This window comes from Haemaphysalis longicornis, unplaced genomic scaffold, assembly GCF_048455015.1.
Source record: "Haemaphysalis longicornis isolate Haplotype H1 unplaced genomic scaffold, Haemaphysalis longicornis Haplotype H1 scaffold_5, whole genome shotgun sequence".
NCBI lineage: Eukaryota > Metazoa > Arthropoda > Arachnida > Ixodida > Ixodidae > Haemaphysalis > Haemaphysalis longicornis.
This window is the reverse complement of record NW_027526385.1, coordinates 110,187,744-110,309,639: the sequence shown is the minus strand read 5'-3', so window position 1 is coordinate 110,309,639 and position 121,896 is coordinate 110,187,744. Positions and strand designations below refer to the sequence as shown.

Sequence of the window (121,896 nt, the reverse complement as noted above, 5' to 3'; positions counted from 1 at the left end):
AGGTCGCCCTCCCGTATCCGTAGTAGGGTTACTCGGGAATCGCACAACAGGCCACACTCTTGTAATTTATCCATTTTTCCGCCAGTTAAAAATTCAACTTTCCCTAGAATTCGAATGTCTTCCACTGTGTCATCCTTTGTCTTCCACTGTGTCATCCTTGCTCCACTTTACAGCAGCTCTTCTCTTCTTGGTTCCCTTGGTTCCCTTCACCGCCCAGGTCGACGAAAGGAGCACAAGGCAGCAGAGCCAAAGTGAAGCGTGTCCCCTCGAACGTCGGGGGTGACATGAACAGCACCAACGCAGCCCGGGGTCACGGCAGCAAGGAGGTCACTGTCCCCTCTAAAATGGACAGCGCTCCCACCAAGCAGGCGGAACCAGAGCCAGGGTCTCCTCCGAACGATACAGAAAAGGAAACATCACTTGGTGCAAGCGAACCACTACCAAGTGGAAAAGACCAAGGTGAGACTGCTGAAAAGGAAGCATCACCTGGTGCAAGCGAGCCACCGCCAACCGGAAAAGATCAAGGTGAGACTAATCTTTAGCAGCAAAATACATACACGCACATCTCTTTTTGAACCGATGTGCTTAAAGCAATGGTGCGAGCACACTCTGAGGTTTTGGGTTGGTAATAAAAATATGGTTTATCCGTCTTTCGTATGAATCGGTAAAGCGCGAAAGTGAAATGTGCCCTCACAGGGACATTTGAATGTTTATTGCGCATCGATATGAACTTGCACATCGCTATTTATATTTCGTCGGTATAATACTGTAGGACGCGTCAATATTACACACTGGATTACAGGCGCCGGAGCATTGCGATTGAAATCCCAGGCGCTCGCAAACCGTGCGAACGAAACCGAACGGGTTGTCGGCGCATCGTTTGGTGAAGTCACGGTCCGCTACAGCGAAAGGGCCATGATTTACGGGTCGGCAGCAGTCTTGTGGGTGTGCTTGGCGAGCTACGTCGTGCTGGCGGGTCGCTTCGGCGAAAGTGCACCCACAGTGGTCCTGCTCCGTGGCGTGTACGCCAGACGTTTGCGTTGCGACGAGCTCAGCCGCGCGTTCCACAAGCTGAGCGGCGTTCCGCATAGGCGGCGGATCGATAAACACAGCAGCTTGCGCTGCTATACGCTGCCCTATCGGGGCGCCAACTATTGGCGCTCATTACCGTCATGACGCACTATTTCGCTTCACCTCTCCCACACCGCAGCACCATCTGAATGGACAAGTTAAAGGGAAGGACATTAGGCGCGTTCGTACAGCTATCCGGGCATGACTTCATGGCTCAGTTAACAGAGTGTTTCACACCTCCAGTTCCGACCAGACTGATTGTGGGCTGCCACTTCTATGGAACTCTTTCTGGTGATGTAATTTCTGTGACGGATATGACGTCAGTGATGTTTGTGTACCCAGGCATAAAACACTTTCGTGTTAAAAAATAGCGCAGCTTGAACTAGCGGTGCAATGCTGGAGAAACAGCGGAGCTGGCGACTTCTCTCCCTCCTTCGAAGGCCAGGCTGTTCCATCTCTTTTCTATTTCGGACCTTGCCGCTGAAAGTCCACCACGACTAGCCGGCCCGGATCGTTTCTTCCACAGGCTTTCACGTCTCTCCCAAAGTGGAGCGCGTTTGCACGCGCTATAATCCGCCGCCAAGTCCCGAGCCAACGCCCGCGCTACGAACCCATAATATATACGCGCCAGAATACGATGATAGCTCACTCGGATGGATGCCGGTTATATAACGCGAGAGACCCAGGTTTGATTCCGACCACGGGTCGCGTTTTTTAACGATGATAGTCTTTCTTGGGCTACCTCGACGCGGAAATTTTGGTCTGTCTGTCTGTCTGTCTGTCTGTCTGTCCTTCAGTCCAGCCGCCCAGCCAAAGTACGCAGAGGTTGAACGGCGCATTTTTATAGCCACATCCATTTCTAAACATCAAAGTCCAGAGGCAATGCTCATACTCGTCAACATTGCTGAGTGAAAACAAAGCATTACGCATAGCTGAGGCAAAACACCAATACGTAAGTGACATTTGCAGTTTTCCTTTATGAAAAAAAAACAGGATGCTTGATTTTGGCGATAGCAAATGAAACACTATAGCCACCGTATAAAAAATTTCCCCTGGAATTGCCCGTGAAAAAAATTGTTGCGGCTTAGCTCAGCTAACCTTGGATATGCAAAGCAAAAATCTCCCACCTCCCCTCGCGGGAACCCCTGTGTAGGTGCGACGCATAGGGGGTTCACGTTGCAGCGGTCGACAGCCGAGGAACGGCGCTGGAACGAGGGAGCGGAGCGGCGCAGGCACCGCGTTTTATAGCGCTCATAACGGTGAGGGGACGCGCCAGCGCCAGTGCGTCTGCCGCGGCTGTGACGCAACACAATCCAACACAATCCACTTTAATCCAATCGAAATCCAATCCAAGCCAATCCAAGCCAAGCCAATCCAATCCAATCCAATCCAATCCAAGCCAAGCCAAGCCAATCCATTCGAATTGTCCAATGCCCCTCGCGAGAGAGTGTTCGCTATCGGAGAGGAGAGGGGGTGAGCGGCGGAGAGCGCAGCTCACGCGGCGAGGAGAATGGGGGAGGGGTGGACGCCGACAACAACGCCGACGCCGGATGCAGGGACAAGGCGAGTGAATGAGATGCAGTCGCATCTAAAAGCTTGGCTTAGTGTGGTTGAGTCTTAGTTTCACTTGGTTAACCTTTGATGTAGCGGTATTTCCGACCACGGCTCAAAGCCGTGCGGTCCCTGGAGGAGGCGCAGCCTAGCCTTCATTGTCGGCGAACGTGGCGTTCCTCTTTCACGGCGAACGCGGCGCAAGATGAGTCACATAGCCCGAGACGACCCAGCGGCGCATGCGCGGGAGGCTGCGGGTTTCGTCGGCTGCCGATCAGCTGAGCGGCCGCTACCGTCGAGGCCTTTGCCGCTACGTGAGCAGAACGACTAAAAACGGGGCCTTGTGCGCAGCTCCGACAGCAGGCCCGACGAATCACGCGATAAGCTGCGAGGGCTGTGTCGCCGGGGGGTGTGTCTCCGGTCAAAAGGTTAACTTTCGCATCCTCCGCGAAACCGCTAGAAGAAAGTAGTAAAGCTTTGCTTAAAAAAAAAAATACGAAACACCGACCGCACCGCTTAAGGAACTGCTGGTGCCACCTGGAAGTGGCCCTAGCTTCGCACGATCGTGTGTTTCTGACGGCCATTTCCAGGTGGCGCCAACAGTTGTATCGTGCCAGTGTTGTATCGCGGTTCCTCTTGTACTACTATTGTGCTCAAATCGTGCTCAGTCGCGCATTACTGCGTACATTGTGCACTAGTGGCGCGTGCAGTGGCGGCAGACGAACGGTCGTCTTTATACGACATTTGCAACAAAGTGAGCAGATGGGCGGCAATTTTTTTTCTTTCCAGTTGGCCGCACATGTTATTGTTCCCCGCCTCCGCTAACGGCGCACCCTTTGGGCCTTTGGTGTGGGCCAGTGGGTAGGTTGCCAGTTGCACGGCGTAAAGGTCCCGGGTTCGATTTACGGGACCCCCACAACAGTTTTTACTGCGAAGCAGTATGTCTAACCCCCTCCCTCCTCACCCCCCAGTTTTCATTCCGGTGAAGCCGACTTACTCGGTGCCACTGCGGCGCTCCTCCTTGCCCCGCCGGCACCACTTTGACAACTATTACTCCCCTCGCCACCACCGATGCCTGTTTCACAAGCTGTGCAATCGTCTGATAATGGCCTTAGCTCCCTTATCAGACGTTACCGGAGTAAATTGCCAGCTTTGAACGCCCACGCGAGCCCATAATTCTTTTTCAGCATGAAAGGCTTTCCACGCGACCTTATCGCTCGTGTATTTCACGCCTAAGCACGCGCCCATCACCGGTTGCCGGTTGATGCATGCACTAGTTGGGGGTGTAGGCAGGGGTACATTCATGCACAGCCAGTCTTCGTGCACGGCAACTCATTGGAAATAAGGATTTTGGTTCCATCAAGCGGGCGTGCTTCATGCTGCTACCAATGATATAGGCGTTATGCTGGCGGGAAACTTAAACATGGTAGTCTCGCTGCTCAATGCGACCTGTCAGCTGACCTCAATGGTCGGGCGACTTGGGTTTTGGTTGGTGCGTTGCACAGACAGTGAGATGCCTGCGACGCGGGACGGAAACGGACAGCCACATGATTGCCCACTAGAATAAAGCTCGAGTCCTTCCAGGTTTTAGCTACCTATGAACAGATGCGTGTCGTTTGCTCGGAGGAATAACAACGGGAATCGAAGGAGGGTCCACCGGAACAGAAACGCGAATGGGTGCAATTTTCCACCGCAAGTTCCAGCTCGCCGAGTAGCTGGAAATCTTTCCCGGATGAACAGCAACGTCGACGTGAGCCAATATTTCTTGTTCAGCTTGAAGGGCTTTCAGAGCGACAATTCTTGCGGTGCCTCTTTTCACTCCGAAGCACGCAAACATAACTGGTTGCCGTTTAATCAGGCACGTGTTGGGAGTGGAGGGAGAGGGGGGGTGCGTGCACGCTCAGATATACTAGGTTTCATGCCCTCACTGATGACATGTGCGTTGTGCTGGCGGGAGATTTAAATGTGTATGTCCACCGCCCCAATGCGAACTATCCGGTGTCATCAGTGTTTGAGCGGATTGGGGTGGTGTGATACGCAGACAGTAAGCTGCCTACGACGCGGGAGGGAAACGGGCAGCTGCATGTTTGTCCACTAGAATAAATCTCGAGTCCTTCAAAGTTTCATTAAACCGTAGGCTAATTACTCGATCGCAAATAACAAACAAACGAATTTCGTTTCGTGCATTCCGGGTTCCGCTTCCAGATTCGCAAGTCATCCTTCTTCACTGAGTGGAAGGGCACTATTTTCTTCTTCAGGCGCACCCTCCCAACACGTCATCGTAGGTTCCTTGCCTCCTCGCCACTTTCCCTCACACTTCGAGATTTTTTGGTGCGGTTGACGGATATTGCTCGGCCTAAACAGCTCCGCTGTAAAACTTTACGTCCCGTTCCTTTAACGTGCAAGTCAATCTGCGAGTACTAAGGCCTAACCAGCGACTACGGAATGTGGCACTTAGTTACCGGACCGACAGACAACACTTCCCTCCTCCTCACCCTGCACTATCCAAGGAAGAAGAATCGCTGCTCCGCAGACTACAAACCAATACCTTTCCTCACCCAGTTCGCCTGCATCGTATATTTCCAACTCAATACTCTGCTGTATGCCAGTTTTGTTCACAACCCGGAACTCTAGCTCATGTTATAATACAGTGTGTGTGCAATCCCGAACTTCCACCTCTCCGATCCCCTCTTCCCACCCCTAAGCTGTGGGAGAACCTGGTGACCAGCGACCGTCTGGACGTCCAGCAGCTCCTGGCATCCAGAGCGAAGGATCTCTGCTCACTTGATGGATTCCCGGACTAGGGAACCACTCCCACCTTAGAAAGCTCAAATAAACGTTCTCTCTCTCTCTCTCTCTCCGGAATATAAACTGCCAGGCCTACTGGCCACTTGAGGATCCTGAATGTGGTCTCTCCTGCGACTCCGTGCCATTCGTCATTTCAACAGTGAAGCATATACCTTTGATGTTTGTGTTGTAGAGCGATCTATCTCGCGACTTTTCAGTAGCACCATTCATAATTTAAAAACGCGACAAGCTACCAATCTTTTACAAATATTAAAAGCAAAAATTTTCCTGAAAGCATGAGCCCACCGTGCTGCGGATGCACATGGGCATGTGAACGGGTCAGACTGCCAATCATTAGAACGAAGCAGATTTCGCTGAAAGGGAGACCTAGGGAGCACTGTAGCACGCTAGTTGTTGTGGAGCAGTTCACGTTGGCGCAAGTTATTTTAAATCTCAAGGTGTTTTTCGGCAACTTCGGTTGAAACATGCTGCAGTTCATGTAGGCATGCCTTTGAGGGACCTCCCACGGAGATGATTCCACATGCAAACATTTTGCACAGTGTCGCTGTAATGCCCAGTGTACCTTGGCCAAGCCCACTGACTAAATTTTCCATCCGTCTGCCTTTATCTCGGTCATATCCAAGGAATATTACCAGTTCTGACTTGGCGTCCGACAAAGCAAGGGCGGTGGGTAGGATCAGAACCTACAACGGTGGGATAACGTATTCAATGCTCCAGCAATTCATTACCAGAAAGAACTGCATTCCACTTTATTTTTTGTGTTTTCTTGTTGTACATGTGCTTGCTGCGTTCAGTGGCGCGAAGTAGCGATGCTCCATGCACTTCACGGTAAAGTGGACGTTCTTTGCTCCCCCCTTCCTACTGTGACTCCAGCGCCTGCACTGTGTCAGACGTAGCTCCCTATCCAGTACTGGAGGCTTTATTCACTGATGCGCGCCAGCATCCGTAAATCGGCAACAGCTCTACATGTAAACTCATGATACTTCTTTTTCAGTGCTGATACAACCGTAAAACACGTCTGACGGGTAAGGAATGTTGGTTCATTGAGTTTTCGGTGCATTTTGTGGCCAGTGAAATGAACGAATTCCTTAAATATACACTCGCACAACTTTTTTCTATGCATTGCTAAAATTTTTCAAGTGTGCTTTCTTATGTTCGTTCACACTGGCAATAACGTATCAACATCAAATTACGGCGGTTGTACATACTTTGCACAATAACCCCACCTTGGTTAACCCACTTAACGTTTTTCGGGTTTGGTTTGCTTTGACCGTGCATAAGGGTGCAGTGTCTCCTTCACAAACTCGAACCCACTCGTGCGGTTACCGTTCTTAAAGCCATTCGAACGCATGCCCACTACAACGTGTAGTCTCTGTGTGTGTGGGTTGTGCAGAAGCCGCTGGTTGGTTCGCCACGCTTTGGGACACCATAGTCGAGTGGCTCTGCTGCATCGTCGTCGTCGGCGCCGCTGGCTTTCTCACCGTGATATCCATTGCCATCTACCTCAGCAGCCAGCGCAATGCGACAGAGCAAGCCCTGTACGCGGCCCCCGAGCTGTGGACTCCCTGTGGTGGCCGTGACGCAGAAGCTCAATGCCGCAATCTCAGCTTGTGAGTAGACCTGTAATATTTGCACAGAGTTAAGGAATCGCCGCTGAAGCAACATGCCTCGTGCAGTATTGAAACCAATCAAAACAGATTACCTATCCTGCTACGCATTTACTTGCTCTGTCCGGAATTCTTGAGAAGTTAATTTAGAAAATTTATCAGTTGTTATTCCCACCGGACGCAAAAAAAAAATGACTTACTCTGCCTGCATGCATGCAGAAGTTACTGCCATATAAACCAGTGGTAGCAGCGACAGATCGGGAAGTTGGTAAGCCGTCATATTGCAGCAAAAGCAAGGATACGTCGTAGACAGAACTAAAAGAAAAGCTTCTGCGATCTTCTGAAGACCAGCTTCTTCTGAACCAACTTCAGAAAGTTAAGCGCTCGTCCTGTGGAGTTCTCTTTGTCATGTCTGTTTTTGTGCATTTTTGCTTCAATAATACTTAGGACCGTAACATAGCATCGCTCAGAAGGCTTCCCCATGCTTTTAACATCCAGGTACATGCTGGATGCAGTGAATCCGGACGCCGCACCCTGCATGAATTTTTACGAGAGCGTGTGCGGCCGCTGGCGCGTGTGGGACCGAGAGCGGCGACCCTACAGCGCGGAGCACGGGACCCTTTTCCGTCGCCGCGTCAGCGACCAGCTCGTGAACATGGCCACGCGCTTCTCGGCGAACTCGAGCGAGTCTCCTGGTAACCTCGAAAACCAGATGGCGCTGTTTCACGTCAGCTGCATCAAGACCACCGGTGACCGCAGCCGGGCAGGAAGCGTCATGGCCGTCCTCAAAGCGATAGGCACGCACACGCGGCAGTGGACAAATGCTCCCTCGTTCGGTGCGCTAGTCCAGCTCGCGGTGAGCACGTCTCTGGGCAGCGGCTTGGCTTCTTTCGTGAGAGTAATCTACTCCAGAGAGCGGAAGATCGGCGTAACCTTGGGAGAGACGCTGGCGTCAACCTTCCAACGTGACTCAGACGCGGCCATGGAGTTCGTCATCGACGCGTTCGAAGGCCTCGACGTTGACTCTGCTGTTGCGAAAAGCAATTTTACCACGCTCTTTGCTCTTGATCATTTCATCGAGAACATTCGGATTGTTGCAGAAAGCCGGAACTGGTCGACGTTGAAGAGCTACGGCGAACTGACATCTGCGGCCCCTGACGTCAACTGGAAAGATGCGCTGGAGCAAGGTCTTCCGCCTACGCTGAAGAATACGGAACCTAGCCCTGGGCTGGAGATCAAAGGAGTGGAGGTGATTACCCGCATCATCGATCACTTGAGGCAGAAATCGATCCAGCTGGCTGGAGTTTACTCCCTGTTTCTGCTTCTTTCCCAGGTAAACAACAAAAACATCCTCCCAGCCTAACAGAATTCCTAGAAACATAGCCATTAAAAGTAAAGACTTAAAGTGGCCGAAAAAAAAAAAAAACTACTTACAGTATCGTTGCACACGTATCCTCAAGAAATTGTCTGTGCCCTGCAAGTCACTATTTATAAATTAGAGATTTCGTGCTGCGTAAACCTATGCTGTATTTTGTGCCAATATGGCTATACTCAGTGTGCGAAGTGATTGTTCACCGAGCTTCCCTAGATTGTCAGCAGATTTTTATGTTAGGCCATTGATAACGACAAGAAAGAATAAAAAAATGAGTCCAGTAAATAAGTAACAGTGACCAGTAGTTTTGATACACCGGGAAATTCTCATTAAGGCCAGTTCACACTTGCGACAGGAGCGACAAAAGCGAGCTCTGCGATTTGGGAGACCGCCACACCCCGTGTTCACATTTGCCCGCGACACGAGCGATGGCGACGACCTATTTTTGATTTTCTTGTTTTGTTTTTGCTCGGAATGTGACTCAGTTTCGACATCGCACCGTATCCGGGTGCTATGGCATTATATGACGGCAGGAGCTCTCCCCTCCTTTTTCCTCGTCGAGAGCGACGGCGAGACGGCGACGGCAAACTGGTCAAGACCGATCGCTCTTGTCGCGCGACGAAAGCGATGCCGAGCGATAAGATCGACAGGAATGGCATCGCTCCTGCCGCGTGTGGTCGCTGCAGTCGCAAGTGTGAACAGGTCTTTAAGCTCCCCTCTACGTCTCGAGTGACAAATCGAGTGACAGATGGACACGCAGACATGCAGACAGAGACCAAAAATTTCCCGTTCAAGTAGCCCAAAAAAGACTATCGTCGTTATTATATCAGCCTTAGGCATCACAAAAACGTAACGTCCTAACCTGGATAAAAAGGCAAAATCCCAAGTGTCCGCGCACTTCAGACTAAAGCAACTTAGTGAGAACTCGGACACACACTATATAAAACTGACATAGACAATTCAAGCAACAGTTTTTGTAGTGGTCTTATTGGAAGACATGACATCCTGCCTGTCACTGAGTGACAATTTCTTTGTTCGTCTTGTTTTGTTGTTGCAGGTGATGAAGCATGCACCGCGTCGTGGCCAAGGCACTGATGCTCCGCCGTCAGCTACCCTCGAACTGCGCTGCCTCAACATGACGGCCCTGCATTTCTACCGCCTCTACCCTCTGTGGGTGGCGAGAACCTTCCAGAGCCAGGAACAAATGGCGTTGGCAAGGGCTGTCTTCAACGACATTGTCTCCACGCTCAAGAAGGACCCAAAGGTCAACAATGGCCTCTCCATCGACACCCGGAGGATTGAAAAGGCCCGACTCGTTTTTTACGGTGGGAATAGGAACTTTTTATGACACCAACATACGTTCTACCAGATATAATTACCTTTCCTAATAAATTACCAAATTATAATTCAGAAATTAGAAATAATCTAAGAAATTGGAACGGTCTCTCATTTGTAATTATGGTCAACAATGGCCTCTCCATCGACTCCCGGAGGATTGAAAAGGCCCGACTCGTTTTTTACGGTGAGAATAGGAACGTTTTATGGCACCAAATTACGTTCTTACAATATACTATTACCTTTCCTAATAAATTACCTAAGTAGAATTCAGAAACTAGAAATAATCTAAGAAATTATAACGGTCTCATTGGTAATTATTACTATTAAATATTAGAATTACCTTTGATGGCAAATTATTTTAGAATTGATAAATTAAGAATTCTTTTGCGAAATTAGAAATACATTACATGGGAAATAGTTGAATATTATTAGAAACTGTAATATCCCTACAAATTAAAAAAAATATTTTCAAATAAGAATTATTACTCATCTCAGACTAGATAATTAGATTTACCTTTAATGGCACCAACGCTTAATTGCCGAGTGGTGCTTCCGAAATTCCGCGGCAGAAGTTCCTGATTGGCAGTGCACGCTCCCGATCTTGAATTCTCTGAAATGGATTGTTTTGATATTGATACCAACTTCCCTGCTCTTTAACGAGCACCAAGTCATCTCTCGCACCAAGTCATCTCTCGAATAGCAAAATGTTGAATGTCGAGTAGTGTTTCAGACATATTGGGGCCTAATTTACTGAAACTGTCTTTCGAATACCTAGTATTGACCACAATTGTTCCACTGTTCATCTGGCGGCAAAAAATTCACTTCGTGCGATACATTTCTGGGGATACAGAAGCTAGAACTTTCTTGGTTATAAACACGAGTGACAACACTTCACCTAGGTGGGGCTGCACATGCATATAGAGTTTATGGATGCAGGCTTACCGCACTGGGCAAACAGAGTAGAACCGGGGGCCTGAAAATTGTATGCAGAAAACTAATGTAATGATCAATAACCTAGGGACAGCACAGCGGTTTGAGATAGGTGGCGCGGCCGTGGCAGTAGTAAGCGATAATATCTACTTAAAGGAGCCATGAAGAGAAAATACAACTTCGTTTAATTTGAAAGAACTAGGATTCAGTATCTCAGTCAGCTCCATTAGAGCCACAAAAGATGCTTTTTAACGAAAAAAAAGCAAGAAGTATTTAAAAACTTTCAAATTTTCCGCCACAATGACGTGTTATGAGCAAGAATGACGTCACACGGGCCAACAATAAATCATAATTTTCAGTGCGTTAACTGCACGTTAGCATTCAAGTGATGCGGTGAAATGGAACTAGAGGCCCCTTTACAGACGTCCAGTGTTGTGTCGTCGCGACAGGTCAGTTAGGCGGCCGCCAATTGCACAAACAAGGTTCCGTGACGTCATAGAAAAGTTGCGGGAAATTGCCTAGGGGGTCGCGACTGCTTCACACGTTTTCTTTCATATCTCCGTTATTTGTTCGAAGATGGCGATGATATTGGTATCATTGTTATCGGGACTAAGCGGTCTTTCTAATAAACCCAACTTGTATTTTGTCTTCATGGCTCCTTTAAGGCCAAGTTGTGACCCCGGATACCAACCATGAGGCAGATATAATTAGAAGGATAAGAATGGGGTGGGGTGCATTCGGCAGGCATTCTCAGATAATGAATCGCAGCCTACCACTGTCCCTGAAGAAGAAAGTGTATGACAGCTGCATCTTACCGGTACTAACCTACGGGACAGAAATTCCAGGCTCACTAATAGGGTTCAACTTAAATTGAGAACGACCCAGCGTGCAATGAAACGGAAGATGATAGGTGTAACATTAAGGGACAAGAAGAGAGCGGAGTGGTTCAAGGAACAAATGCGTGTTAAGGACATATTAGTAGAAATTAAGAGGAAGAAATGGACTTGGACAGAGCATGTAATGCGAAGGCAAGATAACCGTTGGTCATTAAGGGTAACAGTGGATCTCTAGAGAAGGCAAGCGTTGCAGGGGGTGGCAGAAAGTTAGATGGGCAGATGAGATCAAGAAGTTTGCGGAGATAAATTGGTCGTAGTTAGCACAGGACCGGGGTAATTGGAGAATAATGGGAGATTCGTTTGCGCTGCAGTGGGCGTAGATAGGCCGGTGATGATGATGATGATGATGATTTAAGAATCCGGCGCACTTCCCTATAGGGGCTAAATCGTAAATTCCCATCTGGTTATTTCGTGGCCACTTACACTGGTATCTCGTTTTCTTTTTTTCTGAAATTCATAAGAGAACGAGAAACGCACCAAGAGTACTTGAACGTGTCATTTCCGAGCGATTTCAGCCAAACTCATGTGGTACTGCGCTGACGGCAGATGTCTGTATGTGCACCCGCAGGTGAAACCCGGAACGAGAGCCTCCCCACGACGCCGCTTGATGTCGCTTTAGGTCCGGCCTTCTTGCCGAATCTCGCGGCCGTCACTGCAGCGAACGTGGGCGACGGGCCCGTATCCTCCGACGAATGGCTGCCGCAGGTCACCGGTCTCCTGGGCTACCGGAATGACGAACACTTCGTGATCAGCACAGCATACGTTTCCGGAACCGGCATCTTCGCCGACTTTTCTCGAGACGGGACGTTGCGCACGTGTAAGCGACCGCTAAAGTGCACTTTTCCAACGTTGTCATTTGCATGGCAGAACGTGGAGATCTTAAATAGACTTGACATTAAGTGACATAACTGATATTGTGCAGGACGTGCAGGTGAAAGGCACGATTCTGAGCTGCGGACGCTTGGCGCCTTACTAAACAATGTTAAAAAAAATTGGTCGGCTCAACAAGTCATGAACGAAGGAGGATTAGTGTAATTTTCGGGGACAGAAAACGAGCCTCCCGGATCAGGGAAAAAAAACGCCAGCAGAAGATATTGTAGCTCAAATTAGGACAAGGAAATATAGTTGGGATGTAGTGACACGAAATGACGACCGGTGGACCACAAGGATAACAGAATGGGTACCGAGAGAAGAGTCCAGGGGCGGTATTCTCGTAACTGTCCCTTTTGAAAACGTCCCTTTTGCGCCCCTTCCTTCCTCGTGACGTACTTCCGGTTAAGCAACAAGCATTGGCAGTAGGTTTGCCGCGCTTGCGTTACGTCACTTCCGGTTGTTTGCTTTTAGCCAATCAGGGCTTGCCAAAAGGGACACTTTTGAAAGAGACGCAAAAGGGACAAAACTCGACAATACCGCCCCAGAAGAAAGGGAAGGCCATTAGCTAGATGGAGGGACGAAAACAAAAAATTCGGAGGCAATTGAAATGGACTCGAGCAGCGCAGGACGGGACTGGGTGGAGGCCAATGGGCGATGCCTCCGTCCTGCAGTGGACCCAAGTAGTTTGATGATGATAATGTTGAACTATTGGTGGTTGGAAGTGAAGAAGCTTCTGCAAATTACAAGCAGGGGAAGACGTTCTTGCAACGCCTGCATCGTCCCGCTCGTTTGAATGAATAGCTGTTAACATTTTCCTGGGGCACATTTAAAGATTTGATAATGCAGCCTGAATCCAAAAGAGGGGTAAGCTTCAGTTTAAGAAAACGGAGACGCGAGCAATGAAACTATAGAGAGGTAGTTGTGGAAATGATTGATTGAAGGGTTTAATGCGCCGACGCAACGCAGGTGATGACGCGCGCCGTAGTGGAGGGCTCCGAAATCGCGCACACACGGGCGTTTTTGCTTTTCCCCTCACCAGAAAAGCGGCCGCCGCGGCCGGGAATCGAACCCGCGTCCTCCTGCTCAGCAGCACAACGCCTTAGCCACTAAGCCACCGCGACGGGTAGCAGCGGCAATGGGTTGCAGGCGTATTTTAAACTCTGTTTATGTGTGAAATCATCAAGAAAGTTTGCTTCAGGTGTTGGTCCTTTAAAGCAAGAGAATATTTTCAGAAATATTCGCTTACCTAGGAAGCGTATGGCGTTGTTTTATCGGATGCGTTTAGCGGTCCTTTCAGAATCCGCTTTAAAGCGGAGCCTTCGGAAAATGGAGCTTTAGGAGTCAACAAATGATAATGACATATTGAATAACAGATTCAGGGTAAAAGCTCAAGGTATCCGAATTACTCATTATTGCGTTGCAATGATACCGCACAAAGGGCAGTATACATGCCCGAAGTAAAGTTATTTTTTTTAACAACACCCGTCATGGAATGAAACATTTGCAGCATTCATTCTCTGCCGTATTCCAGACATTGCGTACGCTACCCTGGGGAGCGCCATCCTGCGCGCCATCTTCGACAGGGACGTCGCTTTCTTCGTGCCCTGGCAGCAAGAGTATATCAAAAAGTGCTTCGTGAACTCCTCATCCGCTGTTCTCGGCCGACCTGTGGACGACCGCCTCGCGATGGCAGTAATGCGCTTCCGCTGGTCCTGGCAGCTTTCCTGGTTGCTCAAGACCCTCAGGGTTGCTGGCACACGCGCTGAACGGCTTCGTGGAGGAACAGAGGCGACCGCCGACAAGTCCTGGCATGCCGAAGGGGACCTCAAGGCCGACGTACCGACAGTCAAAGATGAGAGCTCGTATATGGGACAGATGACTTTCCTGAACTACGAGAAGTTGTTCTTCCGTGTCCTGTGCTTTACGCAGTGCGGCGAAGCGAATTCGGCTGAGCTGTGCGACGACGCGGCCGGTTTCGATCGTCGCTTCGCCGAAGCCTTCCAATGCCCAGCCAGGACGCTCAATAGGTTAGGTCGTTGTGAGTGCATCAGGATGAATCATTGCCAGACGCATCTGCCTCCGCCGGAACATTCTGCTTTCGATGCGGACTCGCAGGTTTAAAATGCCAATGTAGTGCGAGTAAAGGATGGAAAATATTACAACATTCTTAGGAAGTAAACAGCTGTAATGTCTAGTCGCTCATATACCAATGGAATTTGCAATTCACCACGCAGCAGTTCGCTCCTTCTGGGAAAGTTTGTAATTTTAGCACAGAGAAGCTGTAAAGAACTTCGAGACGTGTAAATGAAAACATATCCCGTATTTTACTCAAAGTTCGTGTTGTATCATTTGTGTTGGAAAATTACAACGAGGTGTTTTCAGAAGCGTTTGCTGATCGGTGAGTTGGTACATGTTACTTCTAGCACGAGTTCTTTTAGAACTCAGCTTCAAAACTTCTCATTGGCTACATTTGAAAAGGAGGGCACCTCGGATTGGTCAGCAAGTTGGGGAATGATTGAGAAATAGAGCGCGACTTGGACAACGACGCAAAGGAAGAACGACAGGACAAGCGCTCTTGTCCCGTCGTCCTTGCTCTGTGTTGTTGTCCAAGTCGCGCTCTATTTCTCAATCATAATGCACCAGTTTGCCCGACAGCTGTGTAATGAAGTTGAGGAAGCTTACGATGAGCGCAACAGGTAGTTAAGGTAGTGAGGGAGGCATGAATGCATATGAACTCTGGAAGTGGGTGGCGCCTAATTTGTAATTACTTCTGCCACATTAAAGCGAAAATTGTAAGTGCTTCATTCAGTGAAAAATCGCCGTCGTGTGACTCACCAAAATGGCCGGGGTTTAAAGAGCACATAAATCAACACGTGCGTGGTCCCTTTGTATTTAAACCCGGGTATTCGAAGCAGCAACGTGACGCTCTGCCCACTGTGCTATTGCAGCAGGTTGCGAGTGACAGAATATTCTCATTGTTATGAAGGGGTTAGTCACCCGATTCATAAAATTGACTACGGTGATTTGTTAAACTGCGAATCGGAAACGTAAAAGTGGTAAAATAGTGTGCCGCGTGACAACTGAGCGTGATGGCAAGTGAGTAGACCAGGTGCACACCAGCCGCGCAGAACCGTGATTTTATGGAAACCTGCGTGTGCAAGTCAACTTGCTGAGGCAATTCACGTGGTAAAACGAGAAATAAAAAAAAAATTTAAGGCGTTCCACCCAACCTGAAAGCTACCGGAAGTGCAGAGCAGTGCGCCGTTATCCGCTCACTGCTACCACCCAATACAACTCAAATTTCCCGCTTCCGTAGCGCTCGTGCGCCACCTGCCTGAAACTGCGTCAGCGGGAGTTCTTTTTTTGTGCTTGCTTTTGCTCCCGCACATGCCGGCGTTGCACCGCAACTTTGTTTCGCTTACTATCGTAAAAAACCAACCCAACGACCGTTCCTAACTAAATGAACGCAGTGACTGCCGGTTAATTACGTATATTTTGCCTCAAATGTACTTGCAGTCTTTTTAATGCTGAACAACGGGGAACGCTTTATAAACCGTTTGGTTTGGCTTGGCCTATATATATATATATATATATATATATATATATATATATATATATATATATATATATATATAGACAGCAATACCTTACAGCCAAGCCCACCGATTTAGGAGAATTTGCTCAAACCAAGCCGACTTTGACTCAAACTGTCGAGAACTCAAGACCTCCCTCCTGAATAAAAAATACCCGGAAAAAGTTATCGACGACGCTATTGTCCGAGCCAACCAATTAGACCGTAACGAAATCTGTAAGAAAAAAGCCCCGAACGGGAACCCGCAAACTAACTTAGTTTTAACCCACTCATCCTCCGCTCCAAGAGTGTCAACCGTGCTAAAAAAACATCACAATATCCTAATGCAAAGTGACCGCTTAAAAAGCATATTCCCCGAACCACCACGCGTTGTCTACCGGCGTAATAAGAATTTAGGGGACTTTCTTACTAACTCTCGTATCAACCGACCGGCAACTACGGGCTGCATGCCCTGCAATAAACCCCGATGTAAAGTATGCCCACACATGACCACTACACAGCGCGCCACCAGCACGGCTTCAGACTACTACGTAAATATAAAAGGTAACTTTAACTGTGACTCCGCTAATATCGTATATCTTCTAGAGTGCACTGTTTGTAGGCAACAATATATCGGCCAAACTGAAACGCCCTTCCGAATACGGTTCAATAATCACCGCTCTCATGCAAAAAGCTGCCCTTATTTGCCCCTGTTAAGACATGTGAACAGTCCCGGGCATGCATTTGAACATCTTAAAGCAACGATTTTAGAATCCGCCTTCAAAACGCACCACGACCGCGAGGTTCGGGAATCTTATCTCATTTATAAGTTTGGGTCAGCCACACTTGGAATTAATGAAAGTTACGGAAAATTAACGTGCTTATCCCTCGAATAAACTTAGCGGCTTCATAATTTTTATAACTATGTTCATTATTCCTACCCTCGAGTTTGCCATCAGAATTCGCAGAAACTCTCCTAATACAGCAGCTTTGTTAGCTTAATGCGGCTCAACAATGCCATTTGTCCGGGAGAAGGAGGCCTCGTTCCCACCACCACTTAAGAATGTTTAACTCTTTGTGATCTATTCATGTATAACCTTTTGTGACCCTACCTATTTCCTGTTCGATTGCTAGCTTCTGTGAAATGCTCTTTTGTGTCCCCTATCTATTCTCTTCATCCGCGGGGGGCACACCCATCTTCGCTTTCCCTAGAACCAGTCTCCCCAGCCACTGAATACCTTGCTGTATACTTTTCCCTTTCTTTACAAACCGCGGTTAACCATTTTCCCCCATTGTCTGAACTTGCAACCCGCGCGGCATACGTTGACCCGGCATGGTGCAACCTTGAACGCTGCATTGTTAACACGACCCCTTTTTCTCTCTCTTGCTCCCCCCCCCCCTTTTTTTTTTTTGTTTGTTGGTTGATGTTGTAACGTAGGCGTAGCCTGACTGTATGCACACTCTCCATTTGCGAAACATTTTCCATTCCTTCTTACAGTTTTATGCAAACCTATATAAGAAATCTGTTCAATGTTTGCGACACCACAATCATGTAACTTTACTCTGATGAAGGCAAGTCCCATTGCCGCTACGTAAGTAAACATTGTTTGTTATTGTTCTTGCTGTGTATCCGACTCTTTACTTATACTATTTCTGCGCGCTTTGTGAGTTTATCTTTCTCTAGATTTATATATATATATATATATATATATATATATATATATATATATATATATATATATATATATATATATATATATATATATATATATTTGGCTTTCTAATCTAAGCCTCTGGGTTACGCCGGGACGACAGCCGCTACGACGGAACACCTTGTGGCTCTACTTGGGTCCAGCGAGCGAGCTACGACGAGAAGGCGACCCCTAAAGTGCTCTGCACTTAAAACGAAGAAACAAACGCAAACATGGTGAAAAAGAAACGGTAGGAGTAATTCGTGCCAAAAGACAAAAAAAAAAACGAAAGCGAGAAAGCAGACGAAAATACGATGTAGCAATGAAGTTAAGTAGCGTTAGGCTTTCGCCGAAGAAGCCCGGTAGCAGACTTAAGTTCCTCGAAGGAGGAGGAGGAAAAGCTAGTTAACTAGTTAATTGAGTATAACAATAAGTGTCCTTCTCAGCCCATAAAGCCGCGAGCCAGCGCAGCAGCCTGGACGCGAGCGATGAGGCGTTCCTGGTCCTCGAAACCGTAAGCTGGCCAGCTCGGGCTCCCTGTGCTCAGGTGGTTTGGCGCGTAGGAGAATTACCATACTAGGTAGTAGGTAGTGTTCGGGACAAAGCAAGAGGGGAAATTGTAGGAGTAAATTGAGGGGGAGGTGTAGTGGTGAGAGCGGGAGAGAAAGAAAAAACATTTATTAACGAGCGCAAGTGCTGACGTCAGGGCATTCACCAGAAAGAGGGCATCGCTAGTGCCCGGTGGGGTCCACGGACACTACTCTAGATTAGTGCTTCTTCCCACTCTTCTTCTGTTACAAAATTACCGCGCGGTAACAGGTTGGTTGGTTGGTTGCCTCAGACCATGACACATACCCACGTGGGGGATTGGCCAAGAAGCTTTGTACCTAATCAGGATGTGACCTATATTAACTTCGGTCCCAAAATTTAGGAAAGGAAATACAGAACAGAAAATGTTTTTTTCGATTTCGGCCACGGAAAGCGTTTTTTACTTTCACTTCAACCAATCATTCGTCATCATCATCAGAGAAAGTTGGCTTTGCTGCATGGCGTCTTGACGTACAACGGTATTAGTGAGGACACTAAAGCTTCGCTTTAATAAGTTGCGAGTGCAGATGTGACGTCACTTCAGAAAGACGGCGGGAAGCTTATAACTCAAAATAACCCATCAAGTGAACAAATTCGTGTGAATTTGCTTAGCATTGCGGGAGAACGCGCCGCGTAAACAATTTGTCCGGATGCTGACATTTTTTAGCCCGTTCTATGTTTAGACAATAGCGTCGCACACTTCTGGCATATGTTAACATTGAATGAAGCTAATGATACCAACAGAGAAATGAGGTCATCTCTGTGGCTTTTATAACCAATCATGGTCTAAGCATTCAATTTACCCAGCATCCAGAATTGGAATGAGGGGATTGGGGTGGGTTAGTAATGTTTATAGACACGTTTTCCGTCTCTGTACTTGTTGCTGTTAGTGTTTAGCAGTTAATAGGGGATGAAAAATTTCGCTGTTAAAGGGACCCCGAAAAGCTTTGTGAAGGTGGCAATCAAATGCATTCAGGTGGTAGAACACATAACGGGTAATTTTTGAGTCAAGTGTGAGCCACATACGTTGTACGGATAATTTGTAAACAATTTTTGAAGATCGCCTTTTTCAGCCAATGAGCGCGACGCCGCGGCGAGCCGACCGCGGCTGACGCAACGGCGAAGGCGCTTCCTGATTCGCCCAATCGCCGGCGAGGTCGGCCGCCGGCGGCGTCACTGCCATTGGCTTCCGGCTGCTCTTCCTCCTTCCTGCGCGATCCCGAGGCAAAGGCGGCAAAGGCGGGTCCGCAGCTATTGACGCGTGCCTAGGCGCAGGAATGTAGCTAGCGCAGAACGGAAGTCGGTCGTCGCGATGTCACATGGCTCTTTCCAGTGTTTCCAGCTGCTTTGAAGGAAGCAGAGAGGGAGGAGGAGTCGATCGGCAAGTGGGGAGAGGTGCATTTGATTGCTTCTGGCACAACTAATACTGAATGTAGATCAATAATTCCAACGGCATTGCATCGCTATATTGGTGCTACGCCACAATACAGGCCTTTTGTGACTTTTACAGCAGGCTTTTCTGGGTCCCTTTAGTAACTTACAATACGTACAATGAAAAACAAAAACGAGAACGTGCTTAAAACTCTTCAAACCGGCACCAAAATGTCTGTATGAAATATGTTTCTTTAAAGGAATGTGCAAAAGAATAGAATTATGGGCTTACATGGGACGAATAATGTTAGCAATAACACTCAGGGAGAAGAAACGAGGTACTTGGATTAGAGAATAAACTAGAGCTGACGATATCATAGATCAAATAAAGAAAAATAAATGGACTTGGGCTGGCCATGTAGTGGGACGAACCGAAAACCGGTGGACAATTAGGGTAACAGGGTGGATGCCAAGAGATACGTCTAGTAGAAAGGGAAGGCCGACAACACGATGGAGGCATGAAAGACGGAATTTCAGGGGTAAACAGTGGACTCGATTAGCACAGGACAAGAGTGGTTGGAGGTCAATGGGAGAGGCCTTCGTCCTGCAGTGGACCTGAGCAGACTTCTGATGATGATGATGTCTAATTTCCAGCCAAACACAAAAGAGACATAGGCCATGGTGGAAAGCAACAGAATAAGACATGGGGGCTCTGAGAAGGTATTGGACAAGCGTCAACCTTACAGCCTTCAAACGTGCCAAAGTTAAGCGTAGGTGGGTACCGGACGCAGAAAAGCTGGATGGTCGGAAACAATATCTTTTTTCCATAAATTCGTACACCGACACCCACAGGCAGGGCACAGCCAGCGGGGGGGGAGGGGGGGGGGGGGTTCGGAGTCAGAACACCGTCCGAAATTGTCTAGCACCGCATCCCTCCATCCCCCCTGTTTTTGCCCGTTAGTGCTGTTTTATTGCTTTCTCCGTCTGTACATACCGAATCGATATACTATAATGTAAAAAAAGCAAGACGGATGTCGGTTTGTTAAATCAATAAAATTACTAAAATTGTGTTGGGGTGCAGGATCTGTTTTTTTAACGGTGGCGTAAAGAAAATATTTCTGGCTACACCACTGCCAAGAGCGAGTGGCAAAGAGTTCATAGAAGAACTGCGAGTTGGGCGTGTTTGTATAAATTCATGATGGGTACAGCGCAAAAAAAATCTCGGGCAAGAAAGGACACAATGCGGTGCGCTACTAGCAACTGAAAAGTTTAATCGTGATCACACATACATATATACATACACTCAAAGCCACCGTCATCACATCGTGCACGTTACAATACACCACCCCCAAGATCGCGGGGAAACAACAAACAAAACGCTGCATATAATCACACGACACGTGTACAAACCCAGAATAACGACACTGCACACTCCATCAACGTTTCTACAAAACAGCAAACTCAGCGTCTGATTACATTACAGAAGGCTGGTTAGAACATGTATTTCCTCCTTTCTTGATGCGAAACGCTTCAATTATCTCTCTTGTGGCCCGCTGTCTGTGTTTGTGAAGAATGATTGTGTGTGGCAACTCAGGACGGCACGTGCGCACCCCGGGGTTGTGGTTGTCACCAATGAGAGTGTGGTGAATCCGGACGGCCCGTGCACTCCATGCAATGCATGTTGTTGAGACGGGGCATCCCACCGCAGTCACCAATGTTGTGACTCGCATCCCAGCTTGTCACCGATGTTGGGAATCAGCCATCCCGACGCCGTCACCACTGTTGCGACTGTCTATCCGAGTGCAGTCACCGGTGTAGCGGCGTTGCCTTTATCCGCCCGCTATCGACGCGGCGCAGTGCAGAGCGATGAAGTTCTCGAGCCTACGAAAAGTTGAAGCAACATTTATATACCGCATGTACAAGGGTAAGCAAACGTTACATGGCTCGCACAAAGGCGACAGCACCTCTCCACTCGGTGCCTCCGAAAAGTGCCGCCGGAGAATGCCGGCAATAAGTGCCTCCGAGCGGGTTTTTATACCCCTGAAATTCCCTTGTCGCCCCGAGAAGTTTGAATCGCTCCAATCAGGACTCTCGCTCACCGAAGTTTGAAATCCGATGAATGGTAGAGAAGAGGTGATTCAGCCAAGCCGCCACGATGGGGAAAGCGAGAGCGACGCCCACGCCGTCTACACGAGCTCGCCTCCATGCGAGCAGCGACATCTCGGTTGCCGGTCGTTCACCCAATTCACGATTCGGCCGAACCGCCGCGACGCAACAGGAGAGGCGACTCTGTGGTGGTGCAAGTTTGGGCCTGTCGGCCGCGGGCGGTTCGGTTTGGTTTGGACGAGGCATGAATCGGCCCCACTGTCGACGCGTCGCCCCATGCAGCAAATTTGGGCTGGGGGCTCGGGCACATAACAATGTATAAATGGAATAGAAGGTGGAGGTTATTGGGGCATGGCCTGGGGTCTTCTGGCACTCCCAAATGTGGTGGTACAGTGTACCGGGCGTTGGACAGAACTTGCAGGTAGACGGGTATTGGGTGGGGTAAATCGCAAGGAGTAGGGTTCTGTGGGGGTACGTATTTGTTTGCAGTCTTCGAAGGGTGGTGGCTTCTGCTCTTGTTAACTGGGTATGCGGATTCGGGAAGTTTCGAAGTGGACAGAACCATTGATAATGAGCCGGTTGACGTGAATCTCAAGTTGTTTAGATATGTAGACGATCACCTGTTTTAGCAAAAGATACCCAAGATTGTAGTACGCTTGTAAATATCATGAAGACCTTCGAGAGAAAACGCTTGGGCCTTGGGTGCACGTTTGAAGTCCCTAAGCAACGTGAAAGTAAGTTTTTGGATATAATAAGTTTCTGCGCCCCCCCCCCCTTGTTCGATGTATCATTCTAGATTGACGAAGGAGTTACGTAGCTGTGAATCGGCCCTTTCAAAACATACCGCTGAATAAATCCTGCCACATTATGTAGAAAAAAGTGTCGCCGCCCAGGAAGACCGGTTGAGAGCAGCGGGGCACCCAGATGAATCTGTTCGTTCGGATTGTGAAAAGAATCGTCGCGAGATTCAGCAGGTTCGAAGCACGGCTCGATGCAGGGAAAAAGGAGCAGGATTTCAGACGGATAACTTAGCGGTCATTCTATACCGACATGGTATTTCCCGTTGCCTGAAGAAAGTGGCTTCAAGGTATGGCGTGCGCGAGCGTTCTCAGCCCAAAACAAATTGGCTAAGATTTGCCCAGTGGTGCAAAGGTTGGCGAACAAGACAGCAAAAAAAAAAAAAAGAAAAGAAAAAGAAAACGGAAGGCTGAAGAGTCAAACATGGTGTAAAATTTCTAGAGTGCCGTAAAGACGTTGTTTACAATATTCCTTTCAATTGTAGTAAGAAATACATTGGCCAGACTGGCCGCTGCCTTCACGTGCGCCTACGCGAACATCGCAGCTCTCGTTGACCGTGTTCGCATTTAGACATGTTTTGCAAAGAATGCACGGGCAGTCCGGGTTCGCCACACACTCTCATTGATGACAACCACAACCCCGGGGGGCGCTGTGCCGCCCTGAGCCACCACAAACAATCGTTCTTCACAGACACAGAAAGCGGGCCACAAGAGAGATTATTGAAGCTTTTCGCACCAAGAAAGAAGGAAATACATGTGTCAGCCAACCGTCTGTCATGTTATCAGACGCTGAGTTTGGTTCTTTGGAAAAAGGGTGATGGAGTGTGCAGTGTCGTTATTCTGGGTTTGTACACGGGCCGTGTGATTACATGCGGCGTTTTGTTTGTTGTTTCCCCGTGATCTGGCCGGGGGTATATTGTAATGTACACGATGTGATGACGGTGGCTTTGTATATATGTATGTGTGTTCACGATTAAAGTTTACCGTTGCTAGTAGCGCACCGTCCCGTGTCCTTTCTTGTCCGAGGTTTTGTTTAAGCTGTACCCATTATGAAAAAGGGTACGCACTCCACACAAGCAGCCACTCTGTCATTCGTTTGTAGAACAGACATCACGCTCGAAGATCTGGTGAACACGCTTGGCAAGCATTTTGAATATGTGCGCAGCTCTTGCTACGACACATCGCAGTTAATACAACAGAAAATGCAGCTGAATGCCAACCTCTTCGACATAAGAAAGCGAAAGGGAAGGGCTACAACTCTTTACTTCCGAAACATGAAGTAGATGCTGCTCTTTCGACCAGAGTTAAAGCATCTTCAGGGGCTAATGAATGGATGTATGATTAAATGAATTTACTTCGAAGGAAGACGTAGAATGTCTTGTGCGGTGTAAGGGGAGGAAAATGAGGGAGAATAAAGCAGTGGGTGGATGGGGTTAAATACCTACACGTATCAGCCTAGCACACAGACCCCTTGGTTTAGTCCATCTATACTAGACCGGTGCGCACGGCAAATTACCACACTGCCATTAAGGTTTATTTCACATTACTAGTATGCGTTATCCATTCTTAAGGGATGTGAGTAGGTAGACACCTATGGTCAGGAACCATCCCAGAGACGGTGGCATATAGTGTGCCGCTCGGCACTGCACTGGGGCAGGGAAGGGTAAGAGGGGGAACAAGTGTGGTGCCGCCAGTCTTTTTTGTGTCTAAACGGACACGAACATACAAAATGATGAAAGAATTGCGTTCAGGAAAGCACACAGAAAGTAATATTTTATTTAGAAAACAAGATACAAAGATGGACGTTTCACAACATTGTGGAAAGAGCGCAATATTCATTCCTATTTTGAAAGAGGGAAATGGGACATTTCTTAGCTAGAAGCTATAGTCAAGTCGTGCTTGCCAGCTGCTTGTGCAAGCTCTTGGAGAAACTGAAACAGGCGGCTCCTGTACTATTTGGTGTATAATGAAATCTTAGACAATGGCCAGGCAGGCTTTCTAATGGGCTGGTCCGTGAATGACAGCCTTGGTGCCTTCGAGGGCTATGCGAGAAATACGTCCGTCATAAGCAACATGGCATGCATGTATTTTTCGGCTTGGACAAAGCTTATGACAAAGCATGAAGCCATGGTATTAAGTTTGATTTCATTTTATTCTGTGTCAGCGCAGCATTCCCAGTGTAACTCAGAATGATTTCACCCACAACACATTCGAATCGCGCCTGGGAAATGTTTAATCGAGGACATACGAACATAAAACCGGCGTCCCTCGAGGAGGGGTTTGAAGTGGTACACTCTTTATCGAAAATAACACCTTAAAAATCAATTTCACCTCTCTTTTAAGCAATCTACGTAGACTACTTTCACATACGTTTGCAATCGCGTTACATGTCTCTTCGCGAGGGGCAAGTGCTCCTTGGGTTGCACAGGCTTTCAAAATGAACAGACAAAATTGTTTCAAATTTAATGGCGAAAATGTACCTGTGTCGTGCTTACTAGGCAACGTGGTATCCGGCGAGATTGTCTGCGTCACTCGATGGAACAGTTATCCCGGTAAAAAGAATTCTTGAGCGTATTACTCGATGAGAAGTTAACCTTTACACCCAACATTCGAAGACCAATTAGAAGGTATTAAAACAATACACAGTATGAAAATTCTGCCCCGGTAGTCCCATGGAAGGGACTACTTGCCTACTGATCTTTAACAGCGTTATTACGTCGATAGTGTATCGCAGCATAGTCTGTCAGTAAGTACCAAAATCGGCTGCTAAAATGTTAGTATCCGCACACAATTTGGGTCCCAGATTGGCAAAGGGTGCGTTTCGAACGAGCCCAATACCGGGTATATATTTTCAGTACAATATGTGGTTTGAAAACCAACGTGAACACACAGCCTCGTTTTATACAGTTATGTCAGTATCACAATCAGAGCATCATTTAAACAGACTAAAAAAATACACCTCGACAGACATGTTATTGAAGCAGCCCTCACTTGCTCAGCCATACTTATTATCTGTAAATATTCTCACATCTGCAAGACATATCCCTTAGTAACGTTTGCAAAATGGCCTTCAGTGATTAAATTGGCCATTGGAAAGTCTCTCCTGCACTGAGCGGCACGTCTGTCGTATAAACTGATAAAAACAGTGCTCCCACTAACCCTTATGCAGCAACAATTCTTTATCCTTCAAAAGCACCTTCTGCGGTAACATGTGCTGTATGCTCATGGAACCAATTCCGCAACTTCGAAGGCGCGAAACAGATGTTTCATCATTTAACAGAGGAAGCCTATGATATCGTGTTGGCTGTTGAATATATAATACGAAACAAGGCACGTTAATCAGTAATATACATTATACACACATTCGCTGAGTGTTGTGAGAATATTGTCTTTATGAACGCGTAAGAAGCATTACGTTTTTAATTTCGTTATCACATCTATCAACTTAGCACATGCATCGGGCCTCAAAATGATCGTCTTATGGCAGCGTGGCATTGCCGCATTATTGGCAATGAGGTTGCAGACCCGACTGCAGCTACCATTGCCCTTCGGAACAACGTAGAAAATATTTTGGTACCGTATCAAGCTCTCAAATTGGTTATTCGAAAATGAACTCAGTGAAAAATGGCAGCACGACTAGGATGCACCAGTCGGCAACAAACTGCACACAGGGAAACGAAGAATAGGCAAATACGAAACACAAAAGCAGCACACGACACAGGCTATAAAAGTTGCATTTTGCTGTTTAAGGGTAGACACACACATGGAACACATTTTTGCCTTTTAACTACACACAAATACCAAGGTGCACGAGATGTGAAGCGGGCGACTGCCCTCCACGCCCTGGTTGACGGCGCAGAACATGACGCAGACGGACGCCGACATATTTTGAACTGTATACTCCCTGCACGCCACTGCAAGCAGCAAAGTTTCTTTCGGTCGAGTAAAGGCGTTTTTACCTATTTATATCGTATTGGCTTTACAATATAGTTCCCCGTGTGTGTGTATGTGATAATGGTTGCATGAAGATGCCATTATACATATTCGTAGTGTTTTAGTACGGGGTTCCAAAGGTCTTCGGGGTCGTGGGTTCGATTCCCGGCCGCGGCGGCCGCTGTTCTGATGGAGGCGAAAAGCAAAAACGCCCGTGTGTACGAGATTTCGGCGCACGTTAAAGATCCCCAGGTGGTCAAAATTAATCCGGAGCCCTCCACTACGGCGCGCCTCATCGCCTGCGTTGCGTCGGCGCGTTAAACCCCCACAATCAATCAATCAAAGGTCTTCGGATTGATCACATACACACACGCAACGTGTTTTGCCAATGACCATGGCCACTGACGCCGTTAGCTCATGGGTTATTCCCAAGTTAGCATTGCCGTCACGGTTTCACATTTAAGGAACGCAAACAAACCTATAGGCACCCCTGGTATTTTATTGTTTATCGCTTATGTAGGAAGCAGGGATTACAGTGCCAAGGTCGACAAGATTACGATACATTTTTAGCAGCGAACGCTCAATTGATCTTCGGCTTAAGAGTTCTTTAAGCTTTAAAGAGGCAGGGATGATGAAGCGCTTTGAGTGGACAACCATGCAGCCACGCTGATCGAATCTGGCAGAATCTTCAGAGGATGATCCCACTTCACACACCACAGTTACAAATTTCACTTACACGCGCCCTCCCTTCGCGTGTAAGTGAAATTGATTGCTCAATTATTGAATTGCAAGAATCGATTTCGTAAGTTACTGCGTCAACCGTGAAAGGGTAATAAGCATGGTTCCAGCTGCACAGTGGTGCGCAGTTTTAGGTTTAACACTTCGCAGCGATTTAGATTTGGCAAGAACTTTGCCGTCATCTAGAACGCAGATGTAACTTAACTGGTGACGCGTCGACGCTCCGATGGCACAGTGAGCGCGAAAAGCTGCCACTCTCGACGCGTGCGAAGTACGCATGCGTGACGGTTACCCGCTCGGCCGCTACACAGCTCTTATAGTAGCGAATGCAGTGCAGGTTCGTTCTCCTTCTGAGTGTGGATATACACCTGTAAGCATTCGAAAAACTTGGTCAACACATTGTGTTTCGGAAGCCTTGTCCGAACAGGACCGTCTCATCGGATATCGCAACATTATCACGTATTATCTTCTTTCCCGTCGGAACATACTCAGTGAGATAAATCCTTACTTTAGAGTAATCTTACGTGTTGCGCAAACTCCACACGGGTGTCTTCCCCAATCCGGCACCCATTACCCATAGCTACCCCAACCTTTAATCAATTGACGTTCTTCACGCGCATACTTTACTTTTTGAAGTCATGACCTGCTGTTTCTTGAAAATAAGAATATTGAGTGATTGGCTAGGTTTTGAACAAACTTTGTTTTTACCTTGTGCGCGAACGTCGGCTTCTCAGCTTCGTACAGCCTAGTAGGGACGCCACATCCAAGTAGAGCATTAGAGTTTAACAACACCACCTAGCGATATTTTGTTCCGTAGCGATTGCTTTTACATTTATGAGCGGGATTTATACAGCTTGGGATACATGCGTTTTTCATGTCTCCAAACAAAAACTCCTGTGGCTGTGCGTGTCCTTAAAGCGCGAGGCGTTGGGAAACGAACACCCTGGTGTGCGTGCTATTACAACGTGGTCAGCGCCAAAGTAGCACACCGTTTAAACCATGATTGGTGGCTCGAGCTTATACCTCTCATCACTTGGATATGCATTTGGAGTTGACTAGTTATCCATATATGCACCACTTTCAAGGCTAATACAGCCAAAATAAAAGTGTGTGTGCTTATTCGTTTGTCTTCCTTAAAACTAACCACCGTCAACGCTCAACGAAAGCACAATAATTTTCTCATACCTTTCACCTGAATTCTGTCATCCCTATCTCGTAGGCGAGAAGGCTTCGTTGGCCATCCACATCTACGGAGTGAAAACGCTCACATTTTTTTCTCAGTCGGCCATCACAGACTTTTGCCTGAAAACCAGGCACAATGCAACAAATTTGAGGACTTTTGTGTAGCAAAAGTGGAGAGGCCCTATCCCCGTAGTTCACTTACTCATTCAATGCAAGGCACTTGACACAACACGACGCAAACACTTGCCACTACTACACAGACTACACATCCCCCAACACCTAGCGTTTTTCCTCTCTGATGATCCTACTTTTTCTGTCAAGCGCAGTTTTACGTATTTAGTAACAGAAGTTAAATTTTTGGACATTATTACACACCTCGCATAATCACTCCCTCTCCTTATACACCAGCCATCCTCATGATCTTTTTCTAATTTTACTTTTGTTCTTGCTGACTTATTTTAGTGTTTACGTTTCCACCTCTCATACATAACTACTGTTTTGGCGCTCTTTGCCACAGTTGGCCTTGCGCCATTAACATCCAACCATGATCAAATTTAAGAATGCACACTCTTAGAATTTCATGTAGGGTAGCCAAAATGGTGCCTCTTCGCGTCATGTTCTTTTAAGTGCAGGAGTCGATCCCTGGGCATAATGGCCGATGCTGCTTTCTTTTTCTGGGCCCTTGCACAAGCCATCGCTTCAGTAGACCTCATCTACAAGTACACGAAACACTTGGTTTGGAGGCGCTCTCTTTTCTGGGAATGCAGGATAAACTGCAGAAAAAAGAATGCTCTCCCCGTCGTCAAGCCCAAGGCGTATGCAAGTTCAAAATGGCGAGAACATGCACCATAAAACGCCAAAATTGGCTTGCATCAGACTGCCTGTCTGCAACGTCAACCGTCATGCGCTACGGAGAATAAGGTACACATATATTTCTCATACATTGTTTTTTGTTAAATAAAGGTGATAGCTTTAACCACTCCATTGGATATGGCAAGTTAGCGCTTACTGCATTATGATATTTCTATGAAATATGCAGTGGATGTAACGTTCATCTAGTATCGTATGCATTGGTTACTTCTTTTTGCATTTTCCGAGCCTTTATTAACGTCCATTTCCCTGTCTATTGGAGTGTTTTGAACTGATGTATAGCTCTTAATCAACAACATTCTCAAAAACGAGCAAATGTACGCCATTGTCAAGCTGACACGGACACTTACACTGACTCAGTTACTGTAAAACTAATGGCAGTGATTGCAGTGATAATCACAGAAATGTGTGGCCGAAGACTGAAGAGAATACTTCCTTGTCGTTGCGGTTTCGAACAGGCGGTATAAGAAAATGCTCGTCTTTTCGTTTAGCACTACGGAAAGTGTCTGTTCCAATAAAACAAATATTCAGCCTCTCCATTTGTGTCAGCTGGCACTCCACAATGCGGGTGTTTGGGCAGAGAAGAAAAAAATGTGCAGCTGTGAGTGCAAAGGGTTACCGCTAGCGTTTGTTCTGGAAACACTTTGACCTTTCATGAGCATTTACATGTTGATGCTTTGTTTATGTGTGCGTTTTTATCGCCTGCGTGCACACGCGTAGAGATTTAACCATTCGTATGAATTGAACAAGAGACCAGAAAACACGTCATGCCTATGGCTGCACGATGAGCGAAGTGTTAGTTCAACGGGAGGGAAACGCCGATCCGGCAAAGTCGACCGCAGCAATGTCGACCGGGAGCCCGGAAGCCGAAGAATCAACTAAAAATGTGTCTCCTAAGCCGGAAACATACACACAAAGGTAAGAAAGAAGTTATTTTTAGCAGGAATCCGCTTGAAGAAAAAGTGCATGACGTTTAAAGCGAGGCCTCCTGAGTGGTCTGTATCGACATATTTATAAGAAGGGTTGGTGAAATACGAATCTTCACTGAAAGAGTGTGCTACAGCAGACACGGTTAAGAAAACAGGAGGTAATAGAAGTTTTATGATGCCAATAGAACTTTTAGAACGCCTGTAAAATCAGGAAAAGGGAAGTGATCTGCAGCTTTAATTATCGCACAGTGTAGTTGCGATGTACCTCTTAGGCACATTAGAAGCGCGGACTCGTTTGATGAATTCCATGGCGAGGTTTTTGCGGTTTTTAGTGGAGTGAGAGAAGTGGGTACAGGGGAACGCCTTGTGGCACACCTTGTATTTACTCTCCATACTGGATGTCCACTGACAAGCTAAAAGGTGGAACAAAAAACTAACTTTAAGGATTGAGTAGAATTCACGTGGAGTACCTAGTACCGCCCTCTGTGCTTCCACTTCCGCACACTTGTAAGTCTATAGGAAATTTGCCGTGAGAACAAATACGGATGTGGTACGAAGCTAAGAGAAGGTCGCCACAAAACTAAACTTTTAAATGCTAGTCCCCGTGAAGTGAGGTCAAATTAGCTCATACATTGCATCGAACCGACCATAGAAGAATGCAGCAAGCTTGTTGCAAAATGCAGCAGTTCCTTGCGTCGCTGCTGTATGCCGCGGGTTGCGTGTTTTCTGGCAACGTGGCAGCTCGGATGCTCGATACGAGCTAAGTGGTGGGGAAAGAGAAGACACGCTGCGAGCTTGTCTGCTCACTACTTTCTTCCTAATTATTATTTCTTCACTATTCCTGCTTTTCTGTTAAGTTGCCGCGATATCTTCTATCGGCTCCCTGTTAAAGAAGCAATGAGCTAGCTCTGCACACTATTCGGAGGAATATAATGGCTGTTACACACAACGGTTTTACGTTATAAAATTACTGGCTATTTGTATTTGAGTATTTGAGTTCTATGCGGCTTCGAGTGTTTACGCTAATATTGACACTTACGGCACCACGAAAATATTGTTACAGCTGTGACGCGTGCTTAAAACGAAGCAAAGATGTGGGCTCCATTTGCAATGTTTTCCACACACGTACAGGTGCCCCAAAAAGTAAACGGAGCACGGCTTCGTGAAAATAAAATCATTTCCCTTCTATGCGGCTGCCAATCGAGTTAGAATATCCGTGGCCCAATCTTATTTAAGAATGACTTCCTTTAAAATTCACTTAGAAGTTGCTGGTAGGCACATGGCAAAGAAATCACCTCAAAATCTCGAACACGTGCTCCGTTTACTTTTTTGGCGCACCTGTACGTGTTATTCAGGTTAAAGCAGAGCGAAACAGTGCTGCAGACAAATCTAGGTCGTCGTATTGCTAAACGGCAGGGTCAAAAGTGAGAAATGCAGCGAGAAATGGATCTCGTCAATTGAGAAGTTTAAGGAGCAAACTAAGGCAACAAAAGTTTGATGTGGGCGAGTTGGTATTTACTGCTAAAAATTAATCACCGTGTTGTGAGTTACGTGTTCCTCTCGTCCCTGTTTTAGCACCGATTAATTTTTAGCAGTTGTCTAAGGCGGACGTAAGATATATTTGCAGTGCATCACAAACGAATCGTCGATGTTTTTGTGTTAGGCACATACTGCCACAAAATTAAAACTTTCTATGAAGTTTCTCGTGAGTACAGCCTTCTGTTACATGCTAGCGCAAGTGTTCTTTCGGTATAGTAACGTGAAATATTTTGCCTTCACGTGGCTTTAACTTAATTGATTGTATGCTATTTGCTACATGGCACCTAACTAAATGATACCTCTTCCAGGTCAATATGGCAGATCGCCAAAATATTCCTCTGGATTACTGCTGTTCCTATCGCTATATACCCCTTATGGAAATTCGCTATTCATGAAGAACGTAAGTTTCCTAGCAACTACCCGAATGTTGGACTGTGGGAGGCAGCTTCGATGACTATCTGAACCATTAATCGAAGATGGTTCAGCGTCCCAAGCCTTCCCTCGCTTCTTTCACAGCTTGTATTTCTTTGAGAAAAAATATTCACGCTAAAACACGGCCATGCTCAGATACCTCTGAGTCAATCTCTAGGAAGCATTCGAAGCCCTTTTGTATAGGATTGTTCTTCATTATATACAAGGGAGTGTGACTGGGTAGTTGGACAAGTTGATATGGTGCGAGTGCTTTAGTATAAGGCACCTTATTTACAGGAAGTGAATGAGGGCCGCAAACTTATGTGCTTATTGTTTCATGAGCCATTGATATTGGAGGCGGAGTCTAAACTAAACAGTAATGTTTAAAACCGAGCTGGCCAATATAGATTGATTAGGCTGTCGTGAATGCAAGGGTGCCATTCGTAGCATAAGAAAATGCCCAAAGCGGGAAAAGAAGCAGCGACGCCGCATGAACGTTTCCCACTACATTTCGTGGCATCACTAATAATGCATGGTGAAGCCCTGGATTGGTGTAGCTCGCCTAAGCGTTTTTCTGAGAAACACTGGGGCAGCGGGGCCATTTAAAGTCACAATAAATGCATGCAGAAATTTCAGCTGTTTATACTGTCTTTAAATAACACAAACCTCATCTAGCAAACAGTACTATAAAATTCAGAGCCTTCCCATCATGTGAAGAGAGAAGCCTCGCGAAGCTTGCGCTGTGGTGAGATTTGCTGTGTTGGGGGTCAGCTACATTGCACACTTGTTATGTTGAGGACATGTGTTATGCTGGGGACATTTGTTATGTTGGAGGCAATTTTCGGACTCACCCTGATTCCCTTTAATTCGGATTTGCCTCTAAACAGAGTGCGTTGCTGGAAAGGCAATTTAAAGGTGATAGACTTTCTCGGGCTACTTAAACGCAGAAATTTTGGTCTGTCTGTCTGTCTGTCTGTCTGTCTGTCTGTCTGTCTGTCTATCTGTCTGTCTGTCTGTCGGTGACTCGATTCATCCACTTAGCTAAAGTGAAAGGAGAATTGCGCAACAGTCTTATATACCCGCAGCCAAGTCTAAATGTCCAAGTCCTGTGTTAATGTTTATACTTACGCAAATATGACAGATAATCAATACATGAGCGATATTTGCAGTGTTCCTTTATTAAAAAATTCACGGATGCTTGGATTTTGCGATAGCAAACAAAATCAACTGCAGAAAACCGTTGCCTGCGGTTTCCCGCGCTGCCTGGTGGCATTTAAAAATATCAAGCGGCAACAGCAACGAAAAGTTCCACTGGATAGGTTCCACGTTCCACTTGGAACGCTCGTAGAGTAGGGCAACGTGGTTCTATAAACGTTGTAGTAGGGTGCCTCAATAAATGCGCGCCTCCCCCGTACGGCAGCGCTGGCATCCAGGCACCCTACTTGGAACAGTGGAACGAGGTAAATTTAAGTTGACTTGAGTGAAGATTTAGCTCGTTATCTTGGGAGGAACGAAACGGCAGAGGAACAGCATGAGAGGTGATCGGGAAAGAGAAGGGAAGCATTTACTTGCCAGGGGAGCGAGTTGACTATCGTCTTTCGGTGACATTTGCAGCGAATGGAGCAGATACGCGGCCAATATTTTTATACGGGCAATATCAGCCATCATATATCTTGTGCGAAAATATGGAGGCTCGAGGACCTTTTAAACTTTTCGTGATTTTTTCCCCAAACTCTGAAATTTTTTCTGCGGTCTGCGTCCGGAGGCGACCTGATGGATCCTAGTCACAGACAGCCTTGCTGTAAAAGTTACATAGCATTCAATGTTCCTGTACTTTTAAGTAACTAGGTAAGTAAGTATTGTTGATTAAGGCGGACTTAGCCTTGCATAGCTGCCGGCAATTGCTCCGCCTAATCGTCCCCAATACCATATCAAATCTCTCAAAGTCATCACACCTCACTTAGTCCTAAAATAAGACACACAATGCGACACAAGCTTGGTGGTGTCCCTGAAGAGAAAAAAAGACGCTTTGAAGCTGTATAAGGTGAACGATGTGTGATGATTGGTGTAGGCAAAGGGCAGTGTGACAGACCTGTAGCTCAATCAGAGCGGTAAATGCAGAGGATGGGGTGCCGCGCGGTAAAATAATGGGAATCCAGGAATTACTGGTAATGAAATAAATTGTCTCTGGTTGCTGGTGGCTTCAAAGCAACCCTAGTACGTTTTCTTTTTTCCAGAAGCATGACTTCTCGAGTTTAAGCCAATGGTGTGAGCAGCAATTCTTTTTTCTTTCTTACAAACTTTGTGAAAGTGTCCTGTGGCTGCAGAAAATATAGGATTCGCGAACTTCTGTAGAAAATAACAGCAGCGTATCTTCTTTCATGCAGCTCTACGCTAGTAATACCAGGGTTAAAAAAACGGGCGCCTGATATCGCAGAAGAGCCCTCAAGGCTTTTTGAATTTTGTGCCAACGCCACCGTAGCGGGGGCCCCTAGGAGCGTAACAGAAGAGGGGTGCGGGACGGATTTTGGGAAGCGTACCGGCATAAGGAGAACGTTTTGTTACAGCGCAGGAGGTGTTCCAGACTTGGATAAAAGAAATCAAAGTTTTTTTTTTTCAGAGAAAGATGGTTAAAACGCGCAGCCTTCTGCCATGCAACCAAGGTCAAAGTCAAAGATCGTAATTCAAGCGACTAGGACCGCATCGAAATGGCGCAGTCGGATAGACGTCAGCTTCATAACGCGAGGAACGACGGTTCGATTCCGACCGCGGGAAGCGTTTTTCTTCTTTTGAGGCGATTGATGTTCCTTTGTGGAAGCCCATCACCATGTGCCCTCCCGTTGTTGAAAGTTGGCTTCCCCTGCAGTGCGTTTTTGCGTTCAACGCCACCAGTGAGGCATTGAAAGCTTCGCTTTTATAAAAAGCATTGTCCGTGGCCCGCCCATTTTCTCGCGATGCCAATTGTTCTGTCGCAATTCGGAAAGATGCGCTCATGGAGCCGAGTCGTATGAAGCGCTAATTGGTCGAGCGTTCCCCGTGCTATCCGTGACGTATGAAACAAAGGAAGCTTGTCCCTTGGGCAGTTTACCGAGAAATATGCGACCTATTTTAAGGGCGGAGCACTTAACGGGCTCGCCTTGTCGGCGTAGCTCGCTGTGACGCTCGATGTCAAGCGACTGCCGGAATCAGGTGGCGCAGCGCAATAACGGACCCAAGCAGAGACCGGCGTACTGTCGTAGGGCGTCCCGTAGAGGCTTCGAAAACGAAGTGGTTTAAAGAGTCATAACCGTTAAAAACTCGTGAACAGCTGGCCCCATCGTTTAGCGCAAAGAAAACTGGATGCACATTTGAGGCAAAATATACGTAATTAACCTCCAGCGCCAGAGTTCATTTAGTTCGGAACGTTTGTTGGGTTGGTTTTTACGATAGTAAGCGAAAAAAGTGGCAGTGTAACGCCGGCACGTGCTGGAGGAAAAGCAAGCACAAAAAGAACAGAACTCCCACTGGCGCAGTTTCAGGCGGGGGGCGCTAGCATTGCGAAGGCAGGAAATTTGAATTGCATTGGGTGGTAGCAGCAAGCGGATAACGGCGCTACAGCCCATTATGGCGAATCACGGCTCTGCACTTCCGACAGCTTTCACAGTGAGTGAAACGGCTTCGATTTTTTTGTTGCAACGAAGCAGCTCGCCTAGTATTTCACGTCGTTTGGTGCAGTTCACAGAGTTTGTTGCAAAGCACAAATATTTGCAGAAAATTCTCCCAGATCCGGCTTTCAATATTGTGAAGATTACAATAGACGCCTCAAAATGAACAGCCTCTTAGTTATGGTCTACTAGTATTTATTAAGGTTTAACGCTCCGCCGGTACACAGGTGATGATGCGTGCCGTAGTGGAGGGCTCCGGATGAATTCTGATTGACAAGTAAAGCTGTAGAATTCATCTGCAGATGAAGTTGGGCTTAAACCACAAGACCGTTCTATCAATTCCACCCTCCTTGTTGAGGGCTGGTAGGCGTTTAACAGAAAACTGTTGTAAGTAAAACAAATTGTCGCGTTGTAAGTTTTTTTTTTACCGTGGTTTGGTTGAACGCCGTAGCTGCATCAACAGCACTTTATGAAGTCAGTTAAGGTTTTTAAAATTGTAGCACTGTGTACGAAAGACAAAGGGTTTTAGAATTGCACTCCATGAATTGTATAATCGCGTTTATGAGTTACAATAGCATCAGGTCAACTTCAACCCAATCACGCGTTAAATGCCACCGGTGACCGAGTTCTCGGAGAAGCGGCACCGTCTGAAGTTCATAATCTTCAACCCTAGGCTGTCTAGCGAGTCATCATGGCTCTGGGCAGCCAGGGGGACCCCGGCGACCCTTTGACGGGGAGCGGAGGGCCCCTAGCCGGGTTGGCTACATCTGCGGTGACGACTCCGGCCAAGCCATAAAGATCTAGCAATATGATTTTATTCGCAGGCCCCAATGAAGTGTTACCAATCTAATCCAATCTACCGATGTCTCATATTTAACCCAGGCGCACGAGACCGTGAGAAGCTGAAAAAAACAAAATTCAGAGCAGTCGCGCTGGGTTACCTCCCAGCCAACGCCGCCTGTATAAACATTGCCTAACGCGTGAGCGAAAAATGGCCAAACAGCCACTCTCCTGTTGCTCTCTCCTACCCTTCCCCGCTCCGTAGCCTTCCAGCGTGCTTTCGTGTCCGCCAGCCAGCGCCGCTTCTCGGAAACTATGAAAAATAGTAGAAAGTTTGTTTAGCGTTCCCAAAGCGGCGCTCCTACGCCTTCTTGTTTTTCACCATGCCTGTCTGTCTTGGTCTGTCACTGATAAAACTTCCTTTGTCGCGAAGCAAAATCCCTTGCGCTGCCGCAGGCTGATGCCGGCTTTGCGCGCTTTTCTACTCGGATCGCAGGCCCTGAAATTTTCTGAGTGGGGCATCCCACCTATATCCCCTCCGCATTTAGGTATTGTTTTGACCCCGCTGTTCACACTCCGCATCGGTATACGCACTTCTAAAATTGAGGACTGTACTGTAGAAGCGCCCGGACAGCGTGGCGGGATCCCAGCTGCTTATCCTTTTGTTTCCTACAATTTTTTTTAAGTTTACAAGCACGTGATATTATTGGTAAGTAATCGTAGAAGTGAGCGCCTGAACAACAAACGTGCACGCAATTTTTTCTTCTCTAAATACTCCAGAAAGAAAATTATCAGTAAAATAATGTCTGCCCCATCTGAAAATATCGTTTTTCTGTTAGCTATATGTCTACCCGACAATCAATATGTTCTTACACTATTTCAGCCCGCCTCCGTCTTTATCTTTGGAAAAATGCAGCAAGTATGAAGAGAGCGACACGTTGAACGAGATCCCCAGTGCGCCACAGAACTAGCGCCCTGTCGCGGCTAAGATGTAAGCGAAACGGCCCTTGAAGCCCAACAGGCAAGCTGACAGACAGACGTCGTAGAAGTGGGTGCAGCGTTTGCGAGTCGCGAGCAGTGACGTAAGGCGAGATGTCCGTCGGCACGCGCCACATAGCGGATCAGTGCGTGAACTAAGCGTCCCTACATTTCCCATTGAAAAGCGCGCGACGCGTCAGGCAATGTTAATACAGGCGGCGTTGTCCCAGCCAACGGATAGAGTGGAACGATTTACGATAGCGAGAACCTTTAATTGGTGAAAAATCAGTCGCGAAGTTGTTTGTTGCTTAATTAAATACAGATTTCGCCACTCGTTTTCAAACGTGAACTACTTTGAAACTCAAAATATCAACTTTACTTCTATGTTCTGCGTACGATTCTTATTCCCCGTTGACCTCGAAGATGTAGCTTCGCATCACAAAGATGTTACTGCCCATTTAACGCAAAAATGTAGCTTTTCATAATCAAGTAACCACCTTTGTTGCAGATATAAACCTTCCCGGAGAAATGAAACGTGCATTCGCCAAAAGTCCTTATGGGCTGACGAGAAAGCAGGTAAGATACGAAGTTGCTACAATACAACAAATGACCTAGTTTTTAACGACTAGTGATGACTCTAGTAGGTTTGACCCTTGAAGTGGTAACGACAATCTTGTCGCAATATAATTTATTTCGCACATGGCGGCACCAGTACGTAAGGGTGCAAGAGCGCGTTGACGGAATATTCAATGCGGAGGGCGAGAGAGAAAAATAGATTGGCAGAGAAAAAGAGATAAAGGGAGAGAGAGATAGGCAAGTCAGATATATGTTTTTATTTATACACAAAAGAGATCACCCTTACTAGGTTGTGTTTGTGGTGTCTGGTCCTGCAAGGTACGAACGTTGGAATTAGGGCAACATTGACATGGTTAGCGGGAAACTAAGCAGATTTCTTAGTGATGATTGAAGGAGCAAATGATATGAGCAGAAGCTTGTCGCTAGCAAAAAATCAGTTCACTATTGAGTTTTTGCGAATGTAGTATTTAAAACTTCAGTTGCGAAGTTCAGAAGTTGGCTTTAAATTAATGCAAACAACGGCTTCAACCGATGATGAGGAAGGATAATTTTACAATAAACTGACTGACGGAAGAAGAGAAGAAGCGGTAAAATCTACTTTCAAGTGTGTGAAAAAGGGGTACACTTTTGAGGGTGTCAAGTGAGCATCAAGAGTGTCCGTGCTATGAGTGCGAAGAGCGTCAAAATATTTTAAACCCTTTGTCCAAATCTTCTAGGCCAACCCTAAGCCTACTCGACCACAAATAATTGAAGGAATAAGCTTTAGTTTTAAATGTGTCCGATATATTTTAGGACCGTGAGAAACAAAGGTGGTTGCTCTAGCTTTCTGGCATAAAACATTTCAAATTACTTCGGGACGTAATCTTGTACATTGAAATTTTTTTGGTGCCGGTGCATTCCCGGCTTGGCACAAAACATTTTCACAATTTTGAAAATTTTGATAATTTTGACAGTTTTGACAATTTGGACAATTTTGAAGATTTTGACAATTTTGAAAATTTTGGCAGTGTCAATACATGAATAAGGACCGTCAAGAAGGAGTGAATAAATGCATTGCTTTTTTCTAATTTAATTTTTCTCGCAGGACATCTCGAATACGGGATGGCAGATCACACGGGACTTCTTCGTGGCAACTTGGAAATGGCTCGTCCTGCACCCCTTGCTGGCTAGGCTTACGGTCCACTTTGCACCTTCGGTGAGCACGCAATCGATGGACGTACGCGGGAACGAAGCAAAAAAAAAAAAACGTATTCTGCAAGTGGGGACTAACCCCCATTGCAGTTGGCGTTGAGCGCCATTCGGTTCCGTGAAAGCAGAAGCTTGCGGACCTGCCTGTTCCGTTATTTTGCAGGGATATGCGTCTGTAGAACATGAGAGAAAAATGGCTCAAAGTTTTGCAGTGGTGTGTAACAAGTGTATATCCTAACGCCATTATTTATAGAACGTTCGTCGGCAACCGTATACGTAATACCTTCATAAACGTTTTCATCAGAACGTAAATTTGAAGCTGGAAAATATTTGGTGCAAAAGCACCGCATTTAATGGCTATGCTGTAGCGTACGTCCACTCTACAATACTAATGGCAGTGTCAGAGTCACGCAATTAAAAATTAAGAACAAACCCGGTTTTTTGTAATTTGCGATTGAGCATACTTCCTAGCCAATTAGCTGAATGAAACGTGGAAGGACTGAAACTTTGCTTAAGCGGTCAAACATGGGGCTGTCCGTTTCACTATCGCATCATAGGCATCCTACCATGTGTGTAACGCACCAACTCGAACCGCTTGACCCCAGAGGGCAGCAGTCAGGTCACAGTTAGCTAGTTGGTTGTGACTGCGGTAAAAAAAAGAATAAGGCGCTAAGCAGACGAGAATAAATATGTTTCTATGTTCGTCCTCGTCTGCGTAGCGCCCTATTCTTTTTTGCCGCTGTCTTGAGATATCAGTTGTGTCGCTTTAGATAAGCCTGAGTGGCTTGTAGATTATGAACTGTATGACTGTACATTACTTCCATGAGTCTGCCGAGCCCCTGTGCTGTGAATGAGCACGTACAGACCCCACAAAAATGCACTACTGTGGGGACTGTTTTAAGGGGAAATTTAAGTGTCCTGAGATTAATGTACGAAATCCCCGGAGTCTTATAATATTACCATTTACGTATGTGGCGAAATGGTGCCACATCCTCAGCTACAGACGGACAGGCGCGTTTCCTCATCAATTACAAATAGTTATGCTTAAACATCTAAAAATATAACTGCCCTGTATCAAAGGGAGATACCCGCCGAGTTTGTCCAATACTGCTACACAATTTGATCTCTTTTGCAGATGGTGCCTGTCTTTTACGTCGCCTATTCAACGCTCTTCGTGGCGTCACATATATCCTGGCCATCTGCGTTAGGCTTCGTCACTCAGCACGCCGTGTTTTTCGCCGTAGCCAGCCTGCGATTGCCCGTGGCCTGCTACGCCACCGCCGTGGCCATGATACTCCAAAAATACTTGCTGCCTATGAACATGTTGAGCGTGAGTTCCCTTTGCGATATTCACGCAAAAGTATTTTAGGGGGGCCACAGAAGTCACAGAAGCTGACGCCATAGGGAACGGATAAATACCAGATAAAGCTTAGCAATTCACTGTAATGAACCCTTATGGGAAGGATGTTTTATTTATTTATTTCTAATATACTACCATCCACCTGTTGGCAGCCAAGGCAGGAGTGGTTACATATTGACACATTCAGCACTGTGGTGCAGCGGAGAACTCGCGTGGTACAGCGAAACACGTAACCGAACAAGGGAGACAAAGTTTTCTGAGCAGAAACCAACAATCCGAAAAAGAATAGCGCGTAACATAGCCGACAAAAGCACTCTTGGTTAAGTACATCCATCACAAAGGTTCCGGAGCAGGAACAGGCAAAAAAAAAGCGCATAATACGCCAGAAAACAGACTGTTGGGTCGGTGCACCCCGGCTTCCAAGAAAATACACACAAGTTGAAATGTACACAATGTTTGCCCAACGTGAGGCGATAACGCTCGTTGGCGTCTTGCGGGCCCTGTTTGTTAAAAGTTTAAACTGATAGATGATACGAATGATTCCGGGGTCACAATTTCAGTGACAGCTTGTCGCAGCGCATTCCAATCCGATATTGTTCGTGGAAAAAAAAAAACGGTGAGCATTAATTGGTGGAGGGCATTTCGATTGTCGGCATGTTTGTTACGTGTTTGACGCGATGTATTAAACTGCATGTAGGTGTTAAAGGCTATTCCTAAGTTATTGTTAACAATGTTGAAAAGAAATTTTAGGCGGTGTAGTTTCCGGCGTGCCTGTAGTGTTGGAAGTCCTGATCGGGTACGTAGCTCTGTAACTGAAACACGCCTGCCGTACGTGTTGTAAATGAAACCGTAGGCATTTGTTTTGAATGCGTTCGAGATAGTGTATGTCTGCTTTCGTATGGGGATCGCACACAACATCTGCATATTCCAATGTAGGTCGTACTAAAGATGTGTATGCCAATTGTTTTGTTTTGCTTGTGCAATGTTTTAATCGGTGCCTTAGCAACCACAAACGTTGAGTAGCAATTGATGATATGATTGGAATATGTGTGTTCCAGCTTAGATTTGAAGTTATTGTTACATCTAGGTATTTAAACTGGTTTACAGTTTGGAGTGCAGTATTGTTCAGTTTGTAAGGAAATTCGAGGGGGTCTCTTTTACGCGTTATGGTCGTTTGGGCACACTTTTTTACATTGAGGCTCATTTTCCAGGAATTGCCCCAGTCAGTGATAGCACTTAGATACGTGCTGAGGGCAGTCTGGTCCTCTCTCGTGCGAACAGGAAGGTACGCAACGCAGTCGTCGGCAAAAAGCCGACAGCGCACTGAAGATGAAGAAGACAGATCGTTCAAATAAATCAAAAATAAAAGTGGACCCAGGACCTAACCTTGAGGAACACCAGAGTATACGGGGGCTAAGTTTGACGTATTATTAGCAATGTGGACGTACTGACATCTGCCTGACAAATACGGATCAAGCCACCGGAGAATTTTGGGGTTAGCTAATAATTTTCTTATTTTAAACAGCAAGTGAGAATGGGAGACACGGTCGAAGGCTTTTTCAAAATCTATAAAAACTGCGTCAATTTGTCCGCCTTCATCAAGCGATTAAAAAAAATCGTTTGTAGTATGAATTTACTGCGTTACGGTTGAAAACCCACGCCGAAATCCGTGTTGATTAGGAGAAAAGAAGTAATTTTGTTCCAAGAATGAGCTGATATGTTTGAAAAGAAAGTGTTCCATCACTTTACTTGCTGTGCATAAGAGAGAAATCGGCCGGTAATTTTTAATATCAAATTTTTAATATCAAAATTAATATCAAACGGGGACGGCTTTAGCCTTTTTCCAGTCTTCTGGAACTTCACCTCGTAGGATGCTTTCTCGAAGGAAGGAAGGCCCATGCCTCTGTAACGGGCAACAACTTCGCCCACCAACACGCTCGCGAACTGGCCCACCGAGCCCCAGAGGTCACCGCAGCTCCGACGTCACTTCTCACCTATCAGGAAATTACTCAATTTTACCGGACCACCAGACAAAATTCCCGTGCCCTCACCCATCCCTCAGCAAAACTCAGGAAATAACACTCCGACAATTACAAGCAGGCACGTACGTTCACCCGGTTCGAATGAATTTATTGTTTCCCACAGAGTACACCGCGCTATGCAAGTTTTGTCCACAGCTAGGTACCCTCCAGCATATAATTGTGGAATACGCTCACAACCCAGCCCTACCACCCCTCTCCACCTGTTCCTTTCCCGAGCTGTGGGAGACACTGTTGACCAGCTGTCAACCGGAGGACCAGACTCTCCTGGTGACACGGGCCAAGACGGCGAGGGCAACGCATGGATTCCCGGACTAGGGTTCCACTCTCACATTTGAGCTCAATAAAATGTTTTCTCTCTCTCTTTCTCGAAAAATTACAAACAAAAATCTTGAGCAACACTCAGCATACCTAACAAGGAAAGCATTTGGTATATCGTCCGGTCCAGCTGATTTTTTTTTTTGCGTCGAGGTGGAGCAGAACGGAGAAAATGCCCTTCTCGGTAGCAACCAAATGAGGTATATTTATGCAAGGCACCAAACATTCTGATGGTGAGTCGACTGTCCGTACAAATACAGAGGAAAAGTAATCATTGAAGGCTATTGCCAAGGAGCGCGGGACAATGACATCAACATTATTCACTTTCAATTTCTTTATTCCCTCTTTTTCGTTAGGTGCATCCAGAATTTTCTCGGATTAACACTCATGAAGTTATGCATCCTTACATTAAAAAAGTGAAATTTCGAACTTTTGATTTGATGTTGGAGTGTACCTGAAGGCATGTATATACTAAATAAATAAATAAATAAATAAATAAATAAATAAATAAATAAATAAATAAATAAATAAATAAATAAATAAATAAAGTAGACACAACAGCTTTACTGTTGAGTCAAATACAATATGTCGTTAGACACGGTAACAGATAAATATTTATGTATTTGTACGGCGGAGGCTTTCCCTGTGCCTTGAAAGCATCAGCTGCGCCCCAAGAGGTTGCAGCTACCTCATTGTCTTCGGTGACAAAATACACTGCAGCCTTTTAAGCTACCATCTGTTTCTCACTAAGAAGACCATGGTGTCGATGGAAAGTAAAGTAATCGTTAGTCCTCTATTAGGCCACTTGTGTATGTATGTGTGCAATGTCCGCATATGAAATCCGCGATGCCAGTGTGTTTACCTGACCCGCATCTTTGCCCGCCCAGCCTCTGTACGCCTTGTACGGAAAACAGTGCTACATGGTGACGTACACCACCTACGCCTGGAACGTGCTGCGCTGCCTGAGCTTCAGCCTGGACTTTATCCGAGCTGAGCGTCTGCGCAAGGACGAGAACCGCCGTCGGTTTCCCCCCTACTGGAGGACGCTGGCCTACGTACTTTACCTGCCACCGCTCTACTTCGGTCCGCTGCAGAACTTCGATGACTTCGACGCCCAGGTACTAAAACGAAGTTTTATTGACCTCCCCCGGGGCTTTTGAGGGCATGCTGTTGCTGTTGTTCCCTTGCCGACTACTCCACTCGTGCCTGGCGGCTACTCTTCCCTTGACGCTCCGGTGGCCAGGAGGAGCATCCTTAGTTTCTCACAAAATAACCAGATGGCACGGTCGTCTCCGCGAGTATTCCACCCCCGCCGATGCGTCTGAAGGGTACTTGAACACGCACCAGCAAAATTGCGCGAAACCATTTCCGAAGCGTTCAGGACATCCAGGATCGGAAGAAGTGTCACGTAGAATAGGATCGTCTTCGCAAACTACAAAACGTGGCCCAGACTGAGATGGTATATATGTCTGCTCGAAGATGTGAACCAGGGCAACAACGCCTGGCGGCAATGAAAGACCAGGAGCGTCGTCATAACGACGTCAGGAAGTGACAAGCAGATCAAAAAATGGCTGCGGCTTAGCTCAGCAAACCTTGGATATGCAAAGCAAAAGCTTGGCTTAGTCTGGTTGAGTCTTGGTATCGCTTGGTTAAACCTTTGGTTTAGCTGAATTGCTGACCACGTCTCAAACCCGTACGGTTCCCTGCAACGCTCACAGAAAGGGACCGGACGAAGGCGGCGTTCATTCATGGCGAACGCACCGCTCCTCTTCGCCGGGCGCGACACGAGTCACGTTGCCCGAAACGACCCAGCGCATGATGCATGGGCGGCTGCGGGGGTGGTTGACTGCCTCGGCCACAGCGGCGGTGGCGACCGCTGTCGGCGCCCGCAGGCTCCAACAGCGGGCCCGGCGAATCACGCGATGCGCTTTGAGGGGTGTGTCCCCGGTCAAAAGGTCATTCGCACATCCTCCACGAAATCGCTGGACGGAAGTATTAAAGCTTTGCTTTAAAATGCTATACGCACTTTCGCCGCAGCCCAGCTTTGCTACGACGCCAGTGCCACGACCGCTCGATGGAAAGTAGGTCAAAAGGCCGTGCCCGTGCAATCATTTCAAAAGGTGCTATCTGAACTACACTGTGCAGTTGAGAACACTGCCATAATGACGATGCAAACATATTCAAAGTTTTGTCGTTTCCCACATATGCACGGGATACGCCGTTTTTCGTTTAAGATTCATTATCTTGCTCTCTGTGAATGAAAGCGAACTTTTTAGCCCGAAGCTTAAGTTTCGTGCTCAGCGGCGGTTGCAGGCGTTTTCACTTGGGTTGAAAGTGTCACCAAACGTGGTGCAGGTGGCGCTGGTTGTCACAAGGGTACCATAGAGGTCACAAGGGTACCATTGAGCCATAGAGGTGACGAAGAGGGGGCAGAAATGGATGTGAAAGAAAACTAAGGAATATATGCGTACGCAGGGGGAGTAATAAAAAGGATGATAACTTAGAACAGCGGATGGAGGAAAAGAGGGAGACGGAGCGACGGGAGTCTAAAACAGGGGTGAGGGGAGATGGCGGGAGGCAAACCTATTAGGTTGGCTAGCAGTAGGGCAAGTAAGTGGAGTAAAATTGGCAAGTCGGTTGCTGAAAACCGACACCCCGATTCAAAGGATCACTACCACCACCACCATCATCATCAGTACGTTTCCGATCTCCGGCAGGTTTTGTTAGGTTGACATATTTTGCAGTACAACAAAGAAAAACTGTGTCCATATTTCAACTATTTGAGCCCTTTTGTGAGGCGCTGCTTTATGTAACAAGGGTAACTAAAATGTCATGCTTGACGCTCCAGAATCTATGGTCAACTAGACACGCCCCTGAGAAGGCGACCAACTAAACATGCGCCAAACAGCCCACTTACTCTCTATTCTAAGATCACGCCGAGCTTAAAGTACCGGACACAAAACGCTTCAAACTAACTCCAACGACTACTTTAAATTTACTGAATACACTCGTGGAAACAATTTCGTAGCAATGACGCTGAACCAGAATTTTTGCATGGCTTCGAAAGCTACAAACGGCTGCCAGTGTACCATGTGGTAACCATAAAGTAGAAAAATCGGCTGTTTCCCCTGCCGTAGGTTAGCCCGACGGTAGAACGAGGGTCGAACCGCACTGCACAATTATTCGAAATATTTGCCATTCCGCTAAATTCATTGCTATCACAATAAAAGGGGAGGAGTGCCGCTGCTTCATTCCATGCGTAATATCGATGTTCGATAATATAATTATTCCGGGAAAACTTCGTACTATAGCTAAAGGTGTGGAGGTGTGCGCGGTAATGGGAACTAAGCCTACATTAGGTTGGAGCATGAATGAAATACAAAAATAACGTGGCCCTCAGCGTAAGGTCTTCACAACTTAGAAATCCAAGCGCGTGTGATAAACCGCAGGCACATCGTCACGGCACAATACCGAGCCATACGGTAACGCTTCCATGGCGCTCCGTGGTGTACACTGCGTGCTAAACAGAATGCCCATCAGATAAAAGGGCGAATTGTTCGTTCATTTAATGAGTTAGATTAATGTGTGAGCTCCACGAATAGATACAATGTGGTTAAACACATTTTATCGTCCGTTTTAAAGTGTGCATGACGGGGCGTCAAGCGCATGCTGTGAAAAATACGACAGGGGCGAAAATGTTCGATATCCTAATTTGATATAAGCGAGCATCATTTGACCAACACTTCAGTTGATTCGACTTTTCCGAGGCCAACTCTCTTAAGTGCTACTGTGCGCACTCCAACAAATAGCTACAGGCGGGCTTTGCGACAGCGCTTCATAAGGTCAAATCAGCGGCACCAAGTGAGCGAATTCGGCCAATGAGGAATCACGGTATGCGGTTAGAGTAAAAATATAATCCGCGCAGGAACAACAGCGCAAATGCACGCCTTGCACTGCTGTACTTGTTTGAGTCCTACTCAATTTTATCCTGAAATCAAAAGCTGCGCACCGTTATTCGCCAAATTTGCACATTTGGTGGCGCTGATTTGTCCTTCGGGAGTGGTGTCGTAAAGCCCACCTGCGTCCAGTTCTTAGAGTTCAGCATCTCTGCGAAATGATGTCTCACTCGAACGATCTTTCCTTAGGCCCCAGTTTTATATCCTCGATCTCTACTTCACTCGCAGTTGAACGAGGAGAGACCAAAGTGTACGCTCCGGGAGCTGTGTCTCGGCGTTGGGGGTATCTTGCGGAACGGAGTGCGCTTCTTTATGGTAGAAGGCGCCACCCATTATTTCTACATGTGAGTCCAAGCATTGTACACTGTCCCCAAAGTGGCGGCTCTCTTCCTGCACTCGGAAGAGCTTTCTTTTGTGAATTGCATTCTTTGACATGTGAAGTTGTGTCCGCGCTCGTTTGTGGAACGCATTATTTTTAGAAGCATTTGCGTGCAAAACGAATTTAGAAAAGATGGTTTATCGCCCGTATTTACCGACGTGAAAAGCCCAATAGGTGTAAAACTTTAGTAACTAGCATTCTGATGCACTCACCGTAAAACACATTAGCGGATTTATTGACGAGAATGCATGTATAAGGTGGCGAGGTTTTATATATGTCTAACGGTGGCCTTTTTGGGACGTTAGCAATGTTTTCGCACGCACCCCATTGAAATGGGCTTTAATTGGAAAGGGCACAGTCCCATAAGGCAAATAAGATCGAAAGTTATTATAATGCACGTGCTTTAAAGGGTCAATGAAGATAAAATACGGTTGGCTAATTATAAACATTATTAAGACTGCTGTGTCCTGATAACAATGATACCAATTTCATGGCAAACGTCTAGAAAATAATGAAGCTATTCAATGCACCCTGCAACACTTTCTATAAGAGCTTTCACACTTTTCTTCTGGTCTAGAACCTCTGCAAAATCCATAGTAATCGCCAGCACTGCGTGCTTTGCTCGTCGCACCAGATACACCTTCCATTTATACTTTGTTCTTGTGGCTTTTTTTAAATTGCTCTGGAAAATCGTTCGTTGCTGAAACTGAAGGAAAACCGGCCAACAGCCGCTACATGGCCTTAGTGACGTAATTTGAGCGGTCGAAGAACATCAAGACCGGGGAAGACAGAAGAATCTTCGAGCGAGTTTACAAGTTATCTAATGGGCATAGAGCAGCAATTTTTGGCTGATGCACTTTGTGACCCCCTATTTTAAGTGCGTTCTGCAAGCATTTAGATTTAAAAGAAAGCTGAAAAAAGTGTTGCAGGGTCCCTTTAAAGAAAAGATGTGAAGCAGGGTGGACTTCCGATCCACTTTTTGGGAACTCTTCTATGACATCACACAATCCTGTTTGTTCGATTTGAGTCCGCCGACCTAAATCATTGCAAAGACAAATCACTGTACAATTGTAAGGGGACCCCCCGTTCCTCTTTATCGCATCACTTGACTGATAACGTGCAGTTAACACACTGAAAATGTTTTTTATTGCTGGCTCATATGACGTCACCCACGTCCATAACACGTCACTGTAACGCGACATTTGAAAGTTTTTCACTACTTTGTGCGTTTTTTGGAATGCAGGTAATTGAGGTACTGAAGCCTTGTTCTTTCAAATTGCACAAGGTTGTATTTTGTCTTCATAGCACTTTCATGACTAGCTATATAACATCTGTTCTATAAGAAAGCCTCCATGACGGACAAGTTCTGTCTTAGGTATCATTCACACCGCCGTTTTTCACCCCGTCACGTCACCGTCTTCTGTCATGGGCGATGGTTTTTCGGGCGATTTCTCACCGAAAACAGTGCGACGGGGACGGGAAGCCGAGCTCTAGGTTTCAGTTCCGTCAACGTGACGGCACCACGTCCCGTGCTAAACCAGCAAATCAGAAAACAAATTTTTACGGCTAAATTTAGCGGAAAGTTAGCACACGTGAAAATCTAAGCCATTTTCTTTACTTTTCTGGTTAAGCACGCTCAATTCTAGGCTAAACTGATCACCAGGCAGACGACCCTGTACTCTGACGGAGAGCTCCTGTACGAACGCTACTCTGTTACGTCTCCGTCGCGTTTCTTTGACGAGACGGGGCCGCGACCGAGTATGTGACGGCGGTGTGAATGAGGGCTTAGGTATTCGTTACCGCGTATGTTGCTACTGCGTGTGTGGGCCCAGAGTTCAGAAAATTGTTAGAAGATTTCAATGACCAAACCGAGGCCGGCGTGGTTGACGGCTGGGGCAAAATGATAACCCTACCGAGCTTTATTCCCGAACTAAACTTACAGGTGCTGTGAATTGAGCTTAACAACAATGGTAATCTGCGATCTCGCACCGGTTTGTCACTATATCAGGAATATGCGGCACCCAGGTCATTTCGGCAGTACCTCCCAAACGTGATGTAGCTGGCGCCTTAACTTATTTGCACATCGAGGACGAAAAGTAACAAATTCTTACATAAGAAAGTATACCTGCAATACCCCTGTCGCACGGCAAATCTAATGCCATTCAAAGTGAAATGACATTAGCTGTTAATTACATTCTGTTTGGACGTGCGGGTCTACACGGCAAAAGAAATGTGATTTGATAGCGATAGCGGTGACAATTAGCAAGCTCGCAAAATTGTGATTCAATTGCGTGTAGAATGCTTTCATCCATAATAGTTTTTAAAACAAAACAAATAATTCTTTTTTAATTCAAATAAAGAACATAACCGTTTTATCTAACATACGTAGACATGAAAAGCCGAGACAAGTCCGCAAATAATCCGTATTAGGGTAGCGCGCGCATTGGGGACGAGACTTTTCCTTTGTATTTGTTTATCTTTTTTGAAGAACAATATCAAGGGAAAAATATAATTTTCTGACAGTTTTTTAGAAACAGTACGCTTTGATTTATTACTGAACTTCCTTGTCCAGTGACGCGTCACTGCTGTCAAGGCTACTCATTTGGCCGCTGAATGCGCTCCCGTACCTAAGTTGGCCGATAAATGCCATTCGTCTCAAATGCCATTCAATATACTTGTGTAGCGCCGAACTGATGACATTTAAAGCAAATGACATTTAGAGGAAATGTGACAGGGGTATTCACTGTATGTGACAGGGGTATTCACGGCAAGATTTCACTGACGTCATATCCGTCATTCCCATGACGAATATGACGTCAGTAAAATCTTGGTTTATCCCGGCATAAAACACTTTCGTGTTAAAATATAAAACCCGGAAACCAACAACCCCAAGTAAAACGTACTCTTTAGTTTATAAGGTTGCTTCCTCGCAAGAAGACCCTGTATGCGGGTGTGCACCCGTTACAGTCCACTTGTTTCGTTGTACTGGCGTCACTTCCATGACGGATATGACGTAAGTTAAATCTTCGTGAATCCCGGAATAAAACACTTTCGTGGTTAAAAGGTGAGATAAAGACAAGCGCAGCAATGCTCTGGTCTCCGTGCCACCTTGTACGGAGAACCTTAAGGGCCAGGCTTGCCATCGTAGCTAACGCGTAACGAGTAACGAGGCGTTACGCACCCAAACACAGGCTTCGAAAAAATCCTCGTTTCCCGTGGTCGAGATCGAACCTGGGTTCCTTCCTATTACGAAGCCGATGTCAATCCCATTACGTCACAGAGGCACAGGCTTCTCAGATGCAAAATGGGGGGAGGAGGGGGGTGATCTTTGCGCTGCACCGTTGCCTTGGTGGCTCTCGTTGGTAGGCCGGAAGTAAGTACAAAATAAATTAAAATAAGAAAAAAAATCATGAACGAACTTTTTAATTACCCGAAATTCATGCGGCGCCCTCTCGTGACCATTTCCGGTATCAACGCCAAGCTGGTGCTGAAACTACTCAAGGGAGGGTGCTTCAGCCCGTCTAGCGAAAAACTGGTGCGCACTTGGCAGCTTTCACGTTTAGTGGAACTGCTTTATTTTTTAAAGACGATTGTCTTTCTTTGGCTACTTGAACGGGAAAGTTTTGGTCTGTCTGTCTGTATGTCTGTCTGTCCGTCGCTCGATTCAGCCAGCCGGCCAAAGTGATGCATTGTCTGCGCAATAGTCTGATAAACTCAGAGGCAAATCTAAACGTCTGAGTTCGGTGTCAGTGTTCATACTTGTCAACATTGTTGAACAAGAACAGGACATCACGCAATTATAAGGCAGCAAATCAATACATAAATAATATTTGCAGTGTTCCTTTATTAAAACAATTATGGATGCTTGGTTTTAGCGATAGCAAATGAAATACTACATCAACGGAAGAAAATCGTCGCCAGCTGTTGCACACGCTACCTGGCGGAATCCTAAAAAATCAAGCGGCAACAGCAACGAAAGGTTCCACTAGATAGGCTCCGCTTTCCGTTTGGTACGCTCTAGGAGTGGGGCAACGTGGTTCTATAAATGTTTAGTAGAGTGCTTCGATGCACGCGCGTCTCCGTCGTACGGCAGCGCTGGCATCCAGACACCCGACTTGGAGCGGTGGAACGTGGTAAATTTAAATTGAGTAAACCCTTAGCGTGTTATCTTGGGAGGAACGAGAAGGGAGAGGAACAGCATGAGAGGTGAGCGGGACAGCAAAAGGAGGCATTCACAAAGACTATCGTCTCTAGTCGACATTTGCAACGAAGGGAGCAGATACGCGGCCAATTTTTTGCCTCTGCTCCGTGTATAGCGTGCGAAAAAGTTACCGCTATTAATCCAAAGCAACTAGATCGCCTTTCAATTTTATCAGGAATGAGTTAGGGCATCTCTGTTTCCTTACGCGGAATTGTGTATGTGAGCATTCGACTTCAATGTGATTATTTCAGTTCCGCCATGTCCAAGTGGCCCTGGATGGCGTATAAACTCGACCTGCCCAGCCTCGTGGGCTTCGGAATGCTGCTGAACTTCTTCTTCTACATGCGCTACTTATTCGCCTACGGATTCGCCGGCGCACTGGCGCGGGCCGAGGGCATCCAGCTACCTCCTCCGTCCATGTGCATCGCCAGGCTGTTCCGGTGCTCGCACCTCTGGAGGTAGGTGGAGCCCCTCATTTTTAGAGACGGCTGTCTCTTTTGTGTTCTTAAATGCAAAAATTTTGGTCTGTCTCTCTGTCCCTCAATTCAGCCACCCGGCAAAAATTTAGAATTATTTATGTATGAAATGCTCGCATAGCAAAAGCTTAAAAACTACTAAACCTGCTAGCGTGCTCCATACTTGTCCAATTGGTTCAACAAAAAGAAAACATCAGGAATACTCCGAGCAAAACATAAACATACAACTGATAGAAGCACTGTTCCTCTAATTAAAAGTAGACATTGACGCAATTTTTGAGGTAACAATCCCAAAAAATGCATCAAAACAATATTTTTACCAGAAAATAGAAAAAAAAAAACTTGCGCGAAAGCTGGGCGCTCCTGGCCCTAGCGACATGCAAATTAGTAATAAGAGGCTCAAACAGACAGCCCGCCAGCCGTGCGAACTCGGTAAAATTGATCTGAATTCAGATATCCTCCATTGAGTTCATCATGGGAGGAGCCTGACAGAAGGGGAATGGGGGGAAACGTGGACGGGGGAGAGGAAAGGCGGTGACCCGATAGGGGCTGCGGAACACGTATAGTCCGTCGACGTCATTCGTAGCAAGATAGGTGATAAGCGGCCAATTTTTACAGCGAAGCTGTTTACCGCTCGCCTACGTATGCATCCCCACTAGCGTCTAAGGGAGGGACACATTGCGTGGACGAGAGAGAGAGAGAGAGAGAGAGAGAGAGAGAGAGAGAGAGAGATTTCCGAGTCACCGACCGAGGTCCTGGTCAGCTACACCTTGAAGGCTGCGGCGTCAGTCATGGTCTGCATTGCATGCCAGAATCCAGAATGTCCCTGGAAATCCTCTGGATACACAGGCAGAAAGCCTCCTGGGCGGCCCGAACGTATGTTCTGGCTACGGGAGGTGATGCGATGAGGTGATGATGCAAGTCTTCGGTGATGATAAAAGTCCGGGCGAATGTGGTGATGCCAGACTTCGATGAGGTGACGCGCGAGAGGGCGGGTGTAACGTTCGGGGGGCGGCAATCCCAGCAGGAGTGAGAAATAGAGGGGTATGCGTGGCGGCTATGCACGGGGGAAAGGGGAGAGAGTGTGACACCAGTGCTGCACTGGTGGCCGGAGATGAGAGGGCGAAAGGTGGTGGACCCGGAGCTGCAGGGATCGGGTAAGTTCAAGGCCACGCCACGACCACGTGCACAGCCAGCCGCCGACCACTTAGACACAGCAGGAGTAGCACGATGGATATTGAACAAGCACCTGGGAACCTCAGGAATTTCGCTAAATTCTACATTGATACTGCGGATTGATCCCACTTGCTGCTATTCTCTCTCTGTTAGCACACGCACACACACCCAAAAGGAGACAGTGTTATGCTAAGAACTGCACAGCCGTATTGCACGTGATGGCGTCACAGGTAACATGGCATGCCTGTAATATGGCATAGGGGTGACATTGCTGATTTATCCCAAAACAGAGTACGCGCAGTCGCAGGTCTATCCGTGGGGTTGTCGTCGGAAAAGAAACACCGTAGAAGCAGTTCAGGCAACTAAAGCTGTGGGCCTCACCTGTGCAATGCAGTGCAGCCGGCCAAGGTGCCCACCATGGGTTCGAGCGAGCCAAGCCGTAAACGGCCACGGCGGCCCTCGCCACGCGTGCGCAGTCACTCCGCGAAGACGAAGTAGCTCCTCAGAACTCGGTTTAATTCCGGGTAATCCACGGTACAGCAACCAGCCCTGGTATTACACTCCTAGCCCTGGGGCAGAGAGGGGGGTACCCGCCGACCGTACGATTCGAGCCACAGAGCCCGACGCGCAGGGAGGGTAATCGGCAGCTGTTGGCCCAGTGGCGTAAGCCACCGAAGCGCTGCGGGTGATGGGCCCGGCTAGGACCGGAACCGACCACCAGACTGACTGAGCAAATCCAACTCCCGGTACGTTCGCCGACCTCACGGAAGTGAGAAAATGGCGGTCGCTCAGGCCGAAGCGAGCGAGCAGCGTGCGAGCACGAAGTACCTGTCGGAGTCGGCACCCAGCCTGTCTCTCCTGGGTCCGACCGAATCGCGCGCCCACCGCCGCGATCCCTTGGGCGGGGCCACTACGCCACGCCCCACGTGGCCCACGGACCGGCGCACATTGGTCAACCCGTGTCCCTTACAGGGAGAGGGTGCGAATGGCCATCCTCGCCCCTCGGGGAGAGGGGATCGCGGACTACGTGCTCGCGTAATTGGGAGTAGCCCCAATTAAGATCCCCACAAAGCTGAAAACTATTATCTAATGCAAAAGACAGAATAAAATGCTCATGAAGGGCCACAGAATGGCTGAAGCTTTTCCTCCTGGTAGTAAGTCAGAAATAGATCGTCCTCATGAGGCCCCGCAGAGTTCTTTAGTGTCCTTGATTGACCTAATGACGCACACTGCCTTCGACTTTTACGCCGAAAGGAGTTATAACGAAATGTAGGTATTTTAACGCCAAGATAACCGCGTGCCCAATTAACGTACCCTTGGCTTGACTGAAGCTCTGTGTATTCTTTCCTTTTCAGGTATTTCGACCGTGGCATGCACCTGTGGAGCAGACGGTAAGCATGCTGGACGCTGCGCACCCAGCTGAGCATACGCCATAAAGAACCGCATAAACTGTTTCACAGTTCGCGAATGATTAGACGACTGCATGCTTCGGGGATAATTTGTCCTCCACTCAATGTGGTGTGCCACGTTGTTGCACACGATACTCGCAAAAAAATGAGGCCATACGCACGACGTTGTTTAGACCTTCCTGAATGGCTGTACCCACTACTTCGTCACCTTTCAAAAAACACACTGCGCTTAAAAGGCAGGAATAAGAGGAAGTATACAGGACATCTTAGTCTTTGTCCTGTCTTTTGAGCCCAGGTTTTCTTCTTATGAACGACTTCGTTAGTTTCCGATATGTAAACAGTGTTATAATGCCCGCTGTGTCGACAGCGACCTAAACGGTACCACCCTATCCGAGGCCATCGAAATACTCTATATAGGTATAATAAATTAAGCTATTGCATTGAAAAAGGGAGTTCCTGGAGTCTAGAGCAGGGCTTCAGGTGTCCAAGTCTGGAAGGAACCTAAGACGTAGCACTCAGCAAAATTATTTTTAGATATACAGTAATACCTCGTTAACGCGAAGAAGTAAAAACCGGGAAATATTTCGAGATATGCACAGTTGCGCGAATTGCCATGAAGTATCGAGTTCTTAGCAAAAAAGGTGCTACTACTAACCAGCACTTCACCAGCCGCTTCCAATCTTGCTTTTCATAAATGTTTGAAAGAGAAAAAAAACATACAAGAGATGTTAACCGGCTGGGTTTTGTGGCGCTGCAATTTTCTAGCAGAAAAGAACTGCGTAATGCTGGTATGCCTTGCGGTCGCACTCGGACCTAGTAAGGAGTCTACTCGACGCTGCTTGACGCATTGCATGAGCCGATCTTCCCTCCTGCTGCTCTCGATTGTGTTTTCCCCCGCACAATACACTTTGCTCTTCTAGTACACTGTACCTATGCGCATGTATCCACCGTCACACGACGTTCCGCAGGGTTGCTTGACGAAGTTGATACGCCTCTAGGCTCAGACTTCCCGTTCGGGGAAAACATCAACTTTGTGGTAGGCGCGGCTAAACGGAAAAAAAATAGACGGACGTAGGCACGGCAACAACACGCGAATCTCGGGAAACGGTCCGCGACGGCGAAATTTTCATTCCACTCTCAGTCAAGATTCCGAGATATCCGCAGTTTGGCCCAAAAATACTTCGACATAAAGGACAGCAAATACATGGGACGTATAAAAAATGAATCGGTGCCACTTAACATTTCGACTTAACCGATTTTTCGAAATATGTGAGTTTGAGTTAACGAGGTATTACTGTATAATAAACTGAGAGTTTGCTTTACAAAAGAGTTGTAAGTGCAAAAAAAGAAAAAAAAAGTCCTGAAGACGCAGAACTTGAACCCAGTGTTTCTGTACAGAACTCGGAGGAATCGCCTTCACAGGACGAATGCAAGCGGTTGGAGTGTATTCGTACCCGTGCTGAATAATATGTGTAGTCGTCTGTATAGCAGTGGCTCGCAGGCTGCACGTTGTCGGGCTTGTAGCCTTAGTTTGCAAAAAAGTCGCCTCTTTACCACCTACGTTGCGAGGAGCATGATTGCTGAGCCTTGATGAACTTGGGCAATTTAATGAAATGCCAGTTAACTTACAATCAAACAGGGCGTCGCAGTAAGATGCGAGACTTCGATTTCAGTTTCGAGTTTGTCTTCGATTTCAGAGTATTTCATTTTCAGATGATGGTAATATTCCGAAAAGTGTAAGGAGTAAACGATTTAATCGCTCGAAATAAATAAGCCCAGACGGAAGAACTTCCGACTAACTGCTTCAGTTGCAAGGTATTAAAATTGAAATGAAGTCAAACTGTGAGGAGTGAATCGGCGTGCTACACAGCTAAACGCTGAAGAAGAAAGTGTATGACAGCTGCATCTTACCGGTACTCACCTACGGGGCAGAAAAGTGGACGCTCACTAAGACGGTTCAACTCAAATTGAGAACGACTCAGCGGGCAATGGAACGGAAGAATACAGGTGTAACATTAAGGGACAAGAAGAGAGCGGAGTGGGTCAGAGAACAAACGCGTCTTAAGGACATATCAGTAGAAATTAAGAAGAAATGGAGGCGGTCAGGGGATGTAATGCGAAGGCAAGATAACCGCTGGTCATTAAGGGTAACAGAGTGGATCCCTAGAGAAGGCAAGCGTTGCAGGGGGCGGCAGAAAGTTATATGGGCAGATGAGATCAAGAAGTTTGCGGGGATAAATTGGTCGCAGTTAGCACAGGACCAGGGTAATTGGAGAATAATGGGAAAGGCCTTTGCCCTGCAGTGGTCTTAGATAGGCTGGTGATGATGATGATGATGATGACAGATAACTCTGCTCACATAGCTGAAAGGGGACCATGAAAAAAAAATCATGTGTGGGTCATTAAAAAGTCTGTTTTGTCCCGACAGAAGCGATACCATTTTTCATCGTGGACTTCGAACAAATAATCTTTATATTAAAAGGGACATATGAAGCAGTGGTGACACCACACTCACTTTCCGTCGATTTCTCTATGACGTCACAAAATCTTTCTTGTACGATTGGCTTCCGCCAACCTAAACAAGCGCGGAGGAACATGACTGGGGGATTGCAGTGGTGGCTCCCGTGGCATTTGGCCGTATCGCATGAATTAGTTCACCAATACCCATGTTTTTTGTGCTGGCTCTTTTTTACGTCACTTATGCCTAAACTTGTCACTGTTGCGTGAAATTTGGAAGTGTTCAAGATATCTGCCATTTTTTTCTTAAAAAACGCCTTTCGTGGCCGCCACAAAGCAGAGTGAATTACCAGAGGCTGGTTCCTTGAAATTAGGCATAGTTGTATTCTGTCGCCATGGCCCCTTGAACGCTTGGAGAGATCAACGCGCTAGTCATTCAGACGGGGACATGAGTGACACATGGAACGCGTCGTTGTGTGTGAACGTCCGTTTATGAACATCACACGTCACTACCCTGGTCATAACCATCCACCTGGAAGGGCACTGAATTCTGATTGCATAAAGCACTGGCCCGGTGTCCCTAAATATGAGCTTCAACCCTGCATTGTAAAATGACTTACACCCTTTCGGGGAATATTTAGTGTCTACAAGTAACAATTTTACACTACAAAGCACAAAAACGCCCTTTTAAAGTGTTACAAACGTCATAGCACCGTGTAAAAGAGTGATTTCTTATACTTGTGCAGGTGTAAAAACATCAGTTACCTTTTTTAACACGGTGCTATCTCGTGTTTTCCTAGTCTGTAAGGGCGTATAGTTACAGGGAGTGAAAACTGCTCTTACGGGTGTAAATCACCCCACAGTGTGCCTGTCGATACGTATACCCTACCGATAGGCCTTACTTTCGATCTGCGTTCGCAGCTACTTCTACGAGGCTGTGGTTGGCGAGAGAAGAAGCGTGGCGTGGAAGTTGATTGGGACCGCAACGTCTTTCGGCTTCGCTTGGGTGTGGCATGACATGGACAAGGCGGCCACCATCTGGGCCCTGCTCACCATCACCGGCATCGCGCTCGAAGTGTTCGCTTCGGAAGCGCTGAAACGAGAACCCTTCAAGAGCCTGGCGGTAGGTCCTACACGGCTGTTAAAGGGACAGACAACCGATTTTTGTCGAGTATATATTCTCTATCCCAAATGAAAGGGCATCTCTTAAAGCACCTTGACGAGAAACGGTTTTGCTGATAACGCTCTAGAACTTTTTAAATCGAATTTTTTGATCTACGAGCCGTATGTGTCCCTCCCAAAACTAATGCTGGCAACCATGACATAGAGTAGCTCGGCAACACACTTTTGTCTGTGTGCGAAATAAAAAACGATATTTAAAAACTTGTTCCCAGCTAAAAAAGTTTTAATCGCAGGCTTTCCTTTATGTGTTTTTTTAATGCAAGGGTCTATTTTGCACGAATGCGCCATCTGTTGGGATAGACGATAGGTAGAATCTGGCTTCGCGTTGTGGAGGCGGAAGTTCGATTCTCCCCGGGCGCGACGTTTTTCTTTTTCTTTTTAGGCTGCCGTTGGCGTATTTGGAGACTGAAATAAAATATTTTGGCAGAACAAACGCCCCTGACTCAGAATCGTCAAAGCTCCTTCGCTGGGTCTGTTTGCTGAACGCTGCCGTTTATTCTGGGCATGGTGGCTCAGTTAGCCACACTGAGAGCAACCCAGCGGCGGCGGGCGGCGTGTCTTTAGAATTTTCAAAGTAATGTTTAGAAATACATATACTATTTAAGCTTGTACAAATACTTGTGTTAAAACGTTTTCAATACGTAAATAAACGTTTCAGCAGTTACAGTAGCTGGTAGGTTTGCAGGTCACGTGACAGGGACACATATTGTAGTGTCAAGTTTCGACACTACGAACCGCCACCCTTCCGATTTCAGGAAGTTTGCTGCCAAATTAAAATTATTTCCGCCAGTTTGTTTAAAAATTGCATGTGGTTACCGGGCTATATAAAACGCTGGCTTTCATATGAGCTAGAGAACATATACGCGAAAAAAATCGGTTGTCTGTCCCTTTAAGCTGCCGTTCACTTCACGGAAATTACATTATTCGGTCAAGAAACAGCGATGTACCACGTACTGCGATGGGGGATTGTCACTCCCTTCTCTAGATGACTCCGCTGAAAGGAACTATTTGTGGCTGAGGAATTACTTTTTATGGATCGTGCCTTTTGTGATTTCCAGGTGACTCAATATTATTTCAGAGTATCAGGGCCCCTTCTGCCAGCGTTCGTGTGGTACCCTTATGGGTGTAACCAGAGAGAACGTGCTCAAATGAACGTTATAAGGGCTGTGAACAAGCTTTATTTGCATCACCTCACAACAGGGCGTCTGCGCCTCCTTGTTGTAAGTTCTCCTATTTCATTATCTTAGCAAACAATTTAGCAAGAGAGCTGGCTCTTATGAAGCATGGTGAATCCCTTCTTTCGTCGCAACAGGCGTTTCAATAATCCGGAGACTTGGGCTAACAACGAATATTGGGACAAGCTTGGGAGGTTGCGCCAGGAATAACCCGTGCACCCGGCAACAAACCAGGCCAAGGCACGCGAGCTGTTGAAAAAAAAAAATGACGAAGCTTGCACTAAGTCGCCCTAGGTTCGAACCATAGCGAAGCTGGAGAATTTCTTTCTGTGTAAGCATTAAGGGACACCCCACCACGCTGGCATTAGGTTTGCAATGGTTTATTTTGGTTTTGTCGTCGCTTTTCCCTGTGGTAGTAGTAGTTATCGTCATATACATCTATATTTTTGTCTTCCTCATCCATGACTGGTGGACCCGGATTGTTTTGTCCGCAGGCTTTAACACTTCACCCAAAGTGTAACTCATCAACACGCTCTAGAACCGACGGCAATCAGCTTCGCTAAATGGGCGTCTGTAGCGCGACCTGTTTTGTGCTCCCCCTCTGAGGTGCGGGCGCACGTGAACTGTTTTCTTGGTATTTTTGCCAAGCGCCATGCGCAAGCCCGGACGACGCCTGGCACTCCTCGTAGAGGACGTGCTCACGAGCGCGGTAAACAGCGGGAGTAATTATAAACCAGTGTTGTCTGATGATGCCGCACGCATTACGCCAGCAAAAACAGCTCGCCGCGCCATTTTACGCAGCACTTTTGGTGTCGAGACATCGCAGGCGTGTGCGCATCCCTTGTTAACGTAGGTTGTTAACGGTAGATTTTTCTTGTCTCACTAGCCTTTAATGATTTTCTTTCTCTTGCTTTTATTTCGGGCTTTAATACCTGCGTTTGCAGCCTTGTAGCCAAATACAAGAAGAGGGTCACTTTATCTTGACAGCAGAACCACGAAAATTTCGGGCGTGATCACGACGCAACAGAGCAAACTGCTGAGGTCTATCCAGCATAAAAAGTGTCCCGCGTCCGTCGTGGAGTGTGGAAACGATAGAAACTAGCAATGGTACGTGCGGGATACGAAAAGCAATTGAACGTTGAAGTTGTCTACTGATGGCAAACTAAGCAGTGCACGCTAAACCATCGCCGGGCTCTGGAGTGACATGGAAACGAAGATATCGATCTCCGGCACCAAACGCTACATGTGTTCAGCCATACTTCTGCGAACAAAAAATACGCACTGTTGCGAATATAAAAGAGCACTTACGCAGAAGCTTCGACTCGACACCAGTGAGATGGCGTTGTGAGGCGTTTAGCAAACAGCTCGCTTACTTAGGCATTTTTTTGTCGTCGTGTGTATGTTACTGGACTGACGTGCACGCAGAGTTCACGCGATAGAAAGCGAGACAAAGATTTCGACATATCAATTCACTCACCGCGCAGATCAAGAAAAGTACAGATAATAAGAGGCGGGGCCGGAGTAGTTCTGAAGCTAACCCAGGAGAAACATCAAACAACGTGGCCTAATTTGGCATTTGGGAATGTACAAGCAAACGTTTTCTCAGTGGGGCCGATGGCGTCCTGTTAAAAAACTGATACGTTTCCCCATAGACCCGATGGTCGACCGAAAAGCTCTTTCTGAGAACACGGCACGTGCGTGAAACCGGGCATTCATTGCGTCAAGACGGTTACTGAAAATTCTCGAGAAAAGAACCCTTCTACAGGAGGCAATACACGCATCCGTAGTGTACCTTTATCTCATAAATCACATATTGGTATACGTTCAGATCGTTCATAGATGTTTTACTCAGTGAGTAAAAATCGTCGCATGGTTCCGTTCTTCGCTCCGATTTGGGTATTTGAACATTTGACAAACGATTGGGCGCACTTTCAGCGAAGGTTCTACGAACTTATGGCAAAGGTTTTTTTACTTACTTTTGGCGCAGTTTTGATTTGAGAAAGCTTTCGTGCTTCTCTCAAATTTTTCTAGGAAGAGATGGTATAATTTTTTATTACGGTTTCGTGTCGCTAATGCTCACAAAGGTAGTGTTTTCACAAAATTGGTGTAAATTGTGATGTCATTACTAGCGCTGATGTTACGGCCTTAATCCGTGCTGACCTATTTGATTGCTCGAGGAAAGAAACTTGACTGTGGACCGTAAGCAATCAAATTAGGAAGGCGGAAGATAAGATACACATGGCAAAAACAAAAATGAAACAACACATACAGAGGAGACGAAAAAACTGTCGTAGCTTTGACTAAACTCGTCGCACTTGTTTCTTTCGGGAACCAAAACACCATTCATACGTTTAACCCCTTGAGACTAATAATAAACAATATAACTCGCTAACATTCCCTACGAATACAGGTAGTCACTATCAATCATAACGTGATACCACATTCACACTTGCGACATCGTTCCGAACTTCAACAGGTAGTACAGCTAATCACAATTGACGTGTTACTGTGTCATTAGATCGGCCGCATTCTACTTTTTGATGCCTTGAACTCTCTAGCTGGCCCGTACTCCTAATAACTTTCTATGCCAAATTAGTAAGAACAGACATACAGGAGTAATATGTATTCCATAAGTTGCAGCCATCTCTCACTCACCTAGTCACCCTATAACTTGGCCATACACTTGGATTAACAAGATCATGATAAACTTTACACCTTGCCATGGATATATAACCATAGCACGACCTCTTTATTTTCTGCGCCGTACTCTCATCTGCAAAGCTCATGATTAGTATACGTTTATTTGGGAGCTGATGTTCCCGTATTTATTGTACTGTTGGGACTGGCCTTCCCAGCGCAGTCACCGGTGTGTGAACGTTGCCTTGCTCCGTCCGCTATCGACGCAGCGCCGAGCAAAGCGATGAAAGTTCTCGAGCCGACGAGAAGTTGAAGCAACATTTATATATAGTATGTACAAGGGTAACAAAAGTGCTACATGGCTCGCACAAAGGTGACAGAACCTTTCCACTCGGTACCTTCGAAAAGTGCCACGCTCGCTGTGCTTCCGGGCGGGTTTTATACCCCCGGGGGTCCGTGGCCGTCGCAAGCTGCTTCAGACGCTCCAATCAGGACTCTCGCTGTCCGAAGTTTGAATCCGACGAATGAAGGCGGAGCGGTTGCGTCAGCCGAGCCGCCACGACAGGGAAAGGGAAGGCGACACAGCGGCACCTTCTCCAGGCATCTCGCTGCGCGTCTGCCGCCAGCCGTTCGTTCGAGGTATGATCCGGCTCATCTGTTGAGAAGGGAAAAGGAGAGGCGACTTTTCGGCGCCTTCAAGTTTGGGCATGTCTGCCGCGGGCGGTTTGTTCGAAGCACGAATCACCCCGCTGTCGGCGCGTCGCCCCGTGCAGCGAATTTGGGCTGGGTGCTCCGGCACAACTTTACCCAGTATAGTTATTATTATGCATTTCCTTTAGCTTCCTGCTTGCCTTGCTCACCCGCATCTTTGAAGTGAGACCAAATTAAGAGCCGACACGTCTCCTTGCATTTAACTGTTATTAAAGCCAGTAGTAACCAGGAGAGGATGCACTCGTTTAATGGTTGAAACTCTCGCATTTGTAAGCGCTATTAGCTGATACCTCAAAAGCAGGCATGTGGCGACCTATATACTGAGAATGAGTTTATCCGAATATATACAGATTCCGGAGAGCAACCGACTGAAGCTACAAGGAACCATGATGGGTCATCCAGGAATACTGCGAACTATAAAAAACACATAATTGCATGAGGAAGAAAGTGGAACTGTAAATGATGTTATGTGGACCTCAAAATAAGGAAATTATTATGAATAGAATCAAGGCTAAGCGAACGACTATTCATTCAAACAGGCGAAGGTGTTCTAACCACCCCACCGACGCCAAGCGATAGCTTTGGAAGATCACCATAATAATTATAATCATCATCACCTCCATAGTGTAAAATTCGAAGACGTCAAACTGCACGAACGGCTGCAAATACAGTGCACGTAATCCGCTGGGAGTTAATTGCGCGATCTTTTCAGCAGAAATCTATAATATAAACGAATGTTGCGCCTTTGCTAACCAGGCATTTAAGATTATAAACTTGACGCGGGTTCGACTCCCGGCCAAGGCGGCCGGTTTTTTGATGGAGGCGAAACGCAAAAACGCCCCAGTGTTCGAGATTTCGGCGCACATTAAACATTTACAGGTGGTCAAAATTAATCCCGAGACTTACATTACGGCGTGCCTTATCGCCTTTGTAGCGTCGGCGCGTTGAACAACACAATCATGCAAATCGAGATTATAAACTTGAGTTTACGCCGGAAGTTGCACCTCGGTCCTGAAGCATGCCGTAATGGATGGCTAAGGATTAGGTTGATCCCAGCTGATATTTAATACACCCAGGGTTCTCGATAGAGAAGGGTTTTGCTATAGAGTCCACCAGAAAATTGGCCATACCTCCTAAAAAGAAAACAGGTGACGTTGTGTTCAGTAGCTCTGAGTCTTACCTGCCCTAGGTACTGACCCGGACCAATCGGTAGACAATTAATAAAATCGATGATAATACGCGCCCACGAAAAGTAATGCTTATAGAACACGAAATGATGCGTACATGCCTATTAAGCCACAGCCGACCTTTCATAGACAGGTGTGAGTGATTGAAGATCACCTCCCTGCATTAGGCGTGCAGTCAAACTGTAACTACCTCACACCTAGTAAAGTACGCCCCAGCATGCTCCCCGGATATAAGTTGACAATTTTGATCAGTCGGTCAGTGCAACGTCTTTGAGGAGCCATTAAATCGGCCTCCAATGCTCTCTCTTATTTTGTTGAGGGCCTGCTGAAAAACGGCATGTACTTTTTAGGCAGCCATTGTGCCCCTAAATGCTGTTATAGATGATAAAATTATGAGGGCAGGTACTGTTGAAGCTCTGGCCACTGGTGATGTGGAGTAGACACGTAAAGCAAACCAGCGTGTTTACTGTCCTACTTTTGTTATCTTCACGTCGACAGTTGCGGTACCTGACGACGCCCGAGCGATGGCGAGTGGCTCTGGCCGTGGTTGGCTCTCCCCACTACGTTCTTACTGCGTTCGCGTGCCTGTTCCACTTGGCCAGCGTGGATCTGTGCCTTGTCTTCGCCAAGAGAATACTCCTCGGTAAGACTATACATGCATCCCACATCACGCTTTAATGCCACACAGTTTGTTCTCTCTCTGTCTATGTCCTACTCGGAAACAAAAGCTGCGTTCCTATGGAATCATGATTCTTCACCAGGCCGTGTTTGTGGTGTGAAGCAAGCGATGAGTTTAGAGTTCGCGGTAAGTTTCTGAAAAAAGGAGGACAATTCAATTCATAAGCTAATGTTGCACAACGGTTTACCTTCTTTCCTACGACATGTTTTTGTCTGCCAATTTTTCAGTAGAGATCTGTCACTCACTTGAACATTTCCAGAAACAAACTAAAAAAAATGTACCATGCAATAAACGATTGTGCTATGCCATGCAACTCGGCGTCTGTAGCGCGAACTCGGCGTCTTGTGTTCAGGCGCGAACGCATGTGAGCTGTCAAGGAGAACAGCATGCCAGAGATCACTCCACGAACGCTGGGCAGCGTATTCTCGAAGTTCCAGCTGGCCGACGCCTGGTGCTCCTCACCTGGCGCAAGCTTACCTGTGCTTGGGAATTTCCTTGGAATTTTTCGCAAGCTGCCCACCATGTACTTCACGAAGTAGCTGGCTGCGCGCACGATCTGCTGCGAGAATGGCTCTTTTCGCTCCCCCCGACACGCCGCTCCCAGTTTCGAGTGTCGCTAGATGCACGACTGTAGCTGCGTCATCTATTATCCAAGCCAATATTTCACCCCTTACCTCTATCTCTAACTGGATTTTTTCCCGCATGCGAAGGGGGGTGGGGGGGTGCGCTAGAGGAGTCTTGTGCGCACACGGCACCGCAGGATTGTCCTTTCACCTAACCCTATAAAGATAAGCTTCAAATATTAAGTAAACTGAAGGCGTACGGCCGAAACAAATTATTCGCATGACAGTCGTTTACTAACTTCGAAGTCATATCCCTGTCGTGACTTACCGGATGTATGGCTTCAACCTCAAACTTGTAATTGCAAATTCCTGCTGTTCCCAGTACCCTCCCTCCAGAGGGAACTAGCAGGCCCAAGGTCAATTTCTCAGGCCGACCTCTTCTCCTTTTTCAATAAACATTTACTCTCTCTCTCTCCTGCTTTGGTTCGGCGGGGTACAATCCTAGGAGGTTGATATTATGGGTTTGGGGGAATTATTTTTTCGTAGCGCTGCGGAGCTGCGACTATGTCAGGAATTTTTGTGTAGCCTGTGTCTGCCATCTTCCTGCAACTGCTGCGGAAACATGCATGATTTTCTCGGCTCTTCTCAGCGCGACTGGGTCGTCTAGCTGTGTGAGCAAAAGGAAGCAAGAAAATGCGCTACCATGAGGAAGGAGGTTCTGTTCGCCTAAAATAATGTCGGACTTCAAAAATATTTCTACTCCAGAATATACACATAGTGTTCTCATGACCTTCGGGGTCTATAAATGAGCGCAAGGACGGACGTTTACGTGCACAGCTGTTACCACTGTTGTTCCCTCACTCATCGTTGATCCCATAGTTTACTGTAAATGTGGTTGTCTGCAGCGTTAATAAATTCGGATGCGTTTACGTCACTTCGTATCAGAAGAATTAAAATATGACCGTTAGCCTGAAATTAGAAGCGCCTAGGGCAACGTTCGCCTATCAAGTTGTAAATTGTTAGTGTAGAATTGCTTCCTTGAGAGCATTCTTTTTCTATCTTAGAAATAAGCAACAAGACTTAGCGATGAATAGTTAAGCGGATTGATTTTGGCAGAAAATAAGGACTTTATGTTAAATGAAAATCACTAGAAACCAAATCTCACAGCCACCTGGGTTTTAACTCTTCAGATTGCATCTTACGATCATTTACTCCGTTAGGTTTCATATTATAACCCGCGTAACGTGATTTTTCTTCTGTTGCTAGCACGTGCTAAGAATTAAACCGGCCTAGTAAGCGTCCCTAGGTGGCATATCAACAGGAATTTGTAAAAAGATGTGAGAAATACGCTGCTCCGTACCTTTCGAGTGCTTCAAAATTAGGCTGTCGTAGAGGTGTTTGCTACGGATGCCACACTATTGCTGTCATGTTATTGTTAATAATTTTTCTTTTCAGGCTTTCCGTATCCGCTCGTTCCAATCCTGATATTATTAGTCTGGGGCTGCTACCTCGCACAAGAGTGGGAGCTCTCGCCAACGCCTAAGAAGAAGCAGGCCTAAAAACATTAATCATCCCCTCCTGCCGTCTTGTAGATCCCATGGTTCGCGCTGCGAGTATTGAAATAAAGTGCTGCGTTATTTCTATGGGCTGCTTCTATTGTTTGCCACGGAGAGATACGCCAGTAAAGGTTCGACTATTGCCATGTATGCTCCGCAGGTAGAGTTATTCGCATCTAAAATGCAGCTCGAGATTTTATTTAGCGCTGGTATAGGGGGGAGTGACATTTTTTGTGGTTTAATTTACGTGGTCCTTCTTTCATACTTCCCAAACAAAGCCAAGAGTCTAACTTGTAGAGACTTCAAAAAGCTGTTGGACTGCATATTTCCAAGCAATTCTGGTGTAGCCGATGAGCCAACAGTGTCGGAACTGTGTCGGAAACAAGGGGTAATAAGCAGAACAGAATATTTTTTTTGAACTAGGCCCACAGTGCATTGTTTGCTAGCCATGTTAAAGTAGGTCCTCAAGTTATTAGGTTAAAATGCTTTAGTTGAAACATATAGTCAAAACGCTTTTGGTGTTCGTGGGTTGGGTGCTTGCTGTAGTTTAATCGCGAATCGCCTATTGACTATAAATACCTATGTTCTATTACATTGCTCTGCAACGCGACACGTAATAATATCCATGTGCTTGTGCTTAATTTAGAACACCATCTCCAATAGTCGACAAAAGTGAAATCTCCATAAAAGCTAGCTCATAAAACTGTATGACACCAATATACCGATGTAACGCTCAAGCATGCAGGGAAGGGGTATCCCGAATAACCTATCAAAGCGTTTAAAAAGGAGCCAGGATTATTATAGTAGCGCCATTGCAAGAAAATTTAAGAAAAAAACTAGCAGTGGCTTAGCTCGGCAATGCCAAGATATATGTAGCGTGAGCTACGGTTCAGCTTGTTAGTCTTAGCTTTTCTGGTTGTCTAGGATTAGCTTTATTATCATGCTAACTGCTGCTTTAATGACACACTCAGGGTATACGCATTATGTGACACATGTATGTTTATCAAGCGGCTCCGGCGCAGCGTCACCAATCGCCCCAGAGCTAAGCTGGTTCCACAGGCGCACGCTGGTGTTGATGCGACGCACGAGCCATAGGTTCCACTTCCGGCCACCCCTCGTATGATCAAGTAGACCGGGCCGCCACTTGTGGAACGGAGGTCGGCGAAGACGCTGGGCGCGTGGGGTGTGTGAGAGACGCCGGGCAGCGAGCAACGTTCTGTGCGCCCTGTGACGTCACTGCTCCTCGCGCATGCGCAGCACGGCTCTCCAGGAGCCACGCGACACTGCTCAACCTCGGCAAGTGTAGCTCACGCTACAAAAGGAAGGAGAGAAAGCAAAAAAAATGTTTTGAGGTATGCAGTGTATTATTTTGTGTTTTTAACTTCCAGTTGTCTTTCCACTGCATCCCAGAGGAGCCCAAGATACGTAACGCGTGGTTAGTGGATATTAATATGGTCCCCTCCTCGTTAAAAAGTTCGGACATTCTGAGTCGTCTCGACCGTTTCAGAGATGATGACTTCCCAAGAAACATTGCCAGTGGCCGCAGGATGCCACGATACATGGCTCTGCATTGTGTGTTCGCGTTCTCAGTGTCAAAAAAAAAGTGAACCCCAAAAGCTTTGCGGTCGGCGCCTCTGTAACTGCATTTTCGATGCAAATAATTTATTTAAGAAGTCGATCGGAAATGTGAGGAACACAGAATGGTCCCATAAACACTCGGCACTCATTATTTTGCCCTAAATCTGTAATGAAAAAATCGTCGAACCCAGGAAGCCGCTCACAGGGTCCCCACCAGAGGCAATGCCGTGCGCCCGATACCCCAACATGGCGCCGCCTGCTCGTGTCCGTTTTCTTCCGCTAGATGTCTATTGCTTGCAGGCGATTTTCTATAACACTTCAAAGTTCCGAAATTTAAAGGCAATACACAAATGAAAAAAAAAGGATTTATGCAACCATAAACACAAAGGCGTGCAGTGTTGAATGAATGAAATGAAAAAAAAGCTTGGGTGCAACAATAAACTCACACGTAGTGTTTAGAGTATTCGTGCTTGGGCAAAGCGGAAAGCGACAACGGTCCAATACGCCAAACCAATTACAGAAAGATAGCGGACTAAATTGAAATCGAAGTCTGGCCTTGAAATTTTGGTCAAGTAATCACTTGCTTTATACCTGAAACAATTAAACTAACGCAAAAATACTAATGTTTCAATTAAGAGATCATCACACTGGGTCAAATTACACAGAAAAAGACGCCAGGCCGTTCTACAGTAGGTGATAGGCAGAAGCCTGTGTCATTGGTCATAGAGTACCACCGCGCAATCTTTAGATGAGCGCTGTGTTGGTTCACATCCCACCATGTTTGTATACAGTCTACTTACGCCAGCTGCCACGACATTTTCTCGCGGAGTCGACGCCCACCTTTCCTTTCGTGTTTTTAGTGAAAGGCCACCTTTATTGGTCCAGAAAGGTCGGACTGAACGTTATCTAATAGCAGTGGGTTTCCCGCTGCCGTGCGCACGTAGCTTGGGGTGACGAAGCGTGGGATTATGTGTCGAAATCCCGTCAAAGACGGCTCGAGGGCCACCCAGACGCTTAGCCATCGGTTTTGCGCAAGGACGTACTCGTAAATGCACGATTTAGATACGGTGTTCTTTTCCAGCCAGTAACCACCATACTGTGACAATTCGGTGACGTTAAGGTTGAAATGGGAGGGAGGCCTAATAACGAGGAAGAACTGCTGCATATACCGCTGTCCACGAAGAGAATTTCGACCGGCTGGAATGCCCTCGGTGCAAGGAGATTTATGAGATGTTTAAAAGGATGAAAGATGCAAGGGGAACTTCGATGCTTCTGGGCTCTGCCTGCGTCGAGGGTCCCGGACGCTAGTCTTGGTGGCAGTAGGGTAAGAACCAAAAGATGCCGCTGCAGTATTCCTCGATGTTCTTTACGCGGCGGTCGAGCGAGTACAGCCAGAACAGCAGGTAGGCCAGGCATACCGCCAGCACGAACACGGTGATCTGGAGCCGCCTAGATTCGTGCACCTGCAGAAATCATTGAAACGCCCCCAGGGGCCAGAATGCAACCGGTATTATACATGCCGAGACAAACAGCCCGTGTAGAATTGCCTCCTGATATACGGCGGGGTATTTGCCACTAAGTGGACTCCGCCCAGCGTCATGTACGAGGGAATTTTATGACATTGAATGAAATCTGGTAAGAAGGTGCAGCACTTGCTCGCTAGAAAACTTGCAAGCCGCCTGTTTTAAAAGTGACTGCGTTTTTGGGAAAAAACACTGTCAAACTTTTTATGGATTAGGTGTCTGGCACTCAGATCCTCAAAATCTAGTAAAATAGTTCGAGCCCGCTCTGCACTGCGGATGTCAATGACTGGAATATCAGAGCTGTAAAGTCATTGTTACGTAGTATTGACGGTCAAAATGGGTTTGTTGTCACTGTGATATACACTGATCTGCATACTGGTAAGTGTATAAACATTCTTGAATAACGTCCAATTGCCGCACATACACACCTGAATGGTCGGTTAAGCCAGATCAGCGTGACAAAAGTCAAATGTCTTCAGCACGACACGCCTCAGCAGAAACACCTCGTTAAAATCACCGACTACGACCACAGGGGTTGTGTCATAGCAATGCGAGGACACATAAGCACTTCTTAACAGTTCAGAATGCGAATGCATAATTTCCAATTGAGCGCCTGAGGCACTTCCCTTCCACACCAAGCTATCAAAAGGCTTCGTCGTTATGGCGCTTGACATGGTTTACCTGTCATAGTTCTGATAGTAACACAACATTTTCTACAAATCAGCAGCCAGAACCTTCAAGTGAGGACGCATGCCGACTGAAGGGCTGCAAATTATGCAGGTATTCAGCGAACCAAAGATAAGAAGTGTAAAAATAATTTGGGCACCAGATTACACAACCCTACCCGGAAATGAGAAGGCTCACAACCTAGCTCGGGATTTCACCAGCCTAGTTAGCATAAGAAGCGCAGCAGAACAGCCCTCGTGTAGTGACCTTATGGTGACCTAGAGAGAGACCTTACGTGACGATCAACTGGGACTGCTATGATACCCAGAGGCGCACCGAAACGTTAGACAAAACACTCTCAGTTGCATGAAGACTGGGACGCACCCCAACACGGTGTTCGGTATCTGCAGCCCTGACCTACATAGCCTTCCAGCAAAGGCTAACCACAAACCCATTTAGGGCCTGCTCAGTTATCATCACGAGATAGAGAGAGAGAGAGAGAGAGAGAGAGAGAGAGAGAGAGAGAGAGAGAGAGAGAGAGAGAGAGAGAGAGAGACATTTCCGAAGTCTTCTAACCGGTCGCTTTGGCTGGATTTGCGATGTTGTGGTTTAGATATATTGGGTATATTCTATGTGAAATTATATGTCACTGACTACGGACATGCACGCTTGGGAGGTAGAAACAATGACGTTTTATTACAGCGCGCTAATGCCAGCCACATCACAGCTGTATAGTTCATACCATAAGCTAGGTGCAGCACTGTGGAGGCTACATTGTTATCAACAGTGAGCCCACTGAGGGCGCCTATCTCGCTGTGAAGGGGGTCCGAAAAAACATTCCTTTCTCCCCTCTCGGCAAGTGGCACCGCAAGGCCCCGGCACCTTCTGTCGCTTCCTTCGCGGTGAGTTAGGCGCCCTGAGTGGGCGCACTGTTGACAACAATGTAGCCTTCAGAGTGCTGCACCTAGCTTATGGTATGAACTATAGTGTGCCGCACAGGTGGCCGCCGAAGAGCGCGCGGCATTGCTCAGTGACAGGGGGACATGGACCCAGCGCGTGTCGACGAGAATACACGACCCGGGAAAGAGGCGGCATAGTGGAGAAGAGTATAAAGCGCATAAAGAATTCCATACGTAGAGAGTACGCGTGCAGTCCGTAGAGGCATGCTTCGCTGTGTAACATAACGTTGGGAAGACCATGCTCCCACTAATCCACCTGAAGTACGCTTCACATCTAACCACACATGCGTTGCTGGAATGCCATTGTTCCATGTTCAACCAAAAGCGGGAGGCCCTACGACTTCTTTGTATATTTTATTCATTTTAGGGCGCAGCCCCTAAACGGCCGTCTCTTGGCTGAGCCGTTTGTCGGCCTAACCAAGGGAATGATGGCCTGTACCGACGAGGAAAGAAAAAGTGAACGCTGAAAGATAGCAAAGGAGGAGAGTGTCGGGAAATCGGGAGGGGAGGGCGGTTCGCCGTGGCGGCTTAGCGAGCCAGCGCTCTCCGAAAGTCTCTCTCCCTAAAAACCTACTAAAGAGGGGAGGAGGCTCCCACGCTACCTGGTACATGGCGTTATGGGTGGGTTGAACCCTCGACTTTGTGCGCGTAAATTAAACACATCTCTGCGCAAAGCTTCAGTGTCGATGACCATTAGAAGAATGTCAGAAAGTGGCTGCTGGTCAATGAATGTTTGGCTGATTTCATTATTAATGGGCCGAATTATTCTTCATCAATTTTTTAAATGCAGAGCATTTCAGTAACTCACGATGTCACCCGCGTTGGCGTCCGTAGTCCGCGTCCGCATCGCTCCCCCTACACTATATAAAAAAATAATACTTGCCGGCGCTAGGTTTCGATCCTACGACTCTGCGGGCGGAACGCAAGGTGCACGGTACTCTACCAACTGAGCCACAAAGCCGACACAGAACGGAAGGTTACGAACGTGCCTTATATCCTTGACTCATTCAACCGTCGGCCAGAGGTGCGCCCTCTCCCCCGCGTCCTCCTCGCCTTCTCTCCGCTCGCAACGCCCTCTCTCGCCGCGTTCGGTTCGGGCGCACAACAGGTGGGGACGTGCGCAACACCCTCTCTCGCCGCGTTAGGTTCGCGCGCAAGAACAGGTGGGGCGCTCGCATCGCGCTCTCTCGCCGCGGTCGGTTCGCGCTAGACCTGTGCGCCGGTCAGAAATCGCCGGCGGCGGCGCGCCGGTGTTCCCACCTCCGGCGGCGGCGTGTAAACGGCGCGGGGGTCCCCGGACCGGCGGCGGCGCGGCGCGGAATAGCGGGTGGTGGGGGTGGAGAGAGAGAGAGAGAGAGAGAGAGAGAGAGAGAGAGAGAGAGAGAGAGAGAGAGAGAGAGAGAGAGAGAGAGAGAGAGAGAAAGAGAGAGAGAAAGAGAGAGAGAGAGAGAGAGAGAGAGAGAGAGAGAGAGAGAGAGAGAGAGAGAGAGAGAGAGAGAGAGAGAGAGAGAGAGAGAGAGGGGAATTTACTGCAAGGAAAAGAACGCTAAACAGAGGTGGAGCATTAGCGCCTAAAACCCAATTTCGAAATTAAATGCTAAAAATTACTTACGCTGTTAATTTATTTCCCTTCTACCTCTTTTTTTTTATTTTAGCATTCACGTGAACAACTCTATATTTTATTCAAGTGTTACCGAAAGGCTTTGATTTCACTTCACCCACCGCTGCAAGACGCTGCTGCTTTTAAGGCGCAACCACATGCGACGTTTTGGTCGCGTTTGGAGACCGTCCGCAGCGACGCGCGTTCAGCGCGCGCCACCAAATACACAGCAGCGCGCTCGGAGCGCCGGTGTCTGCGCATCCCAGATTTTCGGTCCGTTTTCGGCGTCTGCGCCGGATGTTGCTGTCCTCAATTTCCGGTCCCCCTCCGCACGCAACATGGCGGCTCTTTATTTGGCGGATCTTTAGCACTTTATTTAATAGAACATCAATTTAACGTGTTTTGTTTGTTGAAGTTTTGATTATTCTTCAGTTTATTAAGAATGACTTAAACAGAACGATGCTGCCTTTACCAAAGTAAGTCTGGCAACTTGGATCGGAGAAGCGCTCTTCGCGCGTCTCATGTGGTTGCTCGCCCTCTCCAACGCCCGTTCCGCGTCGGCGCCAGGCGCCGCAGACGGTTGCAAGACGCGGCCAAAACGTTGCATGTGGTTGCGCCTTTAGTCCATTCCTATCTCCCCCTCCCCCCCCCCCCCCCTTCCCCGTCCGCCAAACCACCGCGAAAAGAAAGGAAACGAGCTAGCTTAAGCGCACGTGCATCCATTTTCTCTGCCGATTTATTCTTGCAGTTGGTGTTGGTTCTACTCAAAAACTAGCCATTGATCGCGCTTACGGTGGAGTGGCTAAAGGGGTGGGAGTGGGGAGGGCTAAGCTCTGCCAGGTATAACCAGCAGTGCTTATACCAGCCCCCATAGAGAGAGGGGGGTGTCCCTTGTGCTTCTTCAAAGTGTAAACTGGGCATCGAAAACGTGAATACGACTGTCGCGGCTCTCGCAAAACCAGCCTATTCAAAATTTTCCCCTCTTACAATAGAAGAAAAGGAGGAATGTCTGCGGTGTCCATGATATGCGGGACTTGAAGAGTTAATTGCAGGTGGGGCGACTGAAAGGAAAGACGGCGATTCCTGGAGAGGGGCGCCTTCCGTGTGGCCGCGACGCGCGGAAGCCTTGCAGCCATCGAGCTTGTTCCTCGATGGGGCGACAGGCGCCAACGATCCTGGTCATTGTGTCCTCAGCGGCTTTTCGAGTGCCTTTTTGTTGTGCACTAGAGAGGTTGTGTGAGCTCACGCCGAATGTATCGCTTTTTCTTGCATCAATACGGTGACTCTTTGGAGAAGGTGATGGCCGCTATGCCTGTAAGATTTTCACGGGAAATTGAACATATTACTGAAAAAGAAATCTGGGCAGGTTAAAACTTTCAGACGGAGAAGGGAAGGGGGGGGGGGGGGGCTGGGAGAATTAAAATGAAATTAAAGTAAGCATGTAAAGCTAAAACGGAGGTTGGTTTGACCGAACAGAATTGGTGGTATTTGTACGCACAACCTGTACGCGCTTGATCAGCATTGAGGAGATATAGAAGCTGCAGCTGTTTTCAAAAGGCCCGTTCTTCCTCCGCGACAATATCCTAGACTTGTCCGTAAAAAAAAAAAAAAAAAAAAAGCTGGCGAGAACAGTGTCTCCACATTCATTTAAACATGACAGCGCAGCCTTTCATAAGATTGTCTGCATTTTTATGGGCAGCCGAATGTTTGTAATGTTTTGGATTGTGAGAGTATGCATTTTATTCAGAAAAAATTACATAAAGAATGCGTTAGCCATCGTAAACATCGGCTAATTGTCTTTGCTGATTAGCATGCCCCAAAAAAGAGCGAATATAAATAATGCCTTGTCGTAAATTAAAAAAAAAACATGGGCAAAAGGATTCAATTAGCTGGCTGCAAAACAGGTGTTCCCTGAACTAGGTATTAAAGAAAAATAGACAAATGTGCAGTTTCTAAAAATACCTGGCAAAAAATCGCGAACACGGCATCAATATATTATAATGCAATCGCTGCCCTAGATTGTTGTCCAAAACCCATGTTAAGCGAAAATAAAAATATAACGGCTGTTTCAAATTAACAAGCACCCGATAATACGGTCGCCGAAATGTTCGCGCAAGGAAATGCCGTGCGCCGAAACGTCGGTGCACCGATATGTGCGTCCACCGAAATGTCCGCACCGAAACGTCCTGCACTGTAGTATTCTAGCTCACTATGGAATGCCCAGCAACGAAATGTCCCAGACCTGGGACGACGCTGTGCGCTTCTTTGGTGGAGCTCCCACGGCTTCTAGTGCAATTTTCACCGATACTGATGAAACCTCGCAGCTTCTATGACATTCCAGACACTGAGATGGCTGTGTCCGAATAAGCTACTAAACCGACGGTTCCAGGCTTCGCAGTTGTTGTTTGTGCGGTTTTAATGCAATTACTTGCCTTAAAATTTTTAATCGGTGCTCAGCCCTACCATCCATCCATCAAACCGTCCGTCTGTCGACCCAATTTGGTTTGTTAGGTTCTAGCCTCCAGAGGCGTTAATTTCTGCCCCTATAGAAATATTAAAGCATTCTATCTCTTCCTCAACCCTTTGACTAAAACGCAAAGGGGCAAAATCAAGGGAAACACGTCGACTGGAGTATGGGACCATTTTTTTCTTATATGGTGACTGGGACCATTTTTTCCGTTTCCGGGGTTCACCCATCACAGCCACGGTGGCTGCTTTTCTGATTGAGTGGAAAAGCGAAAAACCCCGTGTGTTGAGATTTTGGCGAACGGTAAAAATCCCCAGGGTATCATCCCCCAACTACAGCGCGCCTCTAGCCCATGGGTTTTTTTACTCACAGGTGTCAAAAAACACATGGGCTATGAGGCGCTTCGAATTAATTTTGATCCAGTGCGGACGACCAGCTTCGGTTGGTGGAAATGGTCGTCGCAGCTGGCACCACGAATGGGGTCCTGAAATCAATTTTTGTGCTGACGAAATTTATTCTCTCGCTGTCTCGCTCTCTCTCTCATAGCCCATGTGTAGCTTCGGTGCGCTAAACCCCACAATCAATCACGTTCACGTCACGCAGCAAGCGCTATTAATATACAACTTTTACGCTTCAAAATCATAGTTTTTGTGAATGTTGCGAAGCGTGGACATTGCACGTCGAAGCTCTGTTAGGGCACTCATAGCCTAATTCGGCTGTAAAGAACTCACAATGAAGGCAAGGAGTAAGAATGCATTGGTAGACAACCCTCTGAATTTCTGTAGATTTTCTTATGGTACCTTTCACCATTATTTCTGAATTCTTTTTCGCCAAGTCTTCTAGTTAACTGGCCTCCAGCGCAGAAAGGGCAGCATGACGTACGCTCCTCTGCCCTCGAGGACGCTATTTTATCACAGCTGCATGCTCAAATACGACATTGGTTATCTGAAGTTGTGCAAGTATTAGAATTTCCTTCCAATTTTGTGTTTCACATTCGTTTAAGTAATGCATTGCTGACGTTAATGAGTTGTGAATGCTTGTACCAGGCTCACAGTTGCGGAGATCCTAGCTGCGCTTTCATAGACCCTTCCTGCGCACCAGGACAGTTCATTTATTGACCCGCTTCCCGTGCACTCTTCCCGTAATGACGCTGACAATTCAAGCTAGCGCGTGCGGCGGTTTCTTGTGCACTGATCCCGTGCTGATTATGGGGGTTCATCCTTCGATGTTAGCGGCTTGTCCCCTTGAGAGAATCGACGAGTGGTGGGAGGAGCTGGCGCACTGATTTTGGAGACTTGTGTACTCCGGTCGTCCTCTTTCATCCGCATTTATTCTTTTCAGTCTCTCTGCGACCGCTACTTTTGTGTTAATGTTTTATTTTCCTTGCAGTGTATACTTTTATCCCCGTTTGATGGCGATGTTATTAATACGCCAAGAGACCGGACTTTATCAAGACGGAAGTTGCTCAAACACTTTTGCTCATGTTTGTACAGCAGAACGAATATGGCTTGACGGGCTGAAGTTTGCGTTCGCTGCTGTCCTCCGTCCTAGTTCCCTTTGGAGAAGAAAGAAAGAGGGCTATTGACACAGAGAGAGTTAGGTGGGCCGGTTTAACCATGGATGCCTGGAGTAACATGGGTGCCTGGTCATTTTAGAGTTTCTGAGAAAGCGGCTAAAACAAGAAAGATGTAGCGCTTGTGTGGCAGCGAGAGAAGCTGGGGTGCTTCAAGAGGATTCCGAGTCAAGCGCGTCGAGACGGTAGGCAATCACGCATTTATCCTTTGTTAACAAGGTCGCGGTACGCATGCAATGTAAGAGGATTGGTATGGGACGGGCCGGGAAGAAAAGTTATTCGGAGAAGGAGGAGAAGGAAGGGGACGACTAGAAGTCTCCCCACACGAGCAGCAGAATGAGCTGACTCCAGGCAGAAAGTACAAATCATCTGTTGATGCATGGTGGATCGCGATTATTTCCCGACGAACTGCACCTCTAAGAGAGGCATTTCTTGCAGAGGGAGAAACAACTTCCAGCAAAGCGACGTATTTTCCTTTCATACTCCTTCGTTCTTCAGAAGAGTCGCCCTTCAGCAGCTCCCCTCAAAGAAAGAATAATAGGCGGGGCGCGGGGCCGGCGGCGCGCCGAAAATTTCGCCCGGCGGCGGCGGCGGCGTGCTCATTCCCGCGACTTCGGCGGCGGCGCAGACGGCGCGACCAAAACAGACGGCGGCGGCGGCGTGGCGCGGCGGCGCACAGGTCTAGTTCGCGCTTAAACCACATATGTCGTTCGCGCGCGCTGCGGTCGCTAACATCTGTGGCGTGATCGTGACGTCAGCATCACGCGTTCGCGTGGTGGCGATTTCGGCGCTATAACACTCTCTCGCGAGGGGCATTGGATTGGATTCGATTGGATTGGCTTGGATTTCGATTGGATTGGATTAAAGTGGATTGTGTTGGATTGTGTTGCGTCACAGCCGCGCCACGTTGCGTCATAGCCGCGGCAGGGGGTTCACGGCACATTTCACCATCGACTTCATCGACAATGTCTACGCTGGAAGACAACAATTAGAACAACAACAACCAATACGTAATCCATACGACTTGCAGGCGCGCCCCCCCCCGCAGAAATGCTCTGCATTTGATCGTGCCCCTCGCGAGGGGGATGTTTTTTTTTTAATGGTCGTTTCTCTTAAGCGGTCTTATTTCAAGTTACCCCGGGCGGTATTCTTAGTTTGTTCATTTTAGAAATGTCTGTTTCGCGTCCGTTTTATCGTGACGTAATCCCGGTTGTAGGCGGGTTTAGGGCTTTTGCGCCATACTCTTTACGTGAACATTAAAAAACTAAATAAAATTTCAGCTATCCTTTTTGTTTATTTGAACGTATTTTGACAACAGAAACATGATGATACTTTTTATGACGAAGTTGAAAGTTACTTGTCACCACAAAAAGACGAACGTCAAATCATGGCAGCTCCAGCCAGCTGTTTTCTGCGGCACCAAAGGGTAAACAATACTGCGGCTGCGCAGTTTTTCGCCGGTGGACCACGAGTTTTATATCCGCAACAATGACCGCGTATGAGTATAACGACCCCTGTTACGTTTTTCGTCATCGACGCACTTGCGGCGTGCGGAGGCGAGCTTTTCCGAAAGCCTCGAATGGTTCGTTACGGCGTCGGAATTTCTGCGTCCGAGTGGTAAGGTTGTGCGAGTAATCGGGATTTCCGTTCCTTAACCATGTGTTTGCCCCGTGTCAAGTATACGAACGCTAAGCTGGTATGTGCGATCGTCAAGTACAAGTAAAAGGTTATAAACTTCATGTCGAATGTTTATGTAATTTTGGTCGTCTTCTAGACGACCAGCTATCTAGCTCGCCAGCTATCAAGCTCGCAGGCAATGGTTTATTTCACTGGGTCAGCGCTCGGCGACAGCGTGGGTGCACCGTCTTAGGGATGGCTGCAACAGCGATATCGTTTCTTTGCTAGTGACCGCTGACTGAGAGCTACCGATAGCGAAGAAACGACGGGCACCTATAACTTGGTCCTCGAAAGTGAACCCACGGTGGCGCAGGCCAAGTTCGTCGCGCAGCTCGTCCCACAGGCACCCCACAATCCTCTACGACAGGCGGTATGCTTCTGCAGGCATTTCGAACGGGTCAACATTACTTCTCGGCTTCCTGTTCCGCCAGCGAACCAACTACCAGACGGTGACCACTATTTCATATCAGAACTGCCAAAATCATCTGGTCCGAGAAGCGGCATGGTTGCGTCGCGTCCCCTCCGGTTGTTCGACAATGAGGGCTCGATCGAAACAGACACTTTGGAATTGACTCGAAACGGGCTAGGCTTGGGAATACCGCCCATGTATTTTGTCCTAGTAGTCCATTTAAGTTACCCCTCAAATAACAACTACAGTTGAACCTCGTTATAACGAACACTGACACAGCGAATTATCGGCTATAGCAAAATAAATACAAACTTTGGTCAATCACGCTTCAATTCAATGACACATGCTCTTTTATAACAAGACTAAAACCGTGAGAGCCGCGCGTGGTATTGGGTATAACTAGGAGTTATTTGACCAGGAGTATGAGAAAGCTACCTGAAAGAAAAACCCTGTCGTTGGAAGCTGCAGAAGTGTAAAGGTCCTTTGTTCGTAGTCCTGCTCAGTGTGGTGAGTGGTGTGAGCCACCAGTGTGGTGAGCCACCAGACAAAGATAACATCCTTCATCAAATAAATAAGGACGCAGGCTTGTTTGTCAAGTGAACATTGTCCTTTTGCAATTTCACGTTCTCCTATTCTGGTTCATTGAGGTTGAAATGTAACAAGGAGTAAGGTAAAGGTTACCTTGTTTATAGTGAATTCGAGGCCTGAAAAAAAAAATACATTCTTGTAGCAAGTATTTTTGAGCGAGCCAGATTTTCGATTTGCTAGAGCCGATTATTATTTGTACTGTTACAGCGAATATCGCATATAACGAACTATTTTGCTGTCGCGATACTACTTCGTTAGAACTAGGTTCGACTCTATTTTCAAGTTGCGCTCTTATCTACCTGCGCAGTGACCAGAATCTGCCATTGTGCGGCGCACCTTTTCATAGCTGCGCTGCGCAGTAGAGATGACACGGGAAACCCGCGACTCTTGTACAGGCGTATCGACGCGGGGTTTGGCCTCGTCTGCGGCCTTCTTCGCCACCGTCCTTCTGCGGACTTCTTCACCCAGGTCCTTGTCCTCCTTCGGCTCGCCGGCAGCCACTGTCTGTGACGCCCTGTCGGACATCAGGCTGGCAGCCCGGCCTGTTTCCTTTATCTTACCGGGTTCTTCCAGTTCCACCGTGTGCCTGTGGGAGGGACACAACCGACCGTGCGCACCTTCCACTTTTTCGGAAGTCAACTCCAAGCCGATGTCGCGTTTGTTCCGTTTCACAAAGCAGCCAGGGAGGCAATAAAGAATGACCAAATTCAAAAATCTTCAGAAATGTAGAGAATTGTCTACTAATGCGTAGCTTTAATGCGCCGCTTGTCTAGAGTTTGAGTTCTTTACAGCCAAATTATTTACATTTCGAAATTCCGTGGTACCAATTATCCCCATTTACCCTATTTACGATTACAGGTGTTAGTTCCTCCAAATCTGCATTTTGGTTCAAATGAAGGGCGTTACACGATTGGCCCTTTGCGCTATTTGTTATATTTTTTCTTAGTTTTTGTTTTTTCGAAATTCTGTCACGCGAATGATTTCTATTTACGCTATTATAACAATTAACGGTTGAACTTTTGCCAAATGTGCATTTTTCTGGAAATTCAGGGGGTTGCACGGTCCTGGCTGTGGGGTACTTTGCAAAAAATGCTTACGTGTTTTGATGGCGAAAACCTGGAGTACTAGTTTGCCAGATTGTTTTATGTGCCAGTCCACCTATAGACACTACAACGACGCTATTTACATTCCTTAAATCCGCCTGAACCCACCTTAATCCACCCTATTTCCAACTTACTGCAACATCTCTTGCTACAATCGCTAATAAAGCATCACTACTTTGCTAATTGTTATTAATAATCTATAATGAGACATAAGAGGCTTTCGCTTTAGTAACATCAGTAGCCGCTCGAAACACCGTCGCCTTCTTGAGGGGTTGTCTGAGCTGCGTAGTTTTGAAGAGAACATTCGGCCGTGCCAGCGCCAATGTACTTAGTTAGTATCGTGGCTACGTAGACTCCTACCGTAGACTCCTATGGATCGGTCAACGCTACAGGTATTGAACACGAATACGAAGGCCACAGGTATATCCAGGACGAAGAATGTGAATTAAGAGTGGTAACACCGAAAGTCTAGTGCGAGTGGTGAATTTCGCCAATCTACAGACTTGTAGGCGCCCTGCTATCTGAATCGTATAATTCCAAACTTCGCCTCCTGCAAGCAATATAAACAAAACTTAATTTGCTATTACTTTAAAACATAAAAAACTAATCTGCACGGGCATTTTGTACTTTTCCTAGGAGGGCGAACCGTAACTCCGTAACCGGAAAGAACGGCGAGAACAAAACGTTTGTCTTAGAGGAATTGAAAAGCCCAAATGCAATTGACGTCTGCCCAAACGGAATATTTACAATAAGGCTGCTTTCGGAAACAGCTTCTAACTCTGGGTAGAGGGGGAGGGGGTACCGGCCATTTTTGAACCCCCCATAAGTATCTGCGGCCATGGGCGGGCATTTTTGTGCCATCGACCTGGACAGCAACGAACAACACCGTCATATACGCTGAAACACGAACGCAAACATTTGAATCGTCAAGTCGTCAACTACGGACTGTAAACTTGCACCACATCTACAATTTCCATACAAAAACTGAAGAGTTTGCTAATACACCTATCGTTACGTGGCAGTTGATGGCTATTTACACAGTTAAAAAATTAGGGGATGTTTACAAATCAATGCTGCAGAGTGGCAGACACTGGGAGGCGGAAGGAAAGACAAAGCCTGAGCCGTTCAGGCTATGCGGCTTTTGGCTCCTACGCCCAAGAAGGCGGCACGTGCTCACGGAGAGAGAGTGCGCGCCGTACGTAGAGAAGCGGCTTCATCACCATGTTTTGGTGCCATAAACAAAGTCCGTAACAATATCTAAAAAACGGGTGTGTTCACGGACACCGAAGCCACATCGGTAACTGAAATACTTGCTACTGTTAAACGTTGCTATCTGCTACTTCTCTAGCTAGCTTAAACTGTGATACTTGCTGCTGCTGTGCTAAAGGGGGGGGGGGGGGCTAACTAGGCAAAACGAAGAGAAATTATGAGCGCTAGTTCTCAGATCAACGCAACCGGGCCAAAATGTTCCGGCGCGCGTTCAAACTAGAACAGGACCGTTTCGCTGAGTAGCGAAACCTGAGCGTTGGAAGAGCGGGCGTCTTGCTTTCGACAGCAAACTAGGGTACAACACTTAATAGCTCAGCTTGATAGAAAGACGCAGACATCGGTGGTGCTTGTTTTGTGATGAAAAGAGAACCGGCAGTCGCCCGGGTAATAGGGTGGCTACGGAGAAACGCCACTAGAAGGCGGATGAGGGGAAATGAATCCGATGGAGGGAGAAAATAAGAAAATTTGGCTGCAAACAACGGACTGCGGCTGCGCCGGACAGGAGCGGTTGGATGTCTACGGTCAATACATTCATCTTGCAGTGGACATGTAAAGGCTGCTGCTGCTGGTGATAATGTTAAGGATGATCAGAGCACCATTGTAGAGGTTTTGCACTTTCCTAGATGATTCAATATTCCTTCCCAATGATTCAATGTTCAATACTTTCCACAATTTCTCAATATTCCTATTTCTGGCTTGCAAAAAGCTCGAGACGCCCCGTTTTGTTGACTTTACCTAGTTTTTGTTGACTTTTCATGGCATGTTACGCGCCGAATTGCCAATACAACTGTTTGCTAATGCGAATTGGAAAACAAATAAATTTGCGGTAAGATATTATAACACATCTTTCGATAGGGTCCAAGAACTGTCTGTACTGAATTTGATGACACACTTAACTGTTGTTGTCTGCACTCATCTGTGTGCCCATCCGTATACGACTCATCCATTGTTTTGTTCTGAGTTTTGTTTAACCCTGAAGTTCCACCGACAAATAAAAAACCGAGCTTTACCTAAGGAGTCTAAGTGCACAGAAGTGTATCACGTCCGCGTATTTGACGTTCGTAGGTCGGAGGGAATAGTTATTCAAAGTACACCAGTAAATATTCAGAAACTTGTGAAACAAACTACAAGGGCTTTTCTACAAACAATTTTTCTCTCGTAATGCACAACACCAGCTGCGAAGTATCCAGGCCCAGAACAAAGCTTAGCATGGTGATCGCGGACCTCAGTCAGCTTCAGGGGAAACCTCAGACTTCCGTGCTCAGGTTAGGGCCGTAACCTCTGACCTCACAGTGGGTTTCAGCTCCCCACCTCCCCTTGTGATGTTAGGACCATAGAGTTTTATACTAATATATACTAGAGGGAAATCTGGCGCCACTGTCTAGGGGAGCCGCGCTTCAGCGAGCGTTCCGTCATGTATACCAGGAAGGTACGTTCCACTTGTCCTTGGCATGGCTCATGAACAGGCTGAAACGTTGGCTATGGCTGAAAAAAAGCAACGATATTACCGTAGATAGTTCATAAAACTTGTTTTGTTGTTATAAGTTTAATCAACAAAATGTCAGTAGTTTTTTAGAAGCTGAATGTACGATGAGCAAGAAAAAAAGGTTACTTTTTTGTTGATTTTGGCTTCGAGACAAAAAAGAAGCCGTATGGCTAGCTAAGCCAAGCAGGCGAGGAACGTCGCTAGCAGCAATGGCGCCGCCCACGGTGGCCCGCGACTGCAGCGACAGATTTCCCTCTAGTATATATTAGTATGAAACTCTATGGTTAGGACACCTGCTCTCCTGGTGGCCACTCACCGGGCGCGCGAAACTTTGTCCGAGGTGACGTGCAGCCACTTGTCTTCGATCTTGCTGGTGTTATCGGCATCCTTGACGCGGATTGCGAGGACCTCGATCTCGGCGTACGTGGGACTCTTCATGCCTGTGATAAGTCCTCCGGCATCAGCTCGCGTGCACATGATTGGCTGTCATAACCGTGGCCGAGCACAGCCAAAACAAATGTACTGACGGGGTTGATCAAGCAAGAACGCCAATTCTTACTCCATGGCCGCGCAAACACTTAGTTCGCACTAAGTACAAGCACAACGTACGATAAAAAATCATTTCTAATTTTCTATTCAATTAACTTTACTTCAATTCAATTCACTTCCAAGGTTCCTTGAGTCCAAAGGAGATGATTGCGAAACAAAGACACCCCCCCCCCCCCAAAAAAAAAAATCTTATGAGAGACTGCACAATAACAAAAATCGTTAAGGTTGCCTTAAACGATAAAGGGACCCTTTGTGCTGCACAGATCCCAAGAAAAATTTGTTGGTTGTCACTGTTAATCGGAAATCTCTTTGGGACCGCTCAATTTTGTCGTAACAAATGTGAGCGTTGTGTAAATCTGACGAGGTTTTACGATGGCGTTGAGAGTACCTTTCAAATTATTTGTGGCTAGCCGCTATTAAATGACATCGCTACTGCCGGAAATTACTTCAGTTGTGGAGACAATTAAGAAAGTCCCGAAATGATAGCTTTTCAACCTTTCTATCTCTTTCAAAACGTGGCAGACAGGATCTTCCAGTAGTTAAATATGCCAGGCGATGTTATGTTATTTACTTGCGTCATTTAAAGGAAATGATTCAGTGCCTGCCCCTCCCCCCATGTTTAAGAGCCCACAGTGTGCTACCAGGAAAAGGAACTGTTTGACCTCGCAGAGTACCCTGCGCAAATATAGGACCGAATAACCTGGTTACTCAGGTGATTTGCGGCTTTGTTGCGGTTGCGGCAAAATTAGAATTGCTACAGCAGGAGCTATATATGCCAATGATCTGTGGTCAGTTGATAGGGCGTGACAGACTGGTATCCTTACCTCACATTGTATACCGAGTGTAAGGATGTTCATTGTATTGCCAAAACTCACCAACTTATTTGAGCTTCCCAGGATAATTGCCAGACAACTGCATGGTTACGTGCTGCGTCGCCGTGTTTGAGGTACAATAATGGATGAAGGAATGGCCGGCCCCAAAGATTACCTCGCTCCTATATCTGTTCCGTAGAAAGGAACCGACCAACTTTTAAACTCGCTTAACCAAGACACACGTACGCAATCAGTTGGCAGATCCTGCATCAATTGTGGAGTTTGCGGTTAGCCACCGCTGTGGTTCAGTGGCTAAAGCGTTGCGATGCAGAGCCGAAGGTCACAGGTTCGATCCTTGCCGTGGCGGTTGTAATCCGGTATGGGCAAAACGCGAGAAAGCTCGGCTGGTGAGATTTTTGTGCTCATTAAGGATCCCCAGGTAATTTGAATAAATTGTAAACACTTTAATCGGATGGATGAAATCCCACATAAACAACCAGTTGCAAACGATTACAGCTCATCAAAATGAACCGATACCTGTTGCTTAATTAAGCTTGGCCGACGTGTGGCGCAGACTCGCGATACCCCCCAACTAATGCCCACTGCATGACGCACGGGTATCCGGGTCCTTCCAATCCCACGACACATGCACTCCACATTAACTATTGGGCGAAGGCATTAAAGGGACATTTAAGTGAATTTGTCAAGCTGCCGTTTTTGCTTGCACTGCGTAGACTGGATCAAATTAACACACTTTTCGACGTTTATCCGGTTGATAGTTGGTAATTATTTTATAAACATCGAAAGAAGAAAAACTACAATGCGCGGTCTGCGGCGGCTGCACCAACTAAATGCTGTGACGACAGGAGGAGGTACACGTCATTGGACGATGTCCAAGATTAGCATTCAACCAAGTATTGGTTTCGGTTCTGTAAAACAACATTCTTGACATCCGACAACATCATTGGATAGGCATTCTGAATATCTCAGTAATCGTCATAACGCGCTTCTGCCGTGTTGTCCGCTGTAAAATGGCTAAGATAAGCCTCCCAGCACGGCTTGGAATCGTAACAATCACTAACCGAGGCTTGCGCAGTGGATGAACGCCCTCCGCGTCACCGCAGACGCTCAAATGCCATGCGCTTTTCCCTCATATTTGGAGCTTGCCTCACTCATGCCTGTATCATAAAAAGCATGTTCGCACAAAGCAAAGGGTCTGGTGATTTTGGCCTGTGCCCACCGCCCGCAAACAGTCGGTGCTTATGGCAACAGCACGCCAACGAGAACTCGCTAGCGCGTCAGTGTCAGTCTGCGCACCTTCTGCGAACTCGTTCGTGGAGCAGTAAACGTCATGGCCCAAAAAATGGTGAACTCAGTATAGCAAACATTGGCCGAAAACTAAAAAATCAACTTACTAAAAAAGTATCGTCGGGGATTCGAAATTACAACTTGCAAAATAACATGCCTAGTGCCCCAGACCACTCGGCCACGGACGAGCGAAGCCGGCAGCGGAAATATGAGGTATATAATATATAACCAGTTTACACTTTTATTTAGTTTTAGCATTTCAAGCAGCTTAGGTGACTATTTGTTGTAAAGCGGCCGTAGAGTAAGCGTCACCCAAATTTCCACAATATCTCACGTCTAGCAATTGCATTTCTTAGACGGAAAAGCGTTCGCAGATGCGTAGTCGTGCTGCTGACCGCTGTGCTTGTTCACCCAGCACCAAAAAGTGCTTCCTGCTCCCTAGTTTTACGCTGTACGGTAAAAGTTTCAGTTGATTTTATTTCCTTAGTACCTATATTGGCTTTACTGACTTCTCCCGCCTTCAAGTGCCCTTAAATTTTCCTTCTAGCTTACCAGTCAGAAGCGTCGCATGTGCGCGTGTGCAGCGCTTGCGTGGAGCGACCTACACTCGGAGCTTGACACAGTGTACAATCTAACAAACTAAAGAAACGTACATTCTTCAATTCACAAACGTGTCGTGGCTTAGTTTCAACTAAACAAACGAATTGCGACGACTTGGCGGTGGCCGGCGGAATAAACGCTGTACCATAAACGCTGGGCCGACTGACTATGCCGGAGGGCCGGCGAGCCGTGCAGTGGCGCATTCAAGCCAAGTCACCTCCTCCTGACGTCACAAGAGAACCGCACAGGAAATGGGCGAGGATGCAAAGAGGAGGACAGCATTTTCGAATGGATTTTTCTACTAAATAAATTCGCGTAAACGCACTCAGAGTGGTCGAATCATGGCCTGTGGACTTCGGACTAAAATTTGCGCTAGTAATCCCGCAATGTTTACAAATCACTTCAGTGTCCCTTTAACGGCCCTGCCTCCAACCTTGAAAATACGTCAGTGATTCAAGTGCCCCCTGCACCGACACCGCTCCCTATCCCCAACAACGGTCGTACAATCTCCCAAATTTTTAATAATATAGCGGGAGCGACGTATGACCGGCTTGTCAGCGCCTTATCACGGTGCTCAGCAGCGAAATAGGCGAGAGTACGCGCACGCGCATAGGGCTATCTGCTGTGTGAGTGTCGTCCGCTGTGCTGCTTCCTTGATTCCCTGCCACTGCATCTGAATCCGTGATCTGAATGGCTTTGTGCCCCAGGCTGCTTAGCTACCTTTGGCGGTAGCGAAACGGCCTTGCAAGATAAGAAAGACAGGGGGTGTGTTGCCCTGAGAAGAACAGCGAGGCAGACGACGCTCCCACAACAGATGGTACTATGCGCGTGCGCGTACCCTCGCCTATTTTGCCGGTGAACACAGTGATAAGGCGCTGACATGCCGATCGGTCGTCGCTCCCGCTATATTATTAAAAAATTGGACGGCTGTACATAGCTGCCGTAGTGCTTTCCGGTGCCGCCAACCTTGTTACTTCCAGTCTGAGCGAACCCGGCAGAACAAGCGGCTGTAGCGCTCGCCATTGCTCATGCTTCTCCAACTGTTAATCCTGCTCCCGTACTGCCAAGCCGCCTGCCGCAGTTGCGGTCAAGGCAGACTTTGCACACTGGCACTCCACAACTTATCCCTATGTCACACCCTTTCCGTACTCACATCATGTGGACACCCAGCCACACCCACAGTAGCTGAGGCCACCGCCCGCGATTTCTTTCCAGGGCACTCTCGACCACGGTTCACTTGCTCTGCTCCTCTCCCGCAAACATAAACCGAGTTTCTCTAGCACAACAGGGCCTCCAGACGCACCTATCCCCCTCCCTATATCCTACGGTCTCCACTTCCGACGCCGGCATCTTGTGAAGAGTTAAAACCACCACATACGACAACCACGTCGCCACTTACCGCATACCTATTCCTTCTATGCCCTCAACTGTTCCCGCTGCGACCCTCCTAACTTGACCCCGCACCTTGTCTGGATGTGCGCAGTGAACTGCCCACCACCCGTTACCCCTAATATAGAGCGATGAGCGAGTGCGTTGCGCAGTAGCCAGCTCGAAGACCAGGAAGCCCTGATCTCTCGGCCGAAGGCAGCGGCGGCGCGCGGCCTACCGGAATAGGACGGCCACCCACCACTCCTGACATTTTTTCTCTCCTCCCGTCTCCTTTTCTCTGAATAAACATTTCGCAACACCTAACCGTCAGCGGCACGCCTCATAGCCCAGGGATAGCTTCACCGCGTAAAACCGGCAGGATTGAAAAATTTATAGCTTTCGCCTAACCGCTCTCACGAGCTAGCTGTTCATCGCCTCCACTGTCGTGTATTCGTTACGTAGAGAATGAATCCCCCCTTTGCATACCGATGAATCCTTTTAAAATATAGGTGTAGTTGTTTTCTGCCACGAACATAGATGTAGTTTGAGGCACATTGAAAGTTTGCTTACTTGTGGGCAACTGGAATTTCAGCGGCACCTTCTCCCCGGGCTTTAGCACACCCCGGTTAGGTGTGAACATCAGCCCGTTGGTCTTTGTGACCTAGTAGGAAAAACAAAACAGCCTCGCCTGCTGAGGTATCGAGTTTGGTGGAGTTGCATCCACTATAAGCACTTGCGCAGTGCGTGCGGATACAGTGCTCCAAGCAGTGCAACATCTCGGTGGTATCTCTGCTTCGAATATTGAAGATTAGTCACCTTCTGTTCAAAACAGCACTGCTAAGAATTTGTTGGGGTGTTCAGAGCCCCTAGGAATTAGCCCAAGTATCTGAAATCTTTCGGCAAGACGCGGAGTTTGTGCGAGACGTTAGGCAGGAAGTACTCCCGAAGTTACTTCTAAGCCCTGAAAGCACAACCAAAGCGTTAATCGACCAGATTTAGGGGAAATACCCAAGGTGGAGCGAGTTTCTGTGAAGGAAAGTTTGACATCCACCTAAATGCAGCCATACGGCTACAAAGGAAAGCTATACAGCTTTCTCAGAAACTACGCAGTTGAAGAAAAAAAATCCTGGACCAGGACAAATTTTTCTTCAACTGCGTAGTTTCTGAGAAAGCTGTATAGCTTTCCTTTGTAGCCGTATGGCTGCATTTATGTAGATGTCAAACTTTCCTTCACACAATCAAAGCGCTTTCTTTGACATCTTGTTACCTGATAATTTTGTGTATAGTATCTCCATGGCTCACAGCACATTACACCGATCACTACGTTGAGGAGTGTCATTTCGCTCACAAACATGCAACACATGCGAAACGACAGCTATTAACCCCCCCAATGGGCACTTGGTTGCTATAATGGCCCTTGGTCAAAAGTGGTAGCACTGGCACTCGGCGCGGCATTGCCGTTCAAACTCCGCCATTTGCTATTTCCCAACAAGGAAAAACCACGCCTGTCATTCTGCCGAAATTCGGAGCCTCACAAATCAATGTGGGGAAATTACAAATTTCCCATGGGGTAGGGAGATGGTTCCCAGGCAATGTGAACTTGCCAGGCGCAATGGCCGCTGCGTGTGCAAATGGAGAACGCGGTAGCGGCACATGATGCACCCAGGGGAACAGAAGGGAGAAAAGCTTTGCATATATAGGGCCGTGTCCCTGCTTTCGTGGGACAACTGCGGACTATTTATGCAGCCCATTACCTGCATTGCCTTATCGTTTCGCAGTAGATTCACCGAATGTATTGGCCAAGTGATTCGACCTACATCGGTGTTCAACGATGCGCTCAACGGGCTGAAGGTTAGACTAAACGACGCGAAGCTCTCTGCGCGTCTGTTGACACTAGAGTGGTGGATAAATTAGGAACGCAAGTGGCGAAGGAACGGGATTATACAAGAATGAAAATACTAAATTGCAAAACTACAAAAACAAATAAAGAAAATAGAAAATTGAAAAAGCTAACCACGAATAATCAGGTGATGCTCCCCCTGCTCTAGTTCCCCACACGCATTCAATTCTGTGAAACAATGTTTTCATAAGATATACCCAGGAGAATACCAAAAACTCATCGAGCAGTTAAAAATTTATACTTTACTAGTTATTGCGAAAGCGGGGTCAAAAAATTGTGTGAAGAGGGAAGCACACTCGTCTGAAACACAGCTTTCGCAATTCTAGCCTTACCCTGCGTCGCCCGAAAAGGATTTGATGAAAACTTCCCGGACTCACCCACCAGTTTTGTCCTCGACGTATTTTTGTAAAAGCTTTGCGTCCGAAGTTTTCAGAAGTAACGACTTGATGCTGAACTCCCTGTTATAGACAAGTGTGTTGCGCCGCACTGTGCACATTAAGTACCTGCGCGTCGGCTTTGCTACTAGCCCCCGACCAATTAAACTTGCCAAATGTGCAAACACTGCGAATAACGAGGGACCTGTGGGGAGACACAGCGCAATGCAAATGGCATGAATGTCTTGAGCTGTACCTTTCTGCGTGTTCACAACGCTTTTCACAACGCATGATATGCCATGCTTGAGCTGATAGTAACCGACAGGTGTTGGGTGGTGCGGAGCAAGGCGCTATGCGAGCAACACGGGAAGACGAGGGTAACCGGAGACTGATTGATTGGTTGTGGGGTTTAACGCTCCGACGCAACGCAGGCGATGAGGCGCGCCGTAGTGGAGGTCTCCGGATTAATTTTGACCACCTGGGGATCTTTAACGTGCGCCGAAATCTCGTACACACGGGCGTTTTTGCTTTTCGCCTCCATCAGAAAAGCGGCCGCCGCGACCGGGAATCGAACCCGCGACCTCGAGCTCAGCAGCGCAACGCCTTAGCCACTGAGCCACCGCGGCGGGTAACCGGAGACTCACCCTGAAGGCGATGCTGTGCAAGCTGCTGTTGCCGAATTCGCAGGCTTCATACTGGACCGCTGGGTCGGTATCTCGAACTCTAATGGAGGAGTTGGCCTTGCTGTAAGACAGACATGCGAGAAAACAGGACGGGGGCGCGATTTAATGGCCTGCGCTTTTCAATGCGGGGTGTGAGAGGAACAACTAAAATTTCCTCCCGCCCTCACGAACCATGCGAACGTGGTTTGAGAGCGAAGCCAAACGAGTGTACTGCACAAAATACGATTGATTGTGATGCATTCTAAAGGAGAGCACGAGTATATAATTGTTCAGAGTTTGCTATTTAGCGCGGCCAGAGTAAATTGCCCAGCCTAATTATAGTTGGCAGGAATATAGTTTGATACATAGGGCTTTATGTTTGGCGGTGGCTCTGAAATATGTTGCAGTGGCCTAGGAGGGGCGACGTTGTTTTATTTCTATTAGCACTGCGACTGATGATTGTGCACGACACCTACTAAGCTGAAACTTTGCATTGGTAGGGTATGTGGTCTTTCCAGCGCTTCAACATCAGAATTCGTCTCGGTATAGTTCGCATGAGACAAGTTACAGCCATTTTTCGCAACTCCACTCGTGCAGTTGATGCGTGGATTGACAGAAGATGGAACTTTTGAATCGTCTCCAACTGCCTGCGCGAGGAACTATATAGCCCCGCCAAGTAGCAAATCCCGCGTTACGGCAGAATAGTGTAAGCGGCTAATTGAACTGCGTCACCAATTTCGAAGATGTACACACGTTGGGAGAGACTAAGCGAGAAAGTTCGTTCGCTTCGCTGCAAGAAATATTTTGGTGTGGTTGCAAAAAAATTCCAGGACACCTAAGCACTCGCTACGCCGTACGAGAGTCCTTCAATGCTGGCCGTACGTTGTCCATGCGAAAGCATTTACTATTGAATAGTCGAACATATTCGCCGGAACATATTCGATGGAACACATACGCCGGTATTTTGCGCGCTTCTATATGTCGCTGTTGCTGTTAAGGCCGAACCGCATGGAGCGTTTTTTCACGCAATTCGCGCGCGTCGGCTTTGCGCGTGCGTTATTTCGACGCCCGCGTCCGCCCGCGGCAGCATCTGCCTTGGTTAGATTTTGACGCGTGTGGCGCGCGGCAGTGGGAGGAGCCTGGCGACTTGCGCCAATGGGGAGGCGCACGCCTCATGGCGGCCGCTTTGAATGCGCGCTTTCACTAGCGGCGCGGATGATGTTTTATAGTACCGTTTTCACTCACATTATAATCTCTTTTACCGCACAAGCAACTTCGTTCGTGCCTTGAGCGGCATTTTAGAGAGCGCTTAGAAGTGGTCGCTCGAGCTCCCGACACCACTTCGCGGCCGAAGCCGCCGCTATGTTGCCGCCGCGCGCCGCGCCGCGCTTAGCGTGCGGGTGGCTCCGCGGCAGCGTCAGCGCGCCTGTGGCGTGCTTATTCTAGTAACGTTGGTGGCGTGTGCGGCGCGTTCTCGCGAGCAGAAAACGCTCCATGTGGTTCAAGCTTTAGGAAGCGGTTCAGGCTGCTAGCGGGCAGGTAAGGTTGTGGACTCACCTTACCCACACTTTGGGGCCCTTGGGATTTCGGTCCCGATCGAGGATCTGCGCTTTGTACTCCCAAATGGTTTCTTCGAACCGATCACCTGCGAGCACAGGGCGGTAGTCATAACCACTCGCCTGCAACACGTTGCTGTGGCCTGCACTAAACGGTGGCATGACACCGTCAATCGAGTCGGCCTTGCTAGGCAACTACCTGGGAAAGACACGCCCTGCCACCCATGCAGCGACTGTGTCCGACAACCCATTAAGGCAATTCCATCAGTTCCCCAAAAGACCCCTAACACGCGATCACCATGTCTCTGGGATCAATTTCAAACGTACCCCTAAATCATAGAAAGTCCCACACCAGGAATTAAATCAGAGGCACAGCAGGCCGGAGCAGCTTTAAAAACACACTTTTGAAATGCGGGCGTACAGGCCGGCACAAGTCATCTTTGCTTATGTGTGTTACGTAAGGAAAATCTAAGAACACATACAAAGGTTTTGTGTTAGAGCACCCAAAGAAGCAGTATGTGTGGCCGTGCGCCAGTCTTTTAGGTTATTGTTTTAATGCGCGATTGATACAGCGCTACCCCAACGCGTCTCGCATGAGGCTATCCGTGCGTGTCTAGCTTTCCTCAAGGCGTGCTCTACCTGCTCTTGCTGTAGAAAGTGGGTCACATCCACTCGACTGAAGGAGGTGCTCATTTATCGTTTAATGCAGTTACAGGTACCAAAAGGGTTCGCCGGTTCTCTGCAAACTGCCTTAACAAGTGACTTTCAGTTGAATGATTTTTGAAGGTGGGATGCACTACTCTCAGGTACAACTTAACAACGGCAACATGATGATGATGATGATGATGATGATTGATTGATATCGGTTTCCCCTTTGTAGCGGGGTGATGACGTGTCACCTTACCAAAACGGACTAATATACCTATGTGTTATACTCTTGGTTTACTACTATAGCGCTGCTTAGGGCAGGCACAAAAAATTTATTAGGCACAAAATGCTCCTTTTCCTGTTACAGGTGGTAGCTGTCTAGGCAATATTCCCCTCTCTGCTTTTCGTCTACCGGCATTCTAATCTTCTTTTCGTCGCCTCGACAGCCTTGAAGTTAACTCCCTCTGCGCTACCATTAAATCCTAGGGCTTCTGGAAGCCGAATATTTACCTCATGTAGACTTGAATGGATACCCTCGCATTGCAACACTATGTGCCGCATAGTTTCTGTTTCTTTTCCGCAGACCACACGTACCCCATCATTTTGTGAATACTTCCCCACAAAGTTCTTAGTTTGCAAGAAACCTGATCTAGCCTCAGAAAGCCCTTTGAATTATAGTAGAAAGTTACCTTTCTGATGTCCGTTTTCTCAGCCGTGTACATTTCTAACGGCGTTTTAACTCACATTTTTTTCTCTCCATTTATTCGTTTCTATCTGTCTTGCCTCCTTTTTTGTTACCTTGGCTGTTTTGGATAATCCACTGTTCTTTCCATATTTCAGCGTTAGCCTTCTAGTCTTCCTTAACCACTGCGTGTCCACGCTTTTCAAGTGTAGGTGCCTAAAAACCTTATCTGCCCGCCTACGTTGATCCGTTGGTCTAAACCTCCTCTTAAAACATTTTACTCTGCGCTTGTCGAACTTAAAACGACGCCCAGCCCATATCTCCCTGCACTGCTTCGTTAGACGTCATATTATAATATAACGTCTGGGTTTAAGCAGAGTACAGCATTCGCAAATGTGCGACCCGGAACCATTACTCCTTTCCACATTCCTCTCACTACTTCATATTTGTTACACCCCCATAAAGCTCTCTGCTTCATCATAGCTGCGTTTCGCTTTTTGTTATCCTTAAGTTGCTCCTCGTGAGTTCTCAAGTAGTTACCCCTTCGTTTATCCACACTCCCAAATATTTATATTCCTTCACTCTGGGTAATTCGCCATGCTGGATAGACACTGCGTCAGTGGTAGTGTCATTGAAAAGCATTATTCCCGATTTTCCGTGGCTAAAATTTAACCCGAGCTCGGTGGCTTCCCGCCGGCTAATATTTATGAGCCGCTGCATATCGGTATCGTTATCAGGTAAAAGAACAATGTCGTCTGCGTATAACATTCCCGGACGAGACTGTTGTACCACTTCGCCTTGCAGCATATGCGTTAGGTTGAACCCTACATGACTTTCTTCCAGTTCCTTCTCTAACCCTGCCATGTAAACCAGAAGTTACTAATGTGCCTCATCACCGCAGCCGGATGTTAGTTACTCCGCGAGGCGCCGGTAGTGCGTTACTGAGAATATTTTGAACATTCCAAGAGCCGTTTCCGTGACTTTTGGGCGTAATATGCTTATAAACTACTGCTGCGACGACAAACAAACTACGTGAGCAAAAGCAGTCGGCATCACGCATTCACAGCATCTTTTTTCAAAACACGCGCACCCGTTGATATCCGGGTCCGTCGCTTAGGCGGAGTGATACCGTACATGAGCTATTGCCGTTCTTAACTTGTTCCTAAGTATAGAACTCGGCCAGGCGTGACGAGGCCGCACGCTGCATCTGGACGTGTCTTCTTACCCTGTCAATATATAGCGACATTAGACCACACCCCCATTCATAAACCGGGTCTGCAATGCTCACTCGACATCTAAATCTCACTCTTTTATTAGCCGGGCAGGTATTGTTCAGTTTTGTACGAGGTTGCGGGTTCGATTCCCGTCTCCTGAGAGTACATATCTTGTGATGCATGAATACACAAAAGAAAGGGAATTAATCACTCAAATTTAGGTCGTGGTTTTGCACGTCTAAGTACCACATTGACCAAAGGTGGGCAACCTGCATCCCGCGGGGCAGAATTACACGGCCCCCAGCGCGTGGTCAGAACCGAACCCCTCCCGATATTACTTCCTGTCTGGAGACCGGTACGACAGAATTGACCTCGAAATGGCTCAGACTTGAGACAATAACGGAGAATCGATCGCCTCCAGTTGGCAATGCCCCCGATACTTACACTTCGCCAGACGTTTTGCGATTATTCTCAAATATGATGGTCGATTCGCGAATGTATTTCTTTGCCTGCAAAGCCCTCCCCCCGTCCTCTATTTACCGTCCGGCCCTCCGCCGTGTCGTTTTCATGCAACTGGGCCTCCACATCAAGAGGCTACCGGACCCTGACAGACGATGAGGCATGCCGTGCAGTGGATGGACGCGGATTAATGTGAAGCCCCTGTGGATCATTAATGGGTACCGAAGTCTCCATACGCGTGAAATAATTCTTTACACCTTCTTGAGAGCAGTTTCTCAAATGACGAAGCAAGTGGGACTGAGGCGGGAAACATACTTTGGCTGTGCACTACTCCATGCTGCTGCTGCTGCTTGTCATTTCGTTTTTGACTTGGCGTGGCTTCGTTGCTGTTATCTAGCATCGCAGAGCAATTGATGCGTTTCATGCCCCAGTCACAATAATTACCTTGCTGTTTCCTCAATTAGTTCTATGCGTACGCATGAGGGCTTGAATCGGCTGGTTGTGCTATCCCGAAGGCCATAGCAGCAGTCTCTGTGAAGCCGGGACTAGTCTAGCAGTGGGAAATAGGAATCAGGAGTCGAGACACCGACATGGCGGCGCACTTCACAGAAATTGCGACTTTTGCGCGTATTTTACGTGGTACCACGCGGCTAGTGAGGCGTGGCAAGCGTTCGACCTCTTGTCGGCGCTTTGTGCGAATAGGGTAATTCGTACCTTCGCCCCTATAACGGATTTGCATCAGCTCGTCATTTCATAAGTTTTATGCGAGAGCCTCATATGTCTCCTTGAAAGGAGCCCCCCTTGGAAGGAGACCTCCTTGGGAGGAGACGTTGAAGGAGGCGCTTAAGGCTTGACTTTGGGCTCGTAGGGTACTCCTTTACAGAAAAAAAGCGCAAAAGAACTTGGGAACTGTAGACAGACGACGACAACATACGACAGCGCTGTTGTCTGTTGTCGTCTTCTGTCTACTGCGTCCAAGTGTTTTTGCTGTTTTTCTAGCAAGGAGGCGTTACCCGTGGTCGCCACGAACGGTAAAATACACAAAGGCGGCAGGAAGCAAAGCAAAGTATGCCAACCGTTTATAAGAGATGAACAAGGATTACTCAAGTTAGTAAAGATTGATTTGGGATTGATAGTAATTATTACCAAAGGAGAGTAAGGTGGGATACAGGTATATTAGGATGGATTACGTAAATTAAGGGTAACTAGGATCAGGTTAATCTATATATAGTGACAAATTATAGATTAGTTAGTGATTCATATTTGTGATTAGTATAAAGGAAGAACAAAGAAAACCGAAATAAATGAAGGTAAAAGAAGATACATTACGATGAATTAACGTGAGTTAGGATTGGTTAAGGTGTAATAAAAAGATTGAGGTGGATTGAGATGTAACTAAACCAAATAACGGTTGAGGATTGTGATATAAAAAGGTGTAATAAGATAAATTAAGGAGAAATAAAATTGGTAAAGATGGATTAAGCTCGATTGATATATATCAAGGTTGTAAAGTCAAAGACAGCAAATAGCCTGGCTGTAGTGTATGTCAAAGGTGAATATGTATATCAAAGGAACTCGTCACGGTAGCAAACCAGGCATTCGCTTTCAAAGCGCGACAGCTCTCGTAAGGGCAAAAAGAAATACGCGTTTTGAAATACCGAAATCCAGCTCATTATTTACGCGTACTGTCGCCTATGGCAAAACAACCCCGATTGGCTTACTGCATAGTAAACTGAGCCTCGATCTCCCTGCCCTGCCGGTATCAGACAACATGGCAGGGGCATTCGCGCAAAGAACGGTGCCCCACAAGCCGCCCAACTCTTTCGCTATCTGCTTCACTGATAACGTCAGTGCAGGCTAATTCTTAATAACTATATGGCGCACATTGAGGTCACCAGCGCAGACGTTGTACATTTTAGGGTTCTTCCTCAACGCTTTCTCGTGTCCTTTTCATAAACTGTAATCCTCTACACGAGAGGTTGACCAATGATTTACGGGGCTACGCTCCCCCTTTCTACACGGGCCACTCTCTCGTTAATCTCAACTTCATGGCCTACTACTGTTCTGACTGGCAGCTGTCACAAAAAATTTTGTTGCGCTATTCATCGGCTTCTGGCGAGATCGACGCTATCTGAAAACAAGTTATCATATGACAGGATGCAGTATGCATTTTGCTACGCAAGAGATACGAAAACTGGCCGAGCATAGCGTCCCACACTTTTGTTACATCTGGATGAATACGCCAGCTCGCGGTCTCCCGACGTCGGACCAGAAATGACTCCAGGTTTCTAAAATCGAATCAGCAAGCTTAGCACCGCGAAGAGCAGGCTTACCCATCTCTCAGGTCACTTGGAAGATCCTGCTAGGAAACGAGCTCGAAAGAGAAGCGGTGCGTCGGGCTGCCGCAGATCTTCGTCCTCGAGGACGCGAAGAAAACAGCCGCTGCACAGGCCTCGCCGCACGTTGTTGCGCGTGGTCCCTGCGATTGTCGTTGTTGTTCCTTGGTTATTGCAGGGGATCGGCCAATGATCGGTTGTTGGAGAAGAGAACGTTCTTACCTAAGTATGTGTTATTCTAGAAGGATAATTTGAAGGGGTTTGGAAAGTTTTTTAGGCGAAGCTTGAAATAACTGACTTCAACATGCGATGTGTGTATGCTAAACGCCATACAGTAAAACTCACCTTAAGAAGCTCTAATGATGATGATGATGATGAACTAAATTCACGTTCGCAGGTCTATGGGTAAGTCACGGGTTATTTTTCCGGAAGAAGAGCAGGCGGTTATGCGGGCACAAGTTCGTGAGCGAAAAAAGAAAAAAAGGATATAAAAATACGCAATACCTAAAAAAAAATTAAAAAGGGTTTATAAATAAAAGCAACATTCAACATAGTGGTACATTTAAGGTGCTTTAAATAAAGCTTAGCCTCAGGTTTCATTGCGCACTGTGTGTTTATCATGAAGCTCGTCGTGTTTTACGTTTTTGTTTGCGAAAGGGACGATTAATTTCTTAATAGCCAAGTCGATATAGTAAGACAAGCAACAAAAACTAATAAATTAAAACGCCGCACACTGAAGAAAATTTTATGTTGCGAGTAGAAACGAAACCAACTGCATGAAAAGTAAGTAAGAATTTTTAATGACGTGCAGAAGGTCACAGGAAATATCCAGGCGACGGCAGAATTCGTCCAGGAAGTTTATAATCAAAGAAGAGGCGGCACTGATAAAGCCACTGTTACGAATCGGCCCGCCGCCGTACTTTCCTGCATCACTCCTCGGCTGTGCGGTGAAGCCACTACGTGCTCCTTTGAAACAGGTTGCCTGTTGTCAGTGATTCATGTTTTCATGCCTCGACAAGCCCGGGCCAGACGCTTCGCTTTCGGCGCATTTCAAAACTTCGGGGGCGGCCGGCGAGGCTCGTCTCAACGCTTTTCAAGGACACAGAGGCCCCGCGATCGCAGCGGAGTCTTCCTCTCTCCCATCCGCCATACTCAACGTGCGCCGAGGCTATCGACTGCTCACGAACTCCTGAAAGAGCGTTGTGTGTGCCTGTGACGTTCGTGGCGTGTTGCCGCTTGTTGGCGTTTTGACCGTTACGGCTTTTGAGTATAAATATAAGCCCCGCAAGTGCTATAACCCATTCCTGTTTGAGCAGCGAATCATTGCTGTCACTCTGCTGGAGTCTTGTACTCTTACCTCGCCCGTTCTTTGGCTTCGGCTCACCTCTCGCTATAAAGTAAACAGTTACGTTAGCCCAGGGCTTCTGGACTTCGTCACGGCTGCAACAGCGGCTGGCCGCTCGCTCTACACCACGCTACCACACGTACGTCCGAGGCTACGGAGCTCGGATCGGGTGCCCCCACTAGGTCACAACTGGTGTAAGCGCTGGGATGACACGGTTGCAACACCACCCACACGCTGCGAAGCGGCTCCTGAAAGTGGCCATGTCTAAGCTTGAAAATGTTGAGGGAGAGTTTGCCTCCTTCAACTCGCGCTTGCCCGCATCAGTGATCGTTATTCACATATGGCCCACATTTTTACGGATGGTTGATCTACACCTGAAAAGTCGTTCATCTGGCATCTACGTTTCGTCAACCGGCCAAGCGCTGTCCTACCGTCTTGAACGTGCAACCTCATCCACGTCGGCCGAGCTTCATGCAGTTAAGCAAAGCATCCACTACCTTGTTTTTCAGCCACCAGCAGAATGGGCTATATCGCGGATTTGAAGACAGCGCTGGAAACCCTACGGCACGCCAGTTGCTTCAGTCTTCACGACCATTTATACCGCGACATCACCTACCTGCACCATCTAGGCTACGTCGCAGGGCATCGTGTGACCTTGCAATGGATACCCGCACATTGTGGCATTCTCGGCAACGAGAAAGCAGATGAGACGGCTTGCCGAGGGCTACAACTGCGCAATGTAACAAAAATTTCCTTTACAAAGCCCGAGGCTGCAGCGCTAGCGAAGCAGCTTGCCTTACAGGAACGAAACCACCTCGGGTCTTCTTCCGAAACTCATCACCCCTTTCTGTACCATACAGACCCTAACCTGAGAATGAGGCTCCCAGAGGGAATTACATGCCGACTTGAGACGCTTTACCATCGGTTGCGCCTCAACGCAGAGCTTACGAACTCCTGAGCACGTCTTATTACAGTGTCCGGCATGCAGCCAGGAAAGGCACCACCTCGCCAAGAAGGTCGAGTGCCTCAACAACGGACTTATATCATTGAAAGCTCTTCTTGGACCATGGTCATCTCCTTCATCCCAGCGAAAAGTATTGCATGCAGTGTTTGATTTTTTAAATGACATCGGCGTCGCAGAGACAATGTATAACTAAACATCCTCATCCTTTTAGGCCACCTGGACTATAACGTGACCCACGGAACAATTCACGTTATCTTATTTTTTACCTCTTCTTTTTTCCACCCATCTCTTTCTCTCTGCTTCCTTTAGGGCCTTTATTCCCTTCGCCCCCTCCCCGCAGAGTAGCATGTAGGCGAATACATGCCAGCAGACCTCTCTGCTTTCTTCTAATAAAAAGCTCTTCCTCTCTCTCATTTGAAATCGATGACAGGTAAACAGCTAGTGGTCGACATACTTTTCTTCATTATGGTAGCTGCACACAGCTGTTGGCGACAGACGAGGCTTCTCTAGGTGCCCACAATATTGCGGTACACGATAGTGAAGGCGAGTTTATAAGTTTGTAATATTTCTAAATGTTAATTACTCAGTATATTTGTGATGTTATGGACACATAAAGTAAATAAAGTTCGTGAAGCCACTCACAGCAGTTGCATGTGCGTTCTCAAGGTGTTCCTTAACTACGAAATGTCCGTTGAGTTTATGTCCGGAGAGAATAGGGGACATCGTGTGGCCATGTTGCTAAGCTTTAATTTTGTTGGGGTATGAGCGTCTGAGAGAAAAAATACTGTACTTTCCTCTTAGATCTTAGCAGCAGTTATGCGATGCGCGTACATCTCTCTCCTGAAATGCCCACAGGTGGCAGCTCTTAAAAATTTGCCCGCAAAGTAATGATTGGCATTGTATCGATTGGTGAAATTGAGCACTGCATGAACAAATTATAATCCCGGTAAAAACTAATATTGGCGTCATTCTTAATTAAGTGTTACAGCACATAATTTGCGGAGTGCGTTAATATTTTTTGTCCTGTCAGACCTGCATCTGACGCCAAAGTTAAACCTGTTTCATTGGTGGTCTCGTTAGTGGTTATGTGTGGAAGCTGAAGAAGTTGGGGTGGCCCCAGAAGATCGAAAGATGCTCATTGGAGCAACTTCATTGGAAATCAAATAGAGATTATGCATGGTGGCCCACGCTGGTGCATTTTTTGTATTTCTTGGTTCAATTTTCACTTCTTTTCACTTTATTTGCACAGGGATACCTATAAAATTAACTAGGCACGTATGTCCATGATTACCTGAGGTATGCCGTTACTACACATATTTGCGTTAAGTGCGAGAGTATTTTTTTTCAGGTCGCTTCATAGCAGCCCGTGGCTTCGAGTAAAATAAAATTGAAAAACACTGTTCTTGTTAGGTCAGATTAAGAGAAGTTAGTCTTATATTGAGTCTTAGGTACGGGTTCATTAAGTTACGTTGAAACGCCTTGTTCAGTAGGGGATGCTGAAGAATAACCAACAAATAGACTCTCCCGTTTTAGAAATGTCTCAATAACAAATTATTTTCTAACGTAAGATTCGTTATAACACCTTCTAGCCCTTGAGTGCAATTTAAAATTGCATTTTCCCAAGTTCTCCCGTTCTAACAAGGACTGACAAATATGAGGCTCTCCATGAATGACTGTGGCTCCTAGAGCACTATAGCGTACGTCTAACTTCATGGCCGGACGCTCTAAGGTAGGCAATTCGCTAGACATTATTCCATCTTTTCATACGCATAGTCGTATGATTTGATTTATTTTTACTTCAACTACACCGAGCTATCTCGTCGTTTATTTTCTTTTGTAGGAAACGCGGAAGTGACTAATGCGGCGGAAAAATGTGAACATGAGATATTATACTACGCTCATTCCACACCCATCTTTGCATTGAAATTTGATCTTTCAGCTTACCGTAAATTCTAATTATAATTTCTCACACAGCTCTGCTGCCTACAAGTTTAGGACGAGCCGTGTGCTCTTTCATTTGTGGCGCTGGCGCCCTGAAAGGAGTAATGGTATCAGCTATTCCTCAGCTGTGCTATCAGAAAACATTTATTACAAATTCTGTGCGCTGGGTGCGGCTTCCAGACATTTCATCAAAATCAATTTCATCGATTGTCCCTACTTCAAAAAAGTGGATGCTTTATTGTACGCAGGGGTATGCATGGGCTATTTTGACAAGACATCCATTTTGTTTTGCTGGCCTAATAACAGAAATAAAACACCTGAAAGGGATGACGATTTCACAGCAAGCATTCTGGCTCCAGCCACCGCAAAATTTACAGGTTCCCTTGGCTGCACACTCACCCTCAACCCCTTCTTTGTGCACCGCTTTCGGCGTTCTCAGCTCTGTTCAAGATGATATCGGCGGATAAATGTACTGCCTTTTGCCGTGCACGAAGTGCACCAACACGGCAGCTAGAATGATGTCAGTGCGAAGCATCATTACTGTTGTTCTTGTCCTCTTTGTCCGTTGTTTAGGGGCCACCACCAGCCATCTTTTCATTATTATGACGACAGATTATCAAGATCTCCGTGTCACCGTCTCTTTAACCAAATGAATCGAAAATGCATAGGCTTTTCTGAAACGAAGGTTTTTGCGACAGCTCGAGCCAGATTTCAGAGTAGGAACCAAGCGGACTGGTTGGTGCGCACCTAGACTGAGGAGATAGCACGAAAAACGGGACGGCGACACAAAAGACACCCATTGAGCCTAGAGTGTGTCTCCTAAATGTCCGTCCCTTTGTTCACGCTGTACCCTCAGGTTTAGCACGCGAATTTCATTCTGCACTGCTATCTAGCAATCTGGCGTAATCTCATTCGCAAAATGAGCTGGAGCATTCAGCTGAAGCTGCCGCGTGGAGTCATTCTGGTGCTCTGTGATGAAGCTCGTAATAAAAAGCATACAATTTCTCCACCAAGTTTGATTCGTCGTTGAAATAATTTCTTTGCACTACGTTTATTCAACACGGCGGACCCAAATTTGATTCCGACCACGGGAAGCTATTTTTCCCTTGAAACGATATATGCACCCTCGCTAATTATTATCATTGTTTTGTGAAACGCAGGGTGTAAAGTTGGCTTTTCTGCAGGGCGTTTTAGGGCAACATCGACCGCCACCAGTGAGGCATATTAAGCTTCGCTTTAAAAAGTTCGCGCCACACCACGCTTCCCTCTCTTGAAGCAGCAGCCCATGGTTGCTCATATTTGCTTACGTGACGTAAACTTAGGAGACTTGGCTAAGAATCAACAAAGGCTGACGCACACGCTAGGAGTGACGACCTCATCTAGTCCAAATTCTTCCAACATGAACTGCATCATCCACTTCGTGTCTGGTTTAGAGACATCCAAATTCACGTTAGCGACGACCGAGTACAGGGCTTTGCGTATTTTGCATCATTGTTAATCCGGAGTACAAGATGACGCTGGCCTGACGGGACTCGTTTGACAGCTCAGCCTCCAACTGCTGAAGGGGTGAGCTGACTTTCGGAGGAGGAGGCGGCGAGAGGGGGGGGGGGGGCAGGATCTGTTTGAAGGTTTTCGAAAGCACACTTGATGCAATATAAGGATACGCATTCGTCGTTACCGAGGGGACAAGAGTGCCTGTGTTTAAATATCAATACCTAAAGCTCCGTGTTAAACCTACTGGGCTTACTAAAAAGGCTGCGATTAAATCGTTAACGAGCATCACGATCAAATGACGTTGTGTAGTGTGTTTTGTAATCCAGTGTCCTGTGCACCATCAGTAAAATCTTGTTGTTTACCCACACTTCTCGGTGCTGTCCAATCTGTATTGTGTTTACGCGGCCTTTTACAAAATGTTGTAGGAATGACTACTCTTTGAAGAAACACTGGCTGCATACCTCACGACCGGTTTCGCCGTCCTTTTGTAATCCAAACTTGTATTATGCCCCTTGTTATCGTTGCTTTGGAATAGGGCCGAGTATTGTCGCAGAATTGAAAGAAACTGACATGAAACTTGGTTGCATTCCGGTAAGGGCGATAGGTAACAACTGGTGATTAAAGCTATGGATGAATTGTCGCCGGTGTTTTAGGTAGTTTTAAAAACTCCCCACAGTTGCAAGAAATTGAGGTTGATTCCTCTATCATAGGAATCAGTCAAACACGAAAGTGAAATGTGCAGCGAAATCTGCAGCTGAGCATGATTTACTGGTCGGCAGCTGTCTTGCGGGTGTGCTTGGCGAGCGACGTCATGCTGGCGGGTCGCTTCGGCACTGGCGTCATTTCCGTGACGGATATAACGTCAGTGAAATCTTGGTGTATCCCGGCATAAAACACTTTCGTGTTAAAATATAAAACCTGAAAACGAATCCCGAATATAACGAACTCTTTAGTACTAAAGGTTGTTTCCCCGCAACAAGACGCTGTGTTCATGGGTGCACCCTTTACAGGCCGTTTGCTTCATTGTTCTGGCGTTACTTCCGTGATGGATATGACGTGAGCGAAATATTTGTCTATTCCGGAATAAAACACTCTCGTGTTAAAAATGTCGCCAGCTTTATTATTGTTGAGCATAGATAGGACCACCCACAGCTTTTCATTAGCTTGTATTGCTTCTTTTTGAGATGGTAGTAGCAATAGCGTTTACTTCGCGTAGGGGAAGTGGGGAAGGAAGACAGTCGAGAAATGCTTTGCCTCTCAGACTGCTTCGTAATTATCGTAATGGGAAGGCGTAAGAGAAAGAGACGAAGCACCTGCGTTAATGTCTGTGGGTGGCAGGTAAATAGAGAGCGTGCTGCGGTCTCTGCAGTGGACACAGTAAAAATTAACAGGCTGCTGCTGCTGATGATGATTATGATGATGATTTGTCCTGTGCACAATGCCAGGGGCGGACGCTTCCTTCTGTATCTTCGAGGCGGATGATTAACAGTCTCCTCCGCATAGCTTGAACTGCCGGCATCCGTGCAAACGGTCTTTCAGAGTTCCCAATCGCACCTCTGGCCATCAGAGCAGGCAAGCAACTTAGTTGGCGAGTGAAGGTGGGCGGAGCACCCAACATCGCGAATGTGTGCAGCCTCCACGCTATTCTCTTGATTGGAAGCGTTTTAGGGGAACCTTATTGCTTCCGTGCAAACCCAGAAAATGCTTTATTCCTGATGGCGTCAGCCTGACTTTCAAGCTCAGCCAAGGTCAAGGAATCGCCTGGTGCGCTTGGTCAGTGAAAGTGTCTAATTGTCCGTTGTTCCTAATGATATTGGTAAAATTTCAAATTTCGACTACACGTGTATCTTTAATGTGGGCTGAAATGTTCCAGTAAGTTATTATGGAATATAGGTACAATAAAAGCATGGACAGGAGATGCAACGTTGGTATGAATGATAATATTTGAGTCTACACGAACACATCCCTTAACAAATACCGCACCGGCAACCTTGGAAGAAGCTGCACCAAGCCTGGAAGTTACCTATCGAAGAATATCGATATTCATTCTATGGCACAGAAAAACTTCGGATTAATGAGCACAGCATGTTCGGAGGGGGCATCAAAATTTAATAAAGAACAAGTGAACAAGTTAGCGTAGGAATTGGTCGCCCTTTGCTCCAAGGGCATTGGGACTGAGGGAAACGAAACCATTAATCTTTAGGTAACGGCTTTAGGTAACCTTCCAGTAATCTAGACATAAGTTTGAAGTAATCATTCGTAATGTTCAAACATTTATTTTGTTTTAAGATTTTCAACTTAACATAAGCACAAGAAAAAGACAGCATGCAATACCTTAATTTGCTAACATTTGCCACGAGTACTTTACCGCTTATAAGGTTCCAATGGGAAGCCCTGAGAAAATCATGCTTATTTTAAGTGTACAGTAATTTCAGTCACCCAAATTGTTCACCATATGAACCAAGAAAGATGTTTGGCTATTTTACGGCCGACGTTACTGCGAGTAATGAGCAGTAGTATGTTGGGTCTTTCCTTAATTCTTCAGTGGGCAGAATAGCTGTTTTTGCGCTGGCGAAAGAATTTGCGCAGAATAGTTCAATTGCTAAAAAGAAGGATGGGAGTTTTCATAAAATATTTATGGCGTTGGCTGCTAATCCGTGTCGAGGCCTGCAGCAGCGTCTTTGCATTTTCTGCTTTGTTATTCAACAAGCCGGTGCATAGGAGATTGAGGGTATATTCCTCTCGCACTTCGACATTCCAACACCGCCCACGTGAATCCAGATGTACACGTGCGCCGTCTTGGCAGGCCCATCCGATTACCGAGAATATTTTTGCATAAAACATATAAATGAATATCTGTCTTCAAACAGTAGCACTGTGTATGGAGACACACAGAACATTTTTATATAAAACCCACAAACAAATGTGTAATTGTTTCCGATTACGCAATCAAAACAGTATTTATGGTGATGCCCAGGACGTTTTTTATTAAACACAAAAATTATTATCAGCAATTAAAGAATGAACGGCCCTAGCTTTGTCTGGCGATACATAGAAGACATTTTACATAAAACAAACAAATAAAGATTTCCCCTTAAACAATAAAAAACGCTATGTCTGGCGACATTAGAGAGCTTGCTGGCCTAATTTCACAATCATCTTTGGAGAAAGGGTGTCTAAATATCGCGTAATAGGGATCCACTCCTAAAAATAATGCTGTCAGCCGGAACAATTTTTGGAATTCGCAAAGTTTATAACCAAGAACATGGCCAACGAACCGTCTGGTACGAGGATTTGCAAGCACCGAGGAGACTAAATGTTGCAGAATCCATCGCTGGCGGTGGCAGCGTCACTGCCTGTGCCGTTGCAGCGTTCGCCGAAAATGCGCTGTGTTGAGGGGAACACTGCACGCCTCGCGCGGGCTGCGGAGTTCCGTCTTGGCAACATACCAGAGCAGGCAGGAGAGCACGAAGGACACGTGCTGGGCCAGTGCTTTTCGAACGCCTTGGCCGTTTTGACTGCGAGCGGGCGCAGAGAGAGGTTTAGAAATTCCTGGGGGAACTGGAATTACCAAATAGTGTGCAGCGGATTGCTGCTCTGAACAATAGAAAAATGAGTATATCGTATGCGGATACCAGACGCGGTGGTTCGGTGGCTAAGGCGTTGCGCTGCTAAGCACGAGGTTGCGGGTTCGCTTCCCGGCCGCGGCGGCCGCTTTTGTGATGGTGGCGAAAAGCAAAAACGCCAGTGTGCACGAAATTTCGGCACGTTAAAGATCCCCAGCTGGTCAAAATTAATCCGGAGCTTTCCACTACGGTGCGCCTTATTGCCTGCGTTGCGTCGGCGTGTTAAACCGTACAATCAATCAATCAATCAATCAATCAATCAATCAATCAATCAATCAATCAATCAATCAATCAATCAATCAATCAATCAATAATCAATCAATCAATAAATCAATCAATCAATCAATCAATCAATCAATCAATCAATCAATCAATCAATCAATCAATCAACCGTCCCCGGATATTTGAAGTTAGCAAGTAAATGAAGTTAGCATGTGAAAAGGCTAAAGTAGGCAATGAAAACACGCATGTACGCACGCACACATGCTTTAATCGAGGCCCTGTGTTGCAAAGTTCTTACCGCGAAGACAGAGGCTCTGACAGTGGCGTAGAAACAAAACGTCTTGTTGATATAGGTGTGGGCGCTATTTATAGTCTACGCTTTACACTGTTTTTATTATTATTAAAATTATTGGGTATTAAATATTGTGTATAAATCATACATGTTTAAACCAGTGCGTCAAACCGGAAAAAATACCGGTTTGATTACGGTTCCGGTTCGGGTGGAAGGATTTCGTTCCAGTTGAGTTCCGGTTCGACTAAACTACACTCCCAACCGGTTCGCGAACCGGTCTTGAACGATTAATTATAGCTAAGTGCAAATAAGATATTGTTCGTAGTTCAAAGGGACCGTGACCAAAAAAGTACATTGTTGGTTTATACAAAAGATGGCGCTGTCTCAATAACAACGATGGCAATCATGATGGCAGGTTTAAACAATTTGGCTAGACAATTGGAAGAATAAATGAAGTTGTTGCCGTGCAAGAGGCACTTTCTTGCACAGCCGTTGTGACGTCTCACGGACTTATGTGATTGCAGCCGCCGACCAAAGCCACAACAAAAAGTCAAGTTTGTGATATTTAGTGGCGCCTGCAATCTTGTTTAAGCGTGCCTCTTCATTGCTAAAGTGAAATTAAGTGCCTATAAATCTGTGTGCCCACATCACGTCACCGCTGATGTTGGTTAGAGTCAATCTTGAAGGCTTTTCAATACGTATTACCACTTTTGGCGAATGCAACGTCCTGCGGGGCCGGTATAGCGTAGGGCGCGTTAGCAAATGCTATTAGTTTCAAATGAAACAAGGTCACGGTTTATTTTTCGTTCATGCTTTCTTTGAACTCCCATGCAGAGGTTGTAAGCATAATGCAGCAGGGGAATCACGCCGACCACGAACTTAGGCGACATCGGTATGGAGCTTCCCTTCACACTGTTATGATCGGGTGTCGGGGCCGCCACACCCAAGCTTGGACATCGGCGCTACTTTGCGCGTTTTCGTGGCCAGTCCTATAATCGCCCCTGGCTTCGTCATTATCGGCTCGTGCCACGTGCGACTCCTCATTGAAGACAGTGGTTAATCAACCCTGTGTCATCCGGACACCTTCATCTCTCTGAATGACGACAGCACTATGACAAAGGAGGCAACTTAGGCAGCGTGGACCCGTGCGACTCCTGTTTGAAGATGGTTCGTCAACCCCGCGTCATGCCCGCACCGGCAACTCTGAGTGAATGAAGACAGAAGCGACACAACGGAGGCGACTTCGGGAACGCAGTCCGTTAAAGCGGTAATTCGGCGAGCGTCGGGAATCAAGCACGCACGTGCGCATCGAACTTGAACAAAATTAAGATATCCCCGTTTCAGCGGCGCCAACGCATTCAATCTCTCGTGGGCAAGTAGGCAAGCAACCAGAACGGCTTCGAGCAGGGGCAGGGTTTATGTGTTTTCATTAGTGGACCCGTGATTGTACCAGCCTTTTGGGAGTCAAATTCCCTAGGGGAACTTTGGGGACTTTTGCTTCAAGAAAAAGGAGGTGTTGCGATCCGCTGAGTGTTGCTGGCAGTGCAATTCGTTTCGAAGCACAGCATCCATACTTGTACCTATCATGTAAAAACTTTTATAAAATTTTTTTCTTCTTCATCATCACGTCTCGGCCTCCTGATTAACGTCTCCGGGCCCCGGTCACGCTACCAAGGTGGACTCCCGAACCTGAATACACAACAACACTTGGGAAAAACGCATTCTACCTGCGTTTTTATACCAGTAACAATCTACAAGAAATGGTACAGATATTCTGACAATTGTCTGCTAATGCGTAAACATCCCTTCCAGCATGCTATTTTATGCAGCGAGCCTCTATTGAATCGGCTACATCTCTATACAAAATAAAACTGGTGGGGCGCCACTTTGCCAAGAGTAATGTAAGTGGTTTTATATCACAGTATGAAAGCACTATGAACCCCTCTCCATCCTCAGGAATTTTGAAATGCGACAAGTAGGCACTTTTAGGAGTGTGAATCTCTGTTTCACGGTGTAGCAGTGTGGTTGCCTGCCTGCGCGTGCGCATTTTTTTTTAAATGCGCGGGCTTTGTTGTCAACCGGGATGTGGGTGACTTCCCCTCAGATCGGCCAGGGAATGCATGAAGACGTACCATCAGATCATTATGCACTACCTCCTTGACATAAATAAATATCCTCCCTCTCATAAATCCCTCAACAGTATGCAGCAAGCCACCTGGGGCGCTATTCCAGAAGGCCCGAGTTTCGCCTACTCCCGAGTTCCAAGCTGCTTGGGTTATGAAAGTAGAGATAGTGGAGCATTCGATACACCTCTAGCGAAACCACCGGAATCGCGCGCAGCACGCCTGACATATTCAGCGCACTGTATTGGGGCCGCTTACGTTGATAAATTACGGCCTGTGCTATCTTCCGCATGCAGCACCGTCTGAAATGGATCTGCAATACTCTATCCTTGGCCACGGCCGGGCTGGAGGAGCGGCGGGCGCGCACTTTCATACGGCCGGCGCTTCGGGTATAGTTCCCACCTTTCACCGCCGCTAGTTCGTGGCGCTGCGGACCAACCCTCGCTGGTTGACCTACAGCACGGGCGGGGTAGAGCGGCGGCACGCGCGCATTTGCCACTGCCCTAGCCCTGCCGTGCTACACGTGATACCTGTCCGTGTAAATTTACATGTGTGTCATTAAAATAGGCGACTCCTTCCTCCCTTCTGAATTTTCGGTCTAATAGGGTCAAACAGCCTAACATTATCACTCGGAAACGCCTAATCAAAACATTGAAAGAAACATTTGAACTCGGGGCACATGAAGAAAAATATGTGAGGCCTTCATATCTTATCAGCGACTGTATTATATGAAAATGGTGAGGCAGGCAATAAACGCGGCATTTTCCGTGACTGAAATATCAGTTCTTATTTTTCCTTTCGGATGATGCCTTGGTTTGCACACGCACAGGGCACGACCAGTGACGCGAATGATTTCCCGCCGAGGGAGATACGGTTATCGCTTATCTAAACGTGTTTCTGCTGCTCACGCTCCGGTCGGGCTGAGCGAACCGCTGGAAGCGAGCGCACTGTCAAAAACATACAGCTAAAACTCTTAATCATGCAACTCAAGTGCACAACGAGTCTTCTTTTTGGTGAGATATAGCAGCGAAGGCATTCATTGGTACCGGTGATATTCCGCGGCAGATCCAAAACACATGCGGCAAGCGTTGTCGGCTCGCTCGGCCAGAGGCGATGCGTCGAGTAAGAAAAAAATTCCCCCGCATTTCCCCAAGGGGGAGAATGTGAAAGTGCGAATGCACGGTTGTCGGCCCGCTTGCGGCGCTTGCGCTCGGCCCCCGCAGCCCACCGCCTCGCCGCCTTCTCTTCCATCTCTTCCATCGGGTTTGTAGTATCACGTGTACACCACGCAGTTATCAAGCCGCTGTAACGCCGCTGAGTCGCCAACGCACGCCGCTGACGACGTAGTTTGAATGCGTTAAAGATATAAGGCGCGTCAACACTGATATCACCGTCGCGTCCGTGGCTTGATCGGTAGAGCGTCGCGCTGCGGCCGCAAAGTCCGCGGATGGAAACCTGGCGCCGGATGCTGTTTCTTTATAGAGGAGCACTGCGGACGCCGACGCCGCCGCCGGCGGTGGATGGTTTGGGGTCGCTTATAAAGTGTATTCACACTTAAAAAGAGGGTTGGTTGGGTAGAGGGTTGGTTCGAAGCGCCCTCACTCTGTCAAGAATCTGCTGTATCGTTTCCTTGTTGGGTGCGCAGGCCGTATGAAAGTGCGCGCTCGCCGCTCCTCCAGTCCGGCCGTGCCTTGGCATAAACTAGATAACGCCAGTGCTACTTGGAAATCCCCAGCCTGGCTGTTGGCCACGCCCGGCACGGGGCGGTCCGTTTTTCTCGGTGTTCTATCCTTCCACTGAATTATTTTTGCTGCTTGGCTTGAGGTTAGTCCCAGTGCAGCTCTGCGTAAGCACACGCCAAGTAATCAAAGGGGTCGGCTGTAGCGACGGAACGCGCTCTGCTCCCTACCATGATATATTGATTTTGTTCACGGCTTGCTGGAGTGTGCACGGCGGGCGCTTATCAGAAATCTTCCCTTGTCAAGAGCGTGTTTGAGCATTGGCGAGTGCGTTTTAGATGTTGAAGCTGTGTCATTTGTCGTCGACTGTGTTTTCACGGTGTGTGAAGAAGGCTCCCGCGGTAAAATCGTGTCGCCTTGGCCTCTCCTATCGGCTCGTACCATGAGGAACTCCAGTTCGGACCGAACACCCCAGCGAGTGTGGCAAAATCGGCTGACGGTGGCCTGGGAACTTCATTTTTATTTTGTGCTAAGTTCTTGTCGCTGCTAGCGGGCATGAAATGACGACTTAGTGGCTACGACACTACGCCCACACAAAGTGGACGCAATGGGTGGGTGTGGCTTCAATTGTTACGCCGCGCCCACGAATGGGCTGGGTTTGTTTGACTGACATTAGAACTCGGAGCAAACTTGGAAATGGTTTTGCGCGGCCGAGTTGAACTCGGGACGCTGTTTATTTTTTAAAGGGACACTGAAGTGATTTGTAAACATTAGGGAGTTTTAGCTGACCGTTTTACACGCTCCGATAGCAAGCGGTAGCGCTACTGCGCATGCGTGGCGCGCTTGGCCGCGAACGGCATTGGCTCCGGTTGGGCCGAACGCGCCGCCGATACCGGAGCGGACCGTGGAAAACGGTCAGCTAAAACTCTCTATTGCGGGATCACTAGGGCAAATTGTAGTCCGGAGTCCATAGGCCATGTTTCGACCACTCCGAGTGCGTTTACGCGTATTTTATTTAGTAGAAAAATCAATTCGAAAATGCGGTCCTCCTCTCTGCATCCTCGCCCATTTTCTGTGCCGTTTTCGTGTGACGTCAGGAGGAGATGACATGGCTTGACTGCGCTACTGCACGGCTCGCCGACATTTCCGACAGAGTCAGTAGGCCCATGCGTTTAGTCCGCTGGCCTCCAACGGGTCGTCGCAATTCGTTCGCTCAGTTGAAACTAAGCCACGACACGTTTGTGAATGGAAGAATGTGCGTTTCTTTAGTTTGTTGCTTTGTACACTGTATCAAGCTCCAAGTACAGGTTGCTCCACCCAAGCGCACATGCGACGCTTCGCTGACTGGTACGCAAGTATGAAAATCTAAGGCCACTTGAAGGCGGGAGAAGAGTCAGCAAAGTCAATATAGGTACTAAGGAAATAAAATCAACTGAAACTGATCGTTCGGACCTGTTTTGGCGTCATTCGCTGGTCGGGGGAGGCTCACTACGTGCGACTGGCAAGCCAGATGGAGTCGTGCCACCGTTGCGATCCTCGTGATGCCACAGCCAATGAGAGTATACCTTGGAGAGAGTATACCTTCGAGAGAGTATTACAGTATACCTTGATGCAACAGCCAATGAGAGTATACATGGTATTTCGCAGCATACCTTCATGGAAATACCCAGGCTGCGAACGGTTTAGAACTATTGCGCTTCCAACAATAGATAAGCCGTCATGTAAAGTCTGTTCACTCGTTATTCTATTTATTCTGTGCATTTGCTGTTGCACTGTTTGCTTTCTATTCGATCGATGGACATTGTTGTTTTGAAGAACATTTACTTGCAGCAGAAAAATCCTACATGCATTGCAAAATGTACATTTTGAATTGAAGTAGTATCAAACTTTAGACAGGTTTAAAAACCAAATATTTCAAAGTTCAAATGGAAAAGAAAAAATAAAAATATCTTCACAAATTTCCGAAGCAAAGTTTTGAAAGCGACAATATTTTGCTGGAAAATGGTGGGGCTGTTACAGCCATCAGTTATTTCTTCTTCAAAGTGCGGCTAAATTTTACGTGCAGCGTGAATGGACATTCTGAATGCGGCGGAAGGCGCGCAAAACATTGGGGAACGCAGAAAAATGAAACCTCCAGGAAAATCAGCGATTTCGCGCGTTGTTCTATGAGAGAGAAAATCTACGGTACACTCCTGAGTATTGACTGCTGGCAAACCGATATACTTTTTTCAATAGTAGCGTGTAACCTGCTCGGTAGTCATCGCGGGAATTTAATGGAAAAATGTACCCCTTGTGACAGCATGGGCGATTTATTGCAGCAAGGGCGGTAGCAATACTTCTGCGCTTTGTTTTCCATTCATGTCTTTCTTTCTTTACACCAGCTCCTGCCATCATTGAAGCGTATTTATAAAACTTACACGTAAGTAACCATATGGCATGCGCATTTGCAACGGTGCCTTCACCGTGTCTTAAGGACGGCGGCTGCACTCGCCGACGCGCCACAGCTTACCAACTGTTTCGTGGTGGTGCACTGAAGTTTTCGTCCGGGAAACTTGAGTTCATGGTGCCTATATGGCAAAGGTCTCTTAAACGTCTAAATCAATAACAACTGTGGAACACTGCGGAGCGCCCTGTGCCGTTATATTAGGGCAAAAGCCTTAAGTGCTCCATTCTTCCAAAACGCGATGTTGTTATTGTTTACTCAAGAAAACGGCTGTCCCTGTAAACAGTAAATAAAAAAACACAACTGCCAACATGTGGGATTTGAAGCCGGGTCTACATAGAAACTGCGGGATCCTCTACCGGCTGTGGTATCCCATTAGGTACAAAGCTGTTGTTGTTCATTCGGCTATCGTACATACCCAGTCAGGAGATCGGCTAAACGTCAGTGGCTGGAAAAGAAAAATGTTTCTCCTCTAAACTGCGGCACTTTATAAAGACAATCTAAAACCATTGCAAAGCATTTAAATCCGTAAATGAGGAAAAAAATAACTGCAAAATTTAAAGTGGACTAAATATTAAGAATCGATTAGTATTTTCAATAAAGCTCACGAGGGCATAGGAAACACCGCGGGGGCTAAACCCCGTCCCAGAAGCCCAGAAAAACAGTAATGCCGGCACTGACATGGCAAACCCAAAGCTGCGAAGTGGCAACTCGAGGAGCTGGTACCGGAGTCTAGTGAAACGTCAAAGGATAACAGGTAATGTTCCACGGGTCTCATGTCCATTACAGAAACTACAGATACGTTAGAACTAGGCAACAGCTTTGAAGGTACCTGTTTAACCGAGAAACCCTACAGCGAAGGGCCATTCGATTAACTTATGGGTTTCATGAATTCGGCGTTCCAGGAGAACTTAAGGTGGCAGAAATCTCTTAAGAAATAAAACAGATTCCTGCTATTCTTGTATCTTTAGCATCATGCGATACCTAACTAGTAGCGATTATAAAAGATGTTGGCGGAACGACGTCTACGACGGGGCCAGAGTTCGCTAATCGGAAGCGGTAAAGAAAGCATTTGGTAAATTACCCAATTCATTCAGTGGGCACGTTGGAAGTCAATACACCCCCGGGTACTCCATTTAACCTAGTTATTGTGGGTGTTTTCGTTCCTTTGTGATACATCTCCCCTGTGGGGAATTGGCCCTGAATCTGGAAATTTGAGGGGATAATGTGCCGACTTCACAAAATACACAAAATAGTCAATTAACATAATATTGGAAGAATAGGGCATACCGCATGGCATATAATCCTTGAGACAGTAAGGGTTGACTTCTGTGTTTCTACTTTAGTGGCGTTTGATTTCCCTTGTACCGTATGAAATTAGACTGCTGTTAAACTTTCATTTATGCGTACTCGCCACGCGGTGAGGAGTGTCTCGGCCCTAGAGCTGTATTCTGCTGGTATTACATTTCAAGTTCTCACGCCCGTGTAGATGATTAAGCAGATTTATTGAAGCCTCTGGCTTTTCGCCTTCAGTATACAGAGGCTACTCCCACTGGCAAACATCCTACCACGCTACCTCTACCTGGGCTGGCATCATAAGCCTGGTGGCAACACCATGCTTATTCAAAAGCGCATGCTTTCAACAATAACTTCAAGACCGGGTGTTCAGTGCTTTTCGTGAATGTCGCAACTTGTAACTTCAGCTGTACTCCTCAGGTTTTTATAATAAGAAACATTTAAATTGTATTTGGTTGTGATTATTTATTTCCGTTCCAGATTCGCGAACACCAGTGCAAGTTTAGTCTCCACCACAACAAATCGAGCAAGTTAAATGTGGATTCATGTTTTGCGCGTTCAGGCTGTTACAGAAAACAAATTGGCTATGAATATTAGTTATGAGGGAGTTTTCTTGTGTATAGAGGGATTAACTTAGTCCTACTCAGGGCTGATATTTGCGTTTAGGAGTAAATGAGATCGCATCAAATCAACAAGCAACTGGAGCCCCTTCTATTCAGGTAGGCGGGTTTACGAATTCAAACATGGAGGTTTTTACACCCTTCCTTGAGACATACCTCTACGGCATGGAAAGCGGAAGGTGATTGAAATGTGGCATTTGGAAAGCGCGATGTAGAAAGTGTAGAAAATGTTTTGAACCGCAGTAAATATTGGTGCATCATGATGCGAAAATTTCTAGTATCCTTAAAAATGGTATTTTGTTCCCACTCTAACTTGAATAACGGATCAAAACACGACGTTCGCTCTCTTCTATAGCCCTTTGCGATACGGCGTGTACAATTGTGCACGCGACTTTTAAGAGCATTTTTGTGAGTTGCAATCATCGTCATCCGCACTAGAACGCTCAGCCAGCATTAGCATTTCCCGCTCTACGGAACGGTGCTTCCATCTCGGAGAATGCCGCGTCTTTACTGTCCACAAATGCTTTACCAAAACAAGAGAGCAAGATGAACGCCTCGGCGTTCTACGGCGGGTCAGGTAGGTGTTCTTGGTGTTACCAGAATCCTTCATTGATGGACTCTGGTGTTACCTTTTCTGTATAGTTAAAACCTTTATTAAAGCAAACCTGAAGCTGTTACGTTACTATTTAAGGGCTACAGAACACAAAAATGTGTATACGTTTTCTATTGTAGCAATAGTTAGGAACCGGTGGTCACCTTTACGATGGCGTTTGACGATTAGGACACGATCTAATTTATTAACTACTTACGAGATCGAGTTTTTTATGGTTTTTAAGTAAATTGTGGTTATGAAAAGCATGCACAGGCAGTTACAAATTTTTCTGCCGGCTACATCCTAATGTGTGTCGCAAAGGGATAGACTGCAAATACTCCTGCATTGAAGCAAAATATTCAAGTGGCGGTCGCGTTAATAACGCCTAGGTAAGCTTGGTTAACCCCTACAATTCTTCGCGCCACCTGTGAATATACGTCTAAACTGGCATTGAGACCAAACAGAATACTTACCATTTTGAACTTATAAATTCAGAAAACTGGGCTTTTCTATAGAAAGGTCTATTTCTGCGTTCTTTCCTTCCGCTGGTAAATATGTGCCTGCAAGAGGAAGGTCTCTCAATTATGAGGTTTCAACCGAATACTTATCCAGGGTGGCGAAATCTTGTACTGGTTAGGTTGCACAGTTTTGTCTCTGACGGCGCTCCCGGTATGGCGGCACCTATATAGATTTGCCTTAATTGCGGCCAGTATTAGTTCTACCGCATCAACACACTACACACGAGAGTGATGTAGAGCGCGATTCCATTCCGCAAGTATTTTACCGATGTCAAATTACATAAAGAGGGGCACTTATCAAAAAGCTTTCAACGCAACTTAAAAAACTACGCTTGTTTCGTGAAGCCTGGTGGACTCAGATATATTATAAATTTTTTAGCCTCATTGGGAACAGCGTGGTTGCCAAAAAAATAGTCCAATTTTGTTCCAATCTGCAAACTGCAGTTACATGATGTTCTGCGGTAAGACATACCTGCAAGCAAGAAACATGGTATCAGGCTTAGAACATTAAGAAAGCGTGCAAGCACCGTTTTACCAACGTAAGTGAAGCATGAGCGAATGGGTGGTGGTGAGCGTTGATGTATTCAGGATATGAGCGTCCTCAGTGCAGCCTAAGATTCTGGTAAGAATAGCCTGGGAACACGTTCCGCGTTCGCGTCATTCGAAACTGTAATAATGAAAGACCGCAGTGCTCCTTGAATGAGGCAGTGTTTATTTAGCATACACACACTCACCCTTCTTAGCAATACCAGTTTAGAAAGGCCAACTACAAAATTCGAACAAATTTATTTAATTTCTCATTTCTTGAAAAAAAAAACGTTCCTAGATATGCAGAAGAACCTGCTCACCAAAATGGAGAAATATCTGTGCCGCATATTTTGAGCCATCAAAATTACCCCTCGTCCACGCTTTGAACACAGGCCCGTCGCAAATCCGAGCGTGTTCACGACACAGAAAACAGCGGACCAGAACACACGCGGACTATGTGTCAATTTTAATTTTTTATGTGGCATTTTTCGGTATAATTTGCTGCATTGAACCTGGGAGGACTACAGGCTCTTCCTAGTTGATGAACATGCGTGATGCTGTCATTATCACGGCGGCTTTTTGATGCGGCTCTAATGGCTTTAACACCGCGGCTTCGTGTTACTCTGTGTAAAACTGCCACTGATAGTTATTCCTGTTGCAAGCTAAGGTAACATACCTCCCGTGCTTATGTATTTGTTTAATGATTCCAGCATCATAATATTTGTTTCGGTATGGTTTCCATGAAGCCTAAAGCCATACTCTCTATAACCCTACTTCTCCTACAGAAGTCGCGAGCAGAGTCAGAACTTGGAAATTGTTTATAATTCCGCACTACGCACTATACATGAGGGTGATATAGAAAGCAATTGCACTGCGCAAGTCTCTTACCGATTCCACTGTTAGCTAAAAAATTATGGTATGCCTGGGCACGCTCTAAAGCCACCATCAGCCTGGAGCGCTTCGCCCTCCGCTAATCAGCATTGGCCCTTGCCGCCACTTGTTACTCTAGGTATTTGTGCAGGGGCGTGCAGAGGATCGTGGAAACGTTTGAACCGTGGAGCGGTTTAAGCTTTCCACTTTCCGTGCGGATCTTAACAGAAACTTCCACTCGACTAAGTGGAGACGGGGAAATTGCTGGCCTAAGAACTGTGGGGGAAAGTGGCGAGGGGGCAAGGGGCCCACGAGCATTCGTTACCAGTGCGTGCCTGATGAAATAAAACTCTCCCCGTGGTCGGAATCGAACCCGAGTACCTCGCGTTATGAAACCGGCGTGTATCCGTTGCGCTATCATCGCAATCGGGGCGCGCAGAATCCCCTTTGGGATCGCAGTGCGGGTCATGGCTTTAGACTTTGGCTGAGTTGATGTGGACTTTGCTTATGGAATGGTACAGTTTGGATTTTGGACATTAGCAGGGTGGATTGTGGGATTTGACTTAACTTAGTTTGCATGCGCGGGCGTTGGCTTTAGACTTTGAGTTGAAGTAGACTTTAGCTTTAGACTTTGACAGTTTTGATTTTGGGCTTCAGCAGGGTGGATTGTGGACTTTGGCTTAACTCAGTTTGCATGGAGACAGCTTCGCTTTTTAACCATTATTCCCTTAGAAATGGGCAGACCTCGGCAAAGCCAAGTTAAAGCTACTGAAGACCACCAGATCCGCTGTTTCTGCGGCGCTCGCATCTCAATTGCGAAGGTAGCTTTCAAAAGGGAACTTTTAGCCTCTCACCAATGGCGTCTCTCGTCCACCAGAAGCGCAGTACGGGAAACCCAGCTTTCTCTGACGATGATGATGATAGTAGATGAAGTGGAAAAAAATTAAAATCTTGGTCGGAATCAAACCTGGGTCCGTCGCGGTATAAAGTAGACGTCTATCCGATTCCCCAATTCCCACACGGTCAAAGCAGTTTGGATTTAGAGAGGGGTACATGGACGCGCATAATTTGACAGAAATGCACTCCTTCATCTTATGAAGATAATGGTTGAACCCTGGGAAAAGCCATGGGATTCCCGTTTAGGTAAACACTACAGAACAGAATCGCAGTACAGTAACCCGTCCCGATTAGAAAAACAGGTGTTCGCATAAGAAGTAAACTCATGCACGTAACACAACAATGTCTCTTCATTCAAACAAATAGACTACTCCTCTGTCGAGACGACAACGACCGGGAACGCGAAGCTCTCCAAAATCAAGTCCTACACCAATCGAAGCAACCCAGAACGAGCGGACCCACATCACACCACCTTACCATACACATAAAGCAGGAATCGCCTTTCTACCATATTAATCATCATAAGTATATATGGTCCGCTCGCTTCTCATTGGTTCGTTTGGTGTCGGACTTGATTTTGAAATGCTTCGTGTTCCACCATCGCTGTCTTTTTGACTCAATTTTTATCTATCCACTGTCTACCAACGGCATCAGAAAAGTCCGGTCATCCTGGCATATCCGGTTTCGCTGGAAAACCGTGCCGGTGAACACGTGAACGCCAGAAAATCAGCAAACACGTGCTCTCTAGATGGTTTTTCCCTCCCTGCTCTCTATCTCAGCAATGATGGTTACCATACCATAATTCAGCCGCGTAGCTACACTAGAACCATAAGCCATTATTTGCAAACTGCTGTGAAGCATAAGTTGGCCTAAAATAGCGAAAGGACGTGTTCAGTGGTAATGAAAACTTTTACTCAATTTTAAAGCAACCATGCTTTAAGTAGACCTCTAACAATGGATATTCACAGCAAATCGCGGTACAGGTGAAGGCTACAGAAATTTTATCAATGCTTACTTAATGAACGTTGTGATCAACGATAGGCGACTGCAGGTTTTCTGGAACGTTAATGAGAACGCATAAGAGGAATTCCAAAATAAACTAATAAAATAAACGCGAGTAATGTCCAGGCTGCTCTCGCGAAGGCAGTCGTGGCGTGCGTCGGACTCTACAGGACACACATTTTTCTGCACTCCTCCAGGCTTCTGAACCGGTTGTTGCCCACGAGACACCTGTAACGCATGATGTTCCTGGGGAGAACCCGCACACAGCGATCGGTACTGTTCGTGGCGCTCATGTTGGCGAAGTAGGGGTACTTGAGCCTCCCCCCTGCGCAAGACGCTACACGAGGAACGGCGCACGGTGCGGGGCCGGAGTCAACCTTGAAGCACTTTCTCGAACACGTGTGGTACGTGTAGAACGTGACGCTGTCGTTGGTGGGACAGAGACCGCGAGGGAACGTCCAGGCCTTGCATCGAGCGCCGCTGAAGAACCATCGGCCGCCAATGACGTCGTCGCTGCAAATAATGCGGGACAGACGTTTCCACTTATTCAGGTCATTAATTTATGAATAAAGTGTATACTACCAATAGATATTGTTGTGAATATGCTGCACGGCTCCCGGTTTGAAGTTGCTACCACATAAATACTGCAAGTAATAAGAAGAGTTGAAGCGCATCTGGTCAATTTTTTCGGAGACGGGTTGACTTGCAAAGCCTGTGTAATCTTGAGAGTTCGAGATATTCTTTGCTTAAGAACGCTACAATCTTTACCCACTATCAGAACAGAGAAATGAACGGGCTTTTTGACTTAAAAGTACTTGCACTAGATTGAGCTTGGAGTTTTTATTTCGGCAATTTAACTTCCAAACGTCAGCTGAAAATGTTAGCTTTGCAGATATTCTGAAAGAGCTTTTTGAACGTATACAATACTTATCAATTATTGTGAGTAAAATGGTGGTTGTTTAATTAAATACTGTAGGCAAGAAACATCTGCGTCAAATATTACAACTCTACAGACAGCTCGGAGGATAGGAACTGATTCTGAGCAATGCTCGTCATATCTTGCGTTGTTGCCATTGCGGGAAACATTTTCGGTTCAACGTGTGGCCACAGAAATTGTGACTGATGTTAGCTGTGGCTCGTTCTCTATAGCAGAGTAATGTCCCTGCCTATCATTTTTAAAGGGGCCCAATCCTTTGAGGCTTTTTGTCTGTGCTCTGGACATCTGTAACAAGTCTGATGTCGAATAAAGATTCAAAGAAAGAAAGAAAGAAGTAGGTTC

General features: G+C 46.8%; 3 protein-coding genes across 3 annotated transcripts in view; 2 read left to right on the top strand and 1 right to left on the bottom strand.

Annotated features, from left to right (window-relative positions):
* Positions 1–221: 221 nt before the first annotated feature.
* On the top strand, positions 222–14,760 carry LOC144139370 (uncharacterized). Its single transcript, XM_077671736.1, has 6 exons — positions 222–525; positions 6,824–7,040; positions 7,536–8,370; positions 9,467–9,734; positions 12,142–12,390; positions 13,978–14,760. Exons 1-6 carry the CDS (start codon positions 285–287, stop codon positions 14,565–14,567), a joined length of 2,400 nt encoding a protein of 799 aa, XP_077527862.1. The 5' UTR covers positions 222–284; the 3' UTR covers positions 14,568–14,760.
* A 15,277-nt stretch (positions 14,761–30,037) lies between these two features.
* Positions 30,038–66,871, top strand: LOC144139369 (protein-cysteine N-palmitoyltransferase Rasp-like). Its single transcript, XM_077671735.1, has 12 exons — positions 30,038–30,211; positions 32,070–32,161; positions 38,083–38,150; positions 39,235–39,345; positions 40,474–40,668; positions 43,943–44,173; positions 47,240–47,355; positions 51,843–52,049; positions 54,599–54,634; positions 58,031–58,232; positions 64,500–64,644; positions 66,699–66,871. The coding sequence occupies exons 1-12, from the start codon at positions 30,078–30,080 to the stop codon at positions 66,800–66,802; spliced, it is 1,641 nt and encodes a 546-aa protein (XP_077527861.1). The 5' UTR covers positions 30,038–30,077; the 3' UTR covers positions 66,803–66,871.
* A 52,969-nt stretch (positions 66,872–119,840) lies between these two features.
* The window catches only part of LOC144139368 (uncharacterized), an 18,191-nt gene continuing 16,135 nt past the window's right edge, over positions 119,841–121,896 (bottom strand). The window contains exon 5 of the mRNA XM_077671733.1: positions 119,841–121,130. Coding sequence (XP_077527859.1) covers positions 120,782–121,130 — 349 coding nt within the window. The 3' untranslated portion in view covers positions 119,841–120,781. The remainder of the gene's footprint in view (positions 121,131–121,896) is intronic.

What these genes read in the sequence shown, in the direction of transcription:
- LOC144139370 (XM_077671736.1), top strand. Translation starts at nt 285, where the DNA reads ATGAACAGCACCAACGCAGCCCGGGGTCACGGCAGCAAGGAGGTCACT. An exon ending in GCCAACCGGAAAAGATCAAG is followed by an intron (nt 526 to 6,823) that starts GTGAGACTAATC and finishes TGGGTTGTGCAG; the next exon opens with AAGCCGCTGGTTGGTTCGCC. An exon ending in AGACGGGACGTTGCGCACGT is followed by an intron (nt 12,391 to 13,977) that starts GTAAGCGACCGC and finishes GCCGTATTCCAG; the next exon opens with ACATTGCGTACGCTACCCTG.
- LOC144139369 (XM_077671735.1), top strand. Translation starts at nt 30,078, where the DNA reads ATGAGCGAAGTGTTAGTTCAACGGGAGGGAAACGCCGATCCGGCAAAG. An exon ending in CGGTCCACTTTGCACCTTCG is followed by an intron (nt 39,346 to 40,473) that starts GTGAGCACGCAA and finishes TCTCTTTTGCAG; the next exon opens with ATGGTGCCTGTCTTTTACGT. An exon ending in CGCCAAGAGAATACTCCTCG is followed by an intron (nt 64,645 to 66,698) that starts GTAAGACTATAC and finishes TTTTCTTTTCAG; the next exon opens with GCTTTCCGTATCCGCTCGTT.